The sequence below is a fragment of the Melanerpes formicivorus genome, unplaced genomic scaffold (assembly GCF_026170545.1).
Source record: "Melanerpes formicivorus ecotype bairdi unplaced genomic scaffold, bMelFor1.0.p_v2 SCAF_280, whole genome shotgun sequence".
NCBI classification, from domain to species: domain Eukaryota; kingdom Metazoa; phylum Chordata; class Aves; order Piciformes; family Picidae; genus Melanerpes; species Melanerpes formicivorus.
Window position 1 is genome coordinate 1 of NW_027142632.1, and position 113,252 is coordinate 113,252.

The window sequence follows — 113,252 nt, forward strand, 5'->3', positions numbered from 1 at the left end:
CCATCATAACACAAATGGTGGCATGCTGGTGGCGTGTCATGTGATGGCAGGATGGGTGCTGAGAGCAGGAGGCAGCATGACCAAAGATCTTGTCAGTCTTTGGCCTTACATTCTCATTGGATTTGCACTTCAGGTGTCCCAAAATGCAGCTATGAGAGCACCTCTTCCACTACACAACTGCTGTTAGTGCCCTGCTTCTCCAAAACATGGCAGAGACAGAGTGAGTGTGTGCGATGGATTGCTACCACACTGATGGATGATCTTGCCACCGTCACTGGGGTTGCCCAAGGGTCATGCTGTAGGGCTCCAAGGCCTTGCTTTTCTATGACTCCCCACGAGAGACCAAGGAACCCACTTCACACTTTCTGCCCACCACATCAGCTCTTCTGACAGATCGCTCAGTCTGACTCTGTGGCAGCTGAGCAGTCAGCAACCTGTGCCCCCATTTCCCAATACTGCAAAGCACAGACACAGGTGCAGCATTATTCAAACACAACATTTGTTTACAACTGTGCACAGAGGAAGGAGTGGAAGGCCTGGAAGAGGATGGGGGTGGGCACTGTCCAGGTGATGACTGGAGTCTCTCTCACAAGCCTCCTTGCAATGGCCTCTTCTGCAGCATCAGTCCAGAATTCTGTCAGTGCTAGCCCTGGACAATGAGCTGATTTTCTTGAGGGGGTTCAGAGGGGTCCTTCAGTGGTGTCCCTGAAGATGCTTCTGTCTCTTCAGAAGAGATGCAAGTTAAACCATGGACCCCCATGGAAATGTGCTTCTGCCATGGGGCAATCCCAAGAAAATTCTTTCCTTCCACAGCTTTACACCTTTGCCTGTGCAGGCAGAAAGTGTGAAGTGGGTTCCTTGCTCTATCGTGGGGAGTCATAGGCAAAGCAAGGCCTTGGAGCCCTACAGCATGACCCTTTGCATGTCCGATTCTGGGCCCCTAAGTTTAGGAAGGATGTTGACTTGCTGGAGAGTGTCCAGAGAAGGGGAACAAAGTTGGTGAGGGGTTTGGAACAGAAGCCCTACGAGGAGAGACTGAGGCAGCTGGGGTTGCTTAGCCTGGAGAAAAGGAGACTCACGGGTGACCTTATTGGTGTCTACACCTACCTTAAGGGGAGGTTGTAGACAGGCAGAGGGCTGGTCTCTTCTCCCAGGCAACCAGCACCAGAACAAGAGGACACAGCCTCAAGCTGCACCAGTGGAGGTTCAGATTGGATGTTAGAAAGAAATTCTGTACAGAGGGAGTTATTGCCCATTAGAATGGGCTGTCCGGGGAGGTGGTGGAGTCACCATCCTTGGAGGTGTTTTGGAGGAGACTTGACAAGGTGCTTGATTGCATGGGTTAGTTGATTAGGTGGTGTTGGATGATAGGCTGGACACAATGATCTTGAAGGTCTCTTCCTACTTGGTCTATTCTATTCTATTCTATTCTATTCTATTCTATTCTATTCTACGCAGTGAGTAGCTCCTCTGGCAGCCTAAAGAGCCTCTGATGAAGCATACTTGAAATGATGAATTGTAAGCAGGCTTCTTTGAGTGTCACATAGGTCTTTGTTTGCTCAGACTGTGCTCCAGACTGACTTGGCTTAGGCTTATTTTTCCAGGCACATCACCACATCTGCTGAGTGGTGAGGCTCTTTAGGAGCTCCCTTACACCAAAGCAGTGTTGAAATCAGGCAGAGATTCAGATCTCTTTCTGTCTGTACAGAAATGTCTCTACCTGAGTCAAAGTGAAAATGTCACCTTATGGTTATGGAGTTGTTCTTTTGCCAGTTTGTTTCGGTAGATTGGTTTCACGTACTCTCAATTTCATAAGAGTTTGACTGACAGGTAGTTCTGTTGAAAAATGATGGAGAGCGGCTTGGCCAGCTCATCTGCCAGCTCTCTCCGCACCCTAGGATGGATTGATCCCATCCAGTCCCATGGACTTGTGGGGATCCAAGTGGCTATGGAGGTCTCTAACTACTTCCTCCTGGATCACAGGTGAACTATACTGCTCCCTGCCTCCATCTCTCAGCTCAGGAGGCCAGTTGTCTGGAAGACAACCTGTCCTGTTATTAAAATTTGAGGCAAAGAAGCTGTTAAGCACCTCTGCCTTTTCCTCATCCTGTTTTAGCATGTTTCCATCCCTGTCCACCAAGGAGTGGAGGTTGTTCTTGCCCCCTCCTCTTGCTATTGCTATATCTATAGAAGGATTTTGTGTTGTCCTTCACAGCAGAGGCTTGTCTAAGCTCTAAATGCGCTTTTGCCTCTCTAGTTTTTATCCTACATGACCTAGCAACATCCTTAAACATTCTGTGGGGTTTACTTCTGCCCCTGAACTCCTGTTCCAACACTTGTATTTGTGACGTTTGCAGGCTGCACCTCTCTCCAAGGCCCCAGTGGTGTGGGAGTGTGCAGGAGCACTACCCCCATCAGGAGCACAGCTCTCAGTTAGGGCAGGGCTTCCTATGCTCTCAGCATCTCGTGAACAGCTGCTTTCCAAGGACTGAAAACCTGATTTGATTCACTCCCAGACTATTTGCCTTTTGCAAACAGCCAGTGTGAGCATTCTAATTTGCACATTCAGTTGTGAAATGAGTCTGTGAGACGTGGCAACTTGCATTTGCTGAGAGCATCAGCCAGTTTGCAAGTTCCTATTCATCCCAGCCTGATTCCTACCCAGAGCCAAACTTTCCTTTCCCCTGCCTCAACTCTTAGTGATTCTCTGAGTTCAGGTGGTTTCCGCTGGTTTGTGCCATTCCCCTCACACTCTTGCATCTTGGCTGCAGGACTGTCAGAGCAGACTGTGCTTTATCCTGTTCTTCCTTGTAAAGCACTAAGCTGTTTGAGTGGACTGTGCAAAGGGAGGGCAAGGAGTGACTGTAGCACATTTCTGTATTTGCAGTGCTTTCCCTGCCCTGTTACAGACGCCCTCAAGATCTGTTTTGTGCTATCTTGGCATAAAAGTGCAGCTTGAGGCCTTCCTGTGAACACTTCATTTTGTAACAGCTCCTTGATTGCTGTCAAAAGGTCTCTCTTTCTGAGATGCTGCTGTTTGATTCCAAGCCAGCTGTAGCATGGGAGCCCTGCATGGTCACCACCTTGTCATTTATGGTCTTGGGAGAGGCCTAGTTCCCACGATACTGTAGCCTGAGCCAGTGTGAGAGGGCTGCGTGTGTGTGTGAGGCTTTCCCTGAATGAATTCTCTCCTCTCTCCCACAAGGGTCTTGAAAAGTGTGTGAATGCATTTGTTAACAGTTTTGCCTAATGATCTCCAGGCAGTGAGATATATGAAGGGGGGGACACTTTCTCTTGGGGCTGCTGGTCCTGGCGCTAGGGTGGTAGCTGGTGAGATGTTCAGCTCACCTGCCGGACCAAGGTATCCTTGTATGGATTAGACCTAGTCGAAGTGCTGACACATAGGACACGACGGGCTCTTTTCCCAAGGAGTTACTTTCAGTGTCTCAGTGTAACACTCAACTTGTGCTACATTTCTCTCAGCTAGGTCCAGAGGCATGCATTCTTCCATGTACTGGGGTAGAGGAGACCTCCAATTCTGTCCAGGCCTTAACCTCTACTCCTTTCCTTTTCAGCTCTACACTGCCACTGTCAGTAACCTGCAAACAAAGCATCTCCAAGCATTCCTAAGCTGATTGTGACTTTACATAAATTATGTAAACCCAGTTTATTTCAATGGTACAATTTGAGCTTTGCTTTTCAGCAGTTACCAATGCCAGGGAGGAGCAGATTGAGGACCTCTCTCTTAAACCTGCTGCCTTATTGACGGCCATGCCTTCAATAGTGACTCTGAATTGTAGCTGTTCTTCATGAAAACAGAAGGAGAGGACACAGTCTCAAGCTGCATCGGGGAGGTTATAGGCTGGATTTTAGGAAGAAATCCTTCACAGAGTGGTTGGCCGTTGGAATGGGCTGCCCAGTGAGGGGGTGGAGTCACTGTCCCCTAGAGCCAGGGTTTAGTTGCTTAGATGGTGTTGGGTGATAGGTTGGACTTGATGATCTCAAAGGTCTTTTCCAGCCTAGTTAATTCTGTGATTGTGTGAAAAGGTGCCCACCCTGGAGGCTGTCACCCCCAGTTTCTACAGTGATTGCTCATCAGTTCTACCTGTAGGGCAGATCTCAGAGCAGTTGCTGTGGTTTTAGAGTGCAGTTTCTAGGACTCCTTGATACAGTTTTGCAAGATGCACTGCATGCTGGGACCAGCACAGCTCCGTCAGAAGACAATGTTAGATCTCCTGTTAAGTCGTAGAGCACCCCAGAGGGCTTCCTGACAGCAGCAAGCAACAGAAGATCCCTTCGCTTGCACATGCTGGTCTCTGCACAAGAAGTCTCTGCTGTCTTTCATTTCCAATTACCTAGCAGGGAGGGTTGTGGGGCACAGTGCTCAATGAATTTAGATGTAATCCTCAGCAGCTCTGGCATGTTTGATGTTCTTCAGAGAACACATTGCTGATGGAGGGGAAAATGGAGAGCAGGGATGTGGAGTCCAAACAGTGCCAGAGGCAGTGAAAATGTTGCATGTTTTATTCTCAAAAGGGAACCACTGAAAATAGGTGAAGAAGCAGATGAGGGCTCTGGAAAATCTTTGAAGTGGTGAAGTGAAAAAGTGGGGAGACACAACAGTGATGGAAACACTTCTTATATTACGCAGTCTGTACTTAAGCTGTGAAGTGGCAGATGCTTGAGGAGTAAGGCATGTGCTAAGCAATTCCTCTTAATGAAATATATTGGAAGAAGCCATTGAAGGAGACATTTTTGGAGGAGACATTTTGACAGGTAGTTGACATGGTGTGGAAGACGACAAGTTTGTCTCTCTTAGTGTGAGTCAACAAAGATAAACTGATAGCAGAGCCACTGGAAAGATGCAAAGAATTCTGTCTACCAATCCTGGATGCAAATCAGCTTGTGATTGCATCATGAATAACAGGGGACTACAACAATGGACCCAAGGACCCAGCCATCACGCCTTCTGGGCAAGATAATCTCCGCCCATCAAGTACCCCTGGGCAGGGGGGTGAGCGATGGTTTTTGCCACCTGTGTAAGGAATATGGGGGGGCTTGTCTGAAGGGGGGGGGGGGGGGGTGGGGGACGGAGGCCCCCCTGCCTCCATCCAAAATCTTGCCCAAACACACAGCAATACACAGAAAGATTTCCGGGGGAACGGATACCTGGATTATTTCCTTGCCCCTGGAATACCTGACATACCTAAGGACCAACACTTGCCTGAGGACTAAAAAGCTGTATAAAAAATGCATCTTGGACTCTCACCACCCCTCCCCCTGACCATTGGTAATATAATCTCTTTCCGACTTTCTCCTTCTAATTCCCTTCCCTCTTCTCCCTCTCCCTCTCCATTTTCCTCCCTCTTCCCCTTCTTATTTCCACTTTTGTTTATGTAATAAATAGTCTAGCTGTTGATATTTTGGCCTCGTTTGTGCCTCTAATTTCACAACATGGGGAATATTTAAAAGAACTATGTCTCCGGACTGAGATGTTTAATGTCTTCCGGACCTTGATACATGGGGGGAGTTGGATGTGAAATACATATGGGTCAGCAGTTCCCAGAATCAAAAACAGTTTAGGGTTTCCCTTGAAAAAGGGAAAAAAAAAGAAAAGGGAAGGGAATGGAAGGTTTGGGAATGTTTGGGAAGGTGAAAAAAAGAATACATAAGAAAAGAAAGGCAAAAAGAAAAGAGAAAAGAAAAGGAAAAGGAAAGAAAAGGAAAGAAAAGGAAAAGAAAGGAAAAGAAAAGAGAACAGAAGACAAAAGAAAAGAAAAGAAAAGAAGACAAAAGAAAAGAAAAGAAAAAGAAAAGAAAAAGAAAAGAAAAGAAAAGAAAAGAAAAGAAAAGAAAAGAAAAGAAAAGAAAAGAAAAGAAAAGAAAAGAAAAGAAAAGGAAAGAAAAGAAAAAGAAAAAGGAAAGGAAAGAAAAGAAAAAAGAAAAGAAAAGAAAAGAAAAGAAAAGAAAAGAAGAAGAAAAGAAAAGAAAAGAAAAAGAAAAGAAAAGAAAAGAAAAAGAAAAGAAAAGAAAAAAAGAAAAGGAAAGGAAAGGAAAGGAAAAGGAGGAAGGGAAGGGAAGGGAAGGGAAGGGAAGGGAAGGGAAGGGAAGGGAAGGGAAGGGAAGGGAAGGGAGAGGGAAGGGGAAGGGAAGGGAAGGGAAGGGAAGGGAAGGGAAAGGGAAGGGAAGGGAAGGGGAAGGGAAGGGAAGGGAAGGGGAAGGGAAGGGGAAGGGAAGGGAAGGGAAAGGGAAGGGAAGGCAAGGAAAGGCAAGGCAAGGCAAGGGCAAGGCAAGGCAAGGCAATGGCAAGGCAAGGCAAGGGCCCAAGGGAAAGGAAAGGGCCAAGGAAAGGAAAGGCAAGGCAAGGCAAGGAAAGGAAAAGGAAAGGGCAAGGAAAGGAAAGGAAAGAGGAAAGGGAAAGGCAAAGGCAGGCAAAGGAAAGGAAAGGCAAGGCAAAGGCAAGGCAAGGCAAGGCACAGGCAAGGAAAGGAAAGGAAAGGCAAGGAAAGGAAAGGCAAGGCAAGGCAAGGAAAGGAAAGGAAAGGAAAGGGCACAGGAAAGGAAAGGAAAGGAAAGGAAAGGCCAAGGAAAGGAAAGGAAAGGAAAGGCAAGGCAAGGCAAGGCAAGGAAAGAAGGAAAGGAAAGGAAAGGAAAGGAAAGGAAAGGAAAGGAAAGGCAAGGCAAGGCAAGGCAAGGCAAGGAACAGGAAAGGAAAAGGAAAGGAAAAGGAAAAGGAAAGGAAAGGCAAGGAAAAGGCAAGGAAAGGCAAGGAAAGGAAAGGAAAGGAAAGGAAAGGAAAGGAGAAAGGCAAGGCAAGGCAAGGCAAGGCAAGGCAAGGCAAGGCAAGGCAAGGCAAGGCAAGGCAAGGCAAGGCAAGCAAGGCAAGGCAAGGCAAGGCAAGGGCAAGGCAAGGCAAGGCAAGGCAAGGCAAGGCAAGGCAAGGCAAGGCAAGGCAAGGCAAGGCAAGGGCAAGGCAAGGGCAAGGCAAGGCAAGGCAAGGCAAGGCAAGGCAAGGCAAGGGCAAGGCAAGGCAAGGGCAAGGCAAGGCAAGGCAAGGCAAGGCAAGGCAAAGGCAAGGCAAGGCAAGGCAACGGCAAGGCAAGGCAAGGCAAGGCAAGGCAAGGCAAGGCAAGGCAATGGCAAGGCAAGGCAAGGCAAGGCAAGGCAAGGCAAGGCAAAGGCAAGGCAAGGCAAGGCAAGGCAAGGCAAGGCAAGGCAAGGCAAGGCAAGGCAAGGCAAGGCAAGGCAAGGCAAGGCAAGGCAAGGCAAGGCAAGGCAAGGCAAGGCAAGGCAAGGGCAAAGGCAAGGCAAGGCAAGGCAAGGGCAAGCAAGGCAAGGCAAGGCAAGGCAAGGGCAAGGCAAGGCAAGGCAAGGCAAGGCAAGGCAAGGCAAGGCAAGGCAAGGCAAGGCAAGGCAAGGCAAGGCAAGGGCAAGGGCAAGGCAAGGGCAAGGCAAGGCAAGGCAAGGGCAAGGGCAAGGCAAGGGCAAGGCAAGGCAATGGCAAGGCAAGGCAAGGCAAGGCAAGGCAAGGCAAGGCAAGGCAAGGCAAGGCAAGGCAAGGCAAGGCAAGGCAAGGCAAGGCAAGGCAAGGCAAGGCAAGGCAGGGCAAGGCAAGGCAAGGCAAGGCAGAAGGCAAGGCAAGGCAAGGCAATGGCAAGGCAAGGCAAGGCAAGGCAAGGGCAAAGGCAAGGCAAGGCAGAGCAAGGCAAGGCAAGGGCAAGGCAAGTGGCAAGGCAAGGCAAGGCAAGGCATGCAAGGCAAGGCGAAGGCAAGGCAAGGAAAGGCAAGGAAAGGCAAGGAAAGGAAAGGAAAGGAAAAGGAAAGGAAAGGAAAGGAAAGGAAAGGAAAGGAAAGGAAAGGAAAAGGAAAGGAAAAGGAAAGGAAAGGAAAAGGAAAGGAAAGGAAAGGAAAGGAAAGGAAAGGAAAGGAAAAGGAAAGGAAAGGAAAGGAAAGGAAAGGAAAAGGAAAGGAAAAGGAAAGGAAAGGAAAGGAAAGGAAAGGAAAGGAAAAGGAAAGGAAAAGGAAAGGAAAGGAAAGGAATAGGAAAGGAAAAGGAAAAGGAAGGAAAGGAAAGGAAAGGAAAGGAAAGGAAAGGAAAGGAAAGGAAAAGGAAAGGAAAGGAAAGGAAAGGAAAGGAAAGGAAAAGGAAAGGAAAGGAAAGGAAAGGAAAGGAAAGGAAAAGGAAAGGAAAGGAAAGGAAAGGAAAGGAAAAGGAAAGGAAAGGAAAGGAAAGGAAAGGAAAGGATCCGCCACGCACTCTTACAGCTTTCTTGAAGGATGTGTTCTCCTTTATGCAGTTTCCTATATCTTCAGACAAGCTGTTTTAACAGAGGTAGAATCAAACTTTAATGTTTGTATTCTAGACAGAATATTCTGAACTGTTTTCCTTCATCCCTGCCCCCCAGTATCACCAATTTGTTCATCAAGGCAAGGACAGATCCTACTTTATGAAAGAAAGGTACACGTGGTTTCCTTTGGCCGTGGCATTTTTATCTTTTAATTTTTTTGTACACAGAAGTGATTGTGCCCTGCTTTGCATCATCAAGAGTACTGCTTTCAGAGTTGAGCACCTTTGGTCTCCGACAGATACTGCTTTCAGAGTTGAGCACCTTTGGTCTCCGACAGATTGGAGCTACTGGATTTCCCTGCTTCCATCCTGCCCCTTCCACTAACAAGACAGTTAAAGGTGACATCACATGCCTGGACTTTTGCTTGATTACTGCTTCTAGCTTACAACAAGCAGCCCACACAAGCTCTCCAATTAAGCCTGGAATGTTTCCATTCTCTTTTCTCAATCTGATCCTTTGTGGCAAAAATCCTCATAAGAGGCCTAAGGCTTGCAATGGTCAGGAAAAACTGCTCTTTTCCATGGGGGTCCATGGTTTAACTTGCACCTCTTCTGAAGAGACAGAAGCATCTTCAGGGACACCACTAAAGGACCCCTCTGAACCCCTCAAGAAAATCAGCTGGCAAAAGAACAACTCCATAACCATAAGGTGACATTTTCACTTTGACTCAGGTAGAGACATTTCTATACAGACAGAAAGGGATCTGAATCTCTGCCTGATTTCAACACTGCTTTGGTGTAAGGGAGCTCCTAAAGAGCCTCACCACTCAGCAGATGTGGTGATGTGCCTGGAAAAATAAGCCTAAGCCAAGTCAGTCTGGAGCACAGTCTGAGCAAACAAAGACCTATGTGACACTCAAAGAAGCCTGCTTACAATTCATCATTTCAAGTATGCTTCATCAGAGGCTCTTTAGGCTGCCAGAGGAGCTACTCACTGCGTAGAATAGAATAGAATAGAATAGAATAGAATAGAATAGAATAGACCAAGTAGGAAGAGACCTTCAAGATCATTGTGTCCAGCCTATCATCCAACACCACCTAATCAACTAACCCATGCAATCAAGCACCTTGTCAAGTCTCCTCCAAAACACCTCCAAGGATGGTGACTCCACCACCTCCCCGGACAGCCCATTCTAATGGGCAATAACTCCCTCTGTACAGAATTTCTTTCTAACATCCAATCTGAACCTCCACTGGTGCAGCTTGAGGCTGTGTCCTCTTGTTCTGGTGCTGGTTGCCTGGGAGAAGAGACCAGCCTCTGCCTGTCTACAACCTCCCTTAAGGTAGGTGTAGACACCAATAAGGTCACCCGTGAGTCTCCTTTTCTCCAGGCTAAGCAACCCCAGCTGCCTCAGTCTCTCCTCGTAGGGCTTCTGTTCCAAACCCCTCACCAACTTTGTTCCCCTTCTCTGGACACTCTCCAGCAAGTCAACATCCTTCCTAAACTTAGGGGCCCAGAATCGGACATGCAAAGGGTCATGCTGTAGGGCTCCAAGGCCTTGCTTTGCCTATGACTCCCCACGATAGAGCAAGGAACCCACTTCACACTTTCTGCCTGCACAGGCAAAGGTGTAAAGCTGTGGAAGGAAAGAATTTCTTGGGATTGCCCCATGGCAGAAGCACATTTCCATGGGGGTCCATGGTTTAACTTGCATCTCTTCTGAAGAGACAGAAGCATCTTCAGGGACACCACTGAAGGACCCCTCTGAACCCCTCAAGAAAATCAGCTCATTGTCCAGGGCTAGCACTGACAGAATTCTGGACTGATGCTGCAGAAGAGGCCATTGGCCATTGCAAGGAGGCTTGTGAGAGAGACTCCAGTCATCACCTGGACAGTGCCCACCCCATCCTCTTCCAGGCCTTCCACTCCTTCCTCTGTGCACAGTTGTAAACAAATGTTGTGTTTTAGCAAATGCTGCACCTGTGTCTGTGCTTTGCTGTATTGGGAAATGGGGGCACAGGTTGCTGACTGCTCAGCTGCCACAGAGTCAGACTGAGCGATCTGTCAGAAGAGCTGATGTGGTGGGCAGAAAGTGTGAAGTGGGTTCCTTGGTCTCTCGTGGGGAGTCATAGAAAAGCAAGGCCTTGGAGCCCTACAGCATGACCCTTGGGCAACCCCAGTGAGGTGGCAAGATCATCCATCAGTGTGGTAGCAATCCATCGCACACACTCACTCTGTCTCTGCCATGTTTTGGAGAAGCAGGGCACTAACAGCAGTTGTGTAGTGGAAGAGGTGCTCTCATAGCTGCATTTTGGGACACCTGAAGTGCAAATCCAATGAGAATGTAAGGCCAAAGACTGACAAGATCTTTGGTCATGCTGCCTCCTGCTCTCAGCACCCATCCTGCCATCACATGACACACCACCAGCATGCCACCATTTGTGTTATGATGGCACCAAGAGCACAGCCACAACCACAATCCAAGGGGCCAGCAGCAAGGGAGATGATTCCAGATGTGTGGATGGCACCTCAAGGAGGAACAGCAGGTCCCAGGATCATGTCACCTGATGTGAGTTTTTGTAAGGCTCTTTTGTAAGGCCTCTCTGCCTGGGAAGAGGAGTCCCTGGGCGCCACGTCATCCATGGTGGCTTTGCACTTTGTAGGGGTCAGGGCTTTGGCTGCCTTGGGTGGCTGTGAGTCACTGAACAGAGCCAGTGGGCGTGGCTGCCTCGGGCGTCTTTGAGTCACTGAATAGAGCCAGTGGGCATGGCCGGGGTCCTGGCAACTCCACCTTGTGTGGTTTGTGACATCACAATGGGGTGAGCAGCTCTAAATGGGGCACTGGGCAGCTGTGCCTCAGTAGAGCTTCGGCTAACAGTAAGTGTGGGTGTAGGGAGGGGAGGGTGGATGAGAGCCAAGGCAGAGGGGTAGCTCCCTGGGACATAGGAGGCCTCACCCTGCACTAAGGCACCAGGTGCTCACAGGAGCACCCTGAGCCGAGTGCTGCTGATGCTGGGGCTGGATATAGACCCTTGCTGCATCCCAGCTGCCTGCGGCCCTTGAGTTCCTACCTCTCCCCAGTTCCTGCAGCTCCTCTAGTTGCTGTCAAAAAAGAACTCCCTCCTTCCTCAGCCCCACTGCATTCTTTCTCTCCCTTTTCCTGCAGGCCATGGCTGCTACAAAGGTCCTCGCTTTGCTTCTGCAAGGCCTAATGCTTTTCTCAGTGAAGGTTCAGGAGAAGCTGGATGAGGCCGCATGGAAGCACATGGAGGAGCGCGAGAAGGAGATGAACCAGGAGATGACTCGTCTGATGGAGGAGATGGAGAGGAGAAGCCAACCTCAGTGGAGCCTGGTGCCCATGATCCTGCAGCAGAGGCCTCAGGAGCAGAGCATCACAACCTGGGCAGCTGTGCTCTTTGCCGCCATTGCTGGAGTGCTAGTCCTCCTGTTTTGGCTCTGCTGGTGGCTCAGGAAAAGATGCCGTGAGACAGACTCAGTGCGCAGCATGAATGAGATCTCAATCAGCAGCACATATGAGGATGATGAGGAAGAAATTGATGCAGAAGACAGGATTTTTGCCATCCTTTCATGCCATGGCAGGCGTATCCAGTGGCCTCTGCAGAAAATAATCTCCAGGAGCGAGGTGGTAAAGGGGCTGATGGATGACCTCCTGCAGGTCTTGCGAATTCAGCTGTCAAACACTTTCTTGCCCGTGCTGCAGGAGGCCATTGGTGTGGGTAGCATATTTGAAGGATGGAGTCCCTATGAGGTTGACAATGTTATCTACCACATGCTTGTGCCCCTGAAGGCCCCCACTGGCCACAAGTTCTGGATACAGACACTGTGCAAGTGCTGCCAGATTCCAGGCACTCAATCCCGCATCCATGTGGAGCTGGAATGCAGCTGTGGGGGACAGAACAGTCTGTGCTTCCTCCACAGCACTCAGAAGCAGCTGAGGAGGATAAAGAAGGCACCCAAGGTCCTAGACATCCTCTGTACCCACTCATACCTAGATGTGGAGAAAGTTGCAGAGTGGTTCCAGGATTTGGTGAAGAAAGCCTGGATGGCATTGCCTCAGTCACGACACTACAAGATGAATGTGCTGCCCTACAGCCAGACCACCTGCATGCTGCAGCTGAAAAGTGACTCTGGGAGTAGCCTCATTCTTGAGATCTTGTTTGGGGTGCAGCAAGGTGACTCAGATATCTTCCTCAGCAGTCTTCCTGAAGCAGACAGCCCAAGCACGGTGTGGACAATGAACTACCTTGTGGCAGAGAAGAAGTTCTTCAGCCACATGGCCAGACAGGTCCCACACGGCAGCTTCCATCTCAAATGCCTTCATCTCTGCACCTCCATCCTGGAGGGCACAGACATTTCCCTCTATATCCTCAAGACAGTGGTCATGCACCTCCTCAACACCACACCCATGTCAGGATGGTGCAGACGGGACTGCATCATGCGCCTGGGAGATATCATGAGCTACCTGCACTGCTGTCTGGAACAGAAGAAGCTCAACTTCTTCTTCTTTGGCAATGCAGAGATGCCCAAGGAGATCATCTTGCCTCCAGACTTCCAAACATACGAGCCACCCAACCTCTTGGAGCATCTGGTGCACGATCAGGCTGCCCATACCAAGGCATTGAGACAGTTTGAGGAGATTCAGGACAGGCTCATGAACAGGCTGTACCAGGGGGTCTCCACCAGCAGACGAGCCTCCACAGTCATGCGGTGAGCTGCGCCGACCACAGGTCTGTATCACCACCTGGACATGACTGTACCTTGCCTCTTCCACAGCATCCATGTTTTCTGGGATCTTTCCCCTCTCTTCCTAGATGTAAATAATTGTTGTGTCTGAGCAAATGCTGCATCTGTGTCTGTGTTTTACTTTGCAGGGAAGCGTGGGTATAGTTTGCTGACTGCTCACCTCCCACAGAGTCGCGCTGGGCACTGCTCACCTGCTGCAGCATTGGGCTGAGCACCTTGGCAGAAGAGCTGAGGTGAAGGGATTTCATTTCACCAGTTTTGTAAGTAAGGCTCCCTGACCTTGGGTTCCTGCCATGGGGCAATCACAAGATATTCTACCTCTCCACAGTTCTCTAGGTTGCCTGTGCAGGCAGGAACTGTCAAGTGGGTTCCTTAGTCTGTCATGGGGAGTCACAGGCAAAGCAAGCCCTCAGAACCCTGCAGCATGACCCTTGGGCAACGCAGTTCAAGGCACACACTCATCTGTCCGTGCCACATTCTGGAGAAGCAGTGGCCTAACGGCAGTTGTGTAGTGCAAGAGGCGCTCCTCAAGGCTGCATCTGGGACACCCCCAATGGAAATCCAGTGACAGCATATGGCTGAACACTGCCAAGATCTTTGATCAGTGTGAGGAGTGATCAATGAGTCAGTCAGCTCAGGGGGCCTGGCTGTGGCAGGCTCCACAAGAGCCCTGCTCTTCCAACGCCTGCTCTCCTTTTTTGGCAGCAGGCCTAGCTTGGGTCAGCGGGCAGCTCAGGCTGCCTCCTGTAGCCTTCTTCGTAAGATTTTGGCAGCTTTGGGAAGCTTTTTTTACCAGAATCCAGGTCCTGCTCCACTTCCTATGTACTCTGACTGTATTTCAGGCCATATAGAGGGAAGCACATTTACGATCTCTTGATCCTTCTAGGCTGTGCCGTGTGAGGCTCGCTCTGATGTCTACATGAATCTGCTAGCCAAAGTGTCATGGGACAAAGCCCTGGAGGGAAGAGGGACCCAGGACAGCTGGTCAGTATTCAAGGACCACCTCCTCTGTGTCCAGGAGCTCTGTGTACCAACAAAGAGAAAAGCAGGTAAGAATGCTAGGAGGCCTGCCTGGATGGGCAAGGAGCTACTGGACACACTATTACTTAAAAGGAATCTCTACAGGAAGTGGAGGGAAGGACAGGTAGAACAGGGGGAATACAAGGAAGCTGCCCGAGCAGCAAGAGTCCTGGTCAGGAAAGCCAAAGCAGAGTTTGAGTTGAATCTAGCCAGGGAGATTAAAGGGAATACTAAGAACTTTTACAGGTATATTAATGGGAAGAAGAAGACTAGGGAAGGTGTGGGCCCCCTCAGAAAAGAAAATGGTGACATGGTCACCTGTGATGAGGAAAAGGCTGAGGTACTTAATAACTTCTTTACCTCAGTCTTCACTGCAAGGGCCTCTAGCCACACTCCTGATGTTATGGAAGTCAAAGCCAGGGACAGGGAGGAAGAACTGCCCATTGTAAGTGCAGATCAGGTTCGTGATCATCTGAAGAACCTGAAAGTGTTCAAGTCCATGGGACCCGACGGGTTACACCCACGGGTGCTGAGAGAACTGGCAGATGAGGTTGCTAAACCCCTCTCTATTATATTTCAAAAGTCCTGGCAGTCTGGTGAAGTCCCCACAGACTGGAAAAGGGGAAACATTGCCCCCATCTTCAAAAAGGGCAAGAAGGAGGAACCAGGGAACTACAGGCCAGTCAGTCTCACCTCTGTGCCTGGAAAGATCATGGAACAGATCCTCCTGGAGTCACTACTCGCTCAAAAGAATAGTGAAGAGGTGATTGGGAACAGTCAGCATGGCTTTGCCAAGGGCAAATCCTGCCTGACCAACCTGGTGGCCTTCTATGAGCAGGTGACAAAATTAATAGATGAGGGGCGAGCAACTGATGTCATTTACCTGGACCTGAGCAAAGCCTTCGACACTGTCCCGCACCACATCCTGGTCTCCAAACTGGTGACACATGGGTTTGATTGGTGGACCACTAGATGGATAAGGAACTGGCTTGATGGCCGCACCCAAAGAGTGGCTGTCAATGGCTCCATGTCCCAGTGGAGGCCAGTGACAAGTGGAGTCCCTCAGGGATCAGTCCTGGGACCTATCTTATTCAACATCTTTGTGGGGGACGTGGACAGTGGCATTGAGTGCACCCTCAGCAAGTTTGCTGATGACACCAAGCTGTGTGGTGCAGCAGACACGCTGGAGGGAAGGGAGGCCATCCAGAGGGACCTTGACAGGCTGGAGAGGTGGGCACAGGCCAACCTCATGAAGTTCAATAAGAGCAAGTGCAGGGTCCTGCATCTGGGTCGAGGCAATCCCAGGCACAAATACAGGCTGGGCAGTGACTGGCTGGAGGATAGCCCTGAGGAGAGAGACTTGGGGGTGCTGGTGGACAAAAAGCTCAACATGAGCTCTCAGTGTGCACTTGCAGCCCGCAAAGCCAATCAGATCCTGGGCTGCATCAGGAGAAGTGTGGCTAGCAGGTCGAGGGAGGTGATCCTCCCCCTCTACTCAGCCCTGGTGAGACCCCACCTGGAGTACTGTGTCCAGTTCTGGAGCCCCTGTTACAAGAGGGATGTGGAGGTGCTGGAACGTGTCCAGAGAAGGGCCACGAGGATGATCAGAGGGCTGGAGCACCTCTCCTATGAGGACAGACTGAAGGAGTTGGGGCTGTACAGTCTGCAGAAGAGAAGGCTCCGAGGTGACCTAATTGTCGCCTTCCAGTATCTGAAGGGGGCCTACAGGAAGGCAGGGGAAGGACTTCTCAGGATATCAGGTAGTGATAGGACTAGGGGGAATGGAATGAAGCTGGAGGTGGGGAGATTCAGGCTGGATGTGAGGAGGAGGTTCTTCACCATGAGAGTGGTGAAACCCTGGAATGGGTTGTCCAGGGAGGTGGTCGAGGCCCCGTCCCTGGGGGTGTTTAAGAGCAGGCTGGATGAGGCTCTGTCCAGCCTGATCTAGTGTGGGGTGTCCCTGCCCATGGCAGGGGGGTTGGAACTAGATGATCCTTGTGGTCCCTTCCAACCCTGAATGAAACTATGAAACTATGAAGTGAAAGAAGGACGTGTGGCGTCCGTGGCGTCTGTCCTTCAGAGCCACTGCTAGGCGCAGAACCCTGCTTCCCGAGAGTGCCCCAAGACCATCTGCTGATGGTAAGTAGGGAATAACCTCTCTTTGCTTGTGCTTCTGGGACGGCCTTTGCTCGTGCTTAACATTCTTAAATTCCTTCCATCTTATTACTGGCCTTTGCTATGTTCCCCTCCCCCCTGTCCATCTAGGAAGGGGAGCGCTAGAGAGCAGCTTTAGTGGGCCCCCTGTCATGGCCCAACCACCGCAAATATAATTAACCATAAAACGGAAATTTTTGTGTGTATGAAAATACAGATGGGGGTGGAAATAGCTGGAGACTCACTGCTTTACTTTTTTCCCCACAAGATGTCATTAAATTGAGATGGAGAAAGAAATGGTGACAAGTGTAGGAGACCCCAGGATGTATTTAAGGTAAGCCAAAAGATCAATTTATTTTAATGCTGAAGTTAATTTTTACTGTTATCTCCCAGACAATGTGCTGCAAGCCGGTGTAATAGTTTGAAGAGCACTTACTGCATACTCACTGAGGCAAATACTTCACTCCCAGGGAACTCTGCATCGGGCAACAGGCAGTCAGATTAGAAGAAGGAACAGCAGAGTCTGCCTTTTTGTGTGCACACAGCAGGTACACAGCTGTGAGGAGAAGGGTCCAGCAAAATTCCAGGACAGCTCTTCCTTGGAGGAATCAATTGGTCATACCACCCCCTATGTATTGACAAAGACCTTACCAATGATAGCAGAGAATATGAATCTATTGTTGTTTAATCAAAACCTCTACATGCGTGTCATTTGCTCTATTACACAAAAATAGTTCATTATTCACCTTCTCTAAATTATCTGTTGCATCTATACCTCTTCTTGATTGCCTACAGGTATTAAAGGGCCTCCTCCGGTGGGGCCTTCAACGATCACTACCAGTGGGGCCTTCTACCCCCTTGGCCACAGGAATTTCCACTGCTGTGCACCCATATTCTTGACACCAAACATGCTTGGGAGAGGAGGATCTGGCTAAGCCAAGTGAGAGCGAGAGCCCAAAGTCAGTGAGATGAGAGAGAAGAGACCATTGGAGCCTCTGAAACACCATGGAGAGCCTTCAGTCAGTGTGCTGCCATTGAGAATAGGGCATTGGAGCTGCTGAAACACCATTGAGAGCCCACAGCCATTGAGGTGCCATCGAGAACAGGGCATTGGAGCCTCTGAAACACCACTGAGAGCCCACGGTCAGTGTGCTGCCATTGAGAACAGGGCATTGGAGCTGCTGAAACACCATGGAGAGCCTTGTGTCAATGTGCTGCCATTAAGAAGGGACCATCGTAGCCCCTGGAATGAGACTGAGAGGCCATAGTCAGGTGGATGATTGCGAAGGGGTCACTGGATCGTCTCAGGCAGGGTTAGAGGCCCACAGTCCGCTGGACAGCTGAGGTGACTGGAAGGTCTGGTGATGTCTTCGCTCCTCCAAAACCTGCAGAGGGCTGACAAGAAGAGCAACAGCTGCAGCAAGTGCATCCAGCCCTTGGAAGTCAAAGCCCCAGAGAATGGGCATGAGCCCACGGAGGTGAACACCTGGATGACTGCACCTTCAGAGCATCAAGAGGCCATGGAGGTGGATCCTCTTCAAAACCAGCCCCAGGCAATGCCGCTGGAGCCATCCTCCTCACCCATATCTAGCTTCACAGGGCACTACTCCACCCTGGCTCATGCACCACGGGGCCCAGAGAGCCGGAGGACTGCCGGCGGCTCCCCGACACCCTCTAAGCCCCTGGCTCTAAACAAGGGGCAGCGGCCCCTCCGACGGCACCGGCTGTCGGCAGGCCCAACCCCAGCGGCGTCGGGCGCCTGCCAGACCTCGCCCGGCCGCAGCGGAGCCCTGCCGTGACACCCCCTAGCCCGGCCCGCATGAAGGGCATCAGGACATGCTCTGCCCTGAGCCCTGGGGAAGAGGTGAGGAGAGCGGCTGCCATCTGCTGCTGGCAGCCCCACTGCAGCGGCGCCACTCCCCTGGAGAGCGAAGGCAACCCAAGGCAGCCCCGCAGACCATCGATACCGCCGGACACCATCGGAGGGCGTCGGAGCCCACCGGAGCCTGCTGGACTGCCCTGCCCTGCCCTGCCCTGCCCCTCCACCCAGGCTACTCTGGGGCCTGGCCGTGGGGCCAAGGGAGTGCAACGAGCGACGCCGGGGCGCAGCTCTGGAGACCGTCGGAGATGGGCAGAGGCCATCGAGACCGCCCAACACCTCTGGAGACCACGGCAGCTTTGGGGACTCCCCTGCATCACCACCCAGGTTAATGGGCCCTGGCCACGGGCCGAGCAGGGTGGATGTCCACAGCGAGCTCTCTGCTCGGCCACCAAAGGTGTGGGTCGAGATGCAGCCACACCAGACCGGCAGTGAAGATCGCGGAACACCAGCAGACCCTCCAAGAAAGCAGACACTCTCCATCCTTCTTCCATCCCATTCCAGATGGAGAAACAGCTCTCCTGCTGGAGAAGACATTTCAGGATGGGTTCAGACAGTTCTCAAAGGTTTTGGCCTCTTTAGGAAACCTTGTAATTGCTTATCAACACCCCACCCCACCCCCACCCCCCCCCACACACACACATAAACATCCAAACAAATAAAACCAAAACCAACACCAACACCAACAACCTAAGCTCTCCTCTGCTATTTGGCACTTTTGTGGATGCATGGGGACTCCTGTGTCCCCTTCTGGCCTCTTCAGAGCAGGAAAGACACGGACACACAGGGTAGTACAGCTCCAGCCCAGCACCTTCGAGCTGGTGGGGGACACAGGGCACGCAAGGGCAGAGGGAAGGAACTGCTGCTATACAGCTGGGAGAAGAGAGGGCTCAGGCCTGGATCAGCAGGACTGCTGATCTGCCAGAAAAATGGAATGGTTCTCCTGACCCCCCTGAGCTCCTCTGTCTTGATGGTCTTTGACCATTGTCAGGAAACAAGACCCTTGTCACACACCTGCACCCACCCCAAGGAGAGGCAGAATTCAGCTCCCAGTGTTCAGAGGCCAGCTGAGAGGCTGAGGCTGCACACCTTGGCAGAAGGTTTCTCTGTTGAGTATGGAACAAGCCTTGGGGGAGGAACTGTCTGGTAGGTGGAAAAGGAAAGCCAAAGATCTGGGGTGTATTAAGAAGAGTGTGGCTGTTAGAAACCCGTGCCTAAATGCCTAGAAAGGAATTGCAGCCAGTTACACTCCATGGCAAGCTGTGGTGGTGTTTTTCACTCATGACATGAACAATTAGCTTCTAAGGGTTTTCTCTGTACCAAATTCCACCTTCTGGATATTCTTCAGAGCTTTTCAGAATTTTACTGCAGACTGGAGGTATGTTAGAAATACAGGGTAGAAGAAAGAAGGAAAGCTGGCATAAAACCAGACAAGTCTTTAAGAAGCAAGATCAGAAGAAGTGCAACAGCCCAGCTATTCTACGTGGCTGTTTTATTTTTAAGATGTGGTCAGCAATCTTTTCAATGTTGAAGGACAGTTATGATGGTAAAGATCTGTGTTTGCCTGGTGCATGGTTTTGCAGGTCAATATTCCTGCAGATTAAGCTTTTGTGTAACTGCTAGCAAGGGACAGGTCCACATAGGAGCCACACATGGTAAGTCAGGCATGGCTTAGCTAGCAGCAGCTGATTAATTGTGCCCTTCTGTTTGCACTTGGCAGAGGTGCAGGCTGCACTCTCCACAGCCGTCCCTCCTCATCACTGCAGAAACAGACACAGACACTCCTGCTAGTCACACTTCCATCTGCTACCAGGTGGCTCTCTCCTGCAGGGCCCCGTAGACAAGCCCAGTTAGAAATGGCTTTTATTCACCCAGACTTTTACGGCATGGTGACCCATCAAAGACAGGATGTTTTCTGCCGTCACTTTTCTTAGTCATCAGCTTCTTTCTAGGTAACAATTTCAGATACTCAGATTGCTTATTTCTCTGTCTGATTGAGAAACTGATATTCTCTGCAAGACTAAATGGAAAAAATGAAGTCATTCTCTCAGACACAGAATTATGCAGTGCTTTGTAGCCAAACTGGACAATAAACCTCTTCTGCTTGGGTGCTGCATTCAGCAGTATTTGATGCTAATATTTCTATTCTGATTATAATTTACAATGCAAGGGAGAATGTTTGCTATGTGATGTGCTGATCTGTACATGTCTGTGTGTGTCTAGGGAGTAAATTTGGTATCACACACACAATATGCAAGTGCTACATGTCAAATACATGATATAGAAGGAGAAAGCATCTGTGTTTTAACCGTGACACTGAAGAGATCTTCATTTTTTGCAGCAGCAGTTAAAATGCTGGCCAGATGGGCAATGGCATGAGATTTAACACATCTAAGTGCCAGGTTCTACACACTGGCCACAAGAACCCCATGCAGTGCTACAGGCTTGCGTCAGAGCGGCTGGAGAGCAGCCAGGCAGAAAGGGAGCTGGGGATGCTGGTTGATAGTAGGCTGAACAGGAGCCAGCAGTGTGCCCGGGTGGCCAAGAGGGCCAATGGCATCCTGGCCTGGATCAGGAATAGCATGGACAGCAGGAGCAGGGAGGTCATTCTGCCCCTGTACTCAGCACTGGTTAGGCCACACCTTGAGTCCTGTGTCCAGTTCTGGGCCCCATCAGTTTAGGAAAGATGTTGAGATGCTGGAAGGTGTCCAGAGAAGGGGAACAAAGCTGGGGAGGGGTTTGGAGCACAAGCCCTATGAGGAGAGGCTGAGGGAGCTGGGGTTGCCTAGATTGGAGAAGAGGACTCTCAGGGGAGACCTTCTTGCTATCTACACCTACCTGAAGGGAGGTTGTAGCCAGGTGGGGGTTGGTCTCTTCTCCCAGGTAACCAGCACCAGAAGAAGAGGACACAATCTCAAGCTGGGCCAGGGGAGGATTAGGCTGGATGTTAGGAAGAAGTTCTTCACAGAAAGGGAGATTTGCCATTGGAACGGGCTGCCCGGGGAGGTGATGGAGTCACCATCACTGGAGGTGTTTAAAGGGAGACTGGATGAGGCACTTGGTGCCATGGCTAAGTTGATAAGATAGTGTTTGGTGATGAGTTTTTCTTGATGATCTCGAAGGTCTTTTCCAACCTGCTTAATTCTATTAATAGCTGCAATGAATGACAGAGTACTTCAAACCTGGTTTTAATTAGAAATAAAATCCTTCTATTTGTGTCTTTTGACAGGTAGTTGGCATGGGGGAGTTGGCTGTGAAGTACATATGGGTCAGCAGTTCCCAGAAACAAAAACAGTTTAGGGTTACCCTTCAAGAAGGGAAAAAAAAGAGAAGACCTAGAAAACTCTAGGCCAGCCAGCCTCACCTCTGTGCCTGGCAAGATCATGGAGCAGATCCTCCTGAAGTCTTTGATTAGGCATGTGAAAGAGAAAGCAGCGGTGATTAGTGGTAAGCAACATGGCTTCACGAAGGACAAATCATGCCTGATGAACTTGGTGGCTTTCTGTGATGGAGTACAGCATCAGTGGATAAGGGAAGAACAGTTGATGTCATCTACCTGGACTGGTGTAAAGCATTTGACACTGTCCTGCATGACATCTTGGTCACCAGATTGGAAAAGCATGGGCTTGTAGGGCTGGACCTCTCCCTGGATAGGGAATGGCTGGATGGTCTCCCTCAGAGAGCTGCTGTCAATGGCTCAAATTCCAAATGGAGACCAGTGACAACTGGCCTCCCTCAGGGGCTTGTATTGGGACCAGGGATGTTTAACATCTCTGTCAGTGATCTGGACAGTGGGACAGAGTGCACCCTCAGAAGTCTGAGGATGGCACCAACCTGCCTGGTCTCATTGACGTGCTGGAGGGAAAGGACACTTGGACAAGTTTGAGGGGTGGGCACAAGCCAACCTGAGGAAGTTCCACAAGGCCACGTGCAAAGTCCTACGCCTGGGTGAGGGCAATCGCAAGAAGAAATAGAGGCTGGCTATTCCCTGACAGCATGGGAGCATCTGATGTGTTTAAACCCCATCACCTGCCTCATATTCCCTTTCGTGGCCCTGGAAAGTGAGTGACAGGAAAAGCTACCAGAAAATTACATAAATTAAACAAATGATTTTGAGGATAAGGAAGGGAAGGTTTGGCCACAAGAACCCCATGCAGTGCTACAGGCTTGGGTCAGAGCGGCTGGAGAGCAGCCAGGCAGAAAGGGAGCTGGGGATGCTGGTTGATAGTAGGCTGAACAGGAGCCAGCAGTGTGCCCGGGTGGCCAAGAGGGCCAATGGCATCCTGGCCTGGATCAGGAATAGCATGGACAGCAGGAGCAGGGAGGTCATTCTGCCCCTGTACTCAGCACTGGTTAGGCCACACCTTGAGTCCTGTGTCCAGTTCTGGGCCCCATCAGTTTAGGAATGATGTCGAGATGCTGGAAGGTGCCCAGAGAAGGGGAACAAAGCTGGGGAGGGGTTTAGAAGACAAGCCCTATGAGGAGAGGCTGAGGGAGCTGGGGTTGCTTAGCCTGGAGAAAAGGGGACTCACGGGTGACCTTATTGGTGTCTACACCTACCTGAAGGGAGGTTGTAGCCAGGAAGGGGTTGGTCTCTTCTCCCAGGCAACCAGCACCAGAACAAGAGGACACAGTCTCAAGCTGCACCAGTGGAGGTTCAGATTAGATCATCATTGGAGGTGTTTTGGAGGAGACTTGACAAGGTGCTTGATTGCATGGGTTAGTTGATTAGGTGGTGTTGGAGGATAGGTTGCACACAATGATCTTGAAGGTCTCTTCTCTTCTCTTCTCTTCTCTTCTCTTCTCTTCTCTTCTCTTCTCTTCTCTTCTCTTCTCTTCTCTTCTCTTCTCTTCTCTTCTCTTCTCTTCTCTTCTCTTCTCTTCTCTTCTCTTCTCTTCTCTTCTCTTCTCTTCTCTTCTCTTCTCTTCTCTTCTCTTCTCTTCTCTTCTCTTCTCTTCTCTTGTCTCTCTTCTCCCCTCCCCTCCCCTCCCCTCCCCTCCCCTCCCCTCCCCTCCCCTCCCCTCCCCTCCCCTCCCCTCCCCTCCCCTCCCCTCCCCTCCCCTCCCTTCCCCTCTCCTCCCCTCCCCTCTCCTCCCCTCTCCTCTCCTCTCCTCTCCTCTCCTCTCCTCTCCTCTCCTCTCCTCTCCTCTCCTCTCCTCTCCTCTCCTCTCCTCTCCTCTCCTCTCCTCTCCTCTCCTCTCCTCTCCTCTCCTCTCCTCTCCTCTCCTCTCCTCTCCTCTCCTCTCCTCTCCTCTCCTCTCCTCTCCTCTCCTCTCCTCTCCTCTCCTCTCCTCTCCTCTCCTCTCCTCTCCTCTCCTCTCCTCTCCTCTCCTCTCCTCTCCTCTCCTCTCCTCTCCTCTCCTCTCCTCTCCTCTCCTCTCCTCTCCTCTCCTCTCCTCTCCTCTCCTCTCCTCTCCTCTCCTCTCCTCTCCTCTCCTCTCCTCTCCTCTCCTCTCCTCTCCTCTGTGAGTAGCTCCTCTGGCAGCCTGAAGAGCCTCTGATGAAGCATACTTGAAATGATGAATTGTAAGCAGGCTTCTTTGAGTGTCACATAGGTCTTTGTTTGCTCAGACTGTGCTCCAGACTGACTTGGCTCAGGCTTATTTTTCCAGGCACATCACTACATCTGCTGAGTGGTGAGGCTCTTTAGGAGCTCTCTTACACCAAAGCAGTGTTGAAATCAGGCAGAGATTCAGATCCCTTTCTGTTTGTATAGAAATGTCTCTACCTGAGTCAAAGTGAAAATGTCACCTTATGGTTACGGAGTTGTTCTTTTGCTGGTTTGTTTCCGTGGTTTGGCTTCACGTACTCCAATTTCATAAGAGTTTGACTGACAGGTAGTTCTTTATTAGCCTGTTCTCTGTGGTTTAGTTTTCTTTTCCAAGCCTTCTAACGTAATTCCGGACATTTCATCTGTACATTTTGCTAGTCGAGACTTAAAAATGGAGTAAAACTTCAAAGGATGCGACTTCAGACACCTCATTTCAATTAATTAAAAAGGAAACAGACACAAAGAACCACAAACACACACAGAAAACCAAAAGACCAACCACAAAACCCCCAACCACAACCCAAACAACCAAATAAGCAAAGCCATACACAGCTTGAGACTGTGTCCCCTTGTTCTGGTCCCAGGCAACCAGCACCAGAACAAGGGGACACAGTCTCAAGCTGCGCCAGGGGAGGTTTAGACTCGAGGTGAGGAGAAAGTTCTTCACCGAGCGAGTCGTTCATGATTGGAATGGGCTGCCTAGTAGTGTACCGATCTATAAGTATTTCCTAGGACTAATTTGTCATCGTTTAGGCAGGTACTTAATGTATAAATTATATCTATGATTTAAGTATAAGATTCAGCTTCTTTATGACCGGTGTCTGGGATTCTTTTGGCTTAATAGATATGGAAATGTAACTTCTACAACTCTACCCATAGAGATACAGGAGTTTAAGATTTCAGTAGGTGAAAGAGTAATTTTCAGCGATAGCTGGGATCCAAAGGTGATTTATTTGGTGTGTGTAATCCTGCTATCGGTGCTTGTTAGTAGCTCTGATAAGGGAGAAGAAGGTATCTAAGACTTGTTTCATTTTCAAGTGCAGACCAAAGAGAAGAAAGCATAGCTCTAATTTGACCCCAGAGATTTCTAGTGATGAGGAGAATGGAGAATCTCAATCAGTTAAAAATAGAGCTAAACAGGCTATCGGGAAGGCTGCTTTGAACGGCACTGTTGGTGATTCTGGCAATCAGCCAGCTGCAGCGGATGCTCCTAACATGGCAGCTCCCATGTCCTCGTCAAAGCCATTTCCTTCTTCATCGGCAGGACCAGTGGTGTCCTCTGCAGCAGCTGGTCCATCTCAAAACCTGTCAGCTTCTGTTAAAGTGACTGTGAATTCAAACACAACTCCAATTAAGCAAGTAGCAGTTTTAGATATGAGAAGTGGAAGGCACAAAGCTGATCCAGGGGAGAACAGCAAGATACTGCTGCTGCTGAACAACTTCTGCTAAAAAAAGAGCCTGCTAAGGAGGAAAAGAAGGTTTGTCTTAAAGATATAGCTGAGTTATTGAGACCATCACTGGATGGAGATGCAGGGCAAATCGCAGGTCCTGGTAGGACAGCAGCTAGTGGAGGTGCTTCTGAGCTTAAAGAGATCCTTAGGAGAGTGTCAGCAGGATTATGGGGACAACATGTTGAGGAAGATGAGACAGATGAGGAAGAGGACGATATTCAGAACACCTCAGCCCCGTGCCAAGAACTTAGACATGTGCGGAAGGATTACATCAGAGCAGAGAATAAGCCAGTTCTAGCTTGGCTTGGTAGATGTTTTGATACAGGTGCACCAGCTCTAATGGTTGGAGACAAGTCAGCAGCTCAACTAGGCACTCTCTTGAAGGATAATGGAATAGATAGACATCTAGGCAGGACTTTGGGTAAGGTTTCTCTGTGGATACACCTTTTATTGGCAACTCTCATGAGATACCCATCCCAAGATGATCTTCCATGGAATCCTAAACCCTGGACTACCATGGATGAGGGAATTAAGCATCAGAGAATTTGCTGTCAGAGAGGTACTCTAGGGTAACCATGAAACTCTGAATCCTGATGAAATTCCTGTAGGAACTGGTCTTGCTAAAAAGCTCATCAAACTTTGTAGTGGTTTGAGCCTTAACTGGGAGTTAAGAGCTCAGATGGGGGCAAGGCTGAGAATCTCTTCCCCCACTCCCCACTCCTCCCTCCCAACAGAGAGGGTAAAAAAAGGAAGGAGTAAATCCACCAAACAATAATTTGGAGTAGGCTTGGAAGTAGAGAGGTATACAGTTTTTTCTTTAAACAAAGTAAAACAAAACAATATATATATATATATATATAGACGTACATATATGTCAATAACGGGTAAGATTCACAAGGGCAAGGAACAGGGATGGATGGGAGGGGGACAAAGAGGAAGAATACAAAACCAGTTTCTCTCTGAAGAGGCACGGAGGCAGCAGGGAGAAGGATCAGGCCCGACCATGTGGCAGAGGAGCAGGAAAGCAGCCACAGTAGCTCTCACCCAGGAGAGGCAGGAGCCAAAAGGAGAGCTAACAGCTATGATGTCCTGCTTTTTATACCCTAGCTGGGCAGGGAGGGGGGAGTGGAACAGACTCAGCTTCCCAGGGGGGAAACATCCTGCAGGGAGGGTAAAGTACCTGCAAGCCCTCCACCCTGCTTTGTTTTTTTTGTTCCCAGAATGGGAGTTAACCCACCACAAACTTGCTCCTCCTAATTATGCAAATATTCTGGCAAGCAGAATTGTGGCAAGAAATTATGGTGGAGCTCCTGCTATGGTGGGCCATTTCACTGATCAAATGAGACAATTGGAGGACAGTCTCCCACGTGTTTCTCTGGTTTCAGCCATTGAAACTCTGTCTGGAAAAATTGAGAACTGCATGAAAGAGCTGAAAGATTCCATATCCCAATTGACACAAAGAAGTAATTCTAATTCTTCCTCCAGGTGGATACAAGTTTCATCTGTGAGGAATAGACGTCCTCCAAGGAGGTCATTCCAAAACAGATCAAACCAAAACAGACCACAGAGTCAATCACGTAGGACTATTTGGAGAACTCTGTGTGATCAGTTTGGTGAGAACAGGAACAGATGGGATGGTCAACCAACTTCTAATCTTTTCAGGAGACTGAGGGAACTGCAAAGTGGCAGAACCTGAGGTAGCAATACCAGAAGCGTAGCTGTTACTTCTACAGTTTCCCAGGACAACTCTAATAGCTCCAACAGTGGCTCCAGTTCTAACACTGGACAGTGTGCTCATTGCACATGTGGGCATATTCCCCATAATTAGGGGCGCCCTGCCTCCCGCCAGGGGGAGGAGAGGGATAATGGAGATAACCGAATCTATTGGAATGTGTACATCCAGTGGCCTGGCACTTCACAATTTCAGAAGTACAAGGCCTTGGTTGACACAGGAGCTCAGCGCACCATAATGCCACCAAATTGTCAGGGATCAGAGCCTATAACTACTCTGGGAATCAATGGTGGATCTCAAGAGTTAACTAAGGTAGAGGTTGATACAAGTTTAACTGGTAAACAGTGGAAGAAGCATACAGTTGTGACAGGACCTGAAGCACCTTGTATTTTGGGAATTGATTTTCTGAGAGAAGGGCATTTCAAAGACCCTAGAGGTTACAAATAGGCTTTTGGAGTAGCATCTGTAGAAGCTGATGGACAAATAGTGAGGCTGTCTGCTAGACCTGAGCTTTCTGGTGAGTCTGCAGTTGTGGCACAACATAAAATAAAGGACATTAAATTGCCGGTTGCTTCTCAGACTGTGCATCACAGGCAATACAGAACCAACCGTGACTCTTTGTTGCCCATTCAGAATCTGATTCGTCAGCTGGAGAGTCAGTCGTCAGCAAAACTCATTCACCTTTCAGTGTCCAGTGTAGTCTGTGTGAAAGCAGAATGGAGACTGGCGTCTGACAGCCAACTTCTGAGCCCTGAATGAAGTAACTCCACTTATGAGTGCAGCAGTACCAGACATGATGGAACTCCAGCATGAGCTGGAATCCAAAGAGGCAAAATGGTATGCTACCATAGACATTGTTAATGCATTTTTCTCTATTCCCATAGCAGAGGAATGCAGGCCTCAGTTTGCTTTCACCTGGAGAGGAATCCAGTACACTTTCAACAGACTGCCAATGGGCTGGATCCACAGCTCCAGCATCTGTCATGCAGTGATCCACGATGCTCTGGAGAAAGGCGGTGCTCCAGAACACATCCAGTTCACCGATGATATCATCGTCTGGGGTAAAACTGCTGAGGAAGTCTTCGAGAAAGGTAACAAAATCACTGACATTCTTCTGAATGCAGGTTTTGCCATCAAGCGAGACAAGGTGAAAGGACCTACCACAGAGATTCAGTTTCTGGGAGTGCGGTGGCAGGATGGACGCCGACACATTCCAGTGGATGTGGTAAATAGAGTCTCTACCATGGCAAATCCTATGAACAAGCAAGAAACTCTACGTTTCTTGGGGATAGTGGGATTTTGGAGACTGCACATTCCTGGATACAGTTAGATTGTGAAACCTCTGTATGATGTGACTTGAAAGACAAACAGTTTCAAGTGGGGACCTGAACAACAAGCAGCCTTTTACCAGATAAAGGAAGAGGTAGTTCAAGCAATGGGTCTGGGACCTCTCTGAGATGGTCCAGACATTAAGAACGTTTTGTACACGGCTGCAAGTGACAATGGTCCAACCTGGTGCTTGTGGCAAAGAGCTCCACGTGAGGCACGTGGACGACCTCTTGGTTTCTGGAGTCGAGGTTACAGAGGTTCAGAGGCTAATTATACTCCAACAGAGAAAGAGATTCTAGCTGCCTATGAAGGAGTAAAAGCAGCTTCTGAAGTAATTGGAACTGAATCACAACTTCTCTTAGCTCCCAGATTACCAGTTTTGAATTGGACGTTCAAAGGCAAAGGTTCCATGCCACATCATGCCACAGATTCTACATGTTCCAAGTGGATGGCTCTGATAACACAGAGAGCTCCAATGGGAAATCTTGAAAGACCTGGTCTAGTCGAGGTGATCACAAGTTGGCCTGAAAGTACCAACTGTGCTAAACCTCAAGAGGAGAAAGTAGCTCGTGCTGACAAAGCTCCTCCTTACAGTGACCTTTCTGATGATGAAAAGAAATATGCTTTGTTCACAGACGGTTCCTGTTGTCTTGTTGGAAACAAGCGAAGGTGGAAGTCTGCAGTGTGGAGTCCAACACGCTGAGTTGCAGAAGCAAAGGATGGAGAAGGAGAATCCAGTCAATTTGCAGAGGAAAAAGCTGTCCAGCTAGCTCTTGATGTAGCTGAACGTGAGCGATGGCCAAAGCTTTATCTCTACACCGACTCATGGATGGTAGCCAATGCTCTGTGGGGTTGGCTAAAGGACTGGAAAAAGAATGGTTGGCAGAGAAAAGGAAAACCCATTTGGCCAGCTGACCAGTGGCAGAACATTGCTGATCGAATTGAGAGAATTCCAGTAAAGGTGAGACACATAGATGCTCACATTCCTAAAAGCAAAGCTACTGAGGAACAGCAACACAACCACCAGGCAGATCTAGCTGCAAGAGTTTCTCAAGTAGACATGGACTCTGATCTTGATCTCGACTGGAAACACCGAGGTGAGATATTCTTAGCTTGGTGGGCTCATGATTCATCAGGACATCAAGGCAGAGATGCAACATAGCAGTGGGCTCGTGACAGATCCATAGACATTTCCATGGATGCTATCACACAAGTCATCCATGACTGTGACATTTGTGCTGCTATTAAGCAGGCAAAGCGACTTAAGCCTTTATGGTATGGTGACAGATGGTCCAAGTACAAGTATGGTGAAGCTTGGCAGATTGACTACGTCACTCTACCACGTTCTCGTTCTGGTAAGCAGTATGTGCTTACTATGGTAGAGGCAAACACTGGATGGTTGGAAACTTATCCAGTTCCACATGCAACTGCACGCAACACCATTCTCGGTCTGGAGAGACAAATCCTGTGGAGACACGGAACGCCAGAGAGGATTGAGGATGTTCTCTCTCTAACCCTTTTTGGGAAAAAAGGGAGGAAGGGGAAGAAAGGGGTATTTTTGGGGGGACCCTCCTCGCTGGAGGAGGACAGGATTTCTATGTTATGTTCTTTGCTGTATGTTTTTATATACACTGTAAATACTGTGTATTGTGTATATAGTCATCTTCATGTCAATCTGCTTGTAAATATAGCTTTTATCCACTTTTTTGCTTCTCTGATTGAGTTAGCCTTGGTTTCTTTGTGTGTGTGGGAGAACTGAACTTTCTCTCACCACCACAAACAGAAATCCTGCCATAAGAAATGTGTGTCGTTCCAGATTCATGGGTACACTACAGGATTTGTGTGAGATGACCTCTAGTAGAAGAGCTACAGGGGATATGTGTTGAGAAAGAAACAGAAATTCGTACAGCAGCAGTGCCTGTGGATTACTGTGAGCTCCAGATGAGTCTTCAAATTGGTTCATACTGGAGTAGGAGCTTTTCTTGCACCCCTGAGACTGTAAAATTTCTCCAGGAAGCTGCATGGCTGTCCACAGGTGTAACCTTGTCCTCTCCCACCATAGCATGTGCCAGCAGAAGTGCAAATGTCCCAAATCCTGAGACCACCACCTGAAAACACAAGCAAGAAGAAGGTCTCCATCTGGACACTGAGCCATTGACTGCAACTCCTTGAGAGAGGCCACCTAGCCAACTCCTTACCCACCAAGTGGTCCATCAAATCCAGATCCTTCCCATTTAGGGAGCAGGATGCTGTGCTGGGCAGTGTCAAACAGTGAGCCTAGAAATGGGAATCTTTAAGCTCTCTTGAACTACCCTTTTCATCCTGTTCCAGCACCATGTAGGGGCTCCCTCACCGGCTGGGAGTGTGGGATAGTCTCAGTGAGCAGTCTACTATTCCCAGAATCCAGTCTTTCTTTTGTTCCTCCTTCTTCCCCACCAGCTTGCTCCTTCTGCAGAATATCTGGCAATTTGCATTGCACAAATAAGAATCCTGCTTTCAGCTGCTCCAGACTCTGCCTTTTGTCTTCAGCCATGCCGCAACTATCATCTTCATGCAAACTCTCTCTTTGAAATGGGGAGATGCCAGACTCCTTCTCGGTGACGCATCTTTAAGCCAGCTGGCAGAGAGGGAGCAGCCTGTGCATTCTATGTGGCTGTTTGGCAAGAGAGAACAATTTCAGAGCTGCTTTTTGCTCTTTTAAAACAGTTTTGGAGACCAATGGTGTGTATATAAGAAACAAATGCTCACATCCTGCAAATGAAACTTTAGCAGCTATTAACTCCTGAGCTAGTCAAAGCATTAAAATTACTAATAGAATCACAGAATGGTAAGGGTTGGAGGGGACGTCTGAAGATCAAGTCCAATCCCCCTGCCAAAGCAGGATCATTTAGGGCAGGTCACACAGGAACATATCTCTAAGGGTGCTGAAAGCCTCTGGAGAAGGAGGCTCCAAAACCTCTCTGATCAGCCTGGTGCAGGGCTCTGGCAAGCTCACAGGAAAGAACTTTCTTCCAGAAGTTGAAGTGGAACTTGCTGTGTTCCAGGTCCCTCATGCTATCACAGGGTACCATCGAAAGGAGACTGGCCCCTTCTTGACAGTCACCCTGCAGATAGTTGGAAACATTATCAAGATCCCCTCTCAGCCTTCTCCTCTCTGGACTAAAGAGCCCCAGGTGTCTCAGCCTTTCCTCCTAAGACAGACATTCCACTCCCTTAATCATCCTCAGAGCCCTCCATTGGACTCCCTCTTGTATACCTCTGTCCCTCGTCAACTGGGCAGCTTAAGAACTGGACACTCTACTCCAGATGTGGTCTCACTAGGGCAGAGCAGAGAAGGAAGAGAACCTCCCTTTACCTACTGGCACCAGTCTTCTAGTGCACCCCAGGAGCCCATTGGCTTTCTTGGCCCCCAGGGCATATTGCTGCCTCATGGATAACTTCTTGACCCCCAGATCCTTCTCCATGGAGCTGCTTTCTGGCAGGTCAACCCCTAAGACATGCTGTTATTCCTCCACAGGTGCAGGGCTCTAAACTTACTCTTCTTGAACCTCATGAGGTTCCTCTTTTCCCAGCTCTGACTCTGTCCAGGACTCATTGAAGAGTCCCTGCCTAGCACCTTGTCAGCCAGTCCTCCAAGCTGCATATCACCAGCAAACTTGTGCAGATTACAAACTCTCCCCTCACCTAGGTAATTGATGATGATCTTGAAGAAGACTGGACCCAGTACTGACCCCTGGAGTTGGAAGGGACCCTGAAGATCATCTAGTTGTAAAGATGGTGCCATAGGCAGGGGGACCCCTCGTGCTCGGCCAACACTCTCAAGGCCTCATCCAAGCTGTCTTCCAACACTTCCAGGATGGGCAAAAGTGCTTCTGGTAGATCTGCTGAAACTTATGACCCCATAATCTCACAGCAGTGCATTGCCAGCAATTTGGCTAGGCCTTTGCTGGAGCCAGTGCTTCCAAGTGCACATCTTCATGTGTCCTCAAGAGGCCAGTACTCCTAGAGAGGAGGCTCGTGTGTCAGTCATGGACTACTGCACTCAGTTCTTGCTTGTGGCTTGGGTGGGAGTTAGTGGCTTGGAGTGGTCCGGAGCACTGAAGTTCCTTGAGCAGACAATATGAGCACACTGGAACCCACTGCTCACCCACAACTGAAAGGCAGGGACTGCCATGTAGCTGTGTGAAGGGGTAATTCAGGTGTGGTAATAATGGAAGAGCTTGAATTGTGGAGTAGATCCTCCCTTTTTGTCACTGAAGCTGAGCCCCCCTTTTAGCCCTGTTGTGGCTATGGGAGTGGGAAGGATCAGGATGCATTAGGGGGGATTCTTTGCTCTGAATCAGGTCAGGGTCTGTTATGTTTGCATATTAACCAGGCCTCTTGGGCCCTCTACCTTCTAGGGTCTTCACTCATGATTCAAGCCAATTTTTTTCCCTTAAACAGGAGCTATTTCCAAATTAGTTGAAAACTGCTTTGGCGGAATCTCTCTTTGTCTGCCCTTGCAGTCTTGGGTGGTTATAAGTTGTGGTACTGAGCTCCATTGAAAATTGTATTGAGATCAACTGGGAAGCTCCCAGGCAGCCCTGGGCTGTCTTTGGCATTCTCTGGATTAGTGAGGTAATGAGAGGGATAGGAGCCAGTGCGTCAGGAATGGTCAAAAAGGATGTGGCAGGCTGGTTTCTTGTGGACCATACACCAAGTCTTTGTCAAGGTCTGCTGCCTGAAAATGAGCCTGCCTTGGCTGATGCCTGTCTTCTGGTTGTCTTCCAGTATGACTGTTAAGGAGGTGCACCTAAGTGACAGCGAAGAGAGCAGCGAAGACCAAGTGAGTTGCAGACAGTTTTTACACTGTTCCGACAGATCTGCCTTGAAACACCTTGTTCTGTTGTGCTGGCATCCTTCAGCTAACCATTTGCTCCCTTCCTCCTCTTTGTTTTTGTAGCCAAAGGAGGATGTTGAAAAGCCACCAACACTGCTTGCTGCCCCAACCACAGGTTTATTCCCAAACTTCTGTTTAGACCAAATCAGGAGGAAGGTCAAAGTGTTTCCTATATGTGGGGAGGGGCAGTAAGGGCTGCTAGTGTCTCTGGAGTTGCTTTATTTTCTTTTAGTTGCATGGGGAAGCATAGAAAGTTCCAGTTAGAAAAGAATGAGGTTCAGGTGAGCTGCTGATTTGCACAGTTTGGGCTGCGAGATCTATGGAGTGCGATTGAAGTTGTCACTTATTACCACTCTGCCTTCCTGGTGCCTGTTCCTCTGGCAGACAAGGGCTGTGATTTGAGGTGACTGTGTAAATGTCACCTGTATGAAATTGTGGTTAGAAAACCAAAACCTCATCTCCTCTGGGGGACCTGGGTGATCTAACTCTGTTGTGAGTGCAATTTTTTCCTTCCCCTAACTTCAGGTGGTTTTAGCAACAAGAAGTTTAGCAGTTCCATCCCCACCAGTACAAAAGGATTCATCTCTCAAAGCATAAGGAGATAAAATGTCATGGTAGGATGCTGGTCAGTGAGCTGGACATCTGCACACACTGATCCCCAAATTTCCACCTTGTTGGTTCCACTCTGTTGTCTTTAACCAGAAGCTATCAAATACAGCTGTGCAGATCAACACTTCATGTGAGCTTTCAAAACCTGAGGAGTTTTTTCTTTTACCTTTTTATTCTTCATGCTAGAGGGAAAAGGAGGGGGAGGCTGCTAGGAAGAAACTCAAGTCATAAAAGAAGCCATATTGGTGGTGTGTGCAGCTACCAACCTCTCCAGTGAACGGAAGTGAGTACAGAGCAGTGGGATGGCAGAAAGGCTATTGAACTGAGTAACTGGCAGTCCATCAGTTTTCACCTGGTGATCATTGCTGTATCCTTAATTGAGCAGAACCTGATGAAAGGAAAAGCTCAGGAGATCATGCTGATGCTGTCTGTTCCCTCAGCTGCTGCAGCATTTAGCATTTCCTACAAGAAGGAGGAGAGAATGGTTTGGGTTGGAAGGCACGCTGGAGAGCCAGTTAGAAAAGAATGAGGCTGGGATGCTGGATTTTGCCTGTGAATCAGAGGTGTACTTCTCCAACTCTTCTCTTCTTTTCTCCTTTCACTCTACAGTGGCCCACAGCTCCCTGCAGAAGGCAATCAGCAGGAGATAGGAGAGGCCAAGAAACAGCCCAGTGCACAGAGGCAGCTCTTCAAGGGAACACCAAAAGACTCTTCTGTCAAGCCTATTGAAATGAGGAAGGTGAGAGGTGGAGCTGGGTTTGTAGCAGGACCAAGGTGTTGTTTCAAATGCCCCTTTGGAGAGCTCATTGTTGCTTCCCCGCTTGGAGGGGACTCAGGATGCTCTTCCTTTAAAGGCCTCATCAAACATTGAATGGGAATATGTGTCCAAAGCGCCCACTGATGTTTAATGTTGGTCACAGGGCACCTGCCCAGCAGATGGAAAGCCCTGTCAGCTGTCTAAGAAATGCTTTGGTGTTTTTCAGCATTTTATACTGTCTTGTCTTGAAACCATGGTGTTCCATAGAACAAAAGTCCTGGAATGTTTTGGCCACCAGCAGGTGTGCTGTCAGTAGCACGCACTGAGAAGTGCTGTTTCTTGCACAGTTTCTTTTACAGTTTCCTTTCCAGTGTCTTGGCTTGTAGCAAATGATTGGGAAGCTTTCTGATCAGGTGAGCTGGTGATTTGCACACTTTGTGCTGCCAGATCTGTGGAGTGCAATTGAAGTTGTTGTTTATTACCACTCTGCCTTCCTGGTGCCTGTTCCTCTGGCAGACAAGGGCTGTGATTTGAGGTGACTGTGTAAAATGTCACCTGTATCAAATTGTGGTTGAGAAAACCAAAACCTCTTGTCCTCTGGGGAACCTGGGTGATGTAACTCTGCTGTGAGTGCAAGTTTTTTCCTTCCCCTAACTTCAGATGGTTTTAGCAAGAAGCAGTTTAGCAGTTCCATCCCCACTAGTACAAAAGAATTCATCTCTCCAAGCAAAAGGAGATAAAATGTCATGGTAGGATGGTGGTCAGTGAGCTGGACATCTGCACCCACTGTGCTCTGAGTTTCCACTTTGTTGGTTCCACTCTCTTGTCTTTAAGCAGAAGCCATCAAATACAGCTGTGCAGATCAGCATTCATGTGAGCTTTCAAACCTGAGCAGTTATTTCCTTTTCCTTTTTACTCTACATTCTAGTGGGAAAAGGAGGAGGAGGTGCTGGGAAGAAAGTGAGGTCAGAAAAAGAAGCCATATCGGTGGTGTGTGCAGCTACCAACATCTCCAGTGAACGGAAGTGAGTACAGAGCAGTGGGATGGCAGAAAGGCTATTGAACTGAGTAACTGGCAGTCCATCAATTTTCATCTGGTGATCATTGCTGTATCCTTAATTGAGCAGAACCTGATGAAAGGAAAAGCTCAGGAGATCATGCTGATGCTGTCTGTTCCCTCAGCTGCTGCAGCATTTAGCATTTCCCACAAGAAGGAGGAGAGAATGGTTTGGGTTGGAAGGCACGCTGGAGAGCCAGATAGAAAAGAATGAGGCTGGGATGCTGGATTTTTCCTGTGAATCAGAGGTGTACTTCTGCAAGTCTTCCCTTCTTTTCCCCTCTCACTCTACAGTGGCTCTCCGTTGCCTGCAGAAGGCAATCAGCAGGAGATAGGAGAGGCCAAGAAACAGCCCAGTGCACAGAGGCAGCTCTTCAAGGGAACACCAAAAGACTCTTCTGTCAAGCCTATTGAAATGAGGAAGGTGAGAGGTGGAGCTGGGTTTGTAGCAGGACCAAGGTGTTGTTTCAAATGCCCCTTTGGAGAGCTCATTGTTGCTTCCCCGCTTGGAGGGGACTCAGGATGCTCTTCCTTTAAAGGCCTCATCAAACATTGAATGGGAATATGTGTCCAAAGTGTCCACTGATGCTTAATGTCGGTCACAGGGCACCTGCCCAGCAGATGGAAAGCCCTGTCAGCTGTCTAAGAAATGCTTTGGTGTTTTTCAGCGGTTTATGCTGTCTTGTCTTGAAACCATGGTTTTCCATAGAACAGAAAGTCCTGGAATGTTTTGGCCACCAGCAGGTGTGCTGTCAGTAGGACGCACTGAGAAGTGCTGTTTCTTGCACAGTCTCTTTTACAGTTTCCTTTCCATTGTCGCAAATGATTGTGAAGCTTTCTGTTCCAAATCCATCAGTCTGTCCTCACAGGAGTAGTGCTCCAGCCCTCTAATCATCCTTTTGGGCCCAATTAAATATCTTGTCTTGAAATTTTGGATATGTTGGAAAGCCAGAATTTGCAATGGTTTCAAGGCTGATCCCTCTAATCAGCTTTATTTCTGCTCTGTGATTTTTCAGGGATCCCCAGGATATGTCACAAAGCCCTACCCGGAGCCTCAATGTAGCTCCAGGCTGTCAAGACCTCACCTCAAGGCTGCAAAGTAAGTTTTTGTTTCTCACTCCTCATCTGCAGTTTATCAACATGCCAGGCAAGGCTGGCCCTGCAGCCCTTCTTCATCCCTTTTCTATTTTACTTCTCGGTCTCCAATTCAGGAAGCAGCAAGTAAAATACTACCAAGGAGAGATCAAGAGGCTGAAGGACAAAGGTGATGCCATAGTAAGTCTTGGTCCTGTGCTGGAAATGTTAACCAGCTCTTGCATTAGGACCCACTCCATGTGTGCATGTGAAGAAGAGCACCTGGGTGAGGTCACTGCCATACATGGAGTAAGTTCAGCTCCTGTGTCAGGAGCCTGGCATCATTTGCCAACTGTTCAGACATTTCCCTTTTTGACAAACACATCTAGAGAACATGGCAAGGCAAGGGCACTCAGAATGGATGCTGTCCGTGGTTAGCAGGCCTCTTGTCTTTGCAGAGCTGTCTCAAAGTCCTTGTCAGAGAGACGGGGCAGTCAGTTTTAAGACAGTTCCCTCTGAAATGTCAGGGCCCTGAGGCTAATGATGTTGCCGATGAACAAGACTTGGAAGTGGCCTTTGCAGGTGGAAATGACTTTCTCCACCCCATGCAGCTGAACAGCATGTATGAATGAACATACATTTTTGATTTGCCAAGTCAGATAATGGAGATTTGCTGCTTGCCACTTATCTGTGAATTGAAGTGAGGGAATACTGCAGTGGGAAAGCTCCATCTGCCATTCACAAGGCAGGTTTCCAGGACCAGAGAGAAACATCCTGAAGGGAAAGACTGAGCAAGAGGAAGAGAGATTCTCCTCCCTTGCACCAGCTGCTAGGAGGAGAGGAAATGGCCCACCTGCTCAGGTTGCCCCAGGAGAAGTTTAGGTTGGATATTAGAAGAAACTTCTCCACTGAAAGGGTTCTCCAGCAGTGGCAGAATTTCTTCCAGGAGGTGGTGGAATCCCCACTAGCAGAGCTGTTTAAAAGACACAGAGATTTGGGACATGGTTGGGCACTTGGCTTGCTAGAGTTAGATAATGGCTTGAGTTCTGTGAGCACATGAGGGGTTCTGCTCAGAGCCTCTGAGATAGCAGGCAGAAGCCTGAGTTTCTTCAACGTTCTTCAACTCCTGCCTAACAAGGAAGGCAAAAGATCTTCAAGCACAAATGAGAGAAGCAGTTTTTATGGGAGTCAAAAAATGCTCATATTGTTCCCAACAGCCCCACTTCATTGGCAAGGGCATTCAGTACCTGGATGCTGCCCTTTGCTTTGCTGAATATGGGATGGGCTTGGAATGGGATGCACCACCACCCAGATCAGCTTCCCACATCTTCAGAGAAACTATAGAGCTCATCAGGTAAGTAGTTTTCAAAGCCTAGTGGTTAGCCAGCATGCTGAGAGGGGAAGGGTCAGTCACATTGCTAGTTTTGCAACTGGGTGGTTCCAGATTCCCACCATGGAGTAGAGTTCAGGTTGCTGTACAAGCATGAGACAGACAGACTCTCAAGAGGAACCAGAAGCAGTGAGAGAATCCCAGTATGGTGGGGCTCAGAAGGGGCCTCTGGAGATCACCAAAGCAGGATCATTCAGAACAGGTTGTGCAGCATCACCATGTCCAGGAGGGCTTTGGAGTCTCTGCAGAGAAGGAGACTCTGCAGCCTCTCTGGGTAGCCTGCTCCAGGGCTCTGGTACCTTCACAGCAAAGATGATTTTCCTTGGGTTTAGGTGGAACTTCCTGTGTTCTAGTTTGTGCCCTTTGCTCCTTGTCCTGTCACTGGGCACCACTGAAAAGAGTCTCTCATGGGGTTATTGTCAGCCTAGTGCAAGACCTGGCACTTGGCCTTGTTCAGTCTCATACAACTGTCCTCAGTCCATTGATTCATGCTGTCCAGGTCCCTCTGCAGCGCTTCCTCCCCTCAAGCAGAACAACACTCATGCTCCGATGAGATGTGGCAGTGTCGTCTGCAAACTTCTTGAGGGTGCACTCAATCTCCTCATCCAGATCCTTGATAGAGATATCAAAGAGAGCTGGACCCAGTGCTGAGCCCTGGGGCACAGCACTTGTGCCTAGCCACCAACTGCATTGAATTCCATTGCCACCACTCTCGGGGCCCAGTCATCCAGCCAGTGTTGCATCCATCAGGGTGCATGCCCGTCCAGGCCATGAGCAGCCAGTTTGTGCAGCAGAATGCCTTGGGACTGTGTCAAAAGCTTTACTGAAGTGCAGGCAGACACATGCATGGCCTTCCCCTCATCCCCTAAGAAGGTCACCTTGTGATGGAAGGAGACCAGGTTAGTCAAGCAGGACCTGCCTGTCCTAAACCCATGCTGACTGGGCCTGAGGAGAGTGAGTCACGCAGGGGCCCCATCTGTCCCCACTGCATGGAAAAGATGGCATTGAGAGACAAAGTCCTCTGCTCAAGATGACAGAGAGCACTCGGTGCCAGGACTCAGGGCAGGTCTCCTGGCTTGTGAGATATGGACATCTCATAGACAGTGAGATTTGAAAGCACTGGTGGCTGACAAGATTCTGTTTGTTTTCTTTCTTTAGATTAATCACAACGATGAAATCCTTTGTGGACTCCTCACCAACTCCACATGAAGAGCTCCTTCTGCTGTTGTGGTGCGTACCTGGGGGCTCACTCAGCCTGGGGCACCTCTAAGAGGCTGGGCACCTCTTTATGTGAAAGAGCAGGCATGGCCCTTCCTCCTTTGGTTTCGGTTTTGCTTTTTCCTCCCTTGGGATTTATTTCCCAGAGCCTTTTTCTGCGATGAGGAGCAGCAGGAGGGGAAACCTGAGCTTTCTGGGCTGTGCAGCACAGCTGATGTGCGCCTGCCTCTGTCCCACGAGGCTGAGTAGTGCTGAGCCTGAAGGCTGAGGCTTGGCTGTGTTTCTGTCCACAGCATGCGCTGCCAGTCTCTCCTGCACATGGCCATGCTGCAGCACAAAAGGGACACAGCAATGAAGTATTGCGGGATCCTGAGTCACCACTTCGAGGTAGGGCAGGGCTGTTCCTGAGCTGCCAGCTGGATGGCTGCAGGAGGAACTGATGGTGGCAGAAGTGCCCAGAGCTAACAAGAGTTCTGTTCCTTGCTGCAGAGTTCTTCCAGAGCAACACGAGCGCCTTCTGCCAGTGCTGCAAGGTAAGGTTTCAAACTACAGACCTTGTAAAGTGCCCGTGTGGGTGTGAGTGAAAAGAGGAGCTGTGGGAGTTGCAGGCCGCATCCGGGAGTGCTTCCCCGCTCGCTCTTTTCTTGCCACTGACATCACAGTGTTATGGGACATGAGGATGCTTCTGCTCTCTCTTTCCTGTATTTCCTTGTTGGAAAAGATTGTTGGGCGTTTTTTGTCACTAGGTCCAGGATGTATCTATCAAGCAGAGCAGTTCTCCACCACAAACACAGGAGGAGCGGAGTGAAGATGACACGGTGCCTGTGCTGTGTCAGGGCCCCTGCTGTTGTCATCTGTATTCTGTTAAAGATCCCCTGACGCTTCCTGGGGTACCATCCCCATCTCCAAGGCCTCTGTCCCCTTACGTGGTGCAGTCCATTTCATAGTCTCCCAGGAGCCTTGGTAGAAGCCCTCTCTTGCCAGTGACTACAATGAGGCTGCCTGCAGTGGTGTGGTGGATGGGTGGCCCATTCTGATCCCCAGTCTCACCTTTTCTTTCGTCAGCTCCAGTGCCACCAGGAATGAATCAGCAGTCTCAGTTCCCACTCATGTACCCCTCATCACCTCTTCCTACCTCGAGATCACTTCCAGTATCTTCCCAGCCTGTGATACATGGGATGAGGCTGAAGTCCTGGCCAGGAAGAACAAGGGTAAGCCTTCGTCCTCCAGCCTGTCTCTCCTGCATGCTGTGCATGCTGTGTGTGTCTCAATGGAAAGGCTGTCCTGGCATCCTCATGTCTGCGAGCTAAGGGATGAGGGTATCAAGTGCAGGAAACAAGTCACCTGGCTTCATGGTAACACAGGAAGAAGCCTGAGGGGGGTTGGTGTTTGTTTTTCCCTTTGGGGCACTTCCCTCTTTGGAGTTGGTGCCCCTTCTGGGAAGATCAGCCTTCTGCACTGCACCCTGTGGGTTTAGTTTGTTTGTCAGACATCCAGGTACTTTTGTCTTGCAAAGAGTGAAGCTGGTTTCTCTCTCTTTAATGGAGGAGCTGAGCAGCACTTGAACTGGGCTCCTTGCTGGCCAAGTGACAGCATGCTGCTGTTGTCCTTCCTTGTCCTCCCCTTGTCTCTCAGATGTGCCTGTTGTGTGAAACCCACCAACTCTTTTCTCTCTGCCTGTCCCTTTTGCAGAGCTTTTTGCTGAACTCAGCGCAGCGGCAGGCAGTCTGGCTCTGAACAGCAGCGTGAGGGAGCTGGTCCGCTACGCTAGACGGGCTTTACAGTGGCTGAGACGGGAGACAAATACACCCTGACTGGCCCAGGTGGTGGAAGAAACATCCTCCAGAGCCGGACCTGGGGAGGCACTGGACGTGCTTTTATAAGGAGCTGTTTATAGAAGTTTTATAAGCAAACTATTTTTAGTGCTTTTGTAAGGAACTATTTCAGTACATTTCTAGGAAAGCACTTTAAGTGCTTTTATATGTATATATTCTAAGTATTTCTATAAGTAACTGTTCTTAGTACTTTTATAGGGAAATAAAAGTAGTAGTTTTAAAAGAAACTCGTTTTAGTACTCCTATAAGGAACAATTTTTAGTACATTTGTATGGAACAATTTTTGGTACATTTATAAGAACTATTCTTAGTAATTTTGTATGAAACTCTTCTTGGTACTTTCATAGGGAACTATTGTGATTAGTTTTGGCTAGGCCTTTGCTGGAGTCAGTGCTTCCAAGAGCACATCCTCATGTGACATCAAGTGGGCAGTGCTCCCAGAGAGGAGGCTCATGTGTCAGTCATAGGCTACTGCATTCAGTTCTTGCTCGTGGCTTGGGGGGGAGTTAGTGGCTTGAAGTGGTCTGGATCATTGATGTTCCTTGAACAGACAATATGAGCAAACTGGTTTTGTGCAGAGAGCTTTGCTGTACTCTTGGCTACTTGCAGCTGAGAGGCAGGGACTGACATGTAGCTGTGTGAAGGGGCATTTCAGGTGTGGTAATAATGGAAGAGCTTGAATTGTGGAGATGTTTCCTCCCTCTTTCTCATTGAAGCTGAGCCCCCCCCCCTTTTTGCCCTGTTGTGGCTTTGGGAGTGGGAAGGATAAGGATGTATTAGGGAGGATTCCTTTGCTCTGAATCAGGGCAGGGTTTGTGATGTTTGCATATTAAGCAGGCCTCTTGGGGCCCTCTTCCTTCTAGAGTCTTGGCCCACAATTCAAGCCGATTTTTGTTCTTTAAACAGGAGCTGTTTTCAAATTAGTTGTTTTTGGCATGTTTTGGTTCAGTCAGGCAATGAGAGGGGTTAGCAGCTTGAGTGTGACAAATGGTCAAAATACTGCAAATACTGGTAAAATACTACACAGGAGAGATCAAGAGGCTGAAGGACAAAGCTGATGCTATAGTAAGTCTTGGCCTTGTGCTGAAAATGTTAACCAGCTCTTGCATTTGGACCCGCTCCATGCACACATGTGAAGTAGAGCCCTGAGGCTAATGGTGTTGCTGGTGAGCAAGATTTGGAAGTGGCCTTTGCAGATGGAAGTGACTTTCTCCACCCCATGCAGTTGAACAGTGTGTGTGAATAAACATACATTTTTTTTTTGCCAAGTCAGATAATGGACATTTGCTGCTTGCCACTTATCTGTGAATTGAAGTGAGGGAATACTGCAGTGGGAAAGCTCCATCTGCCATTCATGAGGCAGGCTTCCAAGACCAGACAGAGACATCCTAAAGGAAAAGACTGAACAAGAGCAAGAGCTATTCTTCTCCCTTGCACCAGATGCTAGGAGGAGAGGAAGTGGCCCACCTCCTCAGGTTGTCCCAGGAGCAGTTTAGGTTGGATATTAGAAGAAACTTCTCCACTGAAAGGGTTCTCCAACAGTGGCAGAGGTTCCCCAGGGAGGTGGTGGAATCCCCATTACCAGAGCTGTTTAAATAACACCAAGAGCTGGGACATGGTTTGGCACTTGCCTTGCTAGAGTTAGATAATGGTTGGACTTTTCCAGCCAGCACCATTCTTTGATTCCATACAACCATGAAGCGTTGTTTTAAGGCTTCCATTGTTTGGGCCCCTGTGGTTGCACTGGTAGCTGTGGCCACGCTCAATCTCAAGACTACTTCTATGCCTGCCAGGATGTACTTCTTGCCGTGGGATGGCTTCAGGGGGCCAACACGATCAATTGCCAGGTACTCCAAAGAGTCTTATCCAGTCTGATCTGTTGGGCTGGGGCTAGCTTTGGCTGGTTAGCCTTCAGCCTTATGGTGCATTGTGAACTGTTGCGGGGTGCTCCAAAGCCCGCTTCCCCCACCTCCATCTGCGGAGGAAGACAAAGGGATGAAATTGCCTTCCCCTCCCCGCTGGGGGCTTGGGGGGAAAGGCAAATAGGCACCCATTCTTGCCGCCGGGAGCTCAAGTCCCTCACTCGTGTGGAAAGCTGACGCTGGCATTTGGAATTGAGATTGGCTGGGTTCTTTGTGCCCGGTAGATATTGGCACTGGACACATTGTCTCGGAATATCTTAAACAGAGTGAGCAGAAAGCGGTCAGGGGGTCCTTGTGGGGCTCATTTTTGGAACCCGCTGTGCTCACTCTGGACTCGGTTTCCTGGGATTCGTGCTGCATCGCGGTGAAACTGGAGAGATCAGCACCCGGACCTGGCTTTGTGCCCGACCTGCCTGCCCTAGGGTCCTGCTCCCTGCCTGCTGCTGGAGTGACCCTGCCTGCCGTAAAACTGCGGCTGGTGGTGATAACACGCCGGCAGTGCGGCTTTGCTTGCACTGCTCAGACTGTGGTGTTCCGCGAGTTTGCCTGGTGGCAGTTGTGCCTAAGGACACTTTAACTTTGGCGGGTCCCTTTTCCTTTGGATTTGTGTCTTGTGACCCATTGATTGGATTATAAACTTGCAGTTCTGGAGCCTGCCACCTAGGACAGACCTAGGGATCATTTCTAAATTCCTACTCCGCCCTTGTGAATAAAATCCACCTCTCAGCTTTCCCTAGGGTCCTGGCTTGCCTCTGATTTCTAAGTGGGGTAAAGCAACTTTGTGGCTTAGCCTTTTCCATTTCCTGAATTCTCTGAATGGTACCAAAGTTGCCCATAAGCATCCTTGTAGAACCCAACAGAACCTGTAAATAAGAAAGATGTAACCAGTTGTGTACATGATTCTGGGGCAGGGCTTTCAGGAAATAAAAATAACTATATTTTTATAATTCCTGCCTCATTAATGTACTCCCAATCAAAACATGGACAAGCTGAAATAACAGTTTCACATGCTGACATGGAACCCAGCCATCCAGTGACCTGCACTCCTAGTAGAGATCAGCTTTGCCTGAGTGGCCTCTTTGGATGTGGAGCTGCTCAGCCGACCTCTCCCAGTCTTTCCCCTCATTACTCACCACATGGATTTGTGCCAAGGAGTCAGCTTGCAGTTTCCAATTTGCATCAGGGCTTTCTTTCTTGGAATGTCATTTGACTCATCCCACTTGGGTGGGTCTTGATCAGCCTGTTTCTGAGAGTCTTTGCCAGTCTTCAGCCCTCCACACCTTGGTGTGGTTGATCTCCCACTGACTCACCTCCCACTGACAAATCCACTCAGAGACCCCTTTAAATGTGGCATCTGAATCTGTGGAGATGGCTTCAGCACCATTCTTTACAGCCAACAGAAGTGCAGGCAGTTCTCCCACTTGTGCGCTACCTGCACCCTCTTTGGTTACAGTCTTGCCTGTGGCAATCTCCAGAGCTGTGGCCTTGTAGTGCCACTGTTTTGCCACCCTTTGGGAGGATGCATCTGTGAACCACACACTCCCTCTGTGTGTCGGGGTCTGCGGTCACCTCTGGAGCTGCGTCAGTTGGAGATGGCTTGCATGGCTGACCCAATCAGGTTGTGTCTGGATTTACGGGCTGCTGGAGTTTGGACACTTTAGTAGGGCCCTCTCTTAGAGGCAGGGGCGGTGCAATTCCCTCCAAACAGGCATACCATTTCCTCACAGTGGCTTTCTGGGCCACCCCCTCCAGTGGAGGACTTCCCTTGAGCAACGGGAAAGGGCCTTGCACTACAATTGCCTGAGCAGGATGCACTTTCTCTGCCTCTTTCACAGCTCTGGAAAGGGGGAGGAGACCCTTTTGCCATTGAGAATACCTTCTCGCTATCCTTAAAAGAGGTAGAAGAAAACAATAGAGCTCTGTTGGGGCCTCTGGGGTTTTGGAGGCATTGCCACACAAGGTGAATGATGTCAGTGCCTGTAGAGTGATTTCTCCATTGTACAGGATCGTGTGTGTGTGTGTTTTGAGTGTGCAATAAAAGAGGCATAGGTGAACAGTTTTACTTTTGTGATAGGATCTCTATGGCAACTGCAATTGGTTGCTGAAATTTCAGTCAGTCTTTCTCTCACAAAGAGTTGTATTTGCTGTACCTGTTTGCAGTTCTTGTCTCTGCTGGTGGCTCACAGGTTCGATGGTATTACACTGAGAGCAGCATAAGGCGATTGGCTGTGGGAGGCAGTAGGGCAAAAAGGAAAGAAGGCAGCTGACCAGCGAGGGGAAGGGGCGGTGTTTTGCTTAGCATAGGGAAGAAAGTGCTTGTTTGCTACAGTGTCCTATTGATTTGAGTTTTCTATTTTTCAGGTGCAGCTGAAACCAAACCTTTCGAGTCATGATGTAATTGATACCCAGCCAACAAACAACTGTCTGTCTACACTTGAATGTGCATCTGCTGCTCTTTCTATCATGGAGAAAAATAAGAGTATACAAGAGTTAGGTAAACACTTGAGCTATTCATTTTGTGCTCTCCCATAATGGAGCTGTATTGGCACTTTTTTTCCCAGAGTTGTCTGAAGGTAAACCTAGGCAAGGCTTAGGGTTAACAATCTTGCCTTGATTTGGTTTCAAATTGCAGTTAGGGTCAGATCATGTCCTGTAGGAGATTTGGTTTGGTTGTACCTTGGTAGCTCATTTGTGTGTGGAATAATAGCTGGGTTACTGAAAACAAGGGCTACCTTCCCAACCCATTCCTCAGTCCCTTGCTTCTCCTTGTTTGTTGCTTTTATTTTTCTTTATTCCTTTCCTTTAGTTGTCTAATGCTTTCCTCAGGCACTTCTGCTTGTCCAAGTTTTCACTGTGCAGCCTTCAGATTCATTTGTCTCGGGGCTGGAGACTTTTTCTCCTGTACTTCCTCCTCAGTCTCCTTCTCTTCTTCCTTTTTCCTCTCTTTCTCTTTTCTGTTTGCTTTTACCCTCTTGTACTTCTTAAACATTTTTAACTCAGCAGTGCTGGTGTCTTCCAGTTCTTCTTTACCTTCTGCCTCATTCTTCTTTCCTACCATATTCTCTCATCCAGTACTACTGCTTTGCACACTGCTTGCCATACCTCTACATTCTACATTCATTTCTACATGCACTTGCCATTTCTTATGACAAAACTGCAAAACATGGACTGTGTACCAGGCCTGTTGTGCTGGGTTACACTATCCTGGGGCTGGGCTGCGAGAGCCCTGCCTCCCCTAGGAGGCAACAAGAGAAACTTGATCCAGGTGGACGTGGCTTCTCCCTCCTGGGAGGAGGGGTCCGCAGGGTCTAAATTGCTCTGTTCTGCTCCCCCTTCCCATCCAGCAAGACTATAAAGGGGAGGCTGTGGCAGCCATCTTTGCTCTTTGCCCCTGCTTTGCCTGTTGGAAGGGACACTGCTGCTGCTGGCCTCCTGGTTCTGTCACGTGGTCAGGCCTGAACTTCTCCCTGCTGCATCCATGCTTCTCTAAAGGACTGAAATCCACATACATCGGGGGAGATACAAGGCCATCTACATTTGGTTTGGCATATTCTCCTATTCATCCTTATTCCTTAACCTGTTAAATCCCCCTTGCTATTGCTCTATATAGATATTGTTTAAAAATTTACTTCTCCTACTTCCAAACTGACTCCAGATTATTTGTTGGTAGATTCAACTCCAGTTAAGGCTTAAACCACCACATCTGTGTCCTAGATTCAGTTGATTAGCAATTGATTGGTGCTGAAGGCAGATGTGGCTCAGATGGTAGTGCATAAGACCCTTAATGAGAAGGGCGTGAGTTCAAGCCTGCAGTGGGCAGTAGTGTCCTCCCTACTCTAGTCATGAGGTCTGTGGTGACAGGTTGGACTTGCTGATCTTTGAGGTCTCTTCCAACCTTAGTGATACTGATACTGAATAATGTGGCAAGCAGCATTTGGACTGACTTATTTGTGCTGGCTCTGGAAGGCTTGGGGCTGTTGTCTTTCTTGTCCTTTTTCCTACTTTTCTTACAGGTAAAACCGGAATCCACAGGATCAGGAGAGTTTGTTATCCTTTAATAGATGTTTGGAGGCAGCGTGTACAGACACACACCCCACCCCACCCCCCCTTAAAATGTGTATTTACCTCAGCTGAGAACCCAGCTGCTGTGGAACCAGTCAACCATTTTTGCCAATCTCTTCATGTTCTGGTGGTGTGGAATAGTATTGCTGCAGGGGAAGCTGTGGGGAATTTGTAAAATACCTTTTGGTACAACTTTTTAAGAAAGAAAAGCATGTCCAATGTGTGAGAAAGCTAAGAAAGAGGTCAAGATTAGCTTTAGGGAAGTCTGTCTCACTGTCTCTTAGATAGGATACTAAAGTGTTTAAGTACCTTGAACTTGATGGTTAACTTTTTCAGTTCAGATCTGAATTTAAACTCACTGGGCTGACAAATGTCGTTGAGAAGAGCTGGTACTGGACTCAAAAAGAGTTTTATGGTGAATTTAGCTATCAGTCAGGTGGAATCAATTTTGGTTTTAGCATGTATTGGCCTGGGAATATTTCCTGCAGTCCAATAACAATTATAGTGTTTCATAGGTCAGTGTTTTTAAATGGTCTTGTGAAATCAAAGCACAGCAAGGTGATCTTTGAGTCTGAAAAACCTAGAAACATGGCCCAGTGTCAGACAGACAACTGAATGTATTCCTACATGGGGAGTAGAAGGTTGTTTTCTGCAGAAACTGCAAGTCGGAGATGATCTGAAGCCATCCTACCAGCTATCTTGAAGATAAAAGTAAGCCTGTCCCACTGACCTGCTGTGCTCCTGCAGCCAGGGAATGCAGCCCACTGGGTTATGTCTTCTTGCCAGCCAGCTCACAGCTCTTGTGTGTCACTGAAGGAATTTGGGCCCTGAGAGTTCTGGACTTGAAGTTTATCCCAGGTCAAAGAACACCAATTGGACTTTATGCTTGACCTGAGAAGCTGTGATAGCACTAGTGTGTGATGGAGGAGATTCTTAATCTTTTGTTGCTGACATTACTAATATCCATTTAAGAAGTCTTGATAAAGGCCCACAAGTAGTTTTGTGCCACAGAGCCAGGTTTGCAGATTGGTTAGGGGTCCCAAATGTAGTAGAGAGACCGAATGCTCACCCGTGGATTCACTGCATTCTAGTGTCCAACCTGGGGTGCTCATATCCCTCTCCATCAAGTAATGAATATTTTAGGGCTTGACTTGTGCCTACTGAAAGAGATCCCCAGGTGAAAAATTGCACCTGCAGTTGGCATAGCATAGAGTAGCCACCTTGGTGTCTGCCTCTGTGAGACTAGGGAGTCCCTTCAAGATCAAATCAATTGTGTTTAGAAGCAGACAAAATGTGTGGAGTCAGAAATTGGAATCCTGTGTGAAGAAACTTTTCTAGAAACTTGTGTCTCTTTAGGAGAGTGCAGCTATCCTAGTTTTTGGCTTTCATGTTCAAAGAAGTTGCTCATTTATTGTACAAGTTCAACCTCTGAACCATGAGAAGTGCTTCAATTGAAGTGGGTTTAATGGATTGTCTTTTTCCTCTGGCGTGCTCGGACAACTTTGGCACAAGGAACCTTTGGTGAGGAAATGCCAAATGCCAAACCCTTGGAGTGTGCTCCTGAACTCAGGAGACATTCCTTTGCTGTGTGGCAGCAAAACAGCCCCAGCCAAAGGAGATGTTGGGAAGCTTTGATGGGGAAAGATTTCCATCAGCTAAGGAGAACCAGTGCATGAAAGTTCCTTAAAGGAAAGAGGAAAGAAGCACACAGGCAAAAAAGCTGCTTTATCATCTCTGGTGCAGAACACGAGCGTTGACTGTTAAAGAACCGTTTGCGCTTGCCTCCCCAAGTTTCTATTTTCATAGAATCGTAGAATCAATAAGGTTGGAAAAGACCTCAAAGATCATCAAGTCCAACCTGCCACCCAACACCTCATGACTACTAAAGCATGGCCCCAAGTGCCATGTCCAGTCCCTTCTTGAACACCTCTAGGGACGGTGACTCCACCACCGCCCCTCGGCAGCCCATTCCAATGGCCAACAACTCTCTCTGTGAAGACCCTTCTCCTCACCTCGAGCCTAAACTTCCCCTGGCACAGCTTAAGACTGTGTCCTCTTGTTCTGGTGCTGCTTGTCTGGGAGAAGAGACCAACCCCCTCCTGGCAACAACCACCTTTCTGGTAGTTGTTGACAGCAATAAGGTCTCCCCTGCATCTCCTCTTCTCCAGGCTAAACAATCCCAGCTCCCTCAGCCTCTCCACGTAGGGCTTGTGCTCGAGGCCTCTCCCCAGCCTCGTTGCCTTTCTCTGGACACATTCGAGAGTCTCAATGTCCTTCTTAAATTGAGGGGCCCAGAACTGGACACAGGACTCAAGGTGTGGCCTAACCAGTGCTAAGTACAGGGGCAGAATGACTTCCCTGCTCCTGCTGGCCACACTATTCTTGATACAGGCCAGGATGCCGTTGTCCTTCTTGGCCACCTGGGCACATTGCTGGCTCGTGTTCAGTCAGCTGTCAATCAGTACCCCCAGGTCCCTCTCTGTTTGGCAGCTCTGCAGGCACTCTGACCCCAGCCTGCAGAGCTGCATGGGGTTGTTGTGGCCAAAGTACGGCACCCCCACTTGGACTTGTTGAATGCCGTCATGTTGGACTCCACCCATCTGGCCAGCCAGTCAAGGTCTCTCTGGAGAGGCCTCCTACCCTCTAACTGATCAACGTCTGCTCCTCTGCTCCAAACTTGGTGTCATCTGCAAATTTACTGATAGTTTCATAGTTTCATAGTTTCATAGTTTCATAGTTTCATTCAGGGTTGGAAGGGACCACAAGGATCATCCAGTTCCAACCCCCCTGCCATGGGCAGGGACACCCCACACTAGATCAGGCTGGACAGAGCCTCATCCAGCCTGCTCTTAAACACCCCCAGGGACGGGGCCTCGACCACCTCCCTGGACAACCCATTCCAGGGTTTCACCACTCTCATGGTGAAGAACCTCCTCCTCACATCCAGCCTGAATCTCCCCACCTCCAGCTTCATTCCATTCCCCCTAGTCCTATCACTACCTGATATCCTGAGAAGTCCTTCCCCTGCCTTCCTGTAGGCCCCCTTCAGATACTGGAAGGCGACAATTAGGTCACCTCGGAGCCTTCTCTTCTGCAGACTGTACAGCCCCAACTCCTTCAGTCTGTCCTCATAGGAGAGGTGCTCCAGCCCTCTGATCATCCTCGTGGCCCTTCTCTGGACACGTTCCAGCACCTCCACATCCCTCTTGTAACAGGGGCTCCAGAGCTGGACACAGTACTCCAGGTGGGGTCTCACCAGGGCTGAGTAGAGGGGGAGGATCACCTCCCTCGACCTGCTAGCCACACTTCTCCTGATGCAGCCCAGGATCTGATTGGCTTTGCGGGCTGCAAGTGCACACTGAGAGCTCATGTTGAGCTTTTTGTCCACCAGCACCCCCAAGTCTCTCTCCTCAGGGCTATCCTCCAGCCAGTCACTGCCCAGCCTGTATTTGTGCCTGGGATTGCCTTGACCCAGATGCAGGACCCTGCACTTGCTCTTATTGAACTTCATGAGGTTGGCCTGTGCCCACCTCTCCAGCCTGTCAAGGTCCCTCTGGATGGCCTCCCTTCCCTCCAGCGTGTCTGCTGCACCACACAGCTTGGTGTCATCAGCAAACTTGCTGAGGGTGCACTCAATGCCACTGTCCATGTCCCCCACAAAGATGTTGAATAAGATAGGTCCCAGGACTGATCCCTGAGGGACTCCACTTGTCACTGGCCTCCACTGGGACATGGAGCCATTGACAGCCACTCTCTGGGTGCGGCCATCAAGCCAGTTCCTTATCCATCTAGTGGTCCACCAATCAAACCCATGTGTCACCAGTTTGGAGACCAGGATGTGGTGCGGGACAGTGTCGAAGGCTTTGCTCAGGTCCAGGTAAATGACATCAGTTGCTCGCCCCTCATCTATTAATTTTGTCACCTGCTCATAGAAGGCCACCAGGTTGGTCAGGCAGGATTTGCCCTTGGCAAAGCCATGCTGACTGTTCCCAATCACCTCTTCACTATTCTTTTGAGCGAGTAGTGACTCCAGGAGGATCTGTTCCATGATCTTTCCAGGCACAGAGGTGAGACTGACTGGCCTGTAGTTCCCTGGTTCCTCCTTCTTGCCCTTTTTGAAGATGGGGGCAATGTTTCCCCTTTTCCAGTCTGTGGGGACTTCACCAGACTGCCAGGACTTTTGAAATATAATAGAGAGGGGTTTAGCAACCTCATCTGCCAGTTCTCTCAGCACCCGTGGGTGTAACCCGTCGGGTCCCATGGACTTGAACACTTTCAGGTTCTTCAGATGATCACGAACCTGATCTGCACTTACAATGGGCAGTTCTTCCTCCCCGTCCCTGGCTTTGACTTCCATAACATCAGGAGTGTGGCTAGAGGCCCTTGCAGTGAAGACTGAGGTAAAGAAGTTATTAAGTACCTCAGCCTTTTCCTCATCACAGGTGACCATGTCACCATTTTCTTTTCTGAGGGGGTCCACACCTTCCCTAGTCTTCTTCTTCCCATTAATATACCTGTAAAAGTTCTTAGTATTCCCTTTAATCTCCCTGGCTAGATTCAACTCAAACTCTGCTTTGGCTTTCCTGACCAGGACTCTTGCTGCTCGGGCAGCTTCCTTGTATTCCCCCTGTTCTACCTGTCCTTCCCTCCACTTCCTGTAGAGTTTCCTTTTAAGTAATAGTGTGTCCAGTAGCTCCTTGCCCATCCAGGCAGGCCTCCTAGCATTCTTACCTGCTTTTCTCTTTGTTGGTACACAGAGCTCCTGGACACAGAGGAGGTGGTCCTTGAATACTGACCAGCTGTCCTGGGTCCCTCTTCCCTCCAGGGCTTTGTCCCATGACACTTTGGCTAGCAGATCCCTGAAGCGATCAAAATCTGCATGCCTAAAGTCTAGGGTCATGAGCTTGGAATACTTCCTCCTGATTGCCCTGAGGATGTTAAATTCAACTGCTTCATGGTCACTGCAGCCAAGGCCGTCTATGAGCCTCACATTGCTTACCAGCCCTTCCCTGTTGGTGAGAACAAGGTCCAGCATAGCACCATTTCTTGTTGGTTCCTCCACCATTTGGAGGAGGAAGTTGTCTTCTATGCAGTCCAGGAACATCCTGGATTGCTGGTGCCTTGCTGTGTTGTCCCTCCAGCAGATGTCCGGGTGGTTGAAATCACCCATGAGGACCAGGGCTTGTGACCTGGAAGCTGCTTCTATTTGCCTATGGAGGGCCTCATCTGCTTGGATCTGCTGGTCAGGTGGCCTGTAGGAGACCCCCACAGTAATATCTTCTTCCCCTGTCCTGCCTTTAATTTTGACCCATACACTCTCAACTAGCTTATCATCCCTCCCCAGTTGGAGCTCCACTGATTCCAACTGGCTATTGACATAGAGGGCAACACCTCCTCCTCTCCTTCCCTGCCTATCCTTCCTAAAGAGTTTATACCCATCTATGCCTACATCCCAGTCATGGGATTCATCCCACCAAGTTTCAGTAACAGCCACTATGTCGTGGCATCCCAGCAGCACAGTGGCCCTTAACTCATCCTGTTTGTTGCCCAAGCTGCGCGCATTCGCATAGAAGCACTTCAGCTGGGCTGGCCCTGTCCTCCTCTTGTGCCAAATCCCCTCGGTTTCCACAGAATGTCCTGGTGGATCATTCGTGGCTTGCCTCAGGGTAGCAAGTTGAGAGCCCTTACCAGCTCTCCTTCTCTCTCCTGCTGGTGAGCTGCCCCTCTGTTTGTCACCAGCCAGCAGGAGACTATTAACCCCTTCCCCCTTCAAATCTAGTTTAAAGCCCTATCAATGAGCCCTGCCAATTCCTGCCCCAGGATTCTTATTCCACTCTGGGACAAGTGTGATGACCGACTGATGATCGCCTCCTCCAGATCATCAAAGAAGACATTAAACAGGATGGGGCCCAGCACTGATCTCTGGGGGACACCACTAGTGACTGGCTGCCAGCTGGATGTGGCACCATTCACCACCACTCTCTGGGCTCAGCCCTCTAGCCAGTTCCTCACCCAATGCAGAGTGCTGCTGTCCAAGCCACGGGCTGACAGCTTGGCCAGGAGTTTGCTGTGGGGGACGGTGTCAAAGGCCTTGCTGAAATCCAGATAGACTACATCCACAGCCTTCCCCTCATCCACCAGGCGCCTCACCTGATCATAGAAGGAGATCAGGTTGGCCAGGCAGGACCTGTCCTTCCTAAATCCATGCTGGCTGGGCCTGATCCCTTGGCCATCCTGCAAGTGCTGTGTGATTGCACTCAAGACGACCTGTTCCATAATCTTGCCTGGCACTGAGGTCAGGCTGACAGGCCTGTAATTCCCTGGCTCATCCAGCCGGCCCTTCTTGTGGATGGGCATCACGTTGGGCAGCTTCCAGTCATCTGGGAGCTCTCCAGTGTGCCAGGACTGTTGAAAAATGATGGAGAGCAGCTTGGCCAGCTCATCGGCCAGCTCTCTCAGCACCCTAGGATGGATAGATCCCATCCAGTCCTGTGGACTTGTGGGGATCCAAGTGGCTCAGCAGGTCTCTTAACTACTTCCTCCTGGGTCACAGGTGAACTATACTGCTCCCTGCCTCCATCTCCCAGCTCAGGAGGCCAGTTGTCTGGAAGACAACCTGTCCTGCTAATAAAATTTGAGGCAAAGAAGCTGTTAAGCACCTCTGCCTTTTCCTCATCCTTTTTTAGCATGTTTCCATCTCTGTCCACCAAGGAGTGGAGGTTGTTCTTGCCCCTCCTCTTGCTATTACTATATTATAGAAGGATTTTGTGTTGTCCTTCACAGCAGAGGCTTGTCTAAGCTCTAAATGCGCTTTTGCCTCTCTAGTTTTTATCCTACATGACCTAGCAACATCCTTAAACATTCTGTGGGTTACTTCTGCCCCTGAACTCCTGTTCCACACTTGTATTTGTGACGTTTGCAGGCTGCACCTCTCTCCAAGGCCCAGTGGTGTGGGAGTGTGCAGGAGCACTACCCCCATCAGGAGCACAGCTCTCAGTTAGGGCAGGGCTTCCTCTGCTCTCAGCATCTCGTGAACAGCTGCTTTCCAAGGACTGAAAACCTGATTTGATTCACTCCCAGACTTTTTGCCTTTTGCAAACAGCCAGTGTGAGCATTCTAATTTGCACACTTAGTTGTGAAATGAGTCTGTGAGACGTGGCAACTTGCATTTGCTGAGAGCATCAGCCAGTTTGCAAGTTCCTATTCATCCCAGCCTGATTCCTACCCAGAGCCAAACTTTCCTTTCCCCTGCCTCAACTCTTAGTGATTCTCTGAGTTCAGGTGGTTTCCGCTGGTTTGTGCCATTCCCCTCACACTCTTGCATCTTGGCTGCAGGACTGTCAGAGCAGACTGTGCTTTATCCTGTTCTTCCTTGTAAAGCACTAAGCTGTTTGAGTGGACTGTGCAAAGGGAGGGCAAGGAGTGACTGTAGCACATTTCTGTATTTGCAGTGCTTTCCCTGCCCTGTAACAGACGCCCTCAAGATCTGTTTTGTGCTATCTTGGCATAAAGTGCAGCTTGAGGCCTTCCTGTGAACACTTCATTTTGTAACAGCTCCTTGATTGCTGTCAAAAGGTCTCTCTTTCTGAGATGCTGCTGTTTGATTCCAAGCCAGCTGTAGCATGGGAGCCTGCATGGTCACCACCTTGTCATTTATGGTCTTGGGAGAGGCCTAGTTCCCACGATACTGTAGCCTGAGCCAGTGTGAGAGGGCTGCGTGTGTGTGTGAGGCTTTCCCTGAATGAATTCTCTCCTCTCTCCCACAAGGGTCTTGAAAAGTGTGTGAATGCATTTGTTAACAGTTTGCCTAATGATCTCCAGGCAGTGAGATATATGAAGGGGGACACTTTCTCTTGGGGCTGCTGGTCCTGGCGCTAGGGTGGTAGCTGGTGAGATGTTCAGCTCGCCTGCCGGACCAAGGTATCCTTGTATGGATTAGACCTAGTCGAAGTGCTGACACATAGGACACGCGGGCTCTTTTCCCAAGGAGTTACTTTCAGTGTCTCAGTGTAACACTCAACTTGTGCTACATTTCTCTCAGCTAGGTCCAGAGGCATGCATTCTTCCATGTACTGGGGTAGAGGAGACCTCCAATTCTGTCCAGGCCTTAACCTCTACTCCTTTCCTTTTTCAGCTCTACGCTGCCACTGTCAGTAACCTGCAAACAAAGCATCTCCAAGCATTCCTAAGCTGATTGTGACTTTACATAAATTATGTAAACCCAGTTTATTTCAATGGTACAATTTGAGCTTTGCTTTTCAGCAGTTACCAATGCCAGGAGGAGCAGATTGAGGACCTCTCTCTTAAACCTGCTGCCTTATTGACGCCATGCCTTCAATAGTGACTCTGAATTGTAGCTGTTCTTCATGAAAACAGAAGGAGAGGACACAGTCTCAAGCTGCATCGGGGAGGTTTAGGCTGGATTTTAGGAAGAAATCCTTCACAGAGTGGTTGGCCGTTGGAATGGGCTGCCCAGTGAGGGGGTGGAGTCACTGTCCCTAGAGCCAGGGTTTAGTTGATTAGATGGTGTTGGGTGATAGGTTGGACTTGATGATCTCAAAGGTCTTTTCCAGCCTAGTTAATTCTGTGATTGTGTGAAAAGGTGCCCACCCTGGAGGCTGTCATCCCAGTTTCTACAGTGATTGCTCATCAGTTCTACCTGTAGGGCAGATCTCAGAGCAGTTGCTGTGGTTTTAGAGTGCAGTTTCTAGGACTCCTTGATACAGTTTTGCAAGATGCACTGCATGCTGGGACCAGCACAGCTCTGTCAGAAGACAATGTTAGATCTCCTGTTAAGTCGTAGAGCACCCAGAGGGCTTCCTGACAGCAGCAAGCAACAGAAGATCCTTCGCTTGCACATGCTGGTCTCTGCACAAGAAGTCTCTGCTGTCTTTCATTTCCAATTACCTAGCAGGGAGGGTTGTGGGGCACAGTGCTCAATGAATTTAGATGTAATCCTCAGCAGCTCTGGCATGTTTGATGTTCTTCAGAGAACACATTGCTGATGGAGGGGAAAATGGAGAGCAGGGATGTGGAGTCCAAACAGTGCCAGAGGCAGTGAAAATGTTGCATGTTTTATTCTCAAAAGGGAACCACTGAAAATAGGTGAAGAAGCAGATGAGGGCTCTGGAAAATCTTTGAAGTGGTGAAGTGAAAAAGTGGGAGACACAACAGTGATGGAAACACTTCTTATATTATGCAGTCTGTACTTAAGCTGTGAAGTGGCAGATGCTTGAGGAGTAAGGCATGTGCTAGGCAATTCCTCTTAATGAAATATATTGGAAGAGCTATTCAAGGAGACATTTTAGGACTTCAATCAGAGGTCAGTGACAGAGCAGCTTAAGGTCCTGCAAGTAGGCAGCGTGAACATACACATCCTTTTCCCTATAATAATGAAAATTCTTCCGCTGCCACCACCACTGCCTGACCCACCTGCAGAGAGCTCGGTGTGGCTGGACCAGGGCTGGGATGAAGGAGTATTAAATGCAAGAGTATTAGATGCAGGTAAGAATCTCCCACTTGTGCCCTCTTAGGTCTGTAAATTAAGAAATTGCAAACGCTGGTCCAAAGGGATGCTGTGAGTTCCTAGGGTTTCCAATATGATGGTGGAGTTAAGGATGTACATTGTTCCTTCATTGAGCTTTAACTCTAGAAGTATTCCTTAGAGGAGATACTTTAATTTGCTATGCTGGCTTGTGAAAAATCTAGCCTTTTAAGGCCAAAAGGATCTCTTTTTGCAGTTTGTCTTATCCAGACAATTATTCAGTTTCATTTATTCAGGTACTCATCTTTTGGATTACAATATGAATGTGTGTGGCCTTAGATCTGAAATGCCTTTTCTCCTCATGCTTTAGATAAGAGAAGTGTTTATTAACGAACAGGAAGAACTGTTTTCAGAATGTTTTGGTTTACTTTCTCTGGTATCTCTTCCTAGATATGTCAAGAAGGAAACATAGAAGGAAACATAGACGTCTTCAAGTATTGCAGCAATTCAGTTAAATGGACTAAATGAAGTTCCAGAAGACCAAAGTAAAGTAGAAAGTGAGGAAGCCTGAGCCGAAAGATGTTTCTAACATGGATTGTTGAAGCGGAGTCCATGCAGAAGTATTCTGCAGAAGAAAATGAAAAAGTCCTTGAAGAACAAGAGGAAAATGGGGATGAAAGGAAGTCTGGGACAGAAAATGAAGGAGAGAGAGTTCTTGTGGCCAAATCTGCTTCTGAAAAGAGGAACGTTCCTGCTTCCTGGACATTCACACCTAAGACAGGAGAGTGAAACTGCCGAATAATAGAAAGTTCTGAAGACAGAGATTCAAATGGTAAAGGAAAGATCAAAGGGGTCATGCAGATCCTTTTTTTTTCCTCAAGGGGAATACATTTTTGTACTAGGTTTTGTATTAGGCTGCTTTAATTCCCCTTTGTTGTATGTTTTAACTCTCAAATAAGCCCCCAGTGTCTCTTGTTATGCCAAATGCATATTTTTTTTCTGCAGCTGATGGGTTTTTGATTCTAAAGTTTGTGTTTCCAGTGGTGCTCAACTGGAAAGCAATCACTGACTTTCTTTTATTGTATGAGCATCTTTGCAAGTAATGAGCAGAGTTAAGTGTACAAGCTGTACCTCAGGCACTGTGGAGCCAGTCACGTGTGGAATAGAAGACTAATGTCCTCATGTTTGTATGCGATGGAAGATGTGCTTCGTAACCTGAATTACCTTGCTGTTGTACTGTGCAGTGCTGCAATGGCAACATCCCTCTATTTTTCCCTGGCTTTGCCATGTCTCTTGTGATTTTGTGTGCGTGCCTGAGTTGTAAGCATCACGGAGCAGTGACTTTTTGCCAGAAAGGAAGTAAAAGTCAAGCAGTGCTTAGTAAAACACTGATAAGAGTTCTGTCTCTGTCCTTGCACAGAGAGAGACTGTATGGCAGCTAAGGGATGCCTCCCTGATAGTGTATTCAAGTCCAACCCCTTCTCCAAAGCAGGATCATTTAAGGCAGGTCACACAGGAACATATCTCTAAGGGTGCTGAAAGCCTCTGGAGAAGGAGGCTCCACAACCTCTCAGCAGCCTGGTGCAGGGCTCTGGCAAGCTCACAGGAAAGAACTTTCTTCCAGAAGTTGAAGTGGAACTTGCTGTGTTCCAGGTCCCTCATGCTATCACAGGGTACCACTGAAAGGAGAGTGTCCCCTTCTTGACAGCCACCCTGCAGATAGTTGGAAACATTACCAAGATCCCCTCTCAGCCTTCTCCTCTCTGGACTGAAGAGGCACAGGTGTCTCAGCCTTTCCTCCTAAGACAGACATTCCACTCCCTTAATCATACTCAGAGCCCTTCACTGGACTCTGTGCTGGGTTGAGGCAGCCCCCTTCCCCACCCCTGGCAACAATAAACACTCAGACAAACGGATTGCAAAAGTGATGGAAAGTTTAAATAGAAAGCAGTGAACTTTTACAGAAAAGCAAAAGCACAGTGACAAAGAAAAATCCCCAAAGCAGACCCAGAGAGATCCCATCCCTACCTGAGGGTATACCCGAGACCCCCAGGGCTCCTTCTTCCCCCTCCCATTGCTAGGCTAGTCTCAGCTGGCCAGATCTGAGACTGCCCATCCCCCCGTGGCCTTGGGCCTAGCCAGGCCCAAAGCCAGGAGACATCTCCCACAGTTACCGGCTGACGGAGGAGGAAGAAAAGAGACTCCGCACTGGATCTTACAGTGGTGCAAAGGATTGTGGTATGAAATACTACATAATTTCCTGTGTCCACCCCTCTGGGCTGGACTTCTGGACACAGGAAGTAAACATTGCAGGGGGGCACCCAGCTCAAACTGCAACAGACTCCCTCTAGTATACCTCTGTCCCTCTTCAACTGGGCAGCTTAAGAACTGGGCACTCTACTCCAGACGTGGTCACACTAGGGCAGAGCAGAGAAGGAAGAGAACCTCCCTTTACCTACTGGCACCAATCTTCCTAGTGCACCCCAGGAGCCCATTGGCTTTCTTGGCCCCCTAAGCATGTTGCTGCCCCACGGATAACTTCTTGACCCCCAGGTCCTTCTCCATGGAGCTGCTTTCTGGCAGGTCAACCCCTAAGACATGCTGTTATTCCTCCACAGGTGCAGGGCTCTAAACTTACTCTTCTTGAACCTCATGAGGTTCTTCTTTTCCCAGCTCTCCACTCTGTTCAGGACTCATTGAATAGTCCCTGCCTAGCACCGTGTCAGCCAGTCCTCCAAGCTGCATATCACCAGCAAACTTGTGGAGAGTACAAACTGTCCCCTCACCCAGGTAATTGATGATGATCTTGAAGAAGACTGGACCCAGTACTGACCCCTGGAGTTGGAAGGGACCCTGAAGATCATCTAGTTGTAAAGATGCTGCCATAGGAGCCCTCGTGCTAGGCCAACTTTCTCAAGGCCTCATCCAAGCTGTCTTCCAAGACTTGCAGGATTGGCAAAAGTGTTTCTGGCAGATGTGCCAAAACTTAGGATCCCATCACCTCACAGCAGTGCATTGCCAGCATTTTGGCTAGGCCTTTGCTGGAGCCAGTGCTTCCTAGAGCACATCTTCATGTGTCCTCAAGAAGCCAGTGCTGCAAGAGAGGAGGCTCGTGTGTCAGTCATGGGCTACTGCATTCAGTTCTTGCTTGTGGCTTGGTGGGAGTTAGTGGCTTGGAGTGGTCTGGAGCACTGAGGTTCCTTGAGGAGACAGTATGAGCAAACTGGTTTTGTGCAGAGAGCTTTGCTGTGCTCTTGGCTACTTGCAGCTGAGAGGCAGGGACTGACATGGAGCTGTGTGAAGGGGTCTTTCAGGTGTGGTAATAATGGAAGAGCTTGCATTGTGGCGATGTTTCCTCCCTCTTTGTCATTGAAGCTGAGCCCCCATTTAGGGCCTGTTGTGGCTTTGGGAGTGGGAAGGATAAGGATGCATTAGGGGGGATTCCTTGGCTCTGAATCAGGTCAGTGTCTGTGATGTTTGCGTATTAACCTGGCTGCCTGGGGCCCTCTTCCTTCTAGAGTCTTGGCCCACGATTCAAGCTGATTGTTTTTCCTTAAACAGGAGCTACCTCCCAATTAGTTGAAAACTGGTTTGGGGCAATCTGTCTTTGTCTGCCCTTGCATAAGTATGATTTCTTTAAAATGTTACTGTTGTTCTTTGCTCCTCAAGTCAAGCTCAGGAGTTGTAATAGTTTTCACACATTGGCCAGCAGCTGAGGTGAAAGAGGCCATTTCTGAATTACCCAGAGTGATGTCAGATTGAAAAGAAGATGTGGGAGATGTTTTGATCAGCTGTTCTCTTACTTGTAAGGGAAATAAATCTCCAGTCCATGATTCTTAGAGCTCCCACCCCACCATACATCCCTAACCTGTTGGTAACCTTGCTTGGCTGTGTTGGTGTGCTAGATTAACATTGATGGGCTGTGTTGGTGTGCCAGGTTAACGTTGATTGGCTGTGTTGATGTGCTATGTTAATGTTGATTGGCTGCGTTGGTCTTCAAGGTTAACTGTTGATGGGTGTGGTTAGTATGCTAGCTTAAATTTGATTGGCTGTCTTGGTGCTTGTCTCACTTGGTGAGCCTAAACTTGATTGGCTGTGTTTGTTTACACGTAGCCCTGGTTGGATACCTTGGTGTCCTAGGTGACCCTGGCAGAGCAGCACTGCTCTTGCACTCTTGGGTGGTTATAGGTGGTGGTGCTGAGCTCATTGGAAAGTGTGTTGAGACAAGTGGGAAGCGCCCAGGCAGCCCTGGGTTGTCTTTGGCATTTTGTGATTCAATCAGGTAATGAGAGGGGTTAGCAGTCAGAGCGTGAGGACTGATCAAAAAGGATGTGGGAGTGTGGTTTGTTGTGGGGACAGCATCCACCAATTCTTTGTCAAGGTCTGCTGCCTGAAAATGAGCCTGCCTTGGCTGATGCCTGTCTTCTGGTTGTCTTTCAGTATGATTGGCAAGGAGGTGCACCTAAGTGACAGCGAAGAGAGCAGCGAAGACCAAGTGAGTTGCAGACAGTTTTTACACTGTTCCGACAGATCTGCCTTGAAACACCTTGTTCTGTTGTGCTGGCGTCCTTCAGCTAACCATTTGCTCCCTTTCTCCTCTTTGTTTTTGTAGCCAGATGAGGTTGTTGAAAAGCCACCAACATTGCTTGCTGCTCCAAGCCACAGGTTTGTTCTCAAACTTCTGTTTAGACCAAATCAGGAGGAAACCCAAACTCTTTTCTGTATGTGGGGTGGGTGAGTCAGGGCTGCTAGTTTCTCTTGCAGCAGCAGCCTTTGGTTTCTAGGTGCCAGTAGCTGCTGTGGAAAATCTCCTTGAGTTCTCTGCAGTGGCTATTGAACCAAGTAACTGGATGTCCATCAATGTTCACCTGGTGATCGTTGGTGTTTTCTTAATGGATCAAGATGTGATGAAAGGGAAGGTCAGGAGTTAATGCTGATGCTGTCTGCTCCCCCAAGTGCCTCAGCATTTAGCAGTTCCTAGAAAAAAGGCTGAGAGAATGGTTTGGGTTGGAAGGGACCCTGAAGGTCATCAAGTTGTCAAGATGCTGCCATAGGCAGGGGACCCCTTCTGCTAGGCCAACTTTCTCAAGGCCTCATCCAAGCTGTCTTCCAAGACTTGCAGGATTGGCAAAAGTGTTTCTGGCAGATGTGCCGAAACTTAGGATCCCATCACCTCACAGCAGTGCATTGCCAGCATTTTGGCTAGGCCTTTGCTGGAGCCAGTGCTTCCTAGAGCACATCTTCATGTGTCCTCAAGAAGCCAGTGCTGCAAGAGAGGAGGCTCGTGTGTCAGTCATGGGCTACTGTATTCAGTTCTTGCTTGTGGCTTGGTGGGAGTTAGTGGCTTGGAGTGGTCTGGAGCACTGAGGTTCCTTGAGGAGACAGTATGAGCAAATTGGTTTTGTGCAGAGAGCTTTGCTGTGCTCTTGGCTACTCGCAGCTGAGAGGCAGGGACTGACATGGAGCTGTGTGAAGGGGTCTTTCAGGTGTGGTAATAATGGAAGAGCTTGCATTGTGGAGATGTTTCCTCCCTCTTTGTCACTGAAGCTGAGCCCCCCTTTTAGGCCTGTTGTGGCTTTGGGAGTGGGAAGGATCAGGATGCATTAGGGGGGATTCCTTGGCTCTGAATCAGGTCAGGTCATTTTCCTCCAGTCCTGGCTCACCGGTGAGGTCCCAGATGACTGGAAACTGGCCAACGTGGTTCCCATCCACAAGAAGGGTCGGATGGAGGAACCTGGAAACTCCAGGCCAGTCAGCCTGACCTCATTGCCAGGGAAAGTGATGGAGCAGATTATCCTGGCGGCAAAACTGCGCACCTGAAGGATGGCCAAGGGCTCAGGTCCAGCCAACATGGATTTAGGAGGGGCAGGTCCTGTCTCTCCAACCTGATCTCTTTCTGTGATCAGGTGACCCATCTGGTGGATGTGGCGAGGCCTGTGGATGTGGTCTACTTGGACTTCAGCAAGGCCTTTGACACCGTCCCCCACAGCAAACTGCTGGCTAAGCTGTCAGCCCATGGATTGGACCATTACACTCTGTGCTGGGTTAGGAAGTGGCTGGAGGGCCGGGCCCAGAGAGTGGTAGTGAACGGTGCCACATCCAGCTGGAGGCCAGTCACCAGTGGTGTCCCCCAGGGATCAGTGCTGGGCCCTGTCTCTTCAACATATTCATCGATGATCTGGATGAAGGGGTAGAGTCAGTCATCAGCAAGTTTGCAGATGACATAAAGTTAGGGGCAGATGTTGGTCAGTTAGAGGGTAGAAAGGCTCTGCAGAGGGACCGTGACCGACTGGTCAGATGGGCAGAGTCCAATGGGATGGCATTCAACAAGTCCAAGTGCCAGGTGCTGCACTTTGGCTACGGGAATCCCATGCAAAGCTATAGGCTGGGGTCGGAGTGGCTGGAGAGCTCCCAGGCAGAGAGGGTCCTGAGTGTGCTGATCGACAGCCACCTAAACATGAGCCAGCAGTGTGCCCAGGTGGCCAGGAGGGCCAATGGCATCCTGGCCTGCATTAGGAATAGTGTGGCCAGCAGGAGCAGGGAGGTCATAGTGCCCCTGTACTCTGCATTGGTTAGGCCGCACCTTGAATACTGTGTCCAGTTCTGGGCCCCTCAGTTTAAGAAGGACATCGAAACACTTGAGCGTGTCCAGAGAAGGGCAACAAGGCTGGGGAGAGGCCTTGAACACAAGCCCTATGAGGAGAGGCTGAGGGAGCTGGGATTGTTTAGCCTGGAGAAGAGGAGGCTCAGGGGTGACCTCATTGCCCTCTACAACTACCTGAAGGGTGGTTGTAGCCAGGAAGGGGTTGGCCTCTTCTCCTAGCAACCAGCACCAGAACAAGGGGACACAGTCTCAAGCTGCGCCAGGGGAGGTTTAGACTCGAGGTGAGGAGGAAGTTCTTTACCGAGCGAGTCATTCAGCATTGGAACGGGTTGCCCAGGGAGGTGGTTGAGTCATCGACCCTGGAGGCGTTCAAGGGGAGATTGGACGTGGCACTTGGTGCCATGGTCTAGTCATGGGGTCTGTGTTGATAGGTTGGACTCGATGATCCTCGAGGTCCTTTCCAACCTAAGTGATACTGTGATACTGTGATACTGTGATAGGTTGTCAGCTGTTTCTTTAGTCAGCTGTTCTCGTACATGTAAGGGAAACACAACTCTAATCCATGATTCTTGCAGCTTCCATTCCATCGTCCTTCCCTGACCTGTTGGTAACCTTGATTGGCTGCGTTGGTCTTCAACTTTAACTGTTGAAGGGTGTGGTTGGTATGCTACCTTAAACTTGATTGGCTGTGTTGGTGTGCCAGGTTAACGTTGATTGGCTGCGTTGGTCTTCAAGGCTAACCGTTGATGGGCGTGGTTGGTATGCTAGCTTAAATTTGATTGGCTGTCTTGGTGCTTGTCTCACTTGGTGAGCCTAAACTTGATTGGCTGTGTTTGTTTACAGGTAACCCTGGTGGGATACCTTGGTGTCCTAGGTGACCCTGGCAGAGCAGCACTGCTCTTGCGGTCTTGGGTGGTTACAGGTGGTGGTACTGAGCTCATTGGAAAGTGTGTTGAGACAAGTGGGAAGCGCCCAGGCAGCCCTGGGTTGTCTTTGGCATTTTGTGATTCAATCAGGTAATGAGAGGGGTTAGCAGTCAGAGCGTGAGGACTGGTCAAAAAGGATGTGGGAGTGTGGTTTGTTGTGGGGACAGCATCCACCAATTCTTTGTCAAGGTCTGCTGCCTGAAAATGAGCCTGCCTTGGCTGATGCCTGTCTTCTGGTTGTCTTTCAGTATGATTGTTAAGGAGGTGCACCTAAGTGACAGCGAAGAGAGCAGCGAAGACCAAGTGAGTTGCAGACAGTTTTTACACAGTTCCGACAGATCTGCCTTGAAACACCTTGTTCTGTTGTGCTGGCATCCTTCAGCTAACCATTTGCTCCCTTTCTCCTCTTTGGTTTTGTAGCCAGATGAGGTTGTTGAAAAGCCACCAACATTGCTTGCTGCTCCAAGCCACAGGTTTGTTCTCAAACTTCTGTTTAGACCAAATCAGGAGGAAACCCAAACTCTTTTCTGTATGTGGGGTGGGTGAGTCAGGGCTGCTAGTGTCTCCTTGCTTTGATTTCTTTATTTGTCTGGCTTGGCATGGAAAGCTACAGTTAGAAAAGAATGAGGCTGGGATGCTGGAGTTTGCCTGTGAATCAGAGGTGTACTTCTCCAACTCTTCTTTCTTTTCTCCTCTCACTATCTAGTGTCCCTCAGCTGCCTGGAGAAGGCAGTCAGCAAGACATAGGAGAGGTCAAGAGAAACCCTAGTGCACAGAATGAGCTCTGCAATATGACATCTAGAAACACTTCTGCCAAACCTCTTGAATTGCTGAAGGTGAGTTGTGGCGCTCAGTTTGTAGCAGGACCAAGCTGTTGTTTGAAATGCCCCTTTGGAGAGCTTATTACTGCTTCCCAAGTTGGAGGGGAGTCAGGATGCTCCTCCTCTAAAGGCCTCACCATACATGTAACGGGAATATGTGTCTAAAGTGTCCACAGATGCTTAATGTTGGTCACAGGGCACCTGCCCAGCAGAAAGCCCTGTCAGCCGTCCAAGAAATGCCTTGGTGTTTTAAAGTGTCTTCTACTGTCTTGTCTTGAAACCATGGTGTTCCATAGAACAAAAGTCCTGGAATGTTTTGGCCACCAGCAGGTGTGCTGTCAGTAGCACTGACCGAGAAGTGCTGTTTCTTGCACAGTTTCTTTTACAGCTTCCTTTCCAGTGTCTTGGCTTGTAGCAAATGATTGTGAAGCTTTCTGATCAGGTGAGCTGCTGATTTGCACACTTTGTGCTGTGAGTGCTGTGGAGCGCAATTGAAGTCATTTATTACCACTCTGCCTTCCTGGTGCCTGTTCCTCTGGCAGACAAGGGCTGTGATTTGAGGTGACTGTGTAAAATGTCACCTGTATCAAACTCTGCTTGAGAAAACCCAAATCCCTGCTCCTCTGGGGAACCTGGGTGATCTAACCCTGGAGTGAGTGCAAATTTTTCCATCCCCTGACTTCAGGTGGTTTTAGCAACAAGAGGTTTAGCAGTTCCATCCCACCAGTACAAAATATTCATCTCTCCAAGCAAAAGGCGATAAAATGTCATGGTAGGATGCTGGTCAGTGAGCCAGACATCTGCACCCACTGTGCTCCGAGTATCTACTTTGTTGGTTCCACTCTCTTGTCTTTAAGCAGAAGCCATCAAAGATAGCTGTGCAGATCATCACTTCATGTGAGCTTCCAAAGCCTGAGCAGTTTTTCCCTTTTCCTTTTTATTCTTCATGCTAGAGGATAATTGAGGCTGCTAGGAAGAGAAAGAAGTCAGAAAAAGAGAAAAAATCATCGGTGGCAGCAGCTCCCAGCATCTCCCAAGAACAGAAGTGAGTACAGAGCAGTGGGATGGCAGAAAGGGTATTGAACTGAGTAACTGGGTGTCCATCAATTTTCAGCTGGTGATCATTGGCTTTTCTGAATTGAGCATGGCCTGATGAAAGGGAAAGGTCAGGAGTTAATTGTTGATGCTCTCTGCTCCCTCAGCTGCTTTAGCGTATATCATTTCCTACATGAAAGGATGAGAGAATGGTTTGGGTCGGAAGGGACCCTGAAGATCATGCAGTTGTAAAGATGCTACTTGCAGCTGAGAGGCAGGGACTGACATGTACCTGTGTGAAGGGGTCTTTCAGCTATGGTAATTATGGAAGAGCTTGAATTGTGGAGTTGTTTCCTCCCTCTTTGTCACTGAAGCTGAGCCCCCCGTTTAGGCCTGTTGTGGCTGTGGGAGTGGGAAGGATCAGGATGTATTAGGGAGGATTCCTTGGCTCTGAATCAGGTCAGGGTCTGTGATGTTTACATATTAACCAGGCCTCCCTGGGCCCTCTACCTTCTACAGTCTTGGACAAGAGTTCAAGCAGAATTTTGTTCTTTAAAGAGGAGCTATTTTCAAATTTGTTGGTTTTGGCATGTTGTGGTTCTGTCAGGCAGTGAGAGGGGTTAGCAGCCAGAGTGTGGGGAATGGTCAAAAAAGATGTGGGAGGTTTGTGTTTTCTTGGACAGCATGCACCAATTCTTTGTGAAGGTCTGCTGCCTGAAACTGTGCCTGCCTTGGCTGATCCTTGTCTTCTGGTTGTCTTTCAGAGTGCTGGAGGAGGACCTGCATCCCAGAGACAGTGAGGATGGCCATGATGACCATGTCAGTTGGAGCTATTTTGTATGCTAGGCCCACAGACCTGCCTTTAAACACCTGCTTCTGTTGTGCTGAGATCCTTTAGCTAACCTTTCCTCCCCCTCTCCCCTTTGTTTCTGTGCCCAAATCAGGTAGTTGAAAAGCCACCATGCTCGCTTGCTGGTCCATGGCACAGGTATGTTCCCAAACTTCTGGCTAGACCAAATCAGGAGGAAGATGAAACTGTTTTCTGTATGTGGGGTGGGTGAGTAAGGGCTGCCAGTTTCTCTCGAGTTGCTTTATACTCCTTTAGTTTTTGGGGCTGGCATGGAAAGTTCCAATTAGAAGAGAATGAGGCTGGGAGGCTGGATTTTGCCTGTGAATCAGAGGTGCACTTCTCCAACTCACAGTATCACAGTGTCACAGTATCGCCAAGGTTAGAAGAGACCTCGAGGATCATCGAGACCAACCTGTCACCGCAGACCCATGACTAGACCATGGCACCAAGTGCCACGTCCAATCCCCTCTTGAACACCTCAAGGGATGGTGACTCCACCACCTCCCTGGGCAGCCCATTCCAATGACTAATGACTCTCTCGGTGAAGAACTTTCTCCTCACCTCGAGCCTAAACTGCCCCTGGTGCAGTTGAGACTGTGTCCCCTTGTTCTGGTGCTGGTTGCCTGGGGGAAGAGACCAAAACTCTTCCCTTCTTTTCTCCTCTCACTTTGTAGTGGCCCTCAGCTCCTTGAAGAAGGCAATCAGCAGGAGATGGGAGAGGTCAAGCTCCACCCCTGTGCACAGAATTCACCCTGGAAAGTGACACGAAAAATCACTTGTGGCAAGCCTCTTCAATTGTTGAAGGTGAGAGGTGGAGCTGGGTTTGTAGCAAGACCAAAGTGTTGTTTGAAATGTCCTTTAGAGAGCTCATTTCTGCTTCCCAGTTTTGAGTGGGCTCAGGATGCTCCTCCTTTAAAGGCCTCCTGAAACATCAAAAGTGAATGTGTATCCAAAGTATCCATAGTATCCATAGTATCATTCAGGGTTGGAAGGGACCACAAGGATCACCTAGTTCCAACCCCCCTGCCGTGGGCAGGGACATCCCACACTAGATCAGGCTGGCCAGAGCCTCATCCAGCCTGGTCTGAAACACCTCCAGGGATGGGGCCTCGACCACCTCCCTGGACAACCCATTCCAGGGTTTCACCACTCTCATGGTGAAGAACCTCCTCCTCACATCTAGCCTGAATCTCCCCACCTCCAGCTTCATTCCATTCCCCCTAGTCCTATCACTACCTGAGATCCTGAGAAGTCCTTCCCCAGCCTTCCTGTAGGCCCCCTTCAGATACTGGAAGGCCACAAAAGTGTCCACAAATGCTTCATGCTGGACACAGGGCACCTGTGGAGCAGCTGGAAAGTCCTGTCAGCTGTCTAAGAAATGCCTTGGTGTTTTAAAGTGTCTTCTACTCTCTTGTCTTGAAACCATGGTGTTCCATAGAACAAAAGTCCTGGAATGTTTTGGCCACCAGCAGGTGTGCTGTCAGTAGCACGCACTGAGAAGTGCTGTTTCTTGCACAGTTTCTTTTACAGTTTCCTTTCCAGTGTCTTGGCTTGTAGCAAATGATTGGGAAGCTTTCTGATCAGGTGAGCTGGTGATTTGCACACTTTGTGCTGCCAGATCTGTGGAGTGCAATTGAAGTTGTCGTTTATTACCACTCTGCCTTCCTGGTGCCTGTTCCTCTGGCAGACAAGGGCTGTGATTTGAGGTGACTGTGTAAAATGTCACCTGTATTAAACTCTGCTTGAGAAAACCCAAATCCCTGCTCCTCTGGGGAACCTGGGTGATGTAACCCTGGAGTGAGTGTAAATTTTTCCATCCCCTGACTTCAGGTGGTTTTAGCAACAAGAGGTTTAGCAGTTCCATCCCGACCAGTACAAAAGAATTCATCTCTCCAAGCAAAAGGAGATAAAATGTCATGGTAGGATGGTGGTCAGTGAGCCAGACATCTGCACCCACTGTGCTCTGAGTTTCCACTTTGTTGGTTCCACTCTCTTGTCTTTAAGCAGAAGCCATCAAATACAGCTGTGCAGATCAGCATTCATGTGAGCTTTCAAACCTGAGCAGTTTTTTCCTTTTTATTCTTCATGCTAGAGGATAATGGAGGCTGAAAGGATGGCAGAGAAGGTAGAAAAAGAGAAAATGTCCTTGGTGGGAGCAGCTCCCAGCTCCTCCCAAAAACAGACGTGTTCAGAAAAAGAAGAGATATCAGTGGGGTGTGCAGCTACCAACCTCTCCAGTGAACGGAAGTGAGTACAGAGCAGTGGGATGGCAGAAAGGCTATTGAACTGAGTAACTGGATGCCCATCAATTTTCACCTGGGAATCATTGGTGTTATCTTAACTGAGGAGGGCCTGATGAAAGGGAAAGATGAGGAGTTCATGCTGATGCTGTCTGCTCCCTCAGCTGCTTCAACATTTGGCATTTCCTAGTAGGAAGGATGAGAGAATGGTTTGAGTTGGAAGGGACCCTGAAGATCATGTAGTTGTCAAGATGCTGCTATAGACAGGGGTACCCCTCCATCTGGCCCAACATTCTCAAGGCCTCATCCAAGGTGGCTTCCTCATCCAAGCTGTCTTCCAAGACTTGCAGGATTGGCAAGAGTGTTTCTGGCAGATGTGCCGAAACATATGACCCCATAATCTCACAGCAGTGCATTGCCAGCATTTTGGCTAGGCCTTTGCTGGAGCCAGTGCTTCCTAGAGCACATCTTCATGTGTCCTCAAGAGGCCAGTGCTGCAAGAGAGGAGGCTCGTGTGTCAGTCATGGGCTACTGCATTCAGTTCTTGCTCGTGGCTTGGTGGGAGTTAGTGGCTTGGAGTGGTCTGGAGCACTGAGGTTCCTTGAGGAGACAGTAGGAGGAAACTGGTTTTGTGCAGAGAGCTTTGCTGTGCTCTTGGCTACTCGCAGCTGAGAGGCAGGGACTGACATGGAGCTGTGTGAAGGGGTCTTTCAGGTGTGGTAATAATGGAAGAGCTTGCATTGTGGAGATGTTTCCTCCCTCTTTGTCATTGAAGCTGAGCCCCCCTTTTAGGCCTGTTGTGGCTTTGGGAGTGGGAAGGATCAGGATGCATTAGGGGGGATTCCTTGGCACTGAGTCAGGTCAGATTGTCAGCTGTTTGTTTAATCAGCTGTTCTCGTACATGTAAGGGAAACACAACTCCAGTCCATCATTCTTGCAGCTTTCATTCCACTGTACATCCCTAACCTGTTGTTAACCGTGATTGGCTGTGTTGGTGTGCTCGGTTAACCTTGATGGGCTGTGCTGGTGTGCTAGGTTAACATTGATGGGCTGTGTTGGTGTGCTAGCTTAACATTGATGGGCTGTGTTGGTGTGCCAGGGTAACGTTGATTGGCTGTGCTGATGTGCTAGGTAAATGTTGATGGGCGTGGTTGGTATGCTAGCTTAAACTTGATTGGCTGTCTTGGTGCTTGTCTCACTTGGTGAGCCTAAACTTGACTGGCTGTGTTTGTTTATAGGTAGCCCTGGTTGGATTCCTTGGTGTCCCAGGTGACCCTGGCAGAGCAGCACTGCTCTCGCGGTCTTGGGTGGTTATAGGTGGTGGTACTGAGCTCATTGGAAAGTGTGTTGAGACAAGTGGGAAGCGCCCAGGCAGCCCTGGGTTGTCTTTGGCATTTTGTGATTCAATCAGGTAATGAGAGGGGTTAGCAGTCAGAGCGTGAGGACTGGTCAAAAAGGATGTGGGAGTGTGGTTTGTTGTGGGGACAGCATCCACCAATTCTTTGTCAAGGTCTGCTGCCTGAAAATGAGCCTGCCTTGGCTGATGCCTGTCTTCTGGTTGTCTTTCAGTATGATTGGCAAGGAGGTGCACCTAAGTGACAGCGAAGAGAGCAGCGAAGACCAAGTGAGTTGCAGACAGTTTTTACACTGTTCCGACAGATCTGCCTTGAAACACCTTGTTCTGTTGTGCTGGCATCCTTCAGCTAACCATTTGCTCCCTTTCTCCTCTTTGTTTTTGTAGCCAGATGAGGTTGTTGAAAAGCCACCAACATTGCTTGCTGCTCCAAGCCACAGGTTTGTTCTCAAACTTCTGTTTAGACCAAATCAGGAGGAAACCCAAACTCTTTTCTGTATGTGGGGTGGGTGAGTCGGGGCTGCTAGTTTCTCTTGCAGCAGCAGCCTTTGGTTTCTAGGTGCCGGTAGCTGCTGTGGAAAATCTCCTTGAGTTCTCTGCAGTGGCTATTGAACCAAGTAACTGGATGTCCATCAATGTTCACCTGGTGATCATTGGTGTTTTCTTAATGGATCAAGATGTGATGAAAGGGAAGGTCAGGAGTTAATGCTATTGCTGTCTGCTCTCCCAAGTGCCTCAGCATTAAGCTGGGAGTGGTAAGGATGGGGATGCATTAGGGGGGATTCCTTGGCTCTGAATCAGGTCAGGGTCTGTGATGTTTGCATATTAACCAGGCTGCCTGGAGCCCTCTTCCTTCTACAGTCTTGGACCAAAGTTCAAGCAGAATTTTGTTCTTTAAACAGGAGCTATTTTCAAATTTGTTGGTTTTGGCATGCTGTGGTTCTGTCAGGCAGTGAGAGGGATTAGCAGCCAGAGTGTGGGGAATGGTCAAAAAAGATGTGGGAGGTTTGTTTTTTCTTGGACAGCATTCACCAATTCTTTGTGAAGGTCTGCTGCCTGAAACTGTGCCTGCCTTGGCTGATCCTTGTCTTCTGGTTGTCTTTCAGAATGCTGGAGGAGGACCTGCAGCTCAGAGACAGTGAAGGCGGCCATGATGACCAAGTCAGTTGGAGCTATTTTGTATGCTAGGCCCCCAGACCTGCCTTTAAACACCTGCTTCTGTTGTGCTGAGATCCTTCAGCTAACCTTTCCTCCCCCTCTCCCCTTTGTTTCTGTGCCCAAAGCAGGTAGTTGAAAAGCCACCATGCTCACTTGCTGGTCCATGGCACAGGTATGTTCCCAAACTTCTGGCTAGACCAAATCAGGAGGAAGATGAAACTGTTTTCTGTATGTGGGGTGGGTGAGTAAGGGCTGCCAGTTTCTCTCGAGTTGCTTTATACTCCTTTAGTTTTTGGGGCTGGCATGGAAAGTTCCAATTAGAAGAGAATGAGGCTGGGAGGCTGGATTTTGCCTGTGAATCAGAGGTGCACTTCTCCAACTCACAGTATCACAGTGTCACAGTATCGCCAAGGTTAGAAGAGACCTCGAGGATCATCGAGACCAACCTGTCACTGCAGACCCATGACTAGACCATGGCACCAAGTGCCACGTCCAATCCCCTCTTGAACACCTCAAGGGATGGTGACTCCACCACCTCCCTGGGCAGCCCATTCCAATGACTAATGACTCTCTCGGTGAAGAACTTTCTCCTCACCTCGAGCCTAAACTGCCCCTGGTGCAGTTGAGACTGTGTCCCCTTGTTCTGGTGCTGGTTGCCTGGGGGAAGAGACCAAAACTCTTCCCTTCTTTTCTCCTCTCACTTTGTAGTGGCCCTCAGCTCCTTGAAGAAGGCAATCAGCAGGAGATGGGAGAGGTCAAGCTCCACCCCTGTGCACAGAATTCACCCTGGAAAGTGACACGAAAAATCACTTGTGGCAAGCCTCTTCAATTGTTGAAGGTGAGAGGTGGAGCTGGGTTTGTAGCAAGACCAAAGTGTTGTTTGAAATGTCCTTTAGAGAGCTCATTTCTGCTTCCCAGTTTTGAGTGGGCTCAGGATGCTCCTCCTTTAAAGGCCTCCTGAAACATCAAAAGTGAATGTGTATCCAAAGTATCCATAGTATCCATAGTATCATTCAGGGTTGGAAGGGACCACAAGGATCACCTAGTTCCAACCCCCCTGCCGTGGGCAGGGACATCCCACACTAGATCAGGCTGGCCAGAGCCTCATCCAGCCTGGTCTGAAACACCTCCAGGGATGGGGCCTCGACCACCTCCCTGGACAACCCATTCCAGGGTTTCACCACTCTCATGGTGAAGAACCTCCTCCTCACATCTAGCCTGAATCTCCCCACCTCCAGCTTCATTCCATTCCCCCTAGTCCTATCACTACCTGAGATCCTGAGAAGTCCTTCCCCAGCCTTCCTGTAGGCCCCCTTCAGATACTGGAAGGCCACAAAAGTGTCCACAAATGCTTCATGCTGGACACAGGGCACCTGTGGAGCAGCTGGAAAGTCCTGTCAGCTGTCTAAGAAATGCCTTGGTGTTTTAAAGTGTCTTCTACTCTCTTGTCTTGAAACCATGGTGTTCCATAGAACAAAAGTCCTGGAATGTTTTGGCCACCAGCAGGTGTGCTGTCAGTAGCACGCACTGAGAAGTGCTGTTTCTTGCACAGTTTCTTTTACAGTTTCCTTTCCAGTGTCTTGGCTTGTAGCAAATGATTGGGAAGCTTTCTGATCAGGTGAGCTGGTGATTTGCACACTTTGTGCTGCCAGATCTGTGGAGTGCAATTGAAGTTGTCGTTTATTACCACTCTGCCTTCCTGGTGCCTGTTCCTCTGGCAGACAAGGGCTGTGATTTGAGGTGACTGTGTAAAATGTCACCTGTATTAAACTCTGCTTGAGAAAACCCAAATCCCTGCTCCTCTGGGGAACCTGGGTGATGTAACCCTGGAGTGAGTGTAAATTTTTCCATCCCCTGACTTCAGGTGGTTTTAGCAACAAGAGGTTTAGCAGTTCCATCCCGACCAGTACAAAAGAATTCATCTCTCCAAGCAAAAGGAGATAAAATGTCATGGTAGGATGGTGGTCAGTGAGCCAGACATCTGCACCCACTGTGCTCTGAGTTTCCACTTTGTTGGTTCCACTCTCTTGTCTTTAAGCAGAAGCCATCAAATACAGCTGTGCAGATCAGCATTCATGTGAGCTTTCAAACCTGAGCAGTTTTTTCCTTTTTATTCTTCATGCTAGAGGATAATGGAGGCTGAAAGGATGGCAGAGAAGGTAGAAAAAGAGAAAATGTCCTTGGTGGGAGCAGCTCCCAGCTCCTCCCAAAAACAGACGTGTTCAGAAAAAGAAGAGATATCAGTGGGGTGTGCAGCTACCAACCTCTCCAGTGAACGGAAGTGAGTACAGAGCAGTGGGATGGCAGAAAGGCTATTGAACTGAGTAACTGGATGCCCATCAATTTTCACCTGGGAATCATTGGTGTTATCTTAACTGAGGAGGGCCTGATGAAAGGGAAAGATGAGGAGTTCATGCTGATGCTGTCTGCTCCCTCAGCTGCTTCAACATTTGGCATTTCCTAGTAGGAAGGATGAGAGAATGGTTTGAGTTGGAAGGGACCCTGAAGATCATGTAGTTGTCAAGATGCTGCTATAGACAGGGGTACCCCTCCATCTGGCCCAACATTCTCAAGGCCTCATCCAAGGTGGCTTCCTCATCCAAGCTGTCTTCCAAGACTTGCAGGATTGGCAAGAGTGTTTCTGGCAGATGTGCCGAAACATATGACCCCATAATCTCACAGCAGTGCATTGCCAGCATTTTGGCTAGGCCTTTGCTGGAGCCAGTGCTTCCTAGAGCACATCTTCATGTGTCCTCAAGAGGCCAGTGCTGCAAGAGAGGAGGCTCGTGTGTCAGTCATGGGCTACTGCATTCAGTTCTTGCTCGTGGCTTGGTGGGAGTTAGTGGCTTGGAGTGGTCTGGAGCACTGAGGTTCCTTGAGGAGACAGTAGGAGGAAACTGGTTTTGTGCAGAGAGCTTTGCTGTGCTCTTGGCTACTCGCAGCTGAGAGGCAGGGACTGACATGGAGCTGTGTGAAGGGGTCTTTCAGGTGTGGTAATAATGGAAGAGCTTGCATTGTGGAGATGTTTCCTCCCTCTTTGTCATTGAAGCTGAGCCCCCCTTTTAGGCCTGTTGTGGCTTTGGGAGTGGGAAGGATCAGGATGCATTAGGGGGGATTCCTTGGCACTGAGTCAGGTCAGATTGTCAGCTGTTTGTTTAATCAGCTGTTCTCGTACATGTAAGGGAAACACAACTCCAGTCCATCATTCTTGCAGCTTTCATTCCACTGTACATCCCTAACCTGTTGTTAACCGTGATTGGCTGTGTTGGTGTGCTCGGTTAACCTTGATGGGCTGTGCTGGTGTGCTAGGTTAACATTGATGGGCTGTGTTGGTGTGCTAGCTTAACATTGATGGGCTGTGTTGGTGTGCCAGGGTAACGTTGATTGGCTGTGCTGATGTGCTAGGTAAATGTTGATGGGCGTGGTTGGTATGCTAGCTTAAACTTGATTGGCTGTCTTGGTGCTTGTCTCACTTGGTGAGCCTAAACTTGACTGGCTGTGTTTGTTTATAGGTAGCCCTGGTTGGATTCCTTGGTGTCCCAGGTGACCCTGGCAGAGCAGCACTGCTCTCGCGGTCTTGGGTGGTTATAGGTGGTGGTACTGAGCTCATTGGAAAGTGTGTTGAGACAAGTGGGAAGCGCCCAGGCAGCCCTGGGTTGTCTTTGGCATTTTGTGATTCAATCAGGTAATGAGAGGGGTTAGCAGTCAGAGCGTGAGGACTGGTCAAAAAGGATGTGGGAGTGTGGTTTGTTGTGGGGACAGCATCCACCAATTCTTTGTCAAGGTCTGCTGCCTGAAAATGAGCCTGCCTTGGCTGATGCCTGTCTTCTGGTTGTCTTTCAGTATGATTGGCAAGGAGGTGCACCTAAGTGACAGCGAAGAGAGCAGCGAAGACCAAGTGAGTTGCAGACAGTTTTTACACTGTTCCGACAGATCTGCCTTGAAACACCTTGTTCTGTTGTGCTGGCATCCTTCAGCTAACCATTTGCTCCCTTTCTCCTCTTTGTTTTTGTAGCCAGATGAGGTTGTTGAAAAGCCACCAACATTGCTTGCTGCTCCAAGCCACAGGTTTGTTCTCAAACTTCTGTTTAGACCAAATCAGGAGGAAACCCAAACTCTTTTCTGTATGTGGGGTGGGTGAGTCGGGGCTGCTAGTTTCTCTTGCAGCAGCAGCCTTTGGTTTCTAGGTGCCGGTAGCTGCTGTGGAAAATCTCCTTGAGTTCTCTGCAGTGGCTATTGAACCAAGTAACTGGATGTCCATCAATGTTCACCTGGTGATCATTGGTGTTTTCTTAATGGATCAAGATGTGATGAAAGGGAAGGTCAGGAGTTAATGCTATTGCTGTCTGCTCTCCCAAGTGCCTCAGCATTAAGCTGGGAGTGGTAAGGATGGGGATGCATTAGGGGGGATTCCTTGGCTCTGAATCAGGTCAGGGTCTGTGATGTTTGCATATTAACCAGGCTGCCTGGAGCCCTCTTCCTTCTACAGTCTTGGACCAAAGTTCAAGCAGAATTTTGTTCTTTAAACAGGAGCTATTTTCAAATTTGTTGGTTTTGGCATGCTGTGGTTCTGTCAGGCAGTGAGAGGGATTAGCAGCCAGAGTGCGGGGAATGGTCAAAAAAGATGTGGGAGGTTTGTTTTTTCTTGGACAGCATTCACCAATTCTTCGTGAAGGTCTGCTGCCTGAAACTGTGCCTGCCTTGGCTGATCCTTGTCTTCTGGTTGTCTTTCAGAATGCTGGAGGAGGACCTGCAGCTCAGAGACAGTGAAGGCGGCCATGATGACCAAGTCAGTTGGAGCTATTTTGTATGCTAGGCCCCCAGACCTGCCTTTAAACACCTGCTTCTGTTGTGCTGAGATCCTTCAGCTAACCTTTCCTCCCCCTCTCCCCTTTGTTTCTGTGCCCAAAGCAGGTAGTTGAAAAGCCACCATGCTCACTTGCTGGTCCATGGCACAGGTATGTTCCCAAACTTCTGGCTAGACCAAATCAGGAGGAAGATGAAACTGTTTTCTGTATGTGGGGTGGGTGAGTAAGGGCTGCCAGTTTCTCTCGAGTTGCTTTATACTCCTTTAGTTTTTGGGGCTGGCATGGAAAGTTCCAATTAGAAGAGAATGAGGCTGGGAGGCTGGATTTTGCCTGTGAATCAGAGGTGCACTTCTCCAACTCACAGTATCACAGTGTCACAGTATCGCCAAGGTTAGAAGAGACCTCGAGGATCATCGAGACCAACCTGTCACCGCAGACCCATGACTAGACCATGGCACCAAGTGCCACGTCCAATCCCCTCTTGAACACCTCAAGGGATGGTGACTCCACCACCTCCCTGGGCAGCCCATTCCAATGACTAATGACTCTCTCGGTGAAGAACTTTCTCCTCACCTCGAGCCTAAACTGCCCCTGGTGCAGTTGAGACTGTGTCCCCTTGTTCTGGTGCTGGTTGCCTGGGGGAAGAGACCAAAACTCTTCCCTTCTTTTCTCCTCTCACTTTGTAGTGGCCCTCAGCTCCTTGAAGAAGGCAATCAGCAGGAGATGGGAGAGGTCAAGCTCCACCCCTGTGCACAGAATTCACCCTGGAAAGTGACACGAAAAATCACTTGTGGCAAGCCTCTTCAATTGTTGAAGGTGAGAGGTGGAGCTGGGTTTGTAGCAAGACCAAAGTGTTGTTTGAAATGTCCTTTAGAGAGCTCATTTCTGCTTCCCAGTTTTGAGTGGGCTCAGGATGCTCCTCCTTTAAAGGCCTCCTGAAACATCAAAAGTGAATGTGTATCCAAAGTATCCATAGTATCCATAGTATCATTCAGGGTTGGAAGGGACCACAAGGATCACCTAGTTCCAACCCCCCTGCCGTGGGCAGGGACATCCCACACTAGATCAGGCTGGCCAGAGCCTCATCCAGCCTGGTCTGAAACACCTCCAGGGATGGGGCCTCGACCACCTCCCTGGACAACCCATTCCAGGGTTTCACCACTCTCATGGTGAAGAACCTCCTCCTCACATCTAGCCTGAATCTCCCCACCTCCAGCTTCATTCCATTCCCCCTAGTCCTATCACTACCTGAGATCCTGAGAAGTCCTTCCCCAGCCTTCCTGTAGGCCCCCTTCAGATACTGGAAGGCCACAAAAGTGTCCACAAATGCTTCATGCTGGACACAGGGCACCTGTGGAGCAGCTGGAAAGTCCTGTCAGCTGTCTAAGAAATGCCTTGGTGTTTTAAAGTGTCTTCTACTCTCTTGTCTTGAAACCATGGTGTTCCATAGAACAAAAGTCCTGGAATGTTTTGGCCACCAGCAGGTGTGCTGTCAGTAGCACGCACTGAGAAGTGCTGTTTCTTGCACAGTTTCTTTTACAGTTTCCTTTCCAGTGTCTTGGCTTGTAGCAAATGATTGGGAAGCTTTCTGATCAGGTGAGCTGGTGATTTGCACACTTTGTGCTGCCAGATCTGTGGAGTGCAATTGAAGTTGTCGTTTATTACCACTCTGCCTTCCTGGTGCCTGTTCCTCTGGCAGACAAGGGCTGTGATTTGAGGTGACTGTGTAAAATGTCACCTGTATTAAACTCTGCTTGAGAAAACCCAAATCCCTGCTCCTCTGGGGAACCTGGGTGATGTAACCCTGGAGTGAGTGTAAATTTTTCCATCCCCTGACTTCAGGTGGTTTTAGCAACAAGAGGTTTAGCAGTTCCATCCCGACCAGTACAAAAGAATTCATCTCTCCAAGCAAAAGGAGATAAAATGTCATGGTAGGATGGTGGTCAGTGAGCCAGACATCTGCACCCACTGTGCTCTGAGTTTCCACTTTGTTGGTTCCACTCTCTTGTCTTTAAGCAGAAGCCATCAAATACAGCTGTGCAGATCAGCATTCATGTGAGCTTTCAAACCTGAGCAGTTTTTTCCTTTTTATTCTTCATGCTAGAGGATAATGGAGGCTGAAAGGATGGCAGAGAAGGTAGAAAAAGAGAAAATGTCCTTGGTGGGAGCAGCTCCCAGCTCCTCCCAAAAACAGACGTGTTCAGAAAAAGAAGAGATATCAGTGGGGTGTGCAGCTACCAACCTCTCCAGTGAACGGAAGTGAGTACAGAGCAGTGGGATGGCAGAAAGGCTATTGAACTGAGTAACTGGATGCCCATCAATTTTCACCTGGGAATCATTGGTGTTATCTTAACTGAGGAGGGCCTGATGAAAGGGAAAGATGAGGAGTTCATGCTGATGCTGTCTGCTCCCTCAGCTGCTTCAACATTTGGCATTTCCTAGTAGGAAGGATGAGAGAATGGTTTGAGTTGGAAGGGACCCTGAAGATCATGTAGTTGTCAAGATGCTGCTATAGACAGGGGTACCCCTCCATCTGGCCCAACATTCTCAAGGCCTCATCCAAGGTGGCTTCCTCATCCAAGCTGTCTTCCAAGACTTGCAGGATTGGCAAGAGTGTTTCTGGCAGATGTGCCGAAACATATGACCCCATAATCTCACAGCAGTGCATTGCCAGCATTTTGGCTAGGCCTTTGCTGGAGCCAGTGCTTCCTAGAGCACATCTTCATGTGTCCTCAAGAGGCCAGTGCTGCAAGAGAGGAGGCTCGTGTGTCAGTCATGGGCTACTGCATTCAGTTCTTGCTCGTGGCTTGGTGGGAGTTAGTGGCTTGGAGTGGTCTGGAGCACTGAGGTTCCTTGAGGAGACAGTAGGAGGAAACTGGTTTTGTGCAGAGAGCTTTGCTGTGCTCTTGGCTACTCGCAGCTGAGAGGCAGGGACTGACATGGAGCTGTGTGAAGGGGTCTTTCAGGTGTGGTAATAATGGAAGAGCTTGCATTGTGGAGATGTTTCCTCCCTCTTTGTCATTGAAGCTGAGCCCCCCTTTTAGGCCTGTTGTGGCTTTGGGAGTGGGAAGGATCAGGATGCATTAGGGGGGATTCCTTGGCACTGAGTCAGGTCAGATTGTCAGCTGTTTGTTTAATCAGCTGTTCTCGTACATGTAAGGGAAACACAACTCCAGTCCATCATTCTTGCAGCTTTCATTCCACTGTACATCCCTAACCTGTTGTTAACCGTGATTGGCTGTGTTGGTGTGCTCGGTTAACCTTGATGGGCTGTGCTGGTGTGCTAGGTTAACATTGATGGGCTGTGTTGGTGTGCTAGCTTAACATTGATGGGCTGTGTTGGTGTGCCAGGGTAACGTTGATTGGCTGTGCTGATGTGCTAGGTAAATGTTGATGGGCGTGGTTGGTATGCTAGCTTAAACTTGATTGGCTGTCTTGGTGCTTGTCTCACTTGGTGAGCCTAAACTTGACTGGCTGTGTTTGTTTATAGGTAGCCCTGGTTGGATTCCTTGGTGTCCCAGGTGACCCTGGCAGAGCAGCACTGCTCTCGCGGTCTTGGGTGGTTATAGGTGGTGGTACTGAGCTCATTGGAAAGTGTGTTGAGACAAGTGGGAAGCGCCCAGGCAGCCCTGGGTTGTCTTTGGCATTTTGTGATTCAATCAGGTAATGAGAGGGGTTAGCAGTCAGAGCGTGAGGACTGGTCAAAAAGGATGTGGGAGTGTGGTTTGTTGTGGGGACAGCATCCACCAATTCTTTGTCAAGGTCTGCTGCCTGAAAATGAGCCTGCCTTGGCTGATGCCTGTCTTCTGGTTGTCTTTCAGTATGATTGGCAAGGAGGTGCACCTAAGTGACAGCGAAGAGAGCAGCGAAGACCAAGTGAGTTGCAGACAGTTTTTACACTGTTCCGACAGATCTGCCTTGAAACACCTTGTTCTGTTGTGCTGGCATCCTTCAGCTAACCATTTGCTCCCTTTCTCCTCTTTGTTTTTGTAGCCAGATGAGGTTGTTGAAAAGCCACCAACATTGCTTGCTGCTCCAAGCCACAGGTTTGTTCTCAAACTTCTGTTTAGACCAAATCAGGAGGAAACCCAAACTCTTTTCTGTATGTGGGGTGGGTGAGTCGGGGCTGCTAGTTTCTCTTGCAGCAGCAGCCTTTGGTTTCTAGGTGCCGGTAGCTGCTGTGGAAAATCTCCTTGAGTTCTCTGCAGTGGCTATTGAACCAAGTAACTGGATGTCCATCAATGTTCACCTGGTGATCATTGGTGTTTTCTTAATGGATCAAGATGTGATGAAAGGGAAGGTCAGGAGTTAATGCTATTGCTGTCTGCTCTCCCAAGTGCCTCAGCATTAAGCTGGGAGTGGTAAGGATGGGGATGCATTAGGGGGGATTCCTTGGCTCTGAATCAGGTCAGGGTCTGTGATGTTTGCATATTAACCAGGCTGCCTGGAGCCCTCTTCCTTCTACAGTCTTGGACCAAAGTTCAAGCAGAATTTTGTTCTTTAAACAGGAGCTATTTTCAAATTTGTTGGTTTTGGCATGTTGTGGTTCTGTCAGGCAGTGAGAGGGATTAGCAGCCAGAGTGTGGGGAATGGTCAAAAAAGATGTGGGAGGTTTGTTTTTTCTTGGACAGCATTCACCAATTCTTTGTGAAGGTCTGCTGCCTGAAACTGTGCCTGCCTTGGCTGATCCTTGTCTTCTGGTTGTCTTTCAGAATGCTGGAGGAGGACCTGCAGCTCAGAGACAGTGAAGGCGGCCATGATGACCAAGTCAGTTGGAGCTATTTTGTATGCTAGGCCCCCAGACCTGCCTTTAAACACCTGCTTCTGTTGTGCTGAGATCCTTCAGCTAACCTTTCCTCCCCCTCTCCCCTTTGTTTCTGTGCCCAAAGCAGGTAGTTGAAAAGCCACCATGCTCACTTGCTGGTCCATGGCACAGGTATGTTCCCAAACTTCTGGCTAGACCAAATCAGGAGGAAGATGAAACTGTTTTCTGTATGTGGGGTGGGTGAGTAAGGGCTGCCAGTTTCTCTCGAGTTGCTTTATACTCCTTTAGTTTTTGGGGCTGGCATGGAAAGTTCCAATTAGAAGAGAATGAGGCTGGGAGGCTGGATTTTGCCTGTGAATCAGAGGTGCACTTCTCCAACTCACAGTATCACAGTGTCACAGTATCGCCAAGGTTAGAAGAGACCTCGAGGATCATCGAGACCAACCTGTCACTGCAGACCCATGACTAGACCATGGCACCAAGTGCCACGTCCAATCCCCTCTTGAACACCTCAAGGGATGGTGACTCCACCACCTCCCTGGGCAGCCCATTCCAATGACTAATGACTCTCTCGGTGAAGAACTTTCTCCTCACCTCGAGCCTAAACTGCCCCTGGTGCAGTTGAGACTGTGTCCCCTTGTTCTGGTGCTGGTTGCCTGGGGGAAGAGACCAAAACTCTTCCCTTCTTTTCTCCTCTCACTTTGTAGTGGCCCTCAGCTCCTTGAAGAAGGCAATCAGCAGGAGATGGGAGAGGTCAAGCTCCACCCCTGTGCACAGAATTCACCCTGGAAAGTGACACGAAAAATCACTTGTGGCAAGCCTCTTCAATTGTTGAAGGTGAGAGGTGGAGCTGGGTTTGTAGCAAGACCAAAGTGTTGTTTGAAATGTCCTTTAGAGAGCTCATTTCTGCTTCCCAGTTTTGAGTGGGCTCAGGATGCTCCTCCTTTAAAGGCCTCCTGAAACATCAAAAGTGAATGTGTATCCAAAGTATCCATAGTATCCATAGTATCATTCAGGGTTGGAAGGGACCACAAGGATCACCTAGTTCCAACCCCCCTGCCGTGGGCAGGGACATCCCACACTAGATCAGGCTGGCCAGAGCCTCATCCAGCCTGGTCTGAAACACCTCCAGGGATGGGGCCTCGACCACCTCCCTGGACAACCCATTCCAGGGTTTCACCACTCTCATGGTGAAGAACCTCCTCCTCACATCTAGCCTGAATCTCCCCACCTCCAGCTTCATTCCATTCCCCCTAGTCCTATCACTACCTGAGATCCTGAGAAGTCCTTCCCCAGCCTTCCTGTAGGCCCCCTTCAGATACTGGAAGGCCACAAAAGTGTCCACAAATGCTTCATGCTGGACACAGGGCACCTGTGGAGCAGCTGGAAAGTCCTGTCAGCTGTCTAAGAAATGCCTTGGTGTTTTAAAGTGTCTTCTACTCTCTTGTCTTGAAACCATGGTGTTCCATAGAACAAAAGTCCTGGAATGTTTTGGCCACCAGCAGGTGTGCTGTCAGTAGCACGCACTGAGAAGTGCTGTTTCTTGCACAGTTTCTTTTACAGTTTCCTTTCCAGTGTCTTGGCTTGTAGCAAATGATTGGGAAGCTTTCTGATCAGGTGAGCTGGTGATTTGCACACTTTGTGCTGCCAGATCTGTGGAGTGCAATTGAAGTTGTCGTTTATTACCACTCTGCCTTCCTGGTGCCTGTTCCTCTGGCAGACAAGGGCTGTGATTTGAGGTGACTGTGTAAAATGTCACCTGTATTAAACTCTGCTTGAGAAAACCCAAATCCCTGCTCCTCTGGGGAACCTGGGTGATGTAACCCTGGAGTGAGTGTAAATTTTTCCATCCCCTGACTTCAGGTGGTTTTAGCAACAAGAGGTTTAGCAGTTCCATCCCGACCAGTACAAAAGAATTCATCTCTCCAAGCAAAAGGAGATAAAATGTCATGGTAGGATGGTGGTCAGTGAGCCAGACATCTGCACCCACTGTGCTCTGAGTTTCCACTTTGTTGGTTCCACTCTCTTGTCTTTAAGCAGAAGCCATCAAATACAGCTGTGCAGATCAGCATTCATGTGAGCTTTCAAACCTGAGCAGTTTTTTCCTTTTTATTCTTCATGCTAGAGGATAATGGAGGCTGAAAGGATGGCAGAGAAGGTAGAAAAAGAGAAAATGTCCTTGGTGGGAGCAGCTCCCAGCTCCTCCCAAAAACAGACGTGTTCAGAAAAAGAAGAGATATCAGTGGGGTGTGCAGCTACCAACCTCTCCAGTGAACGGAAGTGAGTACAGAGCAGTGGGATGGCAGAAAGGCTATTGAACTGAGTAACTGGATGCCCATCAATTTTCACCTGGGAATCATTGGTGTTATCTTAACTGAGGAGGGCCTGATGAAAGGGAAAGATGAGGAGTTCATGCTGATGCTGTCTGCTCCCTCAGCTGCTTCAACATTTGGCATTTCCTAGTAGGAAGGATGAGAGAATGGTTTGAGTTGGAAGGGACCCTGAAGATCATGTAGTTGTCAAGATGCTGCTATAGACAGGGGTACCCCTCCATCTGGCCCAACATTCTCAAGGCCTCATCCAAGGTGGCTTCCTCATCCAAGCTGTCTTCCAAGACTTGCAGGATTGGCAAGAGTGTTTCTGGCAGATGTGCCGAAACATATGACCCCATAATCTCACAGCAGTGCATTGCCAGCATTTTGGCTAGGCCTTTGCTGGAGCCAGTGCTTCCTAGAGCACATCTTCATGTGTCCTCAAGAGGCCAGTGCTGCAAGAGAGGAGGCTCGTGTGTCAGTCATGGGCTACTGCATTCAGTTCTTGCTCGTGGCTTGGTGGGAGTTAGTGGCTTGGAGTGGTCTGGAGCACTGAGGTTCCTTGAGGAGACAGTAGGAGGAAACTGGTTTTGTGCAGAGAGCTTTGCTGTGCTCTTGGCTACTCGCAGCTGAGAGGCAGGGACTGACATGGAGCTGTGTGAAGGGGTCTTTCAGGTGTGGTAATAATGGAAGAGCTTGCATTGTGGAGATGTTTCCTCCCTCTTTGTCATTGAAGCTGAGCCCCCCTTTTAGGCCTGTTGTGGCTTTGGGAGTGGGAAGGATCAGGATGCATTAGGGGGGATTCCTTGGCACTGAGTCAGGTCAGATTGTCAGCTGTTTGTTTAATCAGCTGTTCTCGTACATGTAAGGGAAACACAACTCCAGTCCATCATTCTTGCAGCTTTCATTCCACTGTACATCCCTAACCTGTTGTTAACCGTGATTGGCTGTGTTGGTGTGCTCGGTTAACCTTGATGGGCTGTGCTGGTGTGCTAGGTTAACATTGATGGGCTGTGTTGGTGTGCTAGCTTAACATTGATGGGCTGTGTTGGTGTGCCAGGGTAACGTTGATTGGCTGTGCTGATGTGCTAGGTAAATGTTGATGGGCGTGGTTGGTATGCTAGCTTAAACTTGATTGGCTGTCTTGGTGCTTGTCTCACTTGGTGAGCCTAAACTTGACTGGCTGTGTTTGTTTATAGGTAGCCCTGGTTGGATTCCTTGGTGTCCTAGGTGACCCTGGCAGAGCAGCACTGCTCTTGCGGTCATGGGTGGTTATAGGTGGTGGTACTGAGCTCATTGGAAAGTGTGTTGAGACAAGTGGGAAGCGCCCAGGCAGCCCTGGGTTGTCTTTGGCATTTTGTGATTCAATCAGGTAATGAGAGGGGTTAGCAGTCAGAGCGTGAGGACTGGTCAAAAAGGATGTGGGAGTGTGGTTTGTTGTGGGGACAGCATCCACCAATTCTTTGTCAAGGTCTGCTGCCTGAAAATGAGCCTGCCTTGGCTGATGCCTGTCTTCTGGTTGTCTTTCAGTATGATTGGCAAGGAGGTGCACCTAAGTGACAGCGAAGAGAGCAGCGAAGACCAAGTGAGTTGCAGACAGTTTTTACACTGTTCCGACAGATCTGCCTTGAAACACCTTGTTCTGTTGTGCTGGCATCCTTCAGCTAACCATTTGCTCCCTTTCTCCTCTTTGTTTTTGTAGCCAGATGAGGTTGTTGAAAAGCCACCAACATTGCTTGCTGCTCCAAGCCACAGGTTTGTTCTCAAACTTCTGTTTAGACCAAATCAGGAGGAAACCCAAACTCTTTTCTGTATGTGGGGTGGGGGAGTCGGGGCTGCTAGTTTCTCTTGCAGCAGCAGCCTTTGGTTTCTAGGTGCCGGTAGCTGCTGTGGAAAATCTCCTTGAGTTCTCTGCAGTGGCTATTGAACCAAGTAACTGGATGTCCATCAATGTTCACCTGGTGATCATTGGTGTTTTCTTAATGGATCAAGATGTGATGAAAGGGAAGGTCAGGAGTTAATGCTATTGCTGTCTGCTCTCCCAAGTGCCTCAGCATTAAGCTGGGAGTGGTAAGGATGGGGATGCATTAGGGGGGATTCCTTGGCTCTGAATCAGGTCAGGGTCTGTGATGTTTGCATATTAACCAGGCTGCCTGGAGCCCTCTTCCTTCTACAGTCTTGGACCAAAGTTCAAGCAGAATTTTGTTCTTTAAACAGGAGCTATTTTCAAATTTGTTGGTTTTGGCATGTTGTGGTTCTGTCAGGCAGTGAGAGGGATTAGCAGCCAGAGTGCGGGGAATGGTCAAAAAAGATGTGGGAGGTTTGTTTTTTCTTGGACAGCATTCACCAATTCTTTGTGAAGGTCTGCTGCCTGAAACTGTGCCTGCCTTGGCTGATCCTTGTCTTCTGGTTGTCTTTCAGAATGCTGGAGGAGGACCTGCAGCTCAGAGACAGTGAAGGCGGCCATGATGACCAAGTCAGTTGGAGCTATTTTGTATGCTAGGCCCCCAGACCTGCCTTTAAACACCTGCTTCTGTTGTGCTGAGATCCTTCAGCTAACCTTTCCTCCCCCTCTCCCCTTTGTTTCTGTGCCCAAAGCAGGTAGTTGAAAAGCCACCATGCTCACTTGCTGGTCCATGGCACAGGTATGTTCCCAAACTTCTGGCTAGACCAAATCAGGAGGAAGATGAAACTGTTTTCTGTATGTGGGGTGGGTGAGTAAGGGCTGCCAGTTTCTCTCGAGTTGCTTTATACTCCTTTAGTTTTTGGGGCTGGCATGGAAAGTTCCAATTAGAAGAGAATGAGGCTGGGAGGCTGGATTTTGCCTGTGAATCAGAGGTGCACTTCTCCAACTCACAGTATCACAGTGTCACAGTATCGCCAAGGTTAGAAGAGACCTCGAGGATCATCGAGACCAACCTGTCACCGCAGACCCATGACTAGACCATGGCACCAAGTGCCACGTCCAATCCCCTCTTGAACACCTCAAGGGATGGTGACTCCACCACCTCCCTGGGCAGCCCATTCCAATGACTAATGACTCTCTCGGTGAAGAACTTTCTCCTCACCTCGAGCCTAAACTGCCCCTGGTGCAGTTGAGACTGTGTCCCCTTGTTCTGGTGCTGGTTGCCTGGGGGAAGAGACCAAAACTCTTCCCTTCTTTTCTCCTCTCACTTTGTAGTGGCCCTCAGCTCCTTGAAGAAGGCAATCAGCAGGAGATGGGAGAGGTCAAGCTCCACCCCTGTGCACAGAATTCACCCTGGAAAGTGACACGAAAAATCACTTGTGGCAAGCCTCTTCAATTGTTGAAGGTGAGAGGTGGAGCTGGGTTTGTAGCAAGACCAAAGTGTTGTTTGAAATGTCCTTTAGAGAGCTCATTTCTGCTTCCCAGTTTTGAGTGGGCTCAGGATGCTCCTCCTTTAAAGGCCTCCTGAAACATCAAAAGAGAATGTGTGACCAAAGTGTCCACAAATGCTTCATGCTGGACACAGGGCACCTGTGGAGCAGCTGGAAAGTCCTGTCAGCTGTCTAAGAAATGCCTTGGTGTTTTAAAGTGTCTTCTACTCTCTTGTCTTGAAACCATGGTGTTCCATAGAACAAAAGTCCTGGAATGTTTTGGCCACCAGCAGGTGTGCTGTCAGTAGCACGCACTGAGAAGTGCTGTTTCTTGCACAGTTTCTTTTACAGTTTCCTTTCCAGTGTCTTGGCTTGTAGCAAATGATTGGGAAGCTTTCTGATCAGGTGAGCTGGTGATTTGCACACTTTGTGCTGCCAGATCTGTGGAGTGCAATTGAAGTTGTCGTTTATTACCACTCTGCCTTCCTGGTGCCTGTTCCTCTGGCAGACAAGGGCTGTGATTTGAGGTGACTGTGTAAAATGTCACCTGTATTAAACTCTGCTTGAGAAAACCCAAATCCCTGCTCCTCTGGGGAACCTGGGTGATGTAACCCTGGAGTGAGTGCAAATTTTTCCATCCCCTGACTTCAGGTGGTTTTAGCAACAAGAGGTTTAGCAGTTCCATCCCGACCAGTACAAAAGAATTCATCTCTCCAAGCAAAAGGAGATAAAATGTCATGGTAGGATGCTGGTCAGTGAGCCAGACATCTGCACCCACTGTGCTCCGAGTTTCCACTTTGTTGGTTCCACTCTCTTGTCTTTAAGCAGAAGCCATCAAATACAGCTGTGCAGATCAGCATTCATGTGAGCTTTCAAACCTGAGCAGTTTTTTCCTTTTTATTCTTCATGCTAGAAGATAATGGAGGCTGAAAGCATGGAAGAGAAGTTAGAAAAAGTGAAAATATCATTGGTGGGAGCAGCTCCCAGCACCTCCCAAAAACGGGAGTGGTCAGAAAAAGAAGAGATATCAGTGGGGTGTGCAGCTACCAACCTCTCCAGTGAACGGAAGTGAGTACAGAGCATTGGGATGGCAGAAAGGCTATTGAACTGAGTAACTGGATGCCCATCAATTTTCACCTGGGAATCATTGGTGTTATCTTAACTGAGGAGGGCCTGATGAAAGGGAAAGGTGAGGAGCTCATGCTGGTGCTGTTTGCTCCCTCAGCTGCTTCAACATTTAGCATTTCCTCGAAGAAGGATGAGAGAATGGTTTGGGTTGGAAGGGACACTGAGGATCCAGTTAGAAAAGAATGTGGCTGGGATGCTGGAGTTTGCCTGTGAATCAGTGGTGTACTTCTCTAACACTTCCCTTCTTTTCTCTTCTCACTCTCTAGTGGCCGTCAGGTCCCTGCAAAAAGCAATCAGAAGGAGATGGGAGAGGCCAAGCAACACCCCAGTGCACAGAGGCAGCCCTTGAAGGTGACACCAAAACACCCTTCTGGCAAGCCTCTTGAAAAGAGGAAGGTGAGAGGTGGAGCTGGGTTTGTAGCTGGACCGAAGTGTTGTTTCAAATGCCCCTTTGGAGAGCTCGTTTTTGCTTCCCAGGTTGGAGTGGACTCAGAATGCTCCTCCTTTAAAGGCCTCATGAAACATGAAAAGGGAGTATGTGTCCAAAGTGTCCACAGGTGCTTAATGTCGGCGTCAGGGCACCTACCATGCAGATGGAAAGCCCTGTCAGCTGTTCCTCTGGCAGACAAGGGCTGTGATTTGAGGTGACTGTGTAAAATATTACCTGTATCAAATTCTGCTTAAGAAAACCAAAACCTCATCTCCTGTGGGCAGCCTGAGTGATCTAACCCTGCTATGAGTGCAAATCTTTCCATCCCCTGACTTCAGGTAGTTTTAGCAACAAGAGGTTTAGCAGTTCCATCCCCACCAGTACAAAAGGATTCATCTCTCCAAGCAAAAGGAGAAAAAATGTCATGGTAGGATGGTGGTCAGTGACCCAGACATCTGCACCCACTGATCCCCGAATTTCCTCCGTGTTGGTTCCACATTCTTGTCTTTGCCCAGATGCCATAAAATACAGCTCTGCAGATCAACACTTCATGTGAGCTTTCAAAACCTGAGCAGTCTTTTCTTTTTCCTTTTTATTCTTCATGCTAGAGGGAAAAGGAGGGGGAGGCTGCTAGGAAGAAACTCAAGTCAGAAAAAGAAGCCATATCGGTGGTGTGTGCAGCTACCAACCTCTCCAGTGAACGGAAGTGAGTACAGAGCAGTGGGATGGCAGAAAGGCTATTGAACTGAGTAACTGGTAGTCCATCAATTTTCATCTGGTGATCGTTGCTGTTTCCTTAATTGAGCAGGGCCTGATTAAAGGGAAAGGTCAGGAGGTCATGCTGATGCTGTTTGCTCCCTCAGCTGCTGCAGCATTTAGCATTTCCTCGAAGAAGGATGAGAGAATGGTTTGGGTTGGAAGGGACCCTGAGGATCCAGTTACAAATGAATGCAGCTGGGATGCTCGAGTTTGTCTGTGAATCAGAGGTGTACTTCTCCAACACTTCCCTTCTTTTCTCTTCTCACTCTCTAGTGGCACTCACGTCCCTGCAAAAAGGAATCAGAAGGAGATGGGAGAGGCCAAGCAACACCCCAGTGCACAGAGGCAGCCCTTGAAGGTGACACCAAAAAACCCTTCTGGCAAGCCTCTTGAAAAGAGGAAGGTGAGAGGTGGAGCTGGGTTTGTAGCTGGACCCAAGTGTTGTTTCAAATGCCCCTTTGGAGAGCTCGTTTTTGCTTCCCAGGTTGGAGTGGACTCAGAATGCTCCTCCTTTAAAGGCCTCATGAAACATGAAAAGGGAGTATGTGTCCAAAGTGTCCACAGGTGCTTAATGTCGGCGTCAGGGCACCTACCATGCAGATGGAAAGCCCTGTCAGCTGTTCCTCTGGCAGACAAGGGCTGTGATTTGAGGTGACTGTGTAAAATATTACCTGTATCAAATTCTGCTTAAGAAAACCAAAACCTCATCTCCTGTGGGCAGCCTGAGTGATCTAACCCTGCTATGAGTGCAAATCTTTCCATCCCCTGACTTCAGGTAGTTTTAGCAACAAGAGGTTTAGCAGTTCCATCCCCACCAGTACAAAAGGATTCATCTCTCTAAGCAAAAGGAGATAAAATGTGATGCTAGGATGCTGGTCAGTGACCCAGACATCTGCACCCACTGATCCCCGAATTTCCTCCATGTTGGTTCCACATTCTTGTCTTTGCCCAGAAGCCATAAAATACAGCTCTGCAGATCAATACTTCATGTGAGCTTTCAAAACCTGAGCAGTTTTTTCTTTTTCCTTTTTATTCTTCATGCTAGAGGGAAAAGGAGGGGGAGGCTGCTAGGAAGAAACTCAAGTCAGAAAAAGAAGCCATATCGGTGGTGTGTGCAGCTACCAACATCTCCAGTGAACGGAAGTGAGTACAGAGCAGTGGGATGGCAGAAAGGCTATTGAACTGAGTAACTGGATGCCCATGAATTTTCATCTGGTGATCATTGCTGTTTCCTTAATTGAGCAGGGCCTGATTAAAGGGAAAGGTCAGGAGTTCATGCTGATGCTGTTTGCTCCCTCAGCTCCTTCAGGACTTAGCATTTCCTCGAAGAAGGATGAAAGAATGGTTTGGGTTGGAAGGGACACTGAGGATCCAGTTAGAAAAGAATGTGGCTGGGATGCTGATGTTTGCCTGTGAATCAGAGGTGTACTTCTCCAACACTCCCCTTCTTTTCTCCTCTTACTGTCTAGTGGCCCTCAGGTCCCTGCAAAAAGCAGTCAGCAGGAGATGGGAGAGGCCAAGCAACACCCCAGTGCACAGATGCAGCCCTCGACGGTAACACCAAATATCCATTCTGGCAAGCCTCTTGAAAAGAGGAAGGTGAGAGGTGGAGCTGGGTTTGTAGCTGGACCGAGGTGTTGTTTGAAAGGTCCCTTTGGAGAGCTCATTTTTGCTTCCCTGGTTGGAGTGAACTCAGGATGCTCCTCCTTTAAAGGCCTAACCATACATGTAATGGGAATATGTGTCCAAAGTGTCCACAGATGCTTCATGTTGGTTACATGGCACCTGCCCAGCAGAAAGCCCTGTCAGCTGTCTATGAAATGCTCTGGTGTTTTTAAGCATTTTCTAGGGTCGTGTCTTGAAACCATGGTTTTCCATAGAGCAAAAGTCCTGAAATGTTTTGGCCACCAGCAGGTGTGCTGTCAGTAGCACTGAGTCAGAAGTGCTGTTTCTTGCACAGTTTCTTTTACAGTTTCCTTTCCAGTGTCTTGGCTTGTAGCAAATGATTGTGAAGCTTTCTGTTCCAAAACCATCAGTCTGTCCTCACAGGAGTAGTGCTCCAGCCCTCTAATCATCCTTGTGGGCCCAATTAAATATCTTGTCTTGAAATTTTGGATATTTTGGAAAGCCAGGATTTGAAATAATTTCAGGGGTGATGCCTCTAAGCAGCTTTATCTCTGCTCTATGATTTTTCAGGGTTCCACAGGGTATGTCACAAAGCCTTTCCCAGTGCCAGAATGTAGCTCCAGGCTGTCAAGGCCTCACCTCAAGGCTGCAAAGTAAGTTTTCGTTTCCCACTCCTTATCTGCACTTTCTGAACATGCCAGGCAAGGCTGGCCCTGCAGCCAGCCTGGCTTCTGCTTCTTAAGGACTACCTTCTGGGGAGGAAAGAGAGCTGTCTGAGAGGTGCTGTATGCTCTCTGGGCATTGGCAGAGGCGGACCACAAAGATGATGTGAGAGCTGAAGCACCTCTCCTGAGAAGTCAGGCTGAGAGTGGTGGTCTTGTTAAGCCTGGAGAAGAGAAGGCTCTGCAGAGACCTTGTGTGCAGCCTTCCAGGATCTGAAAGGGGCTACTACAGGAGACCTGGGGAGGGAGTTTTTCTGATCATTATTGCACTCTCTTTATCCCTTTCCTATTTTACTTCTCTGTGTCTCCAATTCAGGAAGCAGCAAGTAAAATACTACCAAGAAGAGGTCAAGAGGCTGAAGGGCAAAGCTGATGCCATGGTAAGTCTTGGCCCTGTGCTGGAAATGGCAACCAGCTCTTGCATTTGGACCCGCTCCGTGTGTGCATGTGAAGAAGAGCATCTGGGTGAGGTCACTGCCATACTTCCGCTCCCGTGTCAGGAGCCTGGCTTCATTTGCCAACTGTTCAGACATTTCCCTTTTTGACAAACACATCTAGAGAACATGGCAAGGCAAGGGCACTCAGAATGGATGCTGTCCGTGGTTAGCAGGCCTGTTGTCTTTGCAGAGCTGTCTCAAAGTCCTTGTCAGAGAGACGGGGCAGTCAGTTTTAAGACAGTTCCCTCTGAAATGTCAGGGCCCTGAGGCTAATGGTGTTGCTGGTGGACAAGACTTGGAAGTGGCCTTTGCAGATGGAAATGACTTTCTCCACCCCATGCAGTTAAACAGCATGTATGAATGAACATACATTTTTTATTTGCCGAGTCAGATAATGGAGATTTGCTGCTTGCCACTTATCTGTGAATTGAAGTGAGGGAATACTGCAGTGGGAAAGCTCCATCTGCCATTCACAAGGCAGGTTTCCAGGACCAGAGAGAAACATCCTGAAGGAAAAGACTGAGCAAGAGGAAGAGAGATTCTCCTCCCTTGCACCAGCTGCTAGGAGGAGAGGAAATGGCCCACCTGCTCAGGTTGCCCCAGGAGAAGTTTAGGCTGGGTATTAGAAGAAACTTCTCCACTGAAAGGATTCTCCAGCAGTGGCAGAAGTTCTCCCGGGAGGTGGTGGAATCCCCACTAGCAGAGCTGTTTAAAAGACACAGAGATTTGGGACATGGTTGGGCACTTGGCTTGCTGGAGTTAGATAATGGTTGGACTTCTGGGCCTGACTTTCCTCAACGTTCTTCAACTCCTGCCTAGCAAGGGAGGCAAAAGATCTTCAAGCACAAGTAAGAGAAGCAGTTCTTATGGGAGTCAAAAAATGCTCATATTGTTCCCAACAGCCCCACTTCATTGGCAAGGGCATTCAGTACCTGGATGCTGCCCTTTGCTTTGCTGAATACGGGATGGGCTTGGAATGGGATGCACCACCACCCAGATCAGCTTCCCACATCTTCAGAGAAACTATAGAGCTCATCAGGTAAGTAGTTTTCAAAGCCTAGTGGTTAGCCAGCATGCTGAGAGGGGAAGGGTCAGTCACATTGCTAGTTTTGCAACTGGGTGGTTCCAGATTCCCACCATGGAGTAGAGTTCAGGTTGCTGTACAAGCATGAGACAGACAGACTCTCAAGAGGAACCAGAAGCAGTGAGAGAATCCCAGTATGGTGGGGCTCAGAAAGGGCCTCTGGAGATCACCAAAGCAGGATCATTCAGAACAGGTTGTGCAGCATCACCATGTCCAGGAGGGCTTTGGAGTCTCTGCAGAGAAGGAGACTCTGCAGCCTCTCTGAGCAGCCTGCTCCAGGGCTCTGGCACCCTCACAGCAAAGAAGATTTTCCTTGGGTTTAGGTGGAACTTCCTGTGTTCTAGTTTGTGCCCCTTGCTCCTTGTCCTGTCACTGGGCACCACTGAAAAGAGTCTCTCATGGGGTTATTGTCAGCCTAGTGCAGGACCTGGCACTTGGCCTTGTTCAGTCTCATACAACTGTCCTCAGTCCATTGATTCATGCTGTCCAGGTCCCTCTGCAGCGCTTCCTCCCCTCAAGCAGAACAGCACTCATGCTCCGATGAGATGTGGCAGTGTCGTCTGCAAACTTCTTGAGGGTGCACTCAATCTCCTCATCCAGATCCTTGATAGAGATATCAAAGAGAGCTGGACCCAGTGCTGAGCCCTGGGGCACAGCACTTGTGCCTAGCCACCAACTGCATTGAATTCCATTGCCACCACTCTCGGGGCCCAGTCATCCAGCCAGTGTTGCATCCAGCAGAGTGCATGCCCGTCCAGGCCATGAGCAGCCAGTTTGTGCAGCAGAATGCTTTGGGACTGTGTCAAAAGCTTTACTGAAGTGCAGGCAGACACATGCATGGCCTTCCCCTCATCCCCTAAGAAGGTCACCTTGTGATGGAAGGAGACCAGGTTAGTCAAGCAGGACCTGCCTGTCCTAAACCCATGCTGACTGGGCCTGAGGAGAGTGAGTCACGCAGGGGCCCCATCTGTCCCCACTGCATGGAAAAGATGGCATTGAGAGACACAGTCCTCTGCTCAAGATGACAGAGAGCGCTCGGTGCCAGGACTCAGGGCAGGTCTCCTGGCTTGTGAGATATGGACATCTCATAGACAGTGAGACTTGAGAGCACTGGTGGCTGACAAGATTCTGTTTGTTTTCTTTCTTTAGATTAATCACAACGATGAAATCCTTTGTGGACTCCTCACCAACTCCACATGAAGAAATCCTTCTGCTGTTGTGGTGCGTACCTGGGGGCTCACTCAGCCTGGGGCACCTCTAAGAGGCTGGGCACCTCTTTATGTGAAAGAGCAGGCATGGCCCTTCCTCCTTTGGTTTCGGTTTTGCTTTTTCCTCCCTTGGGATTTATTTCCCAGAGCCTTTTTCTGCGATGAGGAGCAGCAGGAGGGGAAACCTGAGCTTTCTGGGCTGTGCAGCACAGCTGATGTGCGCCTGCCTCTGTCCCACGAGGCTGAGTAGTGCTGAGCCTGAAGGCTGAGGCTTGGCTGTGTTTCTGTCCACAGCATGCGCTGCCAGTCTCTCCTGCACATGGCCATGCTGCAGCACAAAAGGGACACAGCAATGAAGTATTGCGGGATCCTGAGTCACCACTTCGAGGTAGGGCAGGGCTGTTCCTGAGCTGCCAGCTGGATGGCTGCAGGAGGAACTGATGGTGGCAGAAGTGCCCAGAGCTAACAAGAGTTCTGTTCCTTGCTGCAGAGTTCTTCCAGAGCAACACGAGCGCCTTCTGCCAGTGCTGCAAGGTAAGGTTTCAAACTACAGACCTTGTAAAGTGCCCGTGTGGGTGTGAGTGAAAAGAGGAGCTGTGGGAGTTGCAGGCCGCATCCGGGAGTGCTTCCCCGCTCGCTCTTTTCTTGCCACTGACATCACAGTGTTATGGGACATGAGGATGCTTCTGCTCTCTCTTTCCTGTATTTCCTTGTTGGAAAAGATTGTTGGGCGTTTTTTGTCACTAGGTCCAGGATGTATCTATCAAGCAGAGCAGTTCTCCACCACAAACACAGGAGGAGCGGAGTGAAGATGACACGGTGCCTGTGCTGTGTCAGGGCCCCTGCTGTTGTCATCTGTATTCTGTTAAAGATCCCCTGACGCTTCCTGGGGTACCATCCCCATCTCCAAGGCCTCTGTCCCCTTACATGGTGCAGTCCATTTCATAGTCTCCCAGGAGCCTTGGTAGAAGCCCTCTCTTGCCAGTGACTACAATGAGGCTGCCTGCAGTGGTGTGGTGGATGGGTGGCCCATTCTGATCCGCAGTCTCACCTTTTCTTTTGTCAGCTCCAGTGCCACCAGGAATGAATCAGCAGTCTCAGTTCCCACTCATGTACCCCTCATCACCTCTTCCTACCTCGAGATCACTTCCAGTATCTTCCCAGCCTGTGATACATGGGATGAGGCTGAAGTCCTGGCCAGGAAGAACAAGGGTAAGCCTTGGTCCTCCAGCCTTTCTCTCCTGCATGCTGTGTGTGTCTCAATGGAAAGGCTGTCCTGGCATCCTCATGTCTGCGAGCTAAGGGATGAGGGTATCAAGTGCAGGAAACAAGTCACCTGGCTTCGTGGTAACACAGGAAGAAGCCTGAGGGGGGTTGGTGTTTGTTTTTCCCTTTGGGGCACTTCCCTCTTTGGAGTTGGTGCCCCTTCTGGGAAGATCAGCCTTCTGCACTGCACCCTGTGGGTTTAGTTTGTTTGTCAGACATCCAGGTGCTTTTGTCTTGCAAAGAGTGAAGCTGGCTTCTCTCTCTTTAATGGAGCAGCTGAGCAGCACTTGAACTGGGCTCCTTGCTGGCCAAGTGACAGCATGCTGCTGTTGTCCTTCCTTGTCCTCCCCTTGTCTCTCAGATGTGCCTGTTGTGTGAAACCCACCAACTCTTTTCTCTCTGCCTGTCCCTTTTGCAGAGCTTTTTGCTGAACTCAGCGCAGCGGCAGGCAGTCTGGCTCTGAACAGCAGCGTGAGGGAGCTGGTCCGCTACGCTAGACAGGCTTTACAGTGGCTGAGACGGGAGACAAATACACCCTGATTGGCCTGGGTGATGGAAGAAACATCCTCCAGAGCCGGACCTGGGGAGGCACTGGATGTGCTTATATAAGGAGCTGTTTTTAGTAGTTTTATATAGCAAACTATTTGTAGTGTTTTAGTAAAGAATTCTTTTTAGTATGTTTATAGGAAGCTGTAACTTGTTTGAATTTGATGAGCGTGTAATATGACAGGTGCACTGTGTATTGCATTTTAGGAAGCAAAACTAAAAGTAAGTGGAAAAATTACCAAGCTGTGCCAGGGGAGGTTTAGACTCGAGGTGAGGAGAAAGTTCTTCACCAAGAGAGTCATTAGTCATTGGAATGGGCTGCCCAGGGAGGTGGTGGAGTCACCATCCCTCGAGGTGTTCAAGAGGGGATTGGATGTGGCACCTGGTGCCATGGTCTAGTCATGAGGTCTCTCATAACAGGTTGGACTCGATGATCCTTGAGGTCTCTTCTAACCTTGGCGATACTGTGATACTGTGAAAGTATTACCTTGGACACAAATTGCCCTGAATGGGCTTGTGCAGCTCATCCATGTGATTCCAGTGAATGACCCCTTGCATCAGTACTGACAGTGAGGAAAACAGAAAGGCAAATTCCTTTCACTCTGATTGCGTGATTGTGTGGTTGCAGGGAAGGTCATAGTAGTGCTCAGGAACTGGTGATATCTACAGGCCTGAGAAAACAGAAACCATCCATGCTTTGCACCTTAGCAAATCCTTTCTCATGGACCTGTTACATTTCCAAAGTCTGTTTGAAATCAATACTTCAAGAACAGTTTTGGTTGGATTTGCTGTGTTCAGCTACTTTGGAGTAGCGAGCTGATCTTACCTTTTATGTACAGCTAAAGAGTTATTTCTGTCCAAAGGAGGAAGAGCAGCTCTTGCCTGCAGCTTGGGATACAGGATACAGTGAATCCGGGCTGGACAGTCATAGGGACATGGCACTTCTGCCCCTGAACTCCTGTTCCACACTTGTATTTGTGATGTTTGCAGGCTGCACCTCTCTCCAAGGCCCAGTGGTGTGGGAGTGTGCAGGAGCACTACCCCCATCAGGAGCACAGCTTTCAGTTAGGGCAGAGCTTCCTCTGCTCTTAGTATCTTGAGAACAGCTGCTTTCCAAGCACTGAAAACCTGATTGGATTCGCTCCCTTCTGCAAACGTCCACTTTGAGCATTCCAATTTGCACGTTTTGTTGTGAAATGAGTCTGTGAGATGTGGCAAGTTGCACTTTCTGAGCGCATCAGTCAGTTTGCAAGTTCCTATTCACGGCAGCCTGACTCCTACCCAGAGGCAAACTTTCCTTTCCCCTGTCTCAACTCTTAGTGATTCTGAGTTAATCACAGAAAACATCCGGGTTGGGGGGAGGGGCTTTGGATATACCGCCATACACATTTCTGTATGTGTTCTCTACCCCATCAGAGTTCTCAAGATCTGTTTTGTGCCATCTTGGCATGAAGTGCAGACTGAGACCTTTCTGTGAACACTTCATTTTCTAACATCTCCTTGGTTATTAGTGGAAGGTGTCTCTGAATTGGCCCTCTTTGCTTCTAAGCCACCCGTAGCATGGGACGCTCCACTGGTCACTACCTTTTCACTTAGGGGCTTGGGTAAGACCTGTCTGCCATGACACTGTAGCCTGGGCCAGTGTGAGAGGGCTGGGTGTGCATGTGAGGCTTTCCCTGAATTAATTCCCTCTGGTCTACCAAAACGGTCTTTCAAAGCGTGTTAACTAATTTGCTACTGGTTTGCCTAATGATTTCCAGGGAGTTAGATGTATGAAGGTGGGTGGGTAGGGGCTCTGTGTGTGTGCACTGACTGTTTTAGGACTGCTGCTGTGTAACTCTTAGTCCTGGTGGTAGTGTGGTAGATGTCTAACTCATCTGCTAGGTGAGGATATCCCTGCATGGGTTATACCTATTTTCAATGCTGATGCTTATGACATGCTCTTTTCCCAAGGAGTTACTTTCAATGTGTCAGTGTAAACACACAAGTTGTGCTACCTTTGTCTTAGCTAGTAAGTCCAGAGGCATGCACTCTTCCATGTACTCGGATAGAGGAGACCTCCAATCCTACCCATGCCTTAACCTCTTCTTTCCTTTTTCAGATGTACACTGCCATTGTCAACAGTCAGGTGACCTGCCATCACTTGTTTCCTCTAAGCAACTCGCAAACAAAGCAACTCCAAACATTCACAAGCAAATTGTGATTTTATGCAAAACCCCAGAATGATAGCAAGGCAGGAGAGTTACAACTGTCCTGTCTTTGTGCAGTAGGAAATCTGTTACATCAGGCTATGTTATCTGCAGTATTTGGGCTTGTTCTGTATTACATTTCATTCATCCCTTTTGTCTCCCTGGAAAAAAGAACACTGCAAAGAGAGCATTTCACATGATTAAGAAAACCGGTTTATTTCAAAATTATTTCTTGACTTTTCAGCTGTTACCAATGCAAGGAGTAGCAGATTTTTGACCTATCTCTTAAATCTGCCTTATTGATATCATCCCTGGAATAGTGACTTTTAATTATAGTTGTGGATGTTGACTTGCTGGAACGAGTCCAGAGAAGGGCAACGAAGTTAGTGAGGGGCTTGGAACACAAGCCCTATGAGGAGAGACTGAGGGAGCTGGGGCTGCTTAGCCTGGAGAGGAGGAGACTCAGGGGTGACCTTATTGCTCTCTACAACTACCTGAAGGGGGCTTGTAAACAGGCAGAGGTTGGTCTCTTCTCCCAGGCAGCCAGCACCAGAACAAGAGGACACAGTCTGAGGCTGCGCCAGGGGAAGTTCAGGCTGGAGGTCAGGAGGAAGTTTTACACAGAGAGAGTGATTGCCCATTGGAATGGACTGCCCGGGGAGGTGGTGGAGTCGCCGTCACTGGAGGTGTTCAGGAGGAGACTTGACAGGGTGCTTGGTTACATGGGTTAGTTGATTAGGTGGTGTTGGGTGATAGGTTGGACGCGATGATCTTGAAGGTCTCTTCCAACCTGGCTGATTCTATTCTATTCTAAAAGGTACTTCATCTCCTCGTAGGCAACCACACAAACTTGTAAAACGATTGCTTATCAATTCCACCTGAATGGCAGATCTTAGAACAGTACCTATTGTTTTAAACCGTGCAAGCTCTAGAGAAGCGAGTTTGTTATTAAGTACGCCATTACCTCTCTTCCTCCTAGAATTGCGTGAAGAGTGTGAAAGTCCCCTAGCAACACAGGAAGACCCAAACATCTCTGAAGCACATTAAGTAAACACCCATGTAAGTGGACAGATAGGTATGTAGTGACCAACAGTTAATTTTTCTTCATAAAACACTACCGCCATCAAGCTCCAGCGTTATTGCCACCAGGACCCCGTTTCCTGCACGCACACACACACATCCTGAGCAAGAGGCCGCTGCCCCAAGCCCTTGGCCGGAGCCCAGGCTGCACTGCAATGCGCGCCGAGTCTGGGGCCGGCCTCGGGCGCCGCGCCGGGTAAGTCCGCGGCCTGTCACTGCGACAAGAGAGCCTTAGCGCCGTTCTTGATGACTGCAGGAACAGCCGCTTAAGGGCAGGTATGGCTCACTTTCCCAGGGCTTCAGGCCCCGGCCACCCTGCACGACTCCCGCCGAGCAGGCGGCGAGGCACACCAGGTAAGATAGAGCCAGGACCCCGCATCCACACGCGGCAGCAGCACCCCCTATCGGCCCCACCACTTCCACAGCGGCGGGGAGTAGCCTATCCGCGTCCTGATTGGATAAACCTCCTCCACGACTCTCCGCGCCGCGATTGGACGAACTCCCGCAAAAGGGCAGGGAGGGGGGAGCTCAAGTGAGCGAGGACGAGGGGCTTTAGGGCCTGTCGGCGCCCCCTGGGGGCTGCTGACACCTCTCGCTACCTCCTGTCGTGCTGGCATGGAGCGGAGCTGTGCAGCGGCCGGCAGTGGGGCCGCCTCGGCCTCTGAGGACGAGAGTTGCGTGGGCCTGTGGGATCTACCCGTGGAGCGCAGCGAGAGGCGACCGGAGTGCGCGCGCTGCAGGTGACGCGCGGAATCTGGAGGCCAAAGCCGCCAGGCCCTGGAGTCCACCGTCCTTCGCCCCGCCCCGGGCTGCTGGAGGCTGCGCTCAGGCCCCGAGGCGGCGCGGCGCGGCGCCGTGATGGTGGGGCGGGGGGCGGTGCAGAGCTCGGTATGAGCTGGCTCTGGTTGGGTAGCAACGGGAAGGGCACGGTCAGCAAGGAGGGAAGAAGTGAGCCTCGGACACGGGGAGCACCTGGCGTTTGGCTGAACTCTGGCGCCTTGGTGTGTCTGTGGCAGAGGAAATGCGGGCTTCGGCGAGACGCGTGTCCGTCCCTCGGCAGCGGAGCCTGCGGCAGACGAGAGTTCCGGGCACTCGTTGGCAGTTTGGCCCGAAGCGACCCCCTGTGCGTTCGGCGGGGCGGCGCAAGCGTTTCGGCAGCGCTCGGCGGGGATGATGGTTGGCAGCGGGCAGGTGGGGAGTGCTTGGGGGTAGCTTGCGGAGGCCGGCAATGAGGTGGCGTAAAGCTGTGGGGCTTGGGGTTTTTGCTAAGTGTCTGGATGTCGGCAGGCGCTTGAATGTAGCCTCTCTTTGCAAGGCCAGCCCGCCTCTGTGGCACCTGGAAAAGGTCTGAAATGTTCCCTGAAAGCCGTGGGAAGAGGAGGGTGCAGTGTCCCCTAAGTGCCGTGCCGTGGGGAACTCAGTGAACTCAGTATGGGTTTGATGCTTTGTCAGAAGACAAGAAGAAACGAACTTTATCCGACAGCTGTCCAGAGAATGTTGGAATCTATTCAGGCCCTGGGGAATGGAGAGGTTGATCATGTATTGGATGTGAAGTCAGGTATCTTTTTAAAGCAGGCAGGAACTTTTCATCAAAGAGCAATGTCTTGGAACCTGCTTTCGTAGAGCTGTCCGTCCTGTCAGTGGAGTGAGTTGACAGGAAGTCAGTTGTTCCTGAACTGAAAAGTTTGCAGAACTGACAAGAAGTGGAGTCCCTTACAGAAGTGGTTTGCAGAATAGTCACCTCCCTGATTTCTTTCATAGTGAAACGTGAAAGTATTTCCTCAGCTCCTCGTCACCATGTAGTATTACACCATGAGCTTCCTCAAGAGCTCTCTGACTTGCACTTGCTGTGAAGGGCATGGGTACAGCAAGAGTGGACACTGGAAGATCTTTAGGGGGAGAGAAACCAAGGAACATAAAAGCATCGCAGAGCTGCTTGCTTTTTAAGAAAGAAGGAAAGTGGCAGGTTTTTTGAAATGAAAGTTGTGACGGGAGATTGTGATTTATGAGTGAATTGTGCACTCAGTCTGGTTTCGCAGTGTATCCTCTTCCTCCTCCTCCTCAGGAATGTAGCTGAGTTATGCTTGCCACTGAGCACAGCTTTCTGTGTTGTGACTTGCAGTGAAAGTAAATTCAGTGACTTGGGGTACATCGTGTGAAGTAATACGATGAAGCTTGCTCACTACCCTGGACATTATCGCATGGTGTTTGCTGGTGGCAGGTATCTTTACCTGAATTCCTTGATTTTCTAAACTGCAGGTTTGTTTGTTTTTTTTCACTGCAAAGCACCCTAATGAATGTGATTGTAAAGTATTTGGCATCTGTGCTTATAGCGGTGATGTTTTGAATTCAGTAAAAAAAGCACAGAAGAATGAATTCTCCTTAGCATCATCTGGTGATTCCTTATGGGGACTGACAAGGGTTTGGCTTCTTTCGGTTTTTTACGACGGTAAGCTACCTGATTTGACAGCTTTCTAGCAAGTGCTCACTAAATCAAGATGTGAAGCAGAAATGTAGGAGTAAGGGGAATAAGTTTTGACTTTGGATGATGTGGACGGCTTGCGTGTCCTGAGAAAAGAGAATGTAATGTGTTTGAGATGTAATAGTGCTTATGGTGGTTGTGGAGAAAATGCCAGCACGTGGAATAGCTTGTGGTGGGAAATTTGGAGGAAGTAACATAAAGAAATTTTACATTTTGAAGGTTAGCCTGTGTAAGTGCTAGCTTGAACAGAGAAACAAACAAGAAGGTGGAAAATGATGCTTCTTGCCGTTGGTGTTTGAGTTGTCAAATGGCTGATGCAAATGAAGTATATAGAGTTGACTTGGTGCTGGTTTGTTCTTGCGGCTACAGTTTAATATGCATTGTGTTTATCTGCCAAAGACAAGAGGTTAGTGGTGATAAACTGAATCACTGTTGGTGGTTTGAGCAGTTCTTAAGGCTTTCTCAGCTGGCTTAAATGCTGAAATTTGAGAAGTTAATGCCCCACACCTAAACATTTAAATTTGAGAATAAGGCCCCCAGCTGCAGCCTTATGGGACAGCAATTTAATTTTGTGGTGTGATGCTCTCGGAGCAGTATAACATTTTGAGTTTGTGTCCTTGTGTGGGTGAGAGTTGAAAAAGCCTTTTTGGCATTACCAAAGCGGTTAGTGCACAATGACCAGAGCTGTTGACTGTGCATGTCCATAATGTCGCTGTAGTAGGAGAACTGCTGAGGAATGTTTTCAGGAAAAACTAAGGGGTTTAACTGTGAGTATCAGTTCTGGTCTATGGGCGTTGCTCAGTCTCTTGTGTGCCGTCACAAATCCCCACTGGAAACAGTCCTCTACATTGGCAGGACTAAATTGTGTAGGAAAGTTAGGGTAAGAGCCTCTGCTGTTCTTTCAGGTTCTGCAATGATGCCTACTGTTAGGGTATTTGTATTTGAAAAGTGGAAGAACTAGGGAAGGAATAGCTTTCATTCTTGAATACCAATGCTGCCTTTGCCTATATCTGAACTATTAGATCCTTACTTTGGGTACTGAGTGAGTGCTCATGATTGAGTTAAGAGGTTGATGATGGCACATGATGGCATCCTGCTGCTTCTTTGTTTTTGAGGAAAAATATCTTATAAAGGCTGAGCCTGAAGACACAGTGTGGTCTTTTTTCAAGACAGTAAATATTTGCACTTGCTTTATAACCACATTGACATAATACTTAAGTGTGAATGTGAATTTTAAAGCTTAACTATCAAAGAGTGTGATACAAGCATGGATTAATTCTTTCAGCAGTGCCTGCTGAAAGGTGATAGCCTCATAGCCTTTGATGTCTTTGATGTACTTAAAGATGAACTCTAGTCTTTTGTTTTCACTGCTCTAAGTTTATTGAAGTTTCTCAATGCTTTCCCTGACAGTATTGATTCTGTATTACTGCATAAATAAACTTTTGTAACTGTATTGCCCTGTGGCTCATGTCTTGTAAGAGCTCAGAAAATGTTCTCTAGAATATTTTAAAAACCCACAAAACTGTCAAGCTTTTCTATTACATTTGCACTGAAGAAAGAAAAAATCACATGGCTAGGTGACAGGCATCACTCGAGAGAATGTTACTATTCCAGGTTCCTAAGTGGTGTCTCAAAGGTGGGTTTTTTTTTTTTTCAGAAATGGTATTAGTAGGTTTAAAAACTCCTAAACCAGAGTGGTATTTTTGCTGTCTTCATTCATTTTCATGAAGTTAAATGCATAGAGTTGGTTTACAAGTGTATCACACAATAAACATGTTATCAAAACCCCACAAACTTTAATGATAGAAAGCTTCGGTCCTGCCTTCAATGGTATAAAATCTTTGTGACTTACTGATACTTGGTTATTAAACTTGTCTGTTTGTGAAATACCATGAGAAAAACAAGCTTTAGACAGTCCCAGTTTTTACAGCAGAAAAAAAAAAGCTTCATTATTTCACAAAACAGATAGGAATTGCTTAAGGGTCACAACTTCAGGAATTGGGTTGGTGTTCTGTATTTGCAGATGTTTGCACACTCAAGAACTGTACTCTGGATGATGAGGTAGCAAGGTGGATCGGGAAGTGGGTGAAGGAAAGAAGTCTGAGAGTTGTGGTCACTGTGAGGGAATCTAGTTGGAGGCCTGCATGTAGTGCCTAGTCCCTCTGGGACCAGTACTAGTCAATATATTCATCGGTGACCTGGATGGGGGACCAGAGAGCACACTGACGAAGTTTGCTGATGACAAAATCTAGGAGGAGCAGCTAACGCACCAGAAGGCTGAGCTGCCATTCAGCAAGACCTGGCCAGGCTGGAGAGTTGGGTGGGGAGAATGATACACGACAAGGACAAGTGCAGAGTCTTGCATCTGGGAAAGAGCAATCCCATGTACCAGTATAGGCTGGGGACTGATCTGTTGGAGGGCAGCTCTGGGAGAAAGGATCTGGGAGTCCTGGTGGACAGAAGGATAACCAGGAGCCAGCAATGTACCCTTGTGGCCAAGAAGGCTAAGGGCATCCTGCCGTATATTAGAAGGGGGGGGTGTGGCTGGTAGGTGGAGAGAGGTTCTTCTCCCTCTCTACTCTGCCCTGGTGTTATGAAGTAAAGAGGGGGGGAGGCAGAGAGGAAATTAATTTATTTATTAATTCAAACCCACCCCCAAGGAACATGTACAAAGTTATGAAAATTATGCAGGCTCTTACGCTCAGTGAGAACATCTCCAGAATATGGGAATGGTTACAATAGTTGAGGAACGGTATTTGGAAAAGATAAAATGGACAAAACAGTGCATATCCCCACTACTAAGGGGCAGGCTTTCCCTGGAGACTCCAGGAACTATTCAGTTTTTTTACTCACAAGGTGACGTTGTTAGCTGTGAGAATTCCTCTTATGGTCTCCACTTTGGAAAGGCCTTCCAGAACTGACCATGTAACCCATGCGTACGAGGCAAGAGCCACACAGAGCGAGCAAGAGTGCTTTGCAGGAGGGAGAAGCTTTACAGCTAGGGAGTTTTGCATCTGGGGAAGAGCACACACTTTTTGGCTCACTCTTTTGTAATGTCTCCAAGGCTAATTGTTGTCATAACATCCCCAATAGAAGTGGGAAACTCAGCCTATAGCACCCTGGGCTCGCCTAAATGTAGGGTTCTGACTTGTGGAGTGGGGAAGTGTCCATGTGCACTGACCCTGGCTCTAGTCAGGAAAGGTGCCTTCTGCTGCTCCTTTCCCCCACTTTTCTCTTTCCCCCATGCTGACTGCAAGGGTGAGGGGGAAGGGAGGGTTTTGAGCGTACGGCCACACCTGGTGAGGCCGCATCTGGAATATTGTGTCCAGTTCTGGGCCCCTCAGTTCAAGGAGTTTGAGGACTGGGAACTGCTTGAAAGAGTCCAATGCAGAGCCACAAAGATGATAAAGGGTGAGGAACATCTTCCTTATGAGGAAAGGCTGAGGGAGCTGGGACTCTTTAGCTTGGAGAGGAGACGACTGAGGGGTGACCTCATTGATATTTATAAATATGCAAAGGGAAAGTTTCAGGAGGATGGAGCCAGGCTCTTCTCAGTGATGTCCAATGACAGGAGAAGGGGCAATGGGTGCAAACTGGAGCACGGGACTTGTTAACTGTGAGGGTGACAACACTGTAATAAGCCACCCAGGGAGGTTGTGGTGTCTTCTTCTCGGGAGGCAGTCAAAACCTGCCTGGACGTGTTCTTGTGTGACCTACTCTAGGTGATCCTGTTCAGGGCAGGGGGGTTGGACTAGATGATCTTTTGAGGTCCCTTCTAAGGCCAAACATTCTGTGATCCTGAGATGTTTTTCACAAGCAATGAACAGAGAACTGCAAATAGAAGTGTCTCAAAACACCCTGATCCAAACCATAAAAGCTTTAGATATCTGCCTTTTCAACTGTGGAAGGTAAATCCTGACAAAGAGAACTTTCCCTTTGACATCACACGGTGTGTCCTTCCACATTTCTTCCTTATAGCTCGAGCAGAGAAGGTCTTTTTCCTGGTCTTCAACTCTAAGGCTTCTGAGTGTATCTAGAGACTGAGAAACTACTTGGGGGTGGTCTGCCAGTGCTTCCTGGGAGAAGTTCAAAGCCAGGTTGGATGAGGCCTTTGGGCAGTCTGGTTCGTTGAACGGTGTTGCTGCTCATGGCAGGGAGGCTTGAGCTGGATGATCTTTGAGGTCCCTTCCAGCCCAAACTGTTCTCTGAATCCGAGAACCTACATATCAAAATTACGTGGATAACTAAGGTTATTGTGTATGGAAGGAACTACCTCTGTCCATCATCAGGAGTCAGAAAGGAAAAGGTTAGCACATGAAACAAACTGAGATCCATTCACCCGCATGTTAAATTTGGCAGTAACAAAAAGCCAAGTTGTGCCAGTAACGATTTTCCTTCAGCAGGAGAGGTGGTTTCACTGTGTGACTGGAAGAACTCTTGCAGGATTATGGGCAGGAGTAGCTGTGTCTCATAATTAGGGATCAGCATGTGTATGTAGGGCACTGCTGTGCAGGAGTGTAAGTATCAGGTTGTCCGTGGGGGTCTGTGGTTGGTGCAGCAATTACAAGAAGACGCTAGTAATATACCTCCTTCTCCAGGTCGTGGTGGAGAGGAGCACTATTACCATTTCATACTTTGGGGTATTTTTCTTTTCCACTTTAGGAGTTTTGTCTATTGCTGTGTCAACAGAAATACCTGCTTCCTATCTGGACAGAATTGTCAGTGACCACTCTCGCAGTCTGGCCAGGTTCGGGTTGTCAGCTATGGCTGGTGTCACTGTTACTTCCATCATGGAATGAAAGTATGGGTGAGGTTGGGAGGGAAGACCCCAGAACAGATTACTGTTGTGAATTTGACATTTAAAGACATGTGCATCAGGGGGGGAAACATTCCTTAAAGGTTTGCAGCCTAATGCAGAGGTATTTATCAGTAAAAGTCTATTTTTGCAACTGCAAGAAATTATTTTAGAAACTGTGAAAATTTGTTTCAGCATTAGGTAATTATGTGGCTTTTCCTGTCATAGCAGTGATATTTATGCAGTAAGATGTCAGCTCTTCTGAGGATGCTAGGAAGTTTTAGTAGGGCTGCAGGTGTGGTAAGCAAGAATCTGGAAGTCTGGCATTTAAGAATTCCCTTTTTCCTTCAGAGATGCATGTGACTCCTGAGTTTTTAATTTATTTTCAGTAGAAGACTTTCAAGGAGTTTTAAACAATGTTAGGAGGAACTCTTGAAACTGTACTTACATAGATGAAGAACTCACCAGTTGCAGAGGAAGCTGTAACTTGTTTGAATTTGATGAGCGTGTAATACGACACGTGCAGTCTGTATTGCATTTTAGGAAGCAAAACTAAAAGTAAGTGGAAAAATTACCAAGCACCTCTTGTAATCTTAGCACACCTTTATTAATGTTGCTTTAAACAATTGCAGTTTATACACTAATTTCTGTGGCTTCTATTGGTTAGAATGATAAATATGAAGCTAAATATTGGTTCATAGTTTTCAGTTGTGTAACTGCATTTAGCAGTCACTGGATCCAGAGCAAGTTTCTCCTGTTGTTGTTTCTTTGACCTGTATTAGCAGTAATGAGTGGTGCCAGAACTGTGAATGAATTAAAAGTCGTAGTGACTTGAATATTCTTTCCACTGGGCTAAATTTCAAAGGAATTCATTAGCTTCCTATTATATTGTAAGCTCTTTAGGCCACTTAATTTGTGCTTGGATGACTTGGTTCTCCTTAATTTTGATCCGCTGGCGTTACAATTACCAAAAAAACCAAACCCCAAACAGCAGTAGGTCAGGCTGGCCACATCCTTTTGACTATGGACAGCTATAGACTAGTAGGAGCATAACCAGGGATGAGAAGTGCACCACAGAATAATCTTGCTGATTGAAGCAAATCTAGTACCTTTGATCTGCTGCTTTTCTGTAATTACACCAAATGCAACTTGGCCTTGGGGAGAGTAGAGTATTGTAAGAGAAGCCAGAGATGTTTCAACATTGATCAGGCCTTTCTAGCTTAATTACAAAGAATGCAAACAGTACTTATAAAACAGTACTTACAGTTGCTTTACCAGAAGTTTTGCTCAGTTTTATAAGCATAACATAAAGCAGAAACCTATTTATTTTACTTCTTGTGCTGTGGTTATTACAGAAGCAGGTGAGAGCTGAAGTCTATTACCCATACACCCAAATAAGAGTTGGTTTAACACAGGCAAGCTGCATTTTTTTTAACATTTCTAAGGTTTGCATCAGAGAGGGGCAGAGATGCATTTCACCTGGAGTGTAGTGCTGTGAAACAGAACAGCTTTTCCGTGTGAGGAAAGCCAGCTCTGGTATCCCAGAGCTGTTAATGACCTAGAAGTACTCAGATGCTGCTTCTTCAGATATGTGTGCGCAAAGCTGGTGAACGTGTTGCTAGTGATTATATTGCTGGAGTGGAAGACATGCACAAGAAGCAGGTGGCAGCAGTGTGGAAAGAGCAGCTGCTTTAATGCAGGAGGACAGAGCTGCCATTCATAGGGATGTTGACAAACTGCCTTGTCATTAGGAACCTCATAAAATGAGGTTCCTGGATGACACACTTAGTGCCATGGTCTGGTTGGTTACTTAGGATTGTGTGGTCAGGTGGACTTGATGATCTTGGAGGTCTCCTCCAAGCTGCTTGATTCTGTGATTCTGTCAAAACTCAGAAAATTCAAAGCCCTGTGCCCAGGGCTCACTGAGCCCTGGCAGCATTGCAAGCCTGTGTACCGGCCTGCAACGGAACATACCCAGCAAAGAACAAGGGCACTGAGGTAGGCAGCAGGCTGAGCAGGGGCTGCCAGCATGCTGTGGTGGAGGAAGAGGTCCATTGTATCGTGGCTGTTTCAACGAGAGCATTGAGACTCTGAAGGAGTGATTAAATGGTGGAGCTGGTTGCCTAGTGAGACCGTGGAATCTCTGTCCTTTGAGGTGGTAAGGTCAGCTTGCTCAAAGCCTTTAAAGCTGTTCCTGCTTTGAGTAGGAGGCTGGGCTAGATGGCTTCTGGAGGTCCCTTCCAATCTCAATTACATTAGGAGTCAGTTTATAGCTTTGGACTATTGCGCTCTGAGTTAGCACCAGAAGCCTCAGACCAGGCAACGCTAATTTTCTCAGTGCAAGATCTTGCTGTTGTGGTCCGTCTTATTCTCTTAACGAGGCCCTCAGGTGCATTGTGACCTTGTTTTTGTTAACTGTTACCAGAGTGCTTGCCAAATTAGTTATAAAACTCTTGTTCTCGAGGCTTATCTATGCAACTGACTTCTCTCTTTCTTATTCAAAAGCAGTTGTTATTGTAAGGTATTTTTCCTCAGAAATACTTCCTGCAAAGCACCTGGAGCCATCATCAGATACAAGTCAGTGTGGTTCTGGGCTTTGATCTGGTGACTGCTACATTCAGTACTTAAAAGGCCGTTCGCTTCATTGTTGTATGTGTTAAAAGCAACATCTTACAGTATCCCCAAAGCTTTAGAATAACTTACTAAAGCTGGTGTCTGGTTAAATAAATAAAATACTCTGTGTTGAGTAGAAGTTGACATACTTCAGTGAAGCATAACAACAGCTATGCTTTTAAAAACGTACATTGTTTCAGCATTATACGAGGAGACCAGTTAGCTGCTTGGATGACAGATCCGACCCAAAGTTGAGGTCTGGCAGCAACGTCTGCTATTCAGAGAAAGGACACTAGAGTGTAGTGTAGCATTTGTAGTGCTCTTACAGCTAAGGCACAACAGGAAGTCTTCTGAACAAAGCATTCTTTACACATTGCTCTTTTCATATAGGGGTATAATGCTGAGGTAAACTGAAGTTCTTTGTAAAAACAAAACTCCATTCTTCCACCATCTCTAGCAGGAGCGAATAGTACACTAGAATAACTGAAGATTCTTTTTAGTATTTCACCATTTCCCTAATGCTGGCTGTTCATCATATGAAGCTTTGTTAACTGTATTTTTTGCTGGCACTCATTTGAAGGCTAACTGGTAGGTTTTCCTTTAGTAGAAGTATGTGTTCTATAAGAAGTTTTGTCTGATAGAAGACACCCACTTTCATGTTAATGCTAAACAGAGACTAGAGTGCTCCTTATGTTGTAATTTTATCTATCAACTCAATAAAGTACAGCGATAGCTTTGTTTCATTCTGTATTTCTAGTTCTTTTGGTGGGTTTGTGAGTTTTTGTTCGGGGTTTTTTGTTTGTGTTTTGGTTTGGGTGTTTTTTTGTTGTTGTTTGGGTGTTTTTTTGTTGTTGTTTGGGTTTGGTTTTTTTTAGTGATGAAAGGAAGAGAGGTTTAATTCATAATTCTAAGTGACAGGAGGTGGCATTATTGCCTGCAGTGATAGGTACTAAAACCTAATTCTTTTAACTTCCGAAAGATGTGTGGGTACTGAACCTGCTTTCATTAACAGTCAGTGGCAGAATTCATGTCTGACTTCATTTGGAGGAGATCTGAGCTTGTAATCTAACTCCCCTGTCTCATTTTCTTGTTGCAAACTGGAATGCATACTTGTTTTGCTATTAGCAAGTAAAGTATACATGTAAATGGCCTCTGTCTTTTAAATGCGGTATTAAGGCAAAGCTGCACACACAGACCTAAATTTCAAGTATCAAAAGACCTATTGATTGTGCAGACATACAAGTCTGGTTTGTTGATACTTGGTCTGTTGATACTTTTGGAAGAAGAGAATGCTTTGGGTATAAGTTAAACTGGGGTCAAATCAAAACTGAAAAACTTCATCAGATGTGACACGCAGTTAATGTTAGAAGTGTATATTCTTGCAAGGTTATGCTTAATGAGAAGGTGTAATTACCCCTTTTTTACGTCGAAAAACCCAACAGTAACAAAACAGCAATGCGTGAAACTTTTATGCAGTTTAACTTCAGATTTGTAGACCACATTTATAGAGCTTCAATTTCTGTTTAAACCACTGAGTGCAGCTGAAAGACACTGTCACTAGCTGCAGCTACCTATGTGTCAATCCCTCAGCTTCACAAGCTGCCTTTCCTCTGTCTCTCTGCAGTGTTCACTCTTTATTCCGCATGGGGTGCAAAAGAGCCTGTGTGAGAGAGGCAATTTCTGAGAGTCCTCTGGAAAGCCCTTTGGGCGGGCAGGCAGGCAGGGGGCTTGCAAGTCTACCATACCTGAGGCTGAAGAGAGGACACTGCTCACTAGTCCTGACAGGTTGGAAAAGGTCACCTGCTGTACCGAAGTCCGAGTTCCATGTGTAGTAGTATACTTTTGGTCCTTTTCTGTATTATAATGAAAGCTCAGTGCTAAAAGAGAATCCCACCTTTTTGCTTTGGAAGAACCCTGCCATTCTGCTGAAAACAGGCTGAGTTAGGAGGCAGAAGCAAACTTCCCTTAGGGTAATCCTTCTCAGTAATGTATTTTCCTGTGTGTGGGAATTCAGATATTTGAACTACGCTGGACTGATTTGTGTTGCAGTATGGGTCAAGACATTATTAAAATTTGCAATAAATAAGGTTGATAAAATTATTTGTCACTAAGCTAAACTGAAGCTAAAACTACTACTATTAGTGCTAATACTGATGCATTAATTCTTGCCAAAATGCCATTCCATAGCATTAAATAGATTTGGTTTATTTGGAATGAAATATTTTATTGGGAAGCATGCTAAACTGGGAGTAGCTGAAGAGCTGGTGCAGCAGTGAGAGCCTGTCAGTGGTGGTGGATGGCTGGGTGCTGCCTGGTGAGGGCTTCCACCACTTGGCAGCAGCAGCCCTAGGCGGGTGCCAGCTTTGTGGCACTCAATAGTTGCAGCAGTTACTTTGTGTTTGTATTTCTTTGAATGGTTTCACAGCTTAGTGGTCTCTGCCCTCTTCCAGCCCAGGCCTTTAAGATAACTTTTAGCTTTTTGTTTTCATTTCTAGTGAGGCAAACAAGATAATTGAAGTATTTTGGACCAGGTTAGGACAGACTTTCTGATAGACATGATTTTGTTACAGGTAAGCAGGGAACAACTAATTCTAGTCAAGCAGTTACTCACACCTCTTTTCCTTTGTCATATATAAGCTTTTAGGAAGCAGAATAGGCCACATTATATAAGTGGAGTTTGTAAAATCTTCCCTACACAAAGTTCAGATTTTGTGTCTCTTCACTGAAAATCAGTGGAGAGACAAATGAAGGAAAGGTTAGAAATGAAAACATCAAGAGAGTCTCTTTGATTATTTGTAACTGTTCTGTGGTGTTGTGTTTGAAATGGTTTGATGCAGCATTCTCAGATGCAGGCACTTCTTAACCAACAAGCAGCTTGTCAACTTCAATAAACTACAGCTGGACTTGACTTTAACACATAAAGCCAAAGGCACAGTTTTCCAATTGTTTTTTCAAAGGCTAAGATTGTAGCAAACATTTGGGGAAACACAACTCTTCAATTTGAGGCAAATATTCAAACAATGGTAGTGTTGTAAATGCAGTTTATCTTCAGCCAACAATAGCCTCAGACCTCATTTAACTTAAGCAGCATTCATTTAGGAACTTGACATGCTCTTCAAATCTTATGCTTGTTAATGCTGTTAACTGGAGTGCTCTTGGAATATAGACAAAAGGATGGAGGAATCAAGGTGCTGCTTTTATACTCTTGGAATTTTTTTCTTTCTTGGATTGGTAGATTCCTCTGTTCCCCAGGAAATTGTGAGCTGTTCCAGACGACATTTTTGGTCACAGAACTTTTTTGTTTGTGGTTTTGTGTGACAGCCTCTAAACTTCGGAGGGATATTTGGAATTACAAAGCTGGCAATGTAAAATTTCAGTTTAACTTCTTGGTCTCAGTGTCTCAGGGGCTTGCTTTAAATGATATTACCATTTCACCTTGTGCAACAGATTTAAAGCCCTGCTGACTGTCTGGCATCAAGCTTGTCAGACTGCCAGCTGTTTTGCCAGGCTGTAGCGCCAAGATGCGTGAAAATGTCAACAATCTCAGGCTCATTAGCTTTTGGCTTTCCTGGCCTTTCTGTAATGACTGCAGTGCTGCATAAGCTAAACGTTGGTGGGTTTTTATTTACTCCTCTTGGTTACAGTGGAGACTACAGAGAGCTTTAAGGGAAACATTTGAAATAGTTGAAAGAGCCTTCTCTATTGATTTGTTAATGCCAATTATTGGCAAGAAAAGCTGCCTGCCAAGGTCTGCTTCCATGTAACAACTTCGAAATTATACAGGGTAGATATTTTGTTCTTTTCATCTTATTATCTTTTCCCTTCTATAGCATTGAAAGATATTTGTTGTTTTTAGTATGTTCAGATTATCCCTGTAAAACTGCCATGAACATTCCAGACTAGAACATCCCCAGACTTGTTATTTCTTTCTTTATGATTTTGTTGGTCACACAGAAGGTTGCTTGTCTTGGGAAATGGTTGCATGAGAAGACTGCACGACTTGGGGTCTTTAATAAAGGCAGCATGGACTTTGCCTGCATTTTGGAAATATGTTGATTTTCTAAATTTTTTTGTATACTTGTGGTGAAGAGGTTATTAAATTTATTAATATGAAATATGAATTATGAAAATAATTTTTATTATCAAACTATTAATAACCGATGAATCACCAACTTATATACATGTTCTAGTGCACGTTCGTGAAATAGATTCCACAACTGGC

The 113,252-nt window shown here is 48.4% G+C and overlaps 3 protein-coding genes across 11 annotated transcripts; all 3 read left to right on the forward strand.

The window, feature by feature from the left end:
- The first annotated feature begins 11,499 nt into the window (after nt 1-11,499).
- On the forward strand, nt 11,500-13,020 carry LOC137458802 (inositol 1,4,5-trisphosphate receptor-interacting protein-like 1). Its single transcript, XM_068170071.1, has one exon. It carries the CDS (start codon nt 11,500-11,502, stop codon nt 13,018-13,020), a length of 1,521 nt encoding a protein of 506 aa, XP_068026172.1.
- Nucleotides 13,021-34,177: 21,157 nt separating this feature from the next.
- LOC137458803 (AF4/FMR2 family member 1-like) lies at nt 34,178-41,035 on the forward strand. The gene is made up of 11 exons (XM_068170072.1): nt 34,178-34,396; nt 35,343-35,439; nt 35,766-35,895; nt 36,488-36,570; nt 36,683-36,746; nt 37,763-37,899; nt 39,094-39,165; nt 39,447-39,540; nt 39,643-39,686; nt 40,219-40,364; nt 40,846-41,035. The coding sequence occupies exons 3-11, from the start codon at nt 35,887-35,889 to the stop codon at nt 40,965-40,967; spliced, it is 771 nt and encodes a 256-aa protein (XP_068026173.1). The 5' UTR covers nt 34,178-34,396; nt 35,343-35,439; nt 35,766-35,886; the 3' UTR covers nt 40,968-41,035.
- A 3,274-nt stretch (nt 41,036-44,309) lies between these two features.
- On the forward strand, nt 44,310-95,905 carry LOC137458800 (AF4/FMR2 family member 1-like). 9 transcript variants are annotated; one of them, XM_068170060.1, is made up of 43 exons: nt 44,310-45,404; nt 56,907-57,288; nt 60,897-60,951; nt 61,069-61,121; nt 64,235-64,289; nt 64,407-64,459; nt 64,693-64,822; nt 65,761-65,852; nt 66,607-66,661; nt 71,573-71,616; nt 72,153-72,282; nt 73,571-73,725; nt 75,288-75,342; nt 75,460-75,512; nt 76,179-76,233; nt 76,356-76,402; nt 76,939-77,068; nt 78,357-78,511; nt 80,074-80,128; nt 80,246-80,298; nt 80,965-81,019; nt 81,142-81,188; nt 81,725-81,854; nt 83,143-83,297; nt 84,860-84,914; nt 85,032-85,084; nt 85,751-85,805; nt 85,928-85,974; nt 86,511-86,640; nt 87,579-87,733; nt 88,060-88,189; nt 88,832-88,929; nt 89,256-89,385; nt 90,028-90,125; nt 90,452-90,581; nt 91,179-91,261; nt 91,647-91,710; nt 92,670-92,806; nt 94,001-94,072; nt 94,354-94,447; nt 94,550-94,593; nt 95,126-95,271; nt 95,744-95,905. In XM_068170060.1, the coding sequence occupies exons 3-43, from the start codon at nt 60,898-60,900 to the stop codon at nt 95,863-95,865; spliced, it is 3,654 nt and encodes a 1,217-aa protein (XP_068026161.1). In that variant the 5' UTR covers nt 44,310-45,404; nt 56,907-57,288; nt 60,897; the 3' UTR covers nt 95,866-95,905. The 9 variants fall into 9 exon arrangements, with proteins under 9 accessions (XP_068026161.1, XP_068026166.1, XP_068026165.1 ...); XM_068170065.1 differs by having other exon boundaries at nt 81,145-81,188; XM_068170064.1 differs by having other exon boundaries at nt 76,359-76,402.
- The last annotated feature ends 17,347 nt before the right edge of the window (nt 95,906-113,252 follow it).

Excerpts from the sequence above, each read along its gene's own strand:
- LOC137458802 (XM_068170071.1), top strand. The coding sequence starts at position 11,500 with ATGCTTTTCTCAGTGAAGGTTCAGGAGAAGCTGGATGAGGCCGCATGG.
- LOC137458803 (XM_068170072.1), top strand. Across the intron at positions 36,747-37,762 it reads AGGACAAAGGTGATGCCATA|CCCCACTTCATTGGCAAGGG; the intron begins GTAAGTCTTGGT and ends TGTTCCCAACAG. Across the intron at positions 39,541-39,642 it reads TCCTGAGTCACCACTTCGAG|AGTTCTTCCAGAGCAACACG; the intron begins GTAGGGCAGGGC and ends TCCTTGCTGCAG.
- LOC137458800 (XM_068170060.1), top strand. The coding sequence starts at position 60,898 with ATGATTGGCAAGGAGGTGCACCTAAGTGACAGCGAAGAGAGCAGCGAA. Across the intron at positions 75,343-75,459 it reads AAGAGAGCAGCGAAGACCAA|CCAGATGAGGTTGTTGAAAA; the intron begins GTGAGTTGCAGA and ends TTGTTTTTGTAG. Across the intron at positions 80,129-80,245 it reads AAGAGAGCAGCGAAGACCAA|CCAGATGAGGTTGTTGAAAA; the intron begins GTGAGTTGCAGA and ends TTGTTTTTGTAG.